A 144,179-nucleotide genomic window follows, 5' to 3' on the forward strand; every position below is an offset into this window, starting at 1 on the left:
TCTCTTGCACAAACAAATCTAGTTTTCCAAGGTTTTATATTATTTGAATTTTTTATTAATTTATAATGCCCTCTAGACTCACCGGTCAAACCATCGGTCTATACCTCCAAGGGGCATTGTAAAGTATTAATTTTCCAAATTTTCTTTCATGGACATGTTTGGCACATGTGGGTCACCATGTACAACAAAATTTGGGTGATTTGGAGGTGGTGGAAAAAATCACGTATGTTCAAAAACTGGCTTAAGTTAGACCAAATGGATCCTCCGGAATGCGATGATATTTTCGACCAACTCCAAGTCACCCCTATATTGGCACACATGATCTCTTGCACAAACAAACCTAGTTTTCCAAGGTTTTATATTTTTTTGAATTTTTTATTAATTTATAATGCCCTCTAGACTGACTGGTCAAACCATCGGTCTATACCTCCAGGGGCATTGTAAAGTATTAATTTTCCAAATTTTCTTTCATCGCCATGTTTGGAACATGTGGGTCACCATGTACAACAAAATTTGGGTGATTTGGAGGTGGTGGAAAAAATCATGTATGTTCAAAAACTGGCTTAAGTTAAAACACCAAATGGCCCCTCCGGAATGCGATGATTTTTTCGTCCACCTCCAAATCACTCCTATTTTGGCACACATGATTTCTTGCACAAGCAAAGCTAGTTTTCCAAGGTTTTATAATTTTTTGAATTTTTTATTAATTTATAATGCCCTCTAGACTCACTAGTCAAACAATCGGTCTATACCTCAAGGGGGCATTGTAAAGAATTGATTTTCCAAATTTTCTTTCATAACCATATTTGGAACATGTGAGTCACCATGTACAACAAAATTTGGGTTATTGGGAGGTGGTGAAAAAATCACGTATGTTCAAAAACTGGCTTAAGTTAGACCAAATGGCCCCTCCGGAATGCGATGATATTTTCGACCACCTCCAAGTCACCCCTATATTGGCACACATGATCTCTTGCACAAACAAAGCTAGTTTTCCAAGGTTTTATAAATATTTTGAATTTTTTATTAATTTATAATTCCCTCTAGACTCACTGGTCAAACCATCGGTCTATACCTCAAGGGGGCATTGTAAAGTATTGATTTTCCAAATTTTCTTTCATAGACATGTTTGGAACATGTGGGTCACCATGTACAACAAAATTTGGGTGATTTGGAGGTGGTGGAAAAAAATAACGTATGTTCAAAAACTGGCTTAAGTTAAGACCAAATGGCCCCTCCGGAATGCGATGATTTTTTCGACCACCTCCAAGTCACACCTATATTGGCACACATGATCTCTTTCATAAACAAAGCTAGTTTTCCAAGCTTTTATTAATTTATAATGCCCTCTAGACTGACTGATCAAACCATCGGTCTATACCTCAAGGGGGCATTGTAAAGTATTAATTTTCCAAATTTTCTTTCATAGCCATGTTTGGAACATGTGGGTCACCATGTACAACAAAATTTGGGTGATTTGGAGGTGGTGGAAAAAATCACGGATGTTCAAGAACTGGCTTAAGTTAGACCAAATGGCCCCTCCAGAATGCGATGATTTTTTCGACCCCTCCAAATCACCCCTATTTTGGCACAGATGATCTCTTGCATAAAAAAGCTAGTTTTCCAAAGTTTTATATTTTTTTGAATTTTTTACTAATTTATAATGCCCTCTAGACTGACTCGTCAAAAACTGGCTTAAGTTAGACCGACTGGTCAAACCATCGGTCTATACCTCAAGGGGGCATTGTAACGTATTAATTTTACAAATTTTCTTTCATAGCCATGTTTGGAACATGTGGGTCACCATGTACAACAAAATTTGGCTGATTTGGAGGTGGTGGAAAAAATCACGTATGTTCAAAAACTGGCTTAAGTTAAAAGACAAAATGGCCCCTCCGAAATGCGATGATTTTTTCGTCCACCTCCAAATCACTCCTATTTTGGCACACATGATCTCTTGCATAAACAAAGCTAGTTTTCCAAGGTTTTATAATTTTTTGAATTTTTTATTAATTTATAATGCCATCTAGACTGACTGGTCAAACCTTCGGTCTATACCTCCAACGGGCATTGTAAAGTATTAATTTTCCAAATTTTCTTTCATGCACATGTTTGGCACATGTGGGTTACCATGTACAACAAAATTTGCTGATTTGGAGGTGGTGGAAAAAATTAGGTATGTTAAAAAACTGGCTTAAGTTAAAAGACCAAATGGCCCCTCCGGAATGCGATGATATTTTCGACCACCTCCAAGTCACCCCTATATTGGCACACATGATCTCTTGCACAAACAAAGCTAGTTTTCCAAGGTTTTATAAATTTTTTGAATTTTTATTAATTTATAATTCCCTCTAGACTCACTGGTCAAACCATCGGTCTATACCTCAAGGGGGCATTGTAAAGTATTGATTTTCCAAATTTTCTTTCATAGCCATGTTTGGAACATGTGGGTCACCATGTACAACAAAATTTGGGTGATTTGGAGGTGGTGGAAAAAAATAACGTATGTTCAAAAACTGGCTTAAGTTAAGACCAAATGGCCCCTCCGGAATGCGATGATATTTTCGACAACCTCCAAGTCACCCCTATATTGGCACACATGATCTCTTGCACAAGCAAAGCTAGTTTTCCAAGGTTTTATATTTTTTTTTGAATTTTTTATTAATTTATAATGCCCTCTAGACTAACTGGTCAAACCATCGGTCTATACCTCCAGGGGCATTGTAAAGTATAAATTTTCCAAATTTTCTTTCATAGCCATGTTTGGAACATGTGGGTCACCATGTACAACAAAATTTGGGTGATTTGGAGGTGGTGGAAAAAAATAACGTATGTTCAAAAACTGGCTTAAGTTAAGACCAAATGGCCCCTCCGGAATGCGATGATTTTTTCGTCCATCTCCAAGTCACCCCTATATTGGCACACATGATCTCTTGCACAAACAAAGCTAGTTTTCCAAGGTTTTATAATTTTTTGAATTTTTTATTAATTTATAATGCCCTCTAGACTCACTGGTCAAACCATCGGTCTATACCTCAAGGGGGCATTGTAAAGAATTGATTTTCCAAATTTTCTTTCATAACCATGTTTGGAACATGTGGGTCACCATGTACAACAAAATTTGGGTTATTGGGAGGTGGTGGAAAAAATCACGTATGTTCAAAAAGTGGCATAAGTTAGACCAAATGGCCCCTCCGGAATGCGATGATATTTTCGTCCACCTCCAAGTCACCCCTATATTGGCACACATGATCTCTTGCACAAACAAAGCTAGTTTTCCAAGTTTTTATAATTTTTTGATTTTTTATTAATTTATAATTCCCTCTAGACTCACTGGTCAAACCATCGGTCTATACCTAAAGGGGGCATTGTAAAGTACTGATTTTCCAAATTTTCTTTCATAGCCATGTTTGGAACATGTGGGTCACCATGTACAACAAAATTTGGGTGATTTGGAGGTGGTGGAAAAAAATAACGTATGTTCAAAAACTGGCTTAAGTTAAGACCAAATGGTCCCTCCGGAATGCGATGATTTTTTCGTCCATCTCCAAGTCACCCCTATATTGGCACACATGATCTCTTGCACAAACAAAGCTAGTTTTCCAAGGTTTTATAATTTTTTGAATTTTTTATTAATTTATAATGCCCTCTAGACTCACTGGTCAAACCATCGGTCTATACCTCAAGGGGGCATTGTAAAGAATTGATTTTCCAAATTTTCTTTCATAACCATGTTTGGAACATGTGGGTCACCATGTACAACAAAATTTGGGTTATTGGGAGGTGGTGGAAAAAATCATGTATGTTCAAAAACTGGCATAAGTTAGACCAAATGGCCCCTCCGGAATGCGATGATATTTTCGTCCATCTCCAAGTCACCCCTATATTGGCACACATGATATCTTGCACAAACAAAGCTAGTTTTCCAAGGTTTTATAATTTTTTGAATTTTTTATTAATTTATAATGCCCTCTAGACTCACTGGTCAAACCATCGGTCTATACCTCAAGGGGGCATTGTAAAGAATTGATTTTCCAAATTTTCTTTCATAACCATGTTTGGAACATGTGGGTCACCATGTACAACAAAATTTGGGTTATTGGGAGGTGGTGGAAAAAATCACGTATGTTCAAAATCTGGCATAAGTTAGACCAAATGGCACCTCCGGAATGCGATGATATTTTCGTCCACCTCCAAGTCACCCCTATATTGGCACACATGATCTCTTGCAGAAACAAAGCTAGTTTTCCAAGGTTTTATAATTTTTTGAATTTTTTATTAATTTATAATTCCCTGTAGACTCACTTGTCAAACCATCGGTCTATACCTCAAGGGGGCATTGTAAAGTATTGATTTTCCAAATTTTCTTTCATAGCCATGTTTGGAACATGTGGGTCACCATGTACAACAAAATTTGAGTGATTTGGAGGTGGTGGAAAAAAATAACGTATGTTCAAAAACTGGTTTAAGTTAAGACCAAATGGCCCCTCCGGAATGCGATGATTTTTTCATCCATCTCCAAGTCACGCCTATATTGGCACACATGATCTCTTGCACAAACAAAGCTAGTTTTCCAAGGTTTTATAATTTTTTGAATTTTTTATTAATTTATAATGCCCTCTAGACTCACTGGTCAAACCATCGGTCTATACCTCAAGGGGGCATTGTAAAGTATTGATTTTCCAAATTTTCTTTCATAGCCATGTTTGGAACATGTGGGTCACCATGTACAACAAAATTTGGGTGATTTGGAGGTGGTGGAAAAAAATAACGTATGTTCAAAAACTGGCTTAAGTTAAGACCAAATGGCCCCTCCGGAATGCGATGATATTTTCGACAACCTCCAAGTCACCCCTATATTGGCACACATGATCTCTTGCACAAGCAAAGCTAGTTTTCCAAGGTTTTATATTTTTTTTTGAATTTTTTATTAATTTATAATGCCCTCTAGACTAACTGGTCAAACCATCGGTCTATACCTCCAGGGGCATTGTAAAGTATAAATTTTCCAAATTTTCTTTCATAGCCATGTTTGGAACATGTGGGTCACCATGTACACCAAAATTTGGGTGATTTGGAGGTGGTGGAAAAAAATAACGTATGTTCAAAAACTGGCTTAAGTTAAGACCAAATGGCCCCTCCGGAATGCGATGATTTTTTCGTCCATCTCCAAGTCACCCCTATATTGGCACACATGATCTCTTGCACAAACAAAGCTAGTTTTCCAAGGTTTTATAATTTTTTGAATTTTTTATTAATTTATAATGCCCTCTAGACTCACTGGTCAAACCATCGGTCTATACCTCAAGGGGGCATTGTAAAGAATTGATTTTCCAAATTTTCTTTCATAACCATGTTTGGAACATGTGGGTCACCATGTACAACAAAATTTGGGTTATTGGGAGGTGGTGGAAAAAATCACGTATGTTCAAAAAGTGGCATAAGTTAGACCAAATGGCCCCTCCGGAATGCGATGATATTTTCGTCCACCTCCAAGTCACCCCTATATTGGCACACATGATCTCTTGCACAAACAAAGCTAGTTTTCCAATTTTTTATAATTTTTTGATTTTTTATTAATTTATAATTCCCTCTAGACTCACTGGTCAAACCATCGGTCTATACCTAAAGGGGGCATTGTAATGTACTGATTTTCCAAATTTTCTTTCATAGCCATGTTTGGAACATGTGGGTCACCATGTACAACAAAATTTGGGTGATTTGGAGGTGGTGGAAAAAAATAACGTATGTTCAAAAACTGGCTTAAGTTAAAGACCAAATGGCCCCTCCGGAATGCGATGATTTTTTCGTCCATCTCCAAGTCACCCCTATATTGGCACACATGATCTCTTGCACAAACAAAGCTAGTTTTCCAAGGTTTTATAATTTTTTGAATTTTTTATTAATTTATAATGCCCTCTAGACTCACTGGTCAAACCATCGGTCTATACCTCAAGGGGGCATTGTAAAGAATTGATTTTCCAAATTTTCTTTCATAACCATGTTTGGAACATGTGGGTCACCATGTACAACAAAATTTGGGTTATTGGGAGGTGGTGGAAAAAATCATGTATGTTCAAAAACTGGCATAAGTTAGACCAAATGGCCCCTCCGGAATGCGATGATATTTTCGTCCATCTCCAAGTCACCCCTATATTGGCACACATGATATCTTGCACAAACAAAGCTAGTTTTCCAAGGTTTTATAATTTTTTGAATTTTTTATTAATTTATAATGCCCTCTAGACTCACTGGTCAAACCATCGGTCTATACCTCAAGGGGGCATTGTAAAGAATTGATTTTCCAAATTTTCTTTCATAACCATGTTTGGAACATGTGGGTCACCATGTACAACAAAATTTGGGTTATTGGGAGGTGGTGGAAAAAATCACGTATGTTCAAAATCTGGCATAAGTTAGACCAAATGGCACCTCCGGAATGCGATGATATTTTCGTCCACCTCCAAGTCACCCCTATATTGGCACACATGATCTCTTGCAGAAACAAAGCTAGTTTTCCAAGGTTTTATAATTTTTTGAATTTTTTATTAATTTATAATTCCCTGTAGACTCACTTGTCAAACCATCGGTGTATACCTCAAGGGGGCATTGTAAAGTATTGATTTTCCAAATTTTCTTTCATAGCCATGTTTGGAACATGTGGGTCACCATGTACAACAAAATTTGAGTGATTTGGAGGTGGTGGAAAAAAATAACGTATGTTCAAAAACTGGTTTAAGTTAAGACCAAATGGCCCCTCCGGAATGCGATGATTTTTTCGTCCATCTCCAAGTCACGCCTATATTGGCACACATGATCTCTTGCACAAACAAAGCTAGTTTTCCAAGGTTTTATAATTTTTTGAATTTTTTATTAATTTATAATGCCCTCTAGACTCACTGGTCAAACCATCGGTCTATACCTCATGGGGGCATTGTAAACAATTGATTTTCCAAATTTTCTTTCATAACCATGTTTGGAACATGTGGGTCACCATGTACAAAAAAAATTGGGTTATTGGGAGGTGGTGGAAGAAATCACGTATGTTCAAAAACTAGCTTAAGTTAGACCAAATGGCCCCTCCGGAATGCGATGATATTTTCGACCACCTCCAAGTCACCCCTATATTGGCACACATGATCTCTTGCACAAGCAAAGCTAGTTTTCCAAGGTTTTATATTTTTTTTTGAATTTTTTATTCATTTATAATGCCCTCTAGAGTAACTGGTCAAACCATCGGTCTATACCTCCAGGGGCATTGTAAAGTATTAATTTTCCAAATTTTCTTTCATAGCCATGTTTGGAACATGTGGGTCACCATGTACAACAAAATTTGGGTGATTTGGAGGTGGTGGAAAAAATCACGTATGTTCAAAAACTGGCTTAAGTTAGACCAAATGGCCCCTCCGGAATGCGATGATATTTTCGACCACCTCCAAATCACCCCTATTTTGGCACACATGATCTCTTGCACAAACAAAGCTACTTTTCCAAGGTTTTATATTTTTTTGAATTTTTTATTAATTTATAATGCCCTTTAGACTGACTGGTCAAACCATCGGTCTATACCTCAAGGGGGCATTGTAATGAATTGATTTTACAAATTTTCTTTCATAGCCATGTTTGGAACATGTGGGTCACCATGTACAACAAAAATTGGGTGATTTGGAGGTGGTGGACAAAATCACGTATGTTCAAAAACTGGCTTTAGTTAGACCAAATGGATCCTCCGGAATGCGATGATATTTTCGACCACCTCCAAGTCACCCCTATATTGGCACACATGATCTCTTGCACAAACAAAGCTAGTTTTCCAAGGTTTTATAATTTTTTGAATTTTTTATTAATTTATAATGCCCTCTAGACTCACTGGTCAAACCATCGGTCTATACCTCAAGGGGGCATTGTAAAGAATTGATTTTCCAAATTTTCTTTCATAACCATGTTTGAAACATGTGGGTCACCATGTACAACATAATTTGGGTTATTGGGAGGTGGTGGAAAAAATCACGTATGTTCAAAAACTGGCATAAGTTAGACCAAATGGCCCCTCCGGAATGCGATGATATTTTCGTCCACCTCCAAGTCACCCCTATATTGGCACACATGATCTCTTGCACAAACAAAGCTAGTTTTCCAAGGTTTTATAATTTTTTGATTTTTTTATTAATTTATAATTCCCTCTAGACTCACTGGTCAAACCATCGGTCTATACCTCAAGGGGGCATTGTAAAGTATTGATTTTCCAAATTTTCTTTCATAGCCATGTTTGGAACATGTTGGTCACCATGTACAACAAAATTTGGGTGATTTGGAGGTGGTGGAAAAAAATAACGTATGTTCAAAAACTGGCTTAAGTTAAGACCAAATGGCCCCTCCGGAATGCGATGATTTTTTCGACCACCTCCAAGTCACGCCTATATTGGCACACATGATCTCTTTCACAAACAAAGCTAGTTTTCCTAGGTGTTATATTATTTGAATTTTTTATTAATTTATAATGCCCACTAGACTCACCGGTCAAACCATCGGTCTATACCTCAACGGGGCATTGTAAAGAATTGATTTTCCAAATTTTCTTTCATAGCCATGTTTGGAACATGTGGGTCACCATGTACAACAAAACTTGGGTGATTTGGAGGTGGTGGAAAAAATCACGTATGTTCAAAAACTAGCTTAAGTTAGACCAAATGGGCCCTCCGGAATGCGATGATATTTTCGACCACCTCCAAGTCACCCCTATATTGGCACACATGATCTCTTGCACAAGCAAAGCTAGTTTTCCAAGGTTTTATATTTTTTTGAATTTTTTATTAATTTATAATGCCCTCTAGACTCACTGGTCAAACCATCGGTCTATACCTCAAGGGGGCATTGTAAAGAATTGATTTTCCAAATTTTCTTTCATAACCATGTTTGGAACATGTGGGTCACCATGTACAACAAAATTTGGGTTATTGGGAGGTGGTGGAAAAAAATCACGTATGTTCAAAAACTAGCTTAAGTTAGACCAAATGGCCCCTCCGGAATGCGATGATATTTTCGACCACCTCCAAGTCACCCCTATATTGGCACACATGATCTCTTCCACAAGCAAATCTAGTTTTCCAAGGTTTTATATTTTTTTTGAATTTTTTATTAATTTATAATGCCCTCTAGACTAACTGGTCAAACCATCGGTCTATACCTCCAGGGGCATTGTAAAGTATTAATTTTCCAAATTTTCTTTCATAGCCATGTTTGGAACATGTGGGTCACCATGTACAACAAAATTTGGGTGACTTGGAGGTGGTGGAAAAAATCACGTATGTTCAAAAACTGGCTTAAGTTATACCAAATGGCGCCTCCGGAATGCGATGATTCCTTTGACCACCTCCAAATCACCCCTATTTTGGCACACATGATCTCTTGCACAAACAAAGCTAGTTTTCCAAGGTTTTATATTTTTTTGAATTTTTTATTAATTTATAATGCCCTTTAGACTGACTGGTCAAACCATCGGTCTATACCTCAAGGGGGCATTGTAATGAATTGATTTTACAAATTTTCTTTCATAGCCATGTTTGGAACATGTGGGTCACCATGTACAACAAAAATTGGGTGATTTGGAGGTGGTGGACAAAATCACGTATGTTCAAAAACTGGCTTAAGTTAGACCAAATGGATCCTTCGGAATGCGATGATATTTTCGACCACCTCCAAGTCACCCCTATATTGGCACACATGATCTCTTGCACAAACAAAGCTAGTTTTCCAAGGTTTTATAATTTTTTGAATTTTTTATTAATTTATAATTCCCTGTAGACTCACTTGTCAAACCATCGGTCTATACCTCAAGGGGGCATTGTAAAGTATTGATTTTCCAAATTTTCTTTCATAGCCATGTTTGGAACATGTGGGTCACCATGTACAACAAAATTTGAGTGATTTGGAGGTGGTGGAAAAAAATAACGTATGTTCAAAAACTGGTTTAAGTTAAGACCAAATGGCCCCTCCGGAATGCTATGATTTTTTCGTCCATCTCCAAGTCACGCCTATATTGGCACACATGATCTCTTGCACAAACAAAGCTAGTTTTCCAAGGTTTTATAATTTTTTGAATTTTTTATTAATTTATAATGCCCTCTAGACTCACTGGTCAAACCATCGGTCTATACCTCATGGGGGCATTGTAAACAATTGATTTTCCAAATTTTCTTTCATAACCATGTTTGGAACATGTGGGTCACCATGTACAAAAAAATTTGGGTTATTGGGAGGTGGTGGAAAAAATCACGTATGTTCAAAAACTAGCTTAACTTAGACCAAATGGCCCCTCCGGAATGCGATGATATTTTCGACCACCTCCAAGTCACCCCTATATTGGCACACATGATCTCTTGCACAAGCAAAGCTAGTTTTCCAAGGTTTTATATTTTTTTTTTTGAATTTTTTATTCATTTATAATGCCCTCTAGAGTAACTGGTCAAACCATCGGTCTATACCTCCAGGGGCATTGTAAAGTATTAATTTTCCAAATTTTCTTTCATCGCCATGTTTGGCACATGTGGGTCACCATGTACAACAAAATTTGGGTGATTTGGAGGTGGTGGAAAAAATCACGTATGTTCAAAAACTGGCTTAAGTTAGACCAAATGGCCCCTCCGGAATGCGATGATATTTTCGACCACCTCCAAATCACCCCTATTTTGGCACACATGATCTCTTGCACAAACAAAGCTACTTTTCCAAGGTTTTATATTTTTTTGAATTTTTTATTAATTTATAATGCCCTTTAGACTGACTGGTCAAACCATCGGTCTATACCTCAAGGGGGCATTGTAGTGAATTGATTTTCCAATTTTTCTTTCATAGCCATGTTTGGAACATGTGGGTCACCATGTACAACAAAAATTGGGTGATTTGGAGGTGGTGGAAAAAATCACGTATGTTCAAAAACTGGCTTAAGTTAGACCAAATGGATCCTCCGGAATGCGATGATATTTTCGACCACCTCCAAGTCACCCCTATATTGGCACACATGATCTCTTGCACAAACAAAGCTAGTTTTCCAAGGTTTTATAATTTTTTGAATTTTTTATTAATTTATAATGCCCTCTAGACTCACTGGTCAAACCATCGGTCTATACCTCAAGGGGGCATTGTAAAGAATTGATTTTCCAAATTTTCTTTCATAACCATGTTTGAAACATGTGGGTCACCATGTACAACATAATTTGGGTTATTGGGAGGTGGTGGAAAAAATCACGTATGTTCAAAAACTGGCATAAGTTAGACCAAATGGCCCCTCCGGAATGCGATGATATTTTCGTCCACCTCCAAGTCACCCCTATATTGGCACACATGATCTCTTGCACAAACAAAGCTAGTTTTCCAAGGTTTTATAATTTTTTTGATTTTTTTATTAATTTATAATTCCCTCTAGACTCACTGGTCAAACCATCGGTCTATACCTCAAGGGGGCATTGTAAAGTATTGATTTTCCAAATTTTCTTTCATAGCCATGTTTGGAACATGTTGGTCACCATGTACAACAAAATTTGGGTGATTTGGAGGTGGTGGAAAAAAATAACGTATGTTCAAAAACTGGCTTAAGTTAAGACCAAATGGCCCCTCCGGAATGCGATGATTTTTTCGACCACCTCCAAGTCACCCCTATATTGGCACACATGATCTCTTTCACAAACAAAGCTAGTTTTCCTAGGTGTTATATTATTTGAATTTTTTATTAATTTATAATGCCCACTAGACTCACCGGTCAAACCATCGGTCTATACCTCAATGGGGCATTGTAAAGAATTGATTTTCCAAATTTTCTTTCATAGCCATGTTTGGAACATGTGGGTCACCATGTACAACAAAAATTGGGTGATTTGGAGGTGGTGGAAAAAATCACGTATGTTCAAAAACTAGCTTAAGTTTAGACCAAATGGGCCCTCCGGAATGCGATGATATTTTCGACCACCTCCAAGTCACCCCTATATTGGCACACATGATCTCTTGCACAAGCAAAGCTAGTTTTCCAAGGTTTTATATTTTTTTGAATTTTTTATTAATTTATAATGCCCTCTAGACTCACTGGTCAAACCATCGGTCTATACCTCAAGGGGGCATTGTAAAGAATTGATTTTCCAAATTTTCTTTCATAACCATGTTTGGAACATGTGGGTCACCATGTACAACAAAATTTGGGTTATTGGGAGGTGGTGGAAAAAAATCACGTATGTTCAAAAACTAGCTTAAGTTAGACCAAATGGCCCCTCCGGAATGCGATGATATTTTCGACCACCTCCAAGTCACCCCTATATTGGCACACATGATCTCTTCCACAAGCAAATCTAGTTTTCCAAGGTTTTATATTTTTTTTGAATTTTTTATTAATTTATAATGCCCTCTAGACTAACTGGTCAAACCATCGGTCTATACCTCCAGGGGCATTGTAAAGTATTAATTTTCCAAATTTTCTTTCATAGCCATGTTTGGAACATGTGGGTCACCATGTACAACAAAATTTGGGTGACTTGGAGGTGGTGGAAAAAATCACGTATGTTCAAAAACTGGCTTAAGTTATACCAAATGGCGCCTCCGGAATGCGATGATTCCTTTGACCACCTCCAAATCACCCCTATTTTGGCACACATGATCTCTTGCACAAACAAAGCTAGTTTTCCAAGGTTTTATATTTTTTTGAATTTTTTATTAATTTATAATGCCCTTTAGACTGACTGGTCAAACCATCGGTCTATACCTCAAGGGGGCATTGTAATGAATTGATTTTACAAATTTTCTTTCATAGCCATGTTTGGAACATGTGGGTCACCATGTACAACAAAAATTGGGTGATTTGGAGGTGGTGGACAAAATCACGTATGTTCAAAAACTGGCTTAAGTTAGACCAAATGGATCCTTCGGAATGCGATGATATTTTCGACCACCTCCAAGTCACCCCTATATTGGCACACATGATCTCTTGCACAAACAAAGCTAGTTTTCCAAGGTTTTATAATTTTTTGAATTTTTTATTAATTTATAATTCCCTGTAGACTCACTTGTCAAACCATCGGTCTATACCTCAAGGGGGCATTGTAAAGTATTGATTTTCCAAATTTTCTTTCATAGCCATGTTTGGAACATGTGGGTCACCATGTACAACAAAATTTGAGTGATTTGGAGGTGGTGGAAAAAAATAACGTATGTTCAAAAACTGGTTTAAGTTAAGACCAAATGGCCCCTCCGGAATGCTATGATTTTTTCGTCCATCTCCAAGTCACGCCTATATTGGCACACATGATCTCTTGCACAAACAAAGCTAGTTTTCCAAGGTTTTATAATTTTTTGAATTTTTTATTAATTTATAATGCCCTCTAGACTCACTGGTCAAACCATCGGTCTATACCTCATGGGGGCATTGTAAACAATTGATTTTCCAAATTTTCTTTCATAACCATGTTTGGAACATGTGGGTCACCATGTACAAAAAAATTTGGGTTATTGGGAGGTGGTGGAAAAAATCACGTATGTTCAAAAACTAGCTTAACTTAGACCAAATGGCCCCTCCGGAATGCGATGATATTTTCGACCACCTCCAAGTCACCCCTATATTGGCACACATGATCTCTTGCACAAGCAAAGCTAGTTTTCCAAGGTTTTATATTTTTTTTTTTGAATTTTTTATTCATTTATAATGCCCTCTAGAGTAACTGGTCAAACCATCGGTCTATACCTCCAGGGGCATTGTAAAGTATTAATTTTCCAAATTTTCTTTCATCGCCATGTTTGGCACATGTGGGTCACCATGTACAACAAAATTTGGGTGATTTGGAGGTGGTGGAAAAAATCACGTATGTTCAAAAACTGGCTTAAGTTAGACCAAATGGCCCCTCCGGAATGCGATGATATTTTCGACCACCTCCAAATCACCCCTATTTTGGCACACATGATCTCTTGCACAAACAAAGCTACTTTTCCAAGGTTTTATATTTTTTTGAATTTTTTATTAATTTATAATGCCCTTTAGACTGACTGGTCAAACCATCGGTCTATACCTCAAGGGGGCATTGTAGTGAATTGATTTTCCAATTTTTCTTTCATAGCCATGTTTGGAACATGTGGGTCACCATGTACAACAAAAATTGGGTGATTTGGAGGTGGTGGAAAAAATCACGTATGTTCAAAAACTGGCTTAAGTTAGACCAAATGGATCCTCCGGAATGCGATGATATTTTCGACCACCTCCAAGTCACCCCTATATTGGCACACATGATCTCTTGCACAAACAAAGCTAGTTTTCCAAGGTTTTATAATTTTTTGAATTTTTTATTAATTTATAATGCCCTCTAGACTCACTGGTCAAACCATCGGTCTATACCTCAAGGGGGCATTGTAAAGAATTGATTTTCCAAATTTTCTTTCATAACCATGTTTGAAACATGTGGGTCACCATGTACAACATAATTTGGGTTATTGGGAGGTGGTGGAAAAAATCACGTATGTTCAAAAACTGGCATAAGTTAGACCAAATGGCCCCTCCGGAATGCGATGATATTTTCGTCCACCTCCAAGTCACCCCTATATTGGCACACATGATCTCTTGCACAAACAAAGCTAGTTTTCCAAGGTTTTATAATTTTTTGATTTTTTTATTAATTTATAATTCCCTCTAGACTCACTGGTCAAACCATCGGTCTATACCTCAAGGGGGCATTGTAAAGTATTGATTTTCCAAATTTTCTTTCATAGCCATGTTTGGAACATGTTGGTCACCATGTACAACAAAATTTGGGTGATTTGGAGGTGGTGGAAAAAAATAACGTATGTTCAAAAACTGGCTTAAGTTAAGACCAAATGGCCCCTCCGGAATGCGATGATTTTTTCGACCACCTCCAAGTCACGCCTATATTGGCACACATGATCTCTTTCACAAACAAAGCTAGTTTTCCTAGGTGTTATATTATTTGAATTTTTTATTAATTTATAATGCCCACTAGACTCACCGGTCAAACCATCGGTCTATACCTCAACGGGGCATTGTAAAGAATTGATTTTCCAAATTTTCTTTCATAGCCATGTTTGGAACATGTGGGTCACCATGTACAACAAAACTTGGGTGATTTGGAGGTGGTGGAAAAAATCACGTATGTTCAAAAACTAGCTTAAGTTAGACCAAATGGGCCCTCCGGAATGCGATGATATTTTCGACCACCTCCAAGTCACCCCTATATTGGCACACATGATCTCTTGCACAAGCAAAGCTAGTTTTCCAAGGTTTTATATTTTTTTGAATTTTTTATTAATTTATAATGCCCTCTAGACTCACTGGTCAAACCATCGGTCTATACCTCAAGGGGGCATTGTAAAGAATTGATTTTCCAAATTTTCTTTCATAACCATGTTTGGAACATGTGGGTCACCATGTACAACAAAATTTGGGTTATTGGGAGGTGGTGGAAAAAAATCACGTATGTTCAAAAACTAGCTTAAGTTAGACCAAATGGCCCCTCCGGAATGCGATGATATTTTCGACCACCTCCAAGTCACCCCTATATTGGCACACATGATCTCTTCCACAAGCAAATCTAGTTTTCCAAGGTTTTATATTTTTTTTGAATTTTTTATTAATTTATAATGCCCTCTAGACTAACTGGTCAAACCATCGGTCTATACCTCCAGGGGCATTGTAAAGTATTAATTTTCCAAATTTTCTTTCATAGCCATGTTTGGAACATGTGGGTCACCATGTACAACAAAATTTGGGTGACTTGGAGGTGGTGGAAAAAATCACGTATGTTCAAAAACTGGCTTAAGTTATACCAAATGGCGCCTCCGGAATGCGATGATTCCTTTGACCACCTCCAAATCACCCCTATTTTGGCACACATGATCTCTTGCACAAACAAAGCTAGTTTTCCAAGGTTTTATATTTTTTTGAATTTTTTATTAATTTATAATGCCCTTTAGACTGACTGGTCAAACCATCGGTCTATACCTCAAGGGGGCATTGTAATGAATTGATTTTACAAATTTTCTTTCATAGCCATGTTTGGAACATGTGGGTCACCATGTACAACAAAAATTGGGTGATTTGGAGGTGGTGGACAAAATCACGTATGTTCAAAAACTGGCTTAAGTTAGACCAAATGGATCCTTCGGAATGCGATGATATTTTCGACCACCTCCAAGTCACCCCGATATTGGCACACATGATCTCTTGCACAAACAAAGCTAGTTTTCCAAGGTTTTATAATTTTTTGAATTTTTTATTAATTTATAATTCCCTGTAGACTCACTTGTCAAACCATCGGTCTATACCTCAAGGGGGCATTGTAAAGTATTGATTTTCCAAATTTTCTTTCATAGCCATGTGGAACATGTGGGTCACCATGTACAACAAAATTTGAGTGATTTGGAGGTGGTGGAAAAAAATAACGTATGTTCAAAAACTGGTTTAAGTTAAGACCAAATGGCCCCTCCGGAATGCTATGATTTTTTCGTCCATCTCCAAGTCACGCCTATATTGGCACACATGATCTCTTGCACAAACAAAGCTAGTTTTCCAAGGTTTTATAATTTTTTGAATTTTTTATTAATTTATAATGCCCTCTAGACTCACTGGTCAAACCATCGGTCTATACCTCATGGGGGCATTGTAAACAATTGATTTTCCAAATTTTCTTTCATAACCATGTTTGGAACATGTGGGTCACCATGTACAAAAAAATTTGGGTTATTGGGAGGTGGTGGAAAAAATCACGTATGTTCAAAAACTAGCTTAAGTTAGACCAAATGGCCCCTCCGGAATGCGATGATATTTTCGACCACCTCCAAGTCACCCCTATATTGGCACACATGATCTCTTGCACAAGCAAAGCTAGTTTTCCAAGGTTTTATATTTTTTTTTTGAATTTTTTATTCATTTATAATGCCCTCTAGAGTAACTGGTCAAACCATCGGTCTATACCTCCAGGGGCATTGTAAAGTATTAATTTTCCAAATTTTCTTTCATCGCCATGTTTGGCACATGTGGGTCACCATGTACAACAAAATTTGGGTGATTTGGAGGTGGTGGAAAAAATCACGTATGTTCAAAAACTGGCTTAAGTTAGACCAAATGGCCCCTCCGGAATGCGATGATATTTTCGACCACCTCCAAATCACCCCTATTTTGGCACACATGATCTCTTGCACAAACAAAGCTACTTTTCCAAGGTTTTATATTTTTTTGAATTTTTTATTAATTTATAATGCCCTTTAGACTGACTGGTCAAACCATCGGTCTATACCTCAAGGGGGCATTGTAATGAATTGATTTTCCAATTTTTCTTTCATAGCCATGTTTGGAACATGTGGGTCACCATGTACAACAAAAATTGGGTGATTTGGAGGTGGTGGAAAAAATCACGTATGTTCAAAAACTGGCTTAAGTTAGACCAAATGGATCCTCCGGAATGCGATGATATTTTCGACCACCTCCAAGTCACCCCTATATTGGCACACATGATCTCTTGCACAAACAAAGCTAGTTTTCCAAGGTTTTATAATTTTTTGAATTTTTTATTAATTTATAATGCCCTCTAGACTCACTGGTCAAACCATCGGTCTATACCTCAAGGGGGCATTGTAAAGAATTGATTTTCCAAATTTTCTTTCATAACCATGTTTGAAACATGTGGGTCACCATGTACAACATAATTTGGGTTATTGGGAGGTGGTGGAAAAAATCACGTATGTTCAAAAACTGGCATAAGTTAGACCAAATGGCCCCTCCGGAATGCGATGATATTTTCGTCCACCTCCAAGTCACCCCTATATTGGCACACATGATCTCTTGCACAAACAAAGCTAGTTTTCCAAGGTTTTATAATTTTTTTGATTTTTTTATTAATTTATAATTCCCTCTAGACTCACTGGTCAAACCAGCGGTCTATACCTCAAGGGGGCATTGTAAAGTATTGATTTTCCAAATTTTCTTTCATAGCCATGTTTGGAACATGTTGGTCACCATGTACAACAAAATTTGGGTGATTTGGAGGTGGTGGAAAAAAATAACGTATGTTCAAAAACTGGCTTAAGTTAAGACCAAATGGCCCCTCCGGAATGCGATGATTTTTTCGACCACCTCCAAGTCACGCCTATATTGGCACACATGATCTCTTTCACAAACAAAGCTAGTTTTCCTAGGTGTTATATTATTTGAATTTTTTATTAATTTATAATGCCCACTAGACTCACCGGTCAAACCATCGGTCTATACCTCAACGGGGCATTGTAAAGAATTGATTTTCCAAATTTTCTTTCATAGCCATGTTTGGAACATGTGGGTCACCATGTACAACAAAAATTGGGTGATTTGGAGGTGGTGGAAAAAATCACGTATGTTCAAAAACTAGCTTAAGTTAGACCAAATGGGCCCTCCGGAATGCGATGATATTTTCGACCACCTCCAAGTCACCCCTATATTGGCACACATGATCTCTTGCACAAGCAAAGCTAGTTTTCCAAGGTTTTATATTTTTTTGAATTTTTTATTAATTTATAATGCCCTCTAGACTCACTGGTCAAACCATCGGTCTATACCTCAAGGGGGCATTGTAAAGAATTGATTTTCCAAATTTTCTTTCATAACCATGTTTGGAACATGTGGGTCACCATGTACAACAAAATTTGGGTTATTGGGAGGTGGTGGAAAAAAATCACGTATGTTCAAAAACTAGCTTAAGTTAGACCAAATGGCCCCTCCGGAATGCGATGATATTTTCGACCACCTCCAAGTCACCCCTATATTGGCACACATGATCTCTTCCACAAGAAAATCTAGTTTTCCAAGGTTTTATATTTTTTTTGAATTTTTTATTAATTTATAATGCCCTCTAGACTAACTGGTCAAACCATCGGTCTATACCTCCAGGGGCATTGTAAAGTATTAATTTTCCAAATTTTCTTTCATAGCCATGTTTGGAACATGTGGGTCACCATGTACAACAAAATTTGGGTGACTTGGAGGTGGTGAAAAAAATCACGTATGTTCAAAAACTGGCTTAAGTTATACCAAATGGCGCCTCCGGAATGCGATGATTCCTTTGACCACCTCCAAATCACCCCTATTTTGGCACACATGATCTCTTGCACAAACAAAGCTAGTTTTCCAAGGTTTTATATTTTTTTGAATTTTTTATTAATTTATAATGCCCTTTAGACTGACTGGTCAAACCATCGGTCTATACCTCAAGGGGGCATTGTAATGAATTGATTTTACAAATTTTCTTTCATAGCCATGTTTGGAACATGTGGGTCACCATGTACAACAAAAATTGGGTGATTTGGAGGTGGTGGACAAAATCACGTATGTTCAAAAACTGGCTTAAGTTAGACCAAATGGATCCTCCGGAATGCGATGATATTTTCGACCACCTCCAAGTCACCCCTATATTGGCACACATGATCTCTTGCACAAACAAAGCTAGTTTTCCAAGGTTTTATAATTTTTTGAATTTTTTATTAATTTATAATGCCCTCTAGACTCACTGGTCAAACCATCGGTCTATACCTCAAGGGGGCATTGTAAAGAATTGATTTTCCAAATTTTCTTTCATAACCATGTTTGGAACATGTGGGTCACCATGTACAACAAAATTTGGGTTATTGGGAGGTGGTGCAAAAAATCACGTATGTTCAAAAACTGGCTTAAGTTAAAAGACCAAATGGCCCCTCCAGAATGCGATGATTTTTTCGACCACCTCTAAATCACTCCTATTTTGGCACACATGATTTCTTGCACAAACAAAGCTAGTTTTTGAAGGTTTTATAATTGTTTGAATTTTTTATTAATTTATAATGCCGTCTAGATTGACTGGTCAAACCATCGGTCTATACCTCAAGGGGGCATTGTAAATTATTAATTTTCCAAATTTCTTTCATAGCCATGTTTGGAACATGTGGGTCACCATGTACAACAAAATTTGGGTGATTTGGAGGTGGTGGAAAAAATCACGTATGTTCAAAAACTGGCTTAAGTTAGACCAAATGGATCCTCCGGAATGCGATGATATTTTCGACCACCTCAAAGTCACCCCTATATTGGCACACATGATCTCTTGCACAAACAAAGCTAGTTTTCAAGGTTTTATAATTTTTTGAATTTTTTATTAATTTATAATTCCCTCTAGACTCACTGGTCAAACCATCGGTCTATACCTCAAGGGGGCATTGTAAACTATTGATTTTCCAAATTTTCTTTCATAGCCATGTTTGGAACATGTGGGTCACCATGTACAACAAAATTTGGGTTATTGGGAGGTGGTGGAAAAAATTACGTATGTTCAAAAACTGGCTTAAGTTAAGACCAAATGGCCCCTCCGGAATGCGATGATTTTTTCGACCACCTCCAAGTCACCCCTATATTGGCACACATGATCTCTTGCACAAACAAATCTAGTTTTCCAAGGTTTTATATTATTTGAATTTTTTATTAATTTATAATGCCCTCTAGACTCACCGGTCAAACCATCGGTCTATACCTCCAAGGGGCATTGTAAAGTATTAATTTTCCAAATTTTCTTTCATGGACATGTTTGGCACATGTGGGTCACCATGTACAACAAAATTTGGGTGATTTGGAGGTGGTGGAAAAAATCACGTATGTTCAAAAACTGGCTTAAGTTAGACCAAATGGATCCTCCGGAATGCGATGATATTTTCGACCAACTCCAAGTCACCCCTATATTGGCACACATGATCTCTTGCACAAACAAACCTAGTTTTCCAAGGTTTTATATTTTTTTGAATTTTTTATTAATTTATAATGCCCTCTAGACTGACTGGTCAAACCATCGGTCTATACCTCCAGGGGCATTGTAAAGTATTAATTTTCCAAATTTTCTTTCATCGCCATGTTTGGAACATGTGGGTCACCATGTACAACAAAATTTGGGTGATTTGGAGGTGGTGGAAAAAATCATGTATGTTCAAAAACTGGCTTAAGTTAAAACACCAAATGGCCCCTCCGGAATGCGATGATTTTTTCGTCCACCTCCAAATCACTCCTATTTTGGCACACATGATTTCTTGCACAAGCAAAGCTAGTTTTCCAAGGTTTTATAATTTTTTGAATTTTTTATTAATTTATAATGCCCTCTAGACTCACTGGTCAAACAATCGGTCTATACCTCAAGGGGGCATTGTAAAGAATTGATTTTCCAAATTTTCTTTCATAACCATATTTGGAACATGTGAGTCACCATGTACAACAAAATTTGGGTTATTGGGAGGTGGTGAAAAAATCACGTATGTTCAAAAACTGGCTTAAGTTAGACCAAATGGCCCCTCCGGAATGCGATGATATTTTCGACCACCTCCAAGTCACCCCTATATTGGCACACATGATCTCTTGCACAAACAAAGCTAGTTTTCCAAGGTTTTATAAATTTTTTGAATTTTTTATTAATTTATAATTCCCTCTAGACTCACTGGTCAAACCATCGGTCTATACCTCAAGGGGGCATTGTAAAGTATTGATTTTCCAAATTTTCTTTCATAGACATGTTTGGAACATGTGGGTCACCATGTACAACAAAATTTGGGTGATTTGGAGGTGGTGGAAAAAAATAACGTATGTTCAAAAACTGGCTTAAGTTAAGACCAAATGGCCCCTCCGGAATGCGATGATTTTTTCGACCACCTCCAAGTCACCCCTATATTGGCACACATGATCTCTTGCACAAACAAAGCTAGTTTTCCAAGGTTTTATATTTTTTGAATTTTTTATTAATTTATAATGCCCTCTAGACTCTGCGGTCAAACCATCGATCTATACCTCCAAGGGGCATTGTAAAGTATTAATTTTCCAAATTTTCTTTCATGGACATGTTTGGCACATGTGGGTCACCATGTTCAACAAAATTTGCTGATTTGGAAATGGTGGAAAAAATCACGTATGTTAAAAAACTGGCTTAAGTTAAAAGACCAAATGGCCCCTCCGGAATGCGATGATTTCTTCGACCACCTCCAAATCACCCCTATTTTGGCACACATGATCTCTTGCATAAACAAATCTAGTTTTCCAAGGTTTTATATTTTTTTTGAATTTTTTATTAATTTATAATGCCATCTAGACTGACTGGTCAAACCATCGGTCTATACCTCAAGGGGGCATTGTAAAGAATTGATTTTCCAAATTTTCTTTCATAGCCATGTTTGGAACATGTGGGTCACCATGTACAACAAAAATTGGGTGATTTGGAGGTGGTGGAAAAAATCACGTATGTTCAAAAACTGCTTAAGTTAGACCAAATGGCCCCTCCGGAATGCGATGATATTTTCGACCACCTCCAAGTCACCCCTATATTGGCACACATGATCTCTTGCACAAACAAAACTAGTTTTCCAAGGTTTTATATTTTTTTTGAATTTTTTATTAATTTATAATGCCCTCTAGACTGACTGGTCAAACCATCAGTCTATACGTGAAGGGGGCATTGTAAAGTATTAATTTTCCAAATTTTCTTTCATCGCCATGTTTGGAACATGTGGGTCACCATGTACAACAAAATTTGGGTGATTTGGAGGTGGTGGAAAAAATCATGTATGTTCAAAAATTGGCTTAAGTTAAAACACCAAATGGCCCCTCCGGAATGCGATGATTTTTTCGTCCACCTCCAAATCACTCCTATTTTGGCACACATGATTTCTTGCACAAGCAAAGCTAGTTTTCCAAGGTTTTATAATTTTTTGAATTTTTTATTAATTTATAATGCCCTCTAGACTCACTGGTCAAACCATCGGTCTATACCTCAAGGGGGCATTGTAAAGAATTGATTTTACAAATTTTCTTTCATAACCATGTTTGGAACATGTGGGTCACCATGTACAACAAAATTTGGGTTATTTGGAGGTGGTGGAAAAAATCACGTATGTTAAAAAACTGGCTTAAGTTAAAAGACCAAATGGCCCCTCCGGAATGCGATGATTTCTTCGACCACCTCCAAATCACCCCTATTTTGGCACACATGATCTCTTGCATAAACAAAGCTAGTTTTCCAAGGTTTTATATTTTTTTTTAATTTTTATTAATTTATAATGCCATCTAGACTGACTGGTCAAACCATCGGTCTATACCTCAAGGGGGCATTGTAAAGAATTGATTTTCCAAATTTTCTTTCATAGCCATGTTTGGAACATGTGGGTCACCATGTACAACAAAATTTGGGTGATTTGGAGGTGGTGGAAAAAAATAACGTATGTTCAAAAACTGGCTTAAGTTAAGACCAAATGGCCCCTACGGAATGCGATGATTTTTTCGACCACCTCCAAGTCACCCCTATATTGGCACACATGATCTCTTGCACAAACAAAGCTAGTTCTCCAAGGTTTTATATTTTTTGAATTTTTTATTAATTTATAATGCCGTCTAGACTCAGCGGTCAAACCATCGGCCTATACCTCCAAGGGGCATTGTAAAGTATTAATTTTCCAAATTTTCTTTCTTGGACATGTTTGGCACATGTGGGTCACCATGTACAACAAAATTTGCTGATTTGGAGGTGGTGGAAAAAATCACGTATGTTAAAAAACTGGCTTAAGTTAAAAGACCAAATGGCCCCTCCGGAATGCGATGATTTCTTCGACCACCTCCAAATCACCCCTATTTTGGCAAACATGATCTCTTGCATAAACAAAGCTAGTTTTCCAAGGTTTTATATTTTTTTTGAATTTTTATTAATTTATAATGCCATCTAGACTGACTGGTCAAACCATCGGTCTATACCTCAAGGGGGCATTGTAAAGAATTGATTTTCCAAATTTTCTTTCATAGCCATGTTTGGAACATGTGGGTCACCATGTACAACGAAAATTGGGTAATTTGGAGGTGGTGGAAAAAATCACGTATGTTCAAAAACTGGCTTAAGTTAGACCAAATGGCCCCTCCGGAATGCGATGATATTTTTGACCACCTCCAAGTCACCCCTATATTGGCACACATGATCTATTTCACAAACAAAACTAGTTTTCCAAGGTTTTATATTTTTTTGAATTTTTTATTAATTTATAATGCCCTCTAGACTGACTGGTCAAACCATCGGTCTATACCTCAAGGGGGCATTGTAAAGTATTAATTTTCCAAATTTTCTTTCATCGCCATGTTTGGAACATGTGGGTCCCCATGTACAACAAAATTTGGGTGATTTGGAGGTGGTGGAAAAAATCATGTATGTTCAAAAATTGGCTTAAGTTAAAACACCAAATGGCCCCTCCGGAATGCGATGATTTTTTCGTCCACCTCCAAATCACTCCTATTTTGGCACACATGATTTCTTGCACAAGCAAAGCTAGTTTTCCAAGGTTTTATAATTTTTTGAATTTTTTATTAATTTATAATGCCCTCTAGACTCACTGGTCAAACCATCAGTCTATACCTCAAGGGGGCATTGTAAAGAATTGATTTTTCAAATTTTCTTTCATCACCATGTTTGGAACATGTGGGTCACCATGTACAACAAAATTTGGGTTATTGGGAGGTGGTGGAAAAAATCACGTATGTTCAAAAACTAGCTTAAGTTAGACCAAATGGCCCCTCCGGAATACAATGATATTTTCGACCACCTCCAAGTCACCCCTATATTGGCACACATGATCTCTTTCACAAACAAAGCTAGTTTTCCAAGGTTTTAGAAAAATTTTGAATTTTTTATTAATTTATAATTCCCTCTAGACTCACTGGTCAAACCATCGGTCTATACCTCAAGGGGGCATTGTAAAGTATTGATTTTCCAAATTTTCTTTCATAGCCATGTTTGGAACATGTGGGTCACCATGTACAACAAAATTTGGGTGATTTGGAGGTGGTGGAAAAAAATAACGTATGTTCAAAAACTGGCTTAAGTTAAGACCAAATGGCCCCTCCGGAATGCGATGATTTTTTCGACCACCTCCAAGTCACCCCTATATTGGCACACATGATCTCTTGCACAAACAAAGCTAGTTTTCCAAGGTTTTATATTTTTTGAATTTTTTATTAATTTATAATGCCCTCTAGACTCACCGGTCAAACCATCGGTCTATACCTCCAAGGGGCATTGTAAAGTATTAATTTTCCAAATTTTCTTTCATGGACATGTGGGTCACCATGTACAACAAAATTTGGTGATTTGGAGGTGGTGGACAAAATCACGTATGTTCAAAAACTGGCTTAAGATAAAAGACCAAATGGCCCCTCGGGAATGCGATAATTTCTTTGACCACCTCCAAATCACCCCTATTTTGGCACACATGATCTCTTGCACAAACAAAGCTAGTTTTCCAAGGTTTTATATTTTTTGGAATTTTTTATTAATTTATAATGCCCTCTAGACTGACTGGTCAAACCATCGGTCTATACCTCAAGGGGGCATTGTAAAGAATTGATTTTCCAAATTTTCTTTCATAGCCATGTTTGGAACATGTGGGTCACCATGTACAAAAAAATTGGGTGATTTGGAGGTGGTGGAAAAAACCACGTATGTTCAAAAACTGGCTTAAGTTAGACCAAATGGCCCCTCCGGAATGCGATGATATTTTCGACCACCTCCAAGTCACCCCTATATTGGCACACATGATCTCTTGCACAAACAAAACTAGTTTTCCAAGGTTTTATATTTTTTTTGAATTTTTTATTAATTTATAATGCCCTCTAGACTGACTGGTCAAACCATCGGTCTATACCTCAAGGGGGCATTGTGAAGTATTAATTTTCCAAATTTTCTTTCATCGCCATGTTTGGCACATGTGGGTCACCATGTACAACAAAATTTGAGTGATTTGGAGGTGGTGGAAAAAATCATGTATGTTCAAAAACTGGCTTAAGTTAAAAGACCAAATGGCCCCTCCGGAATGCGATGATTTTTTCGTACACCTCCAAATCACTCCTATTTTGGCCCACATGATTTCTTGCACAAGCAAATCTAGTTTTCCAAGGTTTTATAATTTTTTGAATTTTTTATTAATTTATAATGCCCTCTAGACTCACTGGTCAAACCATCGGTCTATACCTCAAGGGGGCATTGTAAAGAATTGATTTTCCAAATTTTCTTTCATAACCATGTTTGGAACATGTGGGTCACCATGTACAACAAAATTTGGGTTATTGGGAGGTGGTGGAAAAAATCACGTATGTTCAAAAACTAGCTTAAGTTAGACCAAATGGCCCCTCCGGAATGCGATGATATTTTCGACCACCTCCAAGTCACCCCTATATTGGCACACATGATCTCTTGCACAAACAAATCTAGTTTTCCAAGGTTTTATAAATTTTTTGAATTTTTATTAATTTATAATTCCCTCTAGACTCACTGGTCAAACCATCGGTCTATACCTCAAGGGGGCATTGTAAAGTATTGATTTTCCAAATTTTCTTTCATAGCCATGTTTGGAACATGTGGGTCACCATGTACAACAAAATTTGGGTGATTTGGAGGTGGTGGAAAAAAATAACGTATGTTCAAAAACTGGCTTAAGTTAAGTCCAAATGGCCCCTCCGGAATGCGATGATTTTTTCGACCACCTCCAAGTCACCCCTATATTGGCACACATGATCTCTTGCACAAACAAAGCTAGTTTTCCAAGGTTTTATATTTTTTGAATTTTTTATTAATTTATAATGCCCTCTAGACTCAGCGGTCAAACCATCGATCTATACCTCCAAGGGGCATTGTAAAGTATTAATTTTCCAAATTTTCTTTCATGGACATGTTTGGCACATGTGGGTCACCATGTTCAACAAAATTTGCTGATTTGGAAATGGTGGAAAAAATCACGTATGTTAAAAAACTGGCTTAAGTTAAAAGACCAAATGGCCCCTCCGGAATGCGATGATTTCTTCGACCACCTCCAAATCACCCCTATTTTGGCACACATGATCTCTTGCATAAACAAATCTAGTTTTCCAAGGTTTTTTATTTTTTTGAATTTTTTATTAATTTATAATTCCATCTAGACTGACTGGTCAAACCATCGGTCTATACCTCAAGGGGGCATTGTAAAGAATTGATTTTCCAAATTTTCTTTCATAGCCATGTTTGGAACATGTGGGTCACCATGTACAACAAAAATTGGGTGATTTGGAGGTGGTGGAAAAAATCACGTATGTTCAAAAACTGGCTTAAGTTAGACCAAATGGCCCCTCCGGAATGCGATGATATTTTCGACCACCTCCAAGTCACCCCTATATTGGCACACATGATCTCTTGCACAAACAAACCTAGTTTTCCAAGGTTTTATATTTTTTTTGAATTTTTTATTAATTTATAATGCCCTCTAGACTGACTGGTCAAACCATCAGTCTATACGTGAAGGGGGCATTGTAAAGTATTAATTTTCCAAATTTTCTTTCATCGCCATGTTTGGAACATGTGGGTCACCATGTACAACAAAATTTGGGTGATTTGGAGGTGGTGGAAAAAATCATGTATGTTCAAAAATTGGCTTAAGTTAAAACACCAAATGGCCCCTCCGGAATGCGATGATTTTTTCGTCCACCTCCAAATCACTCCTATTTTGGCACACATGATTTCTTGCACAAGCAAAGCTAGTTTTCCAAGGTTTTATAATTTTTTGAATTTTTTATTAATTTATAATGCCCTCTAGACTCACTGGTCAAACCATCGGTCTATACCTCAAGGGGGCATTGTAAAGAATTGATTTTCCAAATTTTCTTTCATAACCATGTTTGGAACATGTGGGTCACCATGTACAACAAAATTTGGGTTATTTGGAGGTGGTGGAAAAAATCACGTATGTTAAAAAACTGGCTTAAGTTAAAAGACCAAATGGCCCCTCCGGAATGCGATGATTTCTTCGACCACCTCCAAATCACCCCTATTTTGGCACACATGATCTCTTGCATAAACAAAGCTAGTTTTCCAAGGTTTTATATTTTTTTGAATTTTTATTAATTTATAATGCCATCTAGACTGACTGGTCAAACCATCGGTCTATACCTCAAGGGGGCATTGTAAAGAATTGATTTTCCAAATTTTCTTTCATAGCCATGTTTGGAACATGTGGGTCACCATGTACAACAAAATTTGGGTGATTTGGAGGTGGTGGAAAAAAATAACGTATGTTCAAAAACTGGCTTAAGTTAAGACCAAATGGCCCCTACGGAATGCGATGATTTTTTCGACCACCTCCAAGTCACCCCTATATTGGCACACATGATCTCTTGCACAAACAAAGCTAGTTCTCCAAGGTTTTATATTTTTTGAATTTTTTATTAATTTATAATGCCCTCTAGACTCAGCGGTCAAACCATCGGCCTATACCTCCAAGGGGCATTGTAAAGTATTAATTTTCCAAATTTTCTTTCTTGGACATGTTTGGCACATGTGGGTCACCATGTACAACAAAATTTGCTGATTTGGAGGTGGTGGAAAAAATCACGTATGTTAAAAAACTGGCTTAAGTTAAAAGACCAAATGGCCCCTCCGGAATGCGATGATTTCTTCGACCACCTCCAAATCACCCCTATTTTGGCAAACATGATCTCTTGCATAAACAAAGCTAGTTTTCCAAGGTTTTATATTTTTTTTGAATTTTTATTAATTTATAATGCCATCTAGACTGACTGGTCAAACCATCGGTCTATACCTCAAGGGGGCATTGTAAAGAATTGATTTTCCAAATTTTCTTTCATAGCCATGTTTGGAACATGTGGGTCACCATGTACAACAAAAATTGGGTAATTTGGAGGTGGTGGAAAAAATCACGTATGTTCAAAAACTGGCTTAAGTTAGACCAAATGGCCCCTCCGGAATGCGATGATATTTTCGACCACCTCCAAGTCACCCCTATATTGGCACACATGATCTATTGCACAAACAAAACTAGTTTTCCAAGGTTTTATATTTTTTTTGAATTTTTTATTAATTTATAATGCCCTCTAGACTGACTGGTCAAACCATCGGTCTATACCTCAAGGGGGCATTGTAAAGTATTAATTTTCCAAATTTTCTTTCATCGCCATGTTTGGCACATGTGGGTCACCATGTACAACAAAATTTGGGTGATTTGGAGGTGGTGGAAAAAATCACGTATGTTCAAAAACTGGCTTAAGTTAGACCAAATGGCCCCTCCGGAATGCGATGATATTTTCGACCACCTCCAAATCACCCCTATTTCGGCACACATGATATCTTGCACAAACAAAGCTACTTTTCCAAGGTTTTATATTTTTTTGAATTTTTTATTAATTTATAATGCCCTTTAGACTGACTGGTCAAACCATCGGTCTATACCTCAAGGGGGCATTGTAATGAATTGATTTTCCAATTTTTCTTTCATAGCCATGTTTGGAACATGTGGGTCACCATGTACAACAAAAATTGGGTGATTTGGAGGTGGTGGAAAAAATCCCGTATGTTCAAAAACTGGCTTAAGTTAGACCAAATGGATCCTCCGGAATGCGATGATATTTTCGACCACCTCCAAGTCACCCCTATATTGGCACACATGATCTCTTGCACAAACAAAGCTAGTTTTCCAAGGTTTTATAATTTTTTGAATTTTTTATTAATTTATAATGCCCTCTAGACTCACTGGTCAAACCATCGGTCTATACCTCAAGGGGGCATTGTAAAGAATTGATTTTCCAAATTTTCTTTCATAACCATGTTTGAAACATGTGGGTCACCATGTACAACATAATTTGGGTTATTGGGAGGTGGTGGAAAAAATCACGTATGTTCAAAAACTGGCATAAGTTAGACCAAATGGCCCCTCCGGAATGCGATGATATTTTCGTCCACCTCCAAGTCACCCCTATATTGGCACACATGATCTCTTGCACAAACAAAGCTAGTTTTCCAAGGTTTTATAATTTTTTGAATTTTTTATTAATTTATAATTCCCTCTAGACTCACTGGTCAAACCATCGGTCTATACCTCAAGGGGGCATTGTAAAGTATTGATTTTCCAAATTTTCTTTCATAGCCATGTTTGGAACATGTTGGTCACCATGTACAACAAAATTTGGGTGATTTGGAGGTGGTGGAAAAAAATAACGTATGTTCAAAAACTGGCTTAAGTTAAGACCAAATGGCCCCTCCGGAATGCGATGATTTTTTCGACCACCTCCAAGTCACCCCTATATTGGCACACATGATCTCTTTCACAAACAAAGCTAGTTTTCCTAGGTGTTATATTATTTGAATTTTTTATTAATTTATAATGCCCACTAGACTCACCGGTCAAACCATCGGTCTATACCTCAACGGGGCATTGTAAAGTATTAATTTTCCAAATTTTCTTTCATCGCCATGTTTGGAACATGTGGGTCACCATGTACAACAAAAATTGGGTGATTTGGAGGTGGTGGAAAAAATCACGTATGTTCAAAAACTAGCTTAAGTTAGACCAAATGGGCCCTCCGGAATGCGATGATATTTTCGACCACCTCCAAGTCACCCCTATATTGGCACACATGATCTCTTGCACAAGCAAAGCTAGTTTTCCAAGGTTTTATATTTTTTTGAATTTTTTATTAATTTATAATGCCCTCTAGACTCACTGGTCAAACCATCGGTCTATACCTCAAGGGGGCATTGTAAAGAATTGATTTTCCAAATTTTCTTTCATAACCATGTTTGGAACATGTGGGTCACCATGTACAACAAAATTTGGGTTATTGGGAGGTGGTGGAAAAAAATCACGTATGTTCAAAAACTAGCTTAAGTTAGACCAAATGGCCCCTCCGGAATGCGATGATATTTTCGACCACCTCCAAGTCACCCCTATATTGGCACACATGATCTCTTCCACAAGCAAATCTAGTTTTCCAAGGTTTTATATTTTTTTTGAATTTTTTATTAATTTATAATGCCCTCTAGACTAACTGGTCAAACCATCGGTCTATACCTCCAGGGGCATTGTAAAGTATTAATTTTCCAAATTTTCTTTCATAGCCATGTTTGGAACATGTGGGTCACCATGTACAACAAAATTTGGGTGACTTGGAGGTGGTGGAAAAAATCACGTATGTTCAAAAACTGGCTTAAGTTATACCAAATGGCGCCTCCGGAATGCGATGATTCCTTTGACCACCTCCAAATCACCCCTATTTTGGCACACATGATCTCTTGCACAAACAAAGCTAGTTTTCCAAGGTTTTATATTTTTTTGAATTTTTTATTAATTTATAATGCCCTTTAGACTGACTGGTCAAACCATCGGTCTATACCTCAAGGGGGCATTGTAATGAATTGATTTTACAAATTTTCTTTCATAGCCATGTTTGGAACATGTGGGTCACCATGTACAACAAAAATTGGGTGATTTGGAGGTGGTGGACAAAATCACGTATGTTCAAAAACTGGCTTAAGTTAGACCAAATGGATCCTCCGGAATGCGATGATATTTTCGACCACCTCCAAGTCACCCCTATATTGGCACACATGATCTCTTGCACAAACAAAGCTAGTTTTCCAAGGTTTTATAATTTTTTGAATTTTTTATTAATTTATAATGCCCTCTAGACTCACTGGTCAAACCATCGGTCTATACCTCAAGGGGGCATTGTAAAGAATTGATTTTCCAAATTTTCTTTCATAACCATGTTTGGAACATGTGGGTCACCATGTACAACAAAATTTGGGTTATTGGGAGGTGGTGCAAAAAATCACGTATGTTCAAAAACTGGCTTAAGTTAAAAGACCAAATGGCCCCTCCGGAATGCGATGATTTTTTCGACCACCTCCAAATCACTCCTATTTTGGCACACATGATTTCTTGCACAAACAAAGCTAGTTTTTGAAGGTTTTATAATTGTTTGAATTTTTTATTAATTTATAATGCCGTCTAGATTGACTGGTCAAACCATCAGTCTATACCTCAAGGGGGCATTGTAAATTATTAATTTTCCAAATTTCTTTCATAGCCATGTTCGGAACATGTGGGTCACCATGTACAACAAAATTTGGGTGATTTGGAGGTGGTGGAAAAAATCACGTATGTTCAAAAACTGGCTTAAGTTAGACCAAATGGATCCTCCGGAATGCGATGATATTTTCGACCACCTCAAAGTCACCCCTATATTGGCACACATGATCTCTTGCACAAACAAAGCTAGTTTTCAAGGTTTTATAATTTTTTGAATTTTTTATTAATTTATAATTCCCTCTAGACTCACTGGTCAAACCATCGGTCTATACCTCAAGGGGGCATTGTAAACTATTGATTTTCCAAATTTTCTTTCATAGCCATGTTTGGAACATGTGGGTCACCATGTACAACAAAATTTGGGTTATTGGGAGGTGGTGGAAAAAATTACGTATGTTCAAAAACTGGCTTAAGTTAAGACCAAATGGCCCCTCCGGAATGCGATGATTTTTTCGACCACCTCCAAGTCACCCCTATATTGGCACACATGATCTCTTGCACAAACAAATCTAGTTTTCCAAGGTTTTATATTATTTGAATTTTTTATTAATTTATAATGCCCTCTAGACTCACCGGTCAAACCATCGGTCTATACCTCCAAGGGGCATTGTAAAGTATTAATTTTCCAAATTTTCTTTCATGGACATGTTTGGCACATGTGGGTCACCATGTACAACAAAATTTGGGTGATTTGGAGGTGGTGGAAAAAATCACGTATGTTCAAAAACTGGCTTAAGTTAGACCAAATGGATCCTCCGGAATGCGATGATATTTTCGACCAACTCCAAGTCACCCCTATATTGGCACACATGATCTCTTGCACAAACAAACCTAGTTTTCCAAGGTTTTATATTTTTTTGAATTTTTTATTAATTTATAATGCCCTCTAGACTGACTGGTCAAACCATCGGTCTATACCTCCAGGGGCATTGTAAAGTATTAATTTTCCAAATTTTCTTTCATCGCCATGTTTGGAACATGTGGGTCACCATGTACAACAAAATTTGGGTGATTTGGAGGTGGTGGAAAAAATCATGTATGTTCAAAAACTGGCTTAAGTTAAAACACCAAATGGCCCCTCCGGAATGCGATGATTTTTTCGTCCACCTCCAAATCACTCCTATTTTGGCACACATGATTTCTTGCACAAGCAAAGCTAGTTTTCCAAGGTTTTATAATTTTTTGAATTTTTTATTAATTTATAATGCCCTCTAGACTCACTGGTCAAACAATCGGTCTATACCTCAAGGGGGCATTGTAAAGAATTGATTTTCCAAATTTTCTTTCATAACCATATTTGGAACATGTGAGTCACCATGTACAACAAAATTTGGGTTATTGGGAGGTGGTGAAAAAATCACGTATGTTCAAAAACTGGCTTAAGTTAGACCAAATGGCCCCTCCGGAATGCGATGATATTTTCGACCACCTCCAAGTCACCCCTATATTGGCACACATGATCTCTTGCACAAACAAAGCTAGTTTTCCAAGGTTTTATAAATTTTTTGAATTTTTTATTAATTTATAATTCCCTCTAGACTCACTGGTCAAACCATCGGTCTATACCTCAAGGGGGCATTGTAAAGTATTGATTTTCCAAATTTTCTTTCATAGACATGTTTGGAACATGTGGGTCACCATGTACAACAAAATTTGGGTGATTTGGAGGTGGTGGAAAAAAATAACGTATGTTCAAAAACTGGCTTAAGTTAAGACCAAATGGCCCCTCCGGAATGCGATGATTTTTTCGACCACCTCCAAGTCACCCCTATATTGGCACACATGATCTCTTGCACAAACAAAGCTAGTTTTCCAAGGTTTTATATTTTTTGAATTTTTTATTAATTTATAATGCCCTCTAGACTCTGCGGTCAAACCATCGATCTATACCTCCAAGGGGCATTGTAAAGTATTAATTTTCCAAATTTTCTTTCATGGACATGTTTGGCACATGTGGGTCACCATGTTCAACAAAATTTGCTGATTTGGAAATGGTGGAAAAAATCACGTATGTTAAAAAACTGGCTTAAGTTAAAAGACCAAATGGCCCCTCCGGAATGCGATGATTTCTTCGACCACCTCCAAATCACCCCTATTTTGGCACACATGATCTCTTGCATAAAAAAATCTAGTTTTCCAAGGTTTTATATTTTTTTGAATTTTTTATTAATTTATAATGCCATCTAGACTGACTGGTCAAACCATCGGTCTATACCTCAAGGGGGCATTGTAAAGAATTGATTTTCCAAATTTTCTTTCATAGCCATGTTTGGAACATGTGGGTCACCATGTACAACAAAAATTGGGTGATTTGGAGGTGGTGGAAAAAATCACGTATGTTCAAAAACTGGCTTAAGACCAAATGGCCCCTCCGGAATGCGATGATATTTTCGACCACCTCCAAGTCACCCCTATATTGGCACACATGATCTCTTGCACAAACAAAACTAGTTTTCCAAGGTTTTATATTTTTTTTGAATTTTTTATTAATTTATAATGCCCTCTAGACTGATTGGTCAAACCATCAGTCTATACGTGAAGGGGGCATTGTAAAGTATTAATTTTCCAAATTTTCTTTCATCGCCATGTTTGGAACATGTGGGTCACCATGTACAACAAAATTTGGGTGATTTGGAGGTGGTGGAAAAAATCATGTATGTTCAAAAATTGGCTTAAGTTAAAACACCAAATGGCCCCTCCGGAATGCGATGATTTTTTCGTCCACCTCCAAATCACTCCTATTTTGGCACACATGATTTCTTGCACAAGCAAAGCTAGTTTTCCAAGGTTTTATAATTTTTTGAATTTTTTATTAATTTATAATGCCCTCTAGACTCACTGGTCAAACCATCGGTCTATACCTCAAGGGGGCATTGTAAAGAATTGATTTTCCAAATTTTCTTTCATAACCATGTTTGGAACATGTGGGTCACCATGTACAACAAAATTTGGGTTATTTGGAGGTGGTGGAAAAAATCACGTATGTTAAAAAACTGGCTTAAGTTAAAAGACCAAATGGCCCCTCCGGAATGCGATGATTTCTTCGACCACCTCCAAATCACCCCTATTTTGGCACACATGATCTCTTGCATAAACAAAGCTAGTTTTCCAAGGTTTTATATTTTTTTGAATTTTTATTAATTTATAATGCCATCTAGACTGACTGGTCAAACCATCGGTCTATACCTCAAGGGGGCATTGTAAAGAATTGATTTTCCAAATTTTCTTTCATAGCCATGTTTGGAACATGTGGGTCACCATGTACAACAAAATTTGGGTGATTTGGAGGTGGTGGAAAAAAATAACGTATGTTCAAAAACTGGCTTAAGTTAAGACCAAATGGCCCCTACGGAATGCGATGATTTTTTCGACCACCTCCAAGTCACCCCTATATTGGCACACATGATCTCTTGCACAAACAAAGCTAGTTCTCCAAGGTTTTATATTTTTTGAATTTTTTATTAATTTATAATGCCCTCTAGACTCAGCGGTCAAACCATCGGCCTATACCTCCAAGGGGCATTGTAAAGTATTAATTTTCCAAATTTTCTTTCTTGGACATGTTTGGCACATGTGGGTCACCATGTACAACAAAATTTGCTGATTTGGAGGTGGTGGAAAAAATCACGTATGTTAAAAAACTGGCTTAAGTTAAAAGACCAAATGGCCCCTCCGGAATGCGATGATTTCTTCGACCACCTCCAAATCACCCCTATTTTGGCAAACATGATCTCTTGCATAAACAAAGCTAGTTTTCCAAGGTTTTATATTTTTTTTGAATTTTTATTAATTTATAATGCCATCTAGACTGACTGGTCAAACCATCGGTCTATACCTCAAGGGGGCATTGTAAAGAATTGATTTTCCAAATTTTCTTTCATAGCCATGTTTGGAACATGTGGGTCACCATGTACAACAAAAATTGGGTAATTTGGAGGTGGTGGAAAAAATCACGTATGTTCAAAAACTGGCTTAAGTTAGACCAAATGGCCCCTCCGGAATGCGATGATATTTTCGACCACCTCCAAGTCACCCCTATATTGGCACACATGATCTATTGCACAAACAAAACTAGTTTTCCAAGGTTTTATATATTTTTTGAATTTTTTATTAATTTATAATGCCCTCTAGACTGACTGGTCAAACCATCGGTCTATACCTCAAGGGGGCATTGTAAAGTATTAATTTTCCAAATTTTCTTTCATCGCCATGTTTGGAACATGTGGGTCCCCATGTACAACAAAATTTGGGTGATTTGGAGGTGGTGGAAAAAATCATGTATGTTCAAAAATTGGCTTAAGTTAAAACACCAAATGGCCCCTCCGGAATGCGATGATTTTTTCGTCCACCTCCAAATCACTCCTATTTTGGCACACATGATTTCTTGCACAAGCAAAGCTAGTTTTCCAAGGTTTTATAATTTTTTGAATTTTTTATTAATTTATAATGCCCTCTAGACTCACTGGTCAAACCATCAGTCTATACCTCAAGGGGGCATTGTAAAGAATTGATTTTCCAAATTTTCTTTCATCACCATGTTTGGAACATGTGGGTCACCATGTACAACAAAATTTGGGTTATTGGGAGGTGGTGGAAAAAATCACGTATGTTCAAAAACTGGCTTAAGTTAGACCAAATGGCCCCTCCGGAACACAATGATATTTTCGACCACCTCCAAGTCACCCCTATATTGGCACACATGATCTCTTTCACAAACAAAGCTAGTTTTCCAAGGTTTTATAAAAATTTTGAATTTTTTATTAATTTATAATTCCCTCTAGACTCACTGGTCAAACCATCGGTCTATACCTCAAGGGGGCATTGTAAAGTATTGATTTTCCAAATTTTCTTTCATAGCCATGTTTGGAACATGTGGGTCACCATGTACAACAAAATTTGGGTGATTTGGAGGTGGTGGAAAAAAATAACGTATGTTCAAAAACTGGCTTAAGTTAAGACCAAATGGCCCCTCCGGAATGCGATGATTTTTTCGACCACCTCCAAGTCACCCCTATATTGGCACACATGATCTCTTGCACAAACAAAGCTAGTTTTCCAAGGTTTTATATTTTTTGAATTTTTTATTAATTTATAATGCCCTCTAGACTCACCGGTCAAACCATCGGTCTATACCTCCAAGGGGCATTGTAAAGTATTAATTTTCCAAATTTTCTTTCATGGACATGTGGGTCACCATGTACAACAAAATTTGGTGATTTGGAGGTGGTGGACAAAATCACGTATGTTCAAAAACTGGCTTAAGATAAAAGACCAAATGGCCCCTCGGGAATGCGATAATTTCTTTGACCACCTCCAAATCACCCCTATTTTGGCACACATGATCTCTTGCACAAACAAAGCTAGTTTTCCAAGGTTTTATATTTTTTGGAATTTTTTATTAATTTATAATGCCCTCTAGACTGACTGGTCAAACCATCGGTCTATACCTCAAGGGGGCATTGTAAAGAATTGATTTTCCAAATTTTCTTTCATAGCCATGTTTGGAACATGTGGGTCACCATGTACAAAAAAAATTGGGTGATTTGGAGGTGGTGGAAAAAACCACGTATGTTCAAAAACTGGCTTAAGTTAGACCAAATGGCCCCTCCGGAATGCGATGATATTTTCGACCACCTCCAAGTCACCCCTATATTGGCACACATGATCTCTTGCACAAACAAAACTAGTTTTCCAAGGTTTTATATTTTTTTTGAATTTTTTATTAATTTATAATGCCCTCTAGACTGACTGGTCAAACCATCGGTCTATACCTCAAGGGGGCATTGTAAAGTATTAATTTTCCAAATTTTCTTTCATCGCCATGTTTGGCACATGTGGGTCACCATGTACAACAAAATTTGGGTGATTTGGAGGTGGTGGAAAAAATCATGTATGTTCAAAAACTGGCTTAAGTTAAAAGACCAAATGGCCCTTCCGGAATGCGATGATTTTTTCGTCCACCTCCAAATCACTCCTATTTTGGCCCACATGATTTCTTGCACAAGCAAAGCTAGTTTTCCAAGGTTTTATAATTTTTTAATTTTTTATTAATTTATAATGCCCTCTAGACTCACTGGTCAAACCATCGGTCTATACCTCAAGGGGGCATTGTAAAGAATTGATTTTCCAAATTTTCTTTCATAACCATGTTTGGAACATGTGGGTCACCATGTACAACAAAATTTGGGTTATTGGGAGGTGGTGGAAAAAATCACGTATGTTCAAAAACTAGCTTAAGTTAGACCAAATGGCCCCTCCGGAATGCGATGATATTTTCGACCACCTCCAAGTCACCCCTATATTGGCACACATGATCTCTTGCACAAACAAATCTAGTTTTCCAAGGTTTTATAAATTTTTTGAATTTTTATTAATTTATAATTCCCTCTAGACTCACTGGTCAAACCATCGGTCTATACCTCAAGGGGGCATTGTAAAGTATTGATTTTCCAAATTTTCTTTCATAGCCATGTTTGGAACATGTGGGTCACCATGTACAACAAAATTTGGGTGATTTGGAGGTGGTGGAAAAAAATAACGTATGTTCAAAAACTGGCTTAAGTTAAGTCCAAATGGCCCCTCCGGAATGCGATGATTTTTTCGACCACCTCCAAGTCACCCCTATATTGGCACACATGATCTCTTGCACAAACAAAGCTAGTTTTCCAAGGTTTTATATTTTTTGAATTTTTTATTAATTTATAATGCCCTCTAGACTCAGCGGTCAAACCATCGATCTATACCTCCAAGGGGCATTGTAAAGTATTAATTTTCCAAATTTTCTTTCATGGACATGTTTGGCACATGTGGGTCACCATGTTCAACAAAATTTGCTGATTTGGAAATGGTGGAAAAAATCACGTATGTTAAAAAACTGGCTTAAGTTAAAAGACCAAATGGCCCCTCCGGAATGCGATGATTTCTTCGACCACCTCCAAATCACCCCTATTTTGGCACACATGATCTCTTGCATAAACAAATCTAGTTTTCCAAGGTTTTATATTTTTTTGAATTTTTTATTAATTTATAATGCCATCTAGACTGACTGGTCAAACCATCGGTCTATACCTCAAGGGGGCATTGTAAAGAATTGATTTTCCAAATTTTCTTTCATATCCATGTTTGGAACATGTGGGTCACCATGTACAACAAAAATTGGGTGATTTGGAGGTGGTGGAAAAAATCACGTATGTTCAAAAACTGGCTTAAGTTAGACCAAATGGCCCCTCCGGAATGCGATGATATTTTCGACCACCTCCAAGTCACCCCTATATTGGCACACATGATCTCTTGCACAAACAAAACTAGTTTTCCAAGGTTTTATATTTTTTTTGAATTTTTTATTAATTTATAATGCCCTCTAGACTGACTGGTCAAACCATCAGTCTATACGTGAAGGGGGCATTGTAAAGTATTAATTTTCCAAATTTTCTTTCATCGCCATGTTTGGAACATGTGGGTCACCATGTACAACAAAATTTGGGTGATTTGGAGGTGGTGGAAAAAATCATGTATGTTCAAAAATTGGCTTAAGTTAAAACACCAAATGGCCCCTCCGGAATGCGATGATTTTTTCGTCCACCTCCAAATCACTCCTATTTTGGCACACATGATTTCTTGCACAAGCAAAGCTAGTTTTCCAAGGTTTTATAATTTTTTGAATTTTTTATTAATTTATAATGCCCTCTAGACTCACTGGTCAAACCATCGGTCTATACCTCAAGGGGGCATTGTAAAGAATTGATTTTCCAAATTTTCTTTCATAACCATGTTTGGAACATGTGGGTCACCATGTACAACAAAATTTGGGTTATTTGGAGGTGGTGGAAAAAATCACGTATGTTAAAAAACTGGCTTAAGTTAAAAGACCAAATGGCCCCTCCGGAATGCGATGATTTCTTCGACCACCTCCAAATCACCCCTATTTTGGCACACATGATCTCTTGCATAAACAAAGCTAGTTTTCCAAGGTTTTATATTTTTTTGAATTTTTATTAATTTATAATGCCATCTAGACTGACTGGTCAAACCATCGGTCTATACCTCAAGGGGGCATTGTAAAGAATTGATTTTCCAAATTTTCTTTCATAGCCATGTTTGGAACATGTGGGTCACCATGTACAACAAAATTTGGGTGATTTGGAGGTGGTGGAAAAAAATAACGTATGTTCAAAAACTGGCTTAAGTTAAAGACCAAATGGCCCCTACGGAATGCGATGATTTTTTCGACCACCTCCAAGTCACCCCTATATTGGCACACATGATCTCTTGCACAAACAAAGCTAGTTCTCCAAGGTTTTATATTTTTTGAATTTTTTATTAATTTATAATGCCCTCTAGACTCAGCGGTCAAACCATCGGCCTATACCTCCAAGGGGCATTGTAAAGTATTAATTTTCCAAATTTTCTTTCTTGGACATGTTTGGCACATGTGGGTCACCATGTACAACAAAATTTGCTGATTTGGAGGTGGTGGAAAAAATCACGTATGTTAAAAAACTGGCTTAAGTTAAAAGACCAAATGGCCCCTCCGGAATGCGATGATTTCTTCGACCACCTCCAAATCACCCCTATTTTGGCAAACATGATCTCTTGCATAAACAAAGCTAGTTTTCCAAGGTTTTATATTTTTTTTGAATTTTTATTAATTTATAATGCCATCTAGACTGACTGGTCAAACCATCGGTCTATACCTCAAGGGGGCATTGTAAAGAATTGATTTTCCAAATTTTCTTTCATAGCCATGTTTGGAACATGTGGGTCACCATGTACAACAAAAATTGGGTAATTTGGAGGTGGTGGAAAAAATCATGTATGTTCAAAAACTGGCTTAAGACCAAATGGCCCCTCCGGAATGCGATGATATTTTCGACCACCTCCAAGTCACCCCTATATTGGCACACATGATCTATTGCACAAACAAAACTAGTTTTCCAAGGTTTTATATTTTTTTGAATTTTTTATTAATTTATAATGCCCTCTAGACTGACTGGTCAAACCATCGGTCTATACCTCAAGGGGGCATTGTAAAGTATTAATTTTCCAAATTTTCTTTCATCGCCATGTTTGGAACATGTGGATCCCCATGTACAACAAAATTTGGGTGATTTGGAGGTGGTGGAAAAAATGATGTATGTTCAAAAATTGGCTTAAGTTAAAACACCAAATGGCCCCTCCGGAATGCGATGATTTTTTTGTCCACCTCCAAATCACTCCTATTTTGGCACACATGATTTCTTGCACAAGCAAAGCTAGTTTTCCAAGGTTTTATAATTTTTTGAATTTTTTATTAATTTATAATGCCCTCTAGACTCACTGGTCAAACCATCAGTCTATACCTCAAGGGGGCATTGTAAAGAATTGATTTTCCAAATTTTCTTTCATCACCATGTTTGGAACATGTGGGTCACCATGTACAACAAAATTTGGGTTATTGGGAGGTGGTGGAAAAAATCACGTATGTTCAAAAACTGGCTTAAGTTAGACCAAATGGCCCCTCCGGAATGCAATGATATTTTCGACCACCTCCAAGTCACCCCTATATTGGCACACATGATCTCTTTCACAAACAAAGCTAGTTTTCCAAGGTTTTATAAAATTTTTGAATTTTTTATTAATTTATAATTCCCTCTAGACTCACTGGTCAAACCATCGGTCTATACCTCAAGGGGGCATTGTAAAGTATTGATTTTCCAAATTTTCTTTCATAGCCATGTTTGGAACATGTGGGTCACCATGTACAACAAAATTTGGGTGATTTGGAGGTGGTGGAAAAAAATAACGTATGTTCAAAAACTGGCTTAAGTTAAGACCAAATGGCCCCTCCGGAATGCGATGATTTTTTCGACCACCTCCAAGTCACCCCTATATTGGCACACATGATCTCTTGCACAAACAAAGCTAGTTTTCCAAGGTTTTATATTTTTTGAATTTTTTATTAATTTATAATGCCCTCTAGACTCACCGGTCAAACCATCGGTCTATACCTCCAAGGGGCATTGTAAAGTATTAATTTTCCAAATTTTCTTTCATGGACATGTGGGTCACCATGTACAACAAAATTTGGTGATTTGGAGGTGGTGGACAAAATCACGTATGTTCAAAAACTGGCTTAAGATAAAAGACCAAATGGCCCCTCGGGAATGCGATAATTTCTTTGACCACCTCCAAATCACCCCTATTTTGGCACACATGATCTCTTGCACAAACAAAGCTAGTTTTCCAAGGTTTTATATTTTTTGGAATTTTTTATTAATTTATAATGCCCTTTAGACTGACTGGTCAAACCATCGGTCTATACCTCAAGGGGGCATTGTAAAGAATTGATTTTCCAAATTTTCTTTCATAGCCATGTTTGGAACATGTGGGTCACCATGTACAAAAAAAATTGGGTGATTTGGAGGTGGTGGAAAAAACCACGTATGTTCAAAAACTGGCTTAAGTTAGACCAAATGGCCCCTCCGGAATGCGATGATATTTTCGACCACCTCCAAGTCACCCCTATATTGGCACACATGATCTCTTGCACAAACAAAACTAGTTTTCCAAGGTTTTATATTTTTTTTGAATTTTTTATTAATTTATAATGCCCTCTAGACTGACTGGTCAAACCATCGGTCTATACCTCAAGGGGGCATTGTAAAGTATTAATTTTCCAAATTTTCTTTCATCGCCATGTTTGGCACATGTGGGTCACCATGTACAACAAAATTTGGGTGATTTGGAGGTGGTGGAAAAAATCATGTATGTTCAAAAACTGGCTTAAGTTAAAAGACCAAATGGCCCCTCCGGAATGCGATGATTTTTTCGTCCACCTCCAAATCACTCCTATTTTGGCCCACATGATTTCTTGCACAAGCAAAGCTAGTTTTCCAAGGTTTTATAATTTTTTGAATTTTTTATTAATTTATAATGCCCTCTAGACTCACTGGTCAAACCATCGGTCTATACCTCAAGGGGGCATTGTAAAGAATTGATTTTCCAAATTTTCTTTCATAACCATGGTTGGAACATGTGGGTCACCATGTACAACAAAATTTGGGTTATTGGGAGGTGGTGTAAAAAATCACGTATGTTCAAAAACTGGCTTAAGTTAGACCAAATGGCCCCTCCGGAATGCGATGATATTTTCGACAACCTCCAAGTCACCCCTATATTGGCACAAATGATCTCTTGCACAAACAAAACTAGTTTTCCAAGGTTTTATATTTTTTTTTGAATTTTTTATTAATTTATAATGCCCTCTAGACTGACTGGTCAAACCATCGGTCTATACCTCAAGGGGGCATTGTAAAGTATTAATTTTCCAAATTTTCTTTCATAGCCATGTTTGGAACATGTGGGTCACCATGTACAACAAAATTTGGCTGATTTGGAGGTGGTGGAAAAAATCACGTATGTTCAAAAACCGGCTTAAGTTAAAAAGACCAAATGGCCCTTCCGGAAGACGATGATTTTTTTGACCACCTCCAAATCACTCCTATTTTGGCACACATGATTTCTTGCACAATCAAAGCTAGTTTTCCAAGGTTTTATAATTTTTTGAATTTTTTATTAATTTATAATGCCCTCTAGACTCACTGGTCAAACCATCGGTCTATACCTCATGGGGGCATTGTAAAGTATTGATTTTCCAAATTTTGTTTCATAGCCATGTTTGGAACATGTGGGTCACCATGTACAACAAAATTTGGGTGCTTTGGAGGTGGTGGAAAAAATCACGTATGTTCAAAAACTGGCTTAAGTTAAGACCAAATGGCCCCTCCGGAATGCGATGATATTTTCGACCACCTCAAAGTCACCCCTATATTGGCACACATGATCTCTTTCACAAACAAAGCTAGTTTTCCAAGGTTTTATATTTTTTGAATTTTTTAGTAATTTATAATGCCCTCTAGACTGACTGGTCAAACCATCGGTCTATATCTCAAGGGGGCATTGTAACTTATTAATTTTACAAATTTTCTTTCATAGCCATGTTTGGAACATGTGGGTCACCATGTAAAACAAAATTTGGGTGATTTGGAGGTGGTGGAAAAAATCACGTATGTTCAAAAACTGGCTTAAGTTACCAAATGGCCCCTCCGGAATGCGATGATTTTTTCGACCACCTCCAAATCACCCCTATATTGGCACACATGATCTATTGCACAAACAAAGCTAGTTTTCCAAGGTTTTATATTTTTTGAATTTTTTATTAATTTATAATGCCCTCTAGACTGACTAGTCAAACCATCGGTCTATACCTCAAGGGGGCATTGTAAAGTATTAATTTTCCAAATTTTCTTTAATCGCCATGTTTGGAACATGTGGGTCACCATGTACAACAAAATTTGCGTGATTTGGAGGTGGTGGAAAAAATCACGTATGTTCAAAAACTGGCTTAAGTTAAAAGACCAAATGGCCCCTCCGGAATGCGATGATTTTTTCGACCACCTCCAAATCACTCATATTTTGGCACACATAATTTCTTGCACAAACAAAGCTAGTTTTCCAAGGTTTTATAATTTTTTGAATTTTTTATTAATTTATAATGCCCTCTAGACTCACTGGTCAAACCATCGGTCTATACCTCAAGGGGGCATTGTAAAGTATTAATTTTCCAAATTTTCTTTCATAGCCATGTTTGGAACATGTGGGTCACCATGTACAACAAAATTTGGCTGATTTGGAGGTGGTGGAAAAAATCACGTATGTTCAAAAACCGGCTTAAGTTAAAAAGACCAAATGGCCCTTCCGGAAGACGATGATTTTTTTGACCACCTCCAAATCACTCCTATTTTCGCACACATGATTTCTTGCACAATCAAAGCTAGTTTTCCAAGGTTTTATAATTTTTTGAATTTTTTATTAATTTATAATGCCCTCTAGACTCACTGGTCAAACCATCGGTCTATACCTCATGGGGGCATTGTAAAGTATTGATTTTCCAAATTTTGTTTCATAGCCATGTTTGGAACATGTGGGTCACCATGTACAACGAAATTTGGGTGCTTTGGAGGTGGTGGAAAAAATCACGTATGTTCAAAAACTGGCTTAAGTTAAGACCAAATGGCCCCTCCGGAATGCGATGATATTTTCGACCACCTCAAAGTCACCCCTATATTGGCACACATGATCTCTTTCACAAACAAAGCTAGTTTTCCAAGGTTTTATATTTTTTGAATTTTTTAGTAATTTATATTTCCCTCTAGACTGACTGGTCAAACCATCGGTCTATATCTCAAGGGGGCATTGTAACTTATTAATTTTACAAATTTTCTTTCATAGCCATGTTTGGAACATGTGGGTCACCATGTAAAACAAAATTTGGGTGATTTGGAGGTGGTGGAAAAAATCACGTATGTTCAAAAACTGGCTTAAGTTACCAAATGGCCCCTCCGGAATGCGATGATTTTTTCGACCACCTCCAAATCACCCCTATATTGGCACACATGATCTATTGCACAAAAAAAGCTAGTTTTCCAAGGTTTTATATTTTTTGAATTTTTTATTAATTTATAATGCCCTCTAGACTGACTAGTCAAACCATCGGTCTATACCTCAAGGGGGCATTGTAAAGTATTAATTTTCCAAATTTTCTTTAATCGCCATGTTTGGAACATGTGGGTCACCATGTACAACAAAATTTGCGTGATTTGGAGGTGGTGGAAAAAATCACGTATGTTCAAAAACTGGCTTAAGTTAAAAGACCAAATGGCCCCTCCGGAATGCGATGATTTTTTCGACCACCTCCAAATCTCTCATATTTTGGCACACATCATTTCTTGCACAAACAAAGCTAGTTTTCCAAGGTTTTATAATTTTTTGAATTTTTTATTAATTTATAATGCCCTCTAGACTCACTGGTCAAACCATCGGTCTATACCTCAAGGGGGCATTGTAAAGAATTGATTTTCCAAATTTTCTTTCATAGCCATGTTAGGAACATGTGGGTCACCATGTACAACAAAATTTGGGTGATTTGGAGATGGTGGAAAAAATCACGTATGTTCAAAAACTGGCTTAAGTTAGACCAAATGGCCCCTCCGGAATGCGATGATATTTTCGACCACCTCCAAGTCACCCCTATATTGGCACACATGATCTCTTGCACAAACAAAGCTAGTTTTCCAAGGTTTATATATATTTTAAATTTTTTATTAATTTATAATGCCCTCTATACTGACTGGTCAAACCATCGGTCTATACCTCAAGGGGGCATTGTAAAGTATTGATTTTCCAAATTTTCTTTCATAGCCATGTTTGGAACATGTGGGTCACCATGTACAACAAAATTTGGGTGATTTGGAGGTGGTGGAAAAAATCACGTATGTTCAAAAACTGGCTTAAGTTAAAAGACCAAATGGCCCCTCCGGAATGCGATGATTTTTTCGACCCCTCCAAATCACCCCTATTTTGGCATAGATGATCTCTTGCATAAAAAAAGCTAGACTGACTGGTCAAAAACTGGCTTAAGTTAGACCGACTGGTCAAACCAACGGTCTATACCTGAAGGGGGCATTGTAACGTATTAATTTTACAAATTTTCTTTCATAGCCATGTTTGGAACATGTGGGTCACCATGTACAACAAAATTTGGCTGATTTGGAGGTGGTGGAAAAAATCACGTATGTTCAAAAACTGGCTTAAGTTAAAAGACCAAATGGCCCCTCCAGAAGACGATGATTTTTTTGACCACCTCCAAATCACTCCTATTTTGGCACACATGTTTTCTTGCATAAACAAAGCTAGTTTTCCAAGGTTTTATAATTTTTTGATTTTTTTTATTAATTTATAATGCCCTGTAGACTCACTGGTCAAACCATCGGTCTATACCTCAAGGGGGCATTGTAAACTATTGATTTTCCAAATTTTCTTTCATAGCCATGTTTGGAACATGTGGGTCACCATGTACAAAAAAATTTGGGTGATTTGGAGGTGGTGGAAAAAATCACGTATGTTCAAAAACTGGCTTAAGTTAAAAGACCAAATGGCCCCTCCGGAATGCGATGATTTTTTTGACCACCTCCAAATCACCCCTATTTTGGCAATGATCTCTTGCATAAAAAGCTAGCTTTCCAAGGTTTTATATTTTTTTTGAATTTTTTACTAATTTATAATGCCCTCTAGACTGACTGGTCAAACCATCGGTCTATACCTCAAGGGGGCATTGTAACGTATTAATTTTCCAAATTTTATTTCATAGCCATGTTTGCAACATGTGAGTCACCATGTACAACAAAATTTGGGTGATTTGGAGGTAGTGGAAAAAAATCATGTATGTTCAAAAACTGGCTTAAGTTAAAAGACCAAATGGCCCCTCCGGAATGCGATGATATTTTCGACCACCTCCAAGTCACCCCTATATTGTCACACATGATCTCTTGCACAAACAAAGCTAGTTTTCCAAGGTTTTATATTGTTTGAATTTTTTATTAATTTATAATGCCCTCTACACTGACTGGTCAAACCATCGGTCTATACCTCCAGGGGGCATTGTAAATATTAATTTTCCACATTTTCTTTCATGGACATGTTTGGCACATGTGGGTCACCATGTACAACAAAATTTGGTGATTTCGAGGTGGTGGAAAAAATCACGTATGTTCAAAAACTGGCTTAAGTTAAAAGACCAAATGGCCCCTCCAGAATGCGATGATTTTTTCGACCACCTCCAAAATCACTCCTATTTTGGCACACATGATTTATTGCACAAACAAAGCTAGTTTTCCAAGGATTCATAATTTTTTGAACTTTTTATTAATTTATAATGCCCTCTAGATTGACTTGTCAAACCATCGATCTATACCTCAAGGGGGCATTGTAAAGTATTAATTTTCCAAATTTTCTTTCATAGCCATCTTTGGAACATGTGTGTCACCATGTACAACAAAATTTGGGTGATTTGGAGGTGGTGGAAAAAATCACGTATGTTTAAAAACTGGCTTAAGTTAACCAAATGGCCCCTCCGGACTGCGATGATATTTTTGACCACCTCCAAGTCACCCCTATATTGGCACACATGATCTCTTGCACAAACAAAGCTAGTTTTCCAAGGTTTTATATTTTTTGAATTTTTTAGTAATTTATAATGCCCTCTAGACTGACTGGTCAAACCATCGGTCTATACCTAAAGGGGGCATTGTAACGTATTAATTTTCCAAATTTTCTTTCATAGCCATCTTTGGAACATGTGGGTCACCATGTACAAAAAAATTTGGGTGATTTGGAGGTGGTGGAAAAAATCACGTATGTTCAAAAACTGGCTTAAGTTAGACCAAATGGCCCCTCCGGAATGCGATGATATTTTCGACCACCTCAAAGTCACCCCTATATTGGCACACATGATCTCTAGCACAAACAAAGCTAGTTTTCCAAGGTTTCATATTTTTTGAATTTTTTATTAATTTATAATGCCCTCTAGAGTGACTGGTCAAACCATCGGTCTATACCTCCAGGGGGCATTGTAAAGTATTAATTTTCCAAATTTTCTTTCATGGACATGTTTGGCACAAGTGGGTCACCATGTACAACAAAATATGGTGATTTGGAAGTGGTGGAAAAAATCACGTATTTTCAAAAACTGGCTTAAGTTAGAGCCAATGGCCCCTCGAGAACGCGATGATTTTTTCGACCACCTCCAAATCACCCCTATTTTGGCACACGTAATCTCTTACACAAACAAAGCTAGTTTTCCAAGTTTTTATTAATTTATAATGCCCTCTAGACTGACTGATCAAACCATCGGTCTATACCTCAAGGGGGCATAGTAAAGTATTAATTTTCCAAATTTTCTTTCAAAGCCATGTTTGGAACATGTGGGTCACCAGGTACAACAAAATTTGGGTGATTTGGAGGTCGTGGAAAAAATCACGTATGTTCAAAAACTGGCTTAAGTTAAGTCCAAATGGCCCCTCCGGAATGCGATGATATTTTCGACCACCACAAAGTCACCCCTATATTGGCACACATGATCTCTAGCACAAACAAAGCTAGTTTTCCAAGGTTTTATATTTTTTGAATTTTTTATTAATTTATAATGCCCTCTAGAGTGACTGGTCAAACCATCGGTCTATACCTCCAGGGGGCATTGTAAAGTATTAATTTTCCAAATTTTCTTTCATGGACATGTTTGGCACAAGTGGGTCACCATGTACAACAAAATATGGTGATTTGGAAGTGGTGGAAAAAATCACGTATTTTCAAAAACTGGCTTAAGTTAAAAGACCAAATGGCCCCTCCGGAATGCGATGATTTTTTCGACCACCTCCAAATCACTCCTATTTTGGCGCACATGATTTCTTGCACAAACAAAGCTAGTTTTCCAAGGTTTCATAATTTTTTGAACTTTTTATTAATTTATAATGCCCTCTAGATTGACTTGTCAAACCATTGGTCTATACATCAAGGGGGCATTGTAAAGTATTAATTTCCAAATTTTCTTTCATAGCCTTGTTTGGAACATGTGGGTCACCATGTACAACAAAATTTGGGTGATTTGGAGGTGGTGGAAAAATCACGTATGTTCAAAAACTGGCTTAAGTGACCAAATGGCCCCTCCGGAATGCGATGATATTTTCGACCACCTCCAAGTCACCCCTATGTTGGCACACATGATCTCTTGCACAAACAAAGCTAGTTTTCCAAGGTTTCATATTTTTTATTTTTTTATTAATTTATAATGCCCTCTAGACTGACTGGTCAAACCATCGGTCTATACCTCCAGGGGGCATTGTAAATTATTAATTTTCCAAATTTTATTTCATAGACATGTTTGGAACCTGTGGGTCACCATGTACAACAAAATTTGGGTGATTTGGAGGTGGTGGAAAAAATCACGTTTGTTCAAAAAAATGGCTTAAGTTAGACCAAATGGCCCCTTCGGAATGCGATGATATTTTCGACCACCTCCAAGTCACCCCTATATTGGCACACATGATCTCTTGCACAAACAAAGCTAGTTTTCCAAAGTTTTATATTTTTTGAAATTTTTATTAATTTATAATGCCCTCTAGACTGACTGGTCAAACCATCGTTCTATACCTCCAGGGTGCATTGTAAAGTATTAATTTTCCAAATTTTATTTCATAGACATGTTTGGAACATGTGGGTCACCATGTACAACAAAATTTGGATGATTTGGAGCTGGTGGAAAAAATCACGTATGTTCAAAAACTTGCTTAAGTTAGACCAAATGGCCCCTCCGGAATGCGATGATTTTTTCGACCACCTCCAAATCACCCATATTTTGGCACACATAATCTCTTGCACAAAAAAGCTAATTTTCCAAGGTTTTTTATTTTTTTGATTTTTTTATTAATTTATAATGCCCTCTAGACTAACTGGTCAAACCATCGGTCTATACCTCAAGGGGGCATTGTAAATTATTAATTTCCAAAATTTCTTTCATAGCCATGTTTGGAACATGTGGATCACCATGTACAACAAAATTTGGGTGATTTGGAGGTGGTGGAAAAAATCATGTATGTTCAAAAACTGGCTTAATTTAGATCAAATGGCCCCTCCGGAATGCGATGATTTTTTCGACCACCTCAAAATCTCCCATATTTTGGCACACATGATCTCTTGCACAAACAAAGCTAGTTTTTCAAAGTTTTATTTTTTTATTTTTCTATTAATTTATAATGCCCTCTAGACTAACTCGTCAAACCATCGGTCTATACCTCAAGGGGGCATTGTAAATTATGAATTTTCCAAATTTTCTTTCATAGCCATGTTTGGCACATGTGGATCACCATGTACAAGAAAATTTGGGTGATTTGGAGGTGGTGGAAAAAATCACGTATGTTCAAAAACTGCCTTAAGTTAAAAGACCCAATGGCCCCTCCGGAATGCGATGATTTTTTCGACCACCTCCAAATCACCCTATTTTGGCACACATGATCTCTTGCACAAAAAAAGCTAGTTTTCCAAGGTTTCATATTTTTTGAATTTTTTATTAATTTATAATGCCCTCTAGACTAATTGGTCAAACCATCGATCTATACCTCAAGGGGGCATTGTAAAGTATTAATTATACAAATTTTCTTTCAGAGCCATGTTTTGAACATGTGGGTCACCATGTACAACAAAATTTGGGTGATTTGGAGGTGGTGGAAAAAATCACGTATGTTCAAAAACTGGCTTAAGTTAGACCAAATGGCCCCTCCGGAATGCGATGATATTTTCTACCACCTCCAAGTCACCCCTATATTGGCACACATGATCTCTTGCACAAACAAAGCTAGTTTTTAAGGTTTTATATTTTTTGAATTTTTCATTAATTTATAATGCCCTCTAGACTGACTGGTCAAACCATCGTTCTATACCTCCAGGGTGCATTGTAAAGTATTAATTTTCCAAATTTTATTTCATAGACATGTTTGGAACATGTGGGTCACCATGTACAACAAAATTTGGATGATTTGGAGCTGGTGGAAAAAATCACGTATGTTCAAAAACTAGCTTAATTTAGACCAAATGGCCCCTCCGAAATGCGATGATTTTTTCGACTACCTCCAAATCACCCCTATTTTGGCACCCATAATCTCTTGCACAAAAAAGCTAGTTTTCCAAGGTTTAATATTGTTTTGATTTTTTTTATTAATTTATAATGCCCTCTAGACTGACTGGTCAAACCTTCGGTCTATACCTCAAGGGGGCATTGTAAAGTATTAATTTTCCAAAATTTCTTTCATAGCCATGTTTGGAATATGTGGATCACCATGTACAACAAAATTTGGGTGATTTGGGGGTGGTGGAAAAAATCACGTATGTTCAAAAACTGGCTTAATTTAGACCAACTGGCCCCTCCGAAATGCGATGATTTTTTCGACCACCTCCAAATCTCACATATTTTGGCACACATGATCTATTGCACAAACAAAGCTAGTTTTCCAAAGTTTTATATTTTTTTTGATTTTTCTATTAATATATAATGCCGTCTAGACTGGCTGGTCAAACCATCGGTCTATACCTCAAGGGGGCATTGTAAATTATGAATTTTCCAAATTTTCTTTCATAGACATGTTTGGCACATGTGGATCACCATGTACAAGGAAATTTGGGTGATTTGGGGGTGGTGCAAAAAATAACGTATGTTCAAAAACTGGCTTAAGTTATACCAAATGGCCCCTCCGGAATGCGATGATTTCTTCGACCACCTCCAAATCACCCCTATTTTGGCACACATGATCTCTTGCACAAACAAAGCTAGTTTTCCAAGGTTTTATATTTTTTGAATTTTTTATTAATTTATAATGCCCTTTAGACTGACTAGTCAAACCATAGGTCTATACCTCAAGGGGGCATTGTAAAGAATTGATTTTCCAAATTTTCTTTCATAGCCATGTTTGGAACATGTGGGTCACCATGTACAACAAAAATTGGGAGATTTGGAGGTGGTGGAAAAAATCACGTATGTTCAAAAACTGGCTTAAGTTAGACCAAATGGATCCTCCGGAATGCGATGATATTTTCGACCACCTCCAAGTGACCCCTATATTGGCACACATGATCTCTTGCACAAACAAAGCTAGTTTTCCAAGGTTTTATATTTTTTTTGAATTTTTTATTAATTTGTAATGCCCTCTATACTGACTGGTCAAACCATCGGTCTATACGACTATACCTCAAGGGGGCATTGTAAACTATTAATTTTTCAAATTTTCTTTCATAGCCATGTTTGGAACATGTGGGTCACCATGTACCACAAAATTTGGGTGATTTGGAGGTGGTGGAAAAAATCACGTATGTTCAAAAACTGGCTTAAGTTAGACCGAATAGCCCCTCCGGAATGCGATGATTTTTTCGACCATCTCCAAATCACCCCTATTTTGGCACACATGATCTCTTGCACAAACAAAGCTAGGTTTCCAAGGTTATATATTTTTTTGAATTTTTTATTACTTTATAATGCCCTCTAGACTGACTGGTCAAACCATCGGTCTATACCTCAAGGGGGCATTGTAAAGTATTAATTTTCCAAATTTTCTATCATAGCCATGTTTGGAACATGTGGGTCACCATGTACAACAAAATTTGGGTGATTTGGAGGTGGTGGAAAAAATCATGCATGTTCAAAAAATGGCTTAAGTTGACCAAATGGCCCCTCCGGAATGCGATGATTTTTTCGACCACCTCCAAATCACCCCTATTTTGGAACACATGATCTCTTGCATAAACAAAGCTAGTTTTTTCCAAGGTTTTAGATTTTTTTTTTGAAATTTTTATTAATTTATAATGCCCTCTAAACTGACTGGTCAAACCACCGGTCTATACCTCAAGGGGGCATTGTAAAGTATTAATTTTCCAAATTTTCTTTCATAGCCATGTTTGGCACATGTGGGTCACCATGTACAAGAAAATTTGGGTCACAATATTTGAATTTTTCTGAATTTTTTATGCCCTGCCCAATGCCGGTTCGAAACATGCGGCTTCACGGAGCCACTATAAATTGTACGAAAGGAGATCTTTCATATTACATATAATCAACTTGCATTTCATGAAAAAACTCCTTCATGTTACAAATAATCATTACACCTTTATTCAAATATTGTTTTTTGCACACACACACACACACCATCTTTAACTACTTTTTTATTAGTATTTGATGAAATGAAGGAATATGTGCTCAGTTATTGGAATATTTGATCATATGGTTGAGTATTTTCTATTTTTGCTTACTCAAATGAAGGAAAGATGTCATATGTGTCGACGAACAATTTCCACTTACTTCACTAAAAAACATTAATTTACTTAACGCAAAGTTTTACATTTGGTCCGATTTGCTTATGGGCAGAGCATGTTGCACAAGGCCACAACATGGGAATTTATTGCACCATTGCCACAGCATGTTCCACATGGCCGCAACATGGGAAGTGTTTGCAGCATGCCTGATCATTGAAGCAACACTGATGCGGCATGTCTGATCATTGCAGCAGCTAAATTCAAGCAAATCATACATATAAGGAATCATAATGGCAAATTTAAGGGACACAAATATAGATAGCAATATATACTACTGCCATAGATAGCAGCATCCACACAGCACACTTGCTGATGCAGACCACTAGCATATTAGATATGTTTGGACCGCACATCACAGTACTGCACTTAGATAAAGTTCATACTATATTACCACTACAAGTTTCCACCATTAGAATACCACACAAAGTTCACCAAAAGGACTGAGCCTTCCTACATCATACGACAACGAGGGTCTAGGGCAACTACATGTCAGGGTTTCTTAGGACCTTGTGGAGGGCAGAATGCTGAGCCCTAATCTTGTAGTCATCACTGCTGATGGATGTAGCCCGACAATGCTCCATCAGATGCTCCAGCAACCCAGACCTGGGCTTGGGCCTGCTGCAGTAGGGGCACCGGTACTTGTCAGACCTCCAGTTGTAGTACCTAGCAGATCCTTGGGCCCTGATCGGTAGCACCTCCTTCTCTTCAAACGACTCGACGTTCCCCTCGACCACATCATCTCCAGATTGATACTACACACATTAATGACTGACATTAATACATTATGCATTCAAATACTATAAACATCTAACACTAAGTCAATGCACAAATAACATTTCAGCTAAGCCTTACCTCGTACGGCTCATCCTCATCACTGTCATAAGGGTAGTAGCCAGATGAGTCCCACTTCCTCTTCTTTCCAACAAGATCCTCCTTCTGCTATATTGTCAACCAAGCAAGTCATTTACAAGGAATTGAATTGCAGTTCAAATAATGTCATTACAAACAAGTTGATTTTGCATAATGATGGAAAGCTCCTAACTATATTTCATACACTATATATGAAGCTATATACATACTAAACAATTGGCTTATGAAAATACAAGTTCATTCATATGGACATACAATTTCAGTTTTTGCTTTTGAACATGCATATGAAGGTATAAATGAATATCGTTCCTCTCTTATTAACCCATGATATAGCAGTTTTTGACAAACAATGCAAATAGGACCTTTATATATAACTTCACAAACATGTCAGGTTTTCATTTCATTTGTAAATCTTAATAAATATTTAGTTCAGAGCAGTTCTCAATGATCACTCATAAGTCAGAATAAGTGAAATGGTGAAGCCTAACTCCTACATCTAATTAAAATACCCTAACTCCGGCATCTAATTAAAAAACACTAACTCCTACATCCACTAGAACATTGAATCACAAAATTTACGTACATATATCATTGGATATAAATGGATCCACTACAAATAACACTAACTCATACATCTAATTAAAATATCATAACTCTTACTTCTACTGCATCATTCAGTCACACCATTTAATTACATTTATCTCTGCCTATAAATGAATCCAATACAAAAGAAACCTAACTAAACATCTAATTAAGAAACACTAACCAATACATCTACTACATCATTCAATCACAGAATCTATATAACTGTCTATAAATGAATAATACAAATAAACCTTAACTAACCAACTAATTAAAAAAACCATAACTACTACATCTACTGGATTATTCAATCATACATCCTACATATAACTGGCTATAAATGAATCCAATACAAGAAAACCCTAAGTAAACATCTAATTAAAAAACCCTAACTACTACATCTACTAGATGACTCAATCACATATTTTGTATATATCTGTCTATAATTGAATCCAATACAAATAAACCTTAAAAACCATAACTACTACATCTACTGGATGTGATTCAATCACAAATTCTACTTATCAGTGGCTCCAAATCTAATTAAAAAACCCTAACTACTACATCTACTGGATGTGATTCATTCACACATTCTACATATCAGAGGCTATAAATGAATCCAATACAAATAAACCCTAACTAAACATCTAATTAAGAAACCCTAACTAGTACATCTACTGGATGTGATTCAATCATAGATACAACATATCTGTGGCTCTAATTGAATCCAATACAAAAAATCCCCAACTTAACATCTCATTAAAAAAACCCTAACTACTTGATCTACACAATGTTCAATCACAGAATCAACTAAACATCTAATTAAGAAACCCTAACTAGTACATCTACTGTATGTGATTGAGTCACAGATACAGCATATCTGTGCCTCTAATTGAATCCAATACAAAAAATCCCCAACTTAACATCTCATTAAAAAAACCTAATTACTTGATCTACTGGATGATTCGATCACAGAATCAACTAAACATCTAATTAAGAAACCCTAACTATTACATCTACTGGATGTGATTCAATCACAGATACAACATATCTGTGCCTCTAATTGAATCCAATACAAAAAAATCCCCAACTTAACATCTCATTAAAAAACCCTAACTACTTGATCTACTGGATGATTCAATCACAGAATCGAAACTTAACCTTCACTATAAATCAATCAAACATCTAAAAACCCTAACTATCAGAAGGGGATGCATCAACTAGCAACTACAAAAAACACTAACACCCAAAACTACTGCTTAACGGGGGTAACTAGCAACGGAGGGGACTGCTGGCAAGGATTACCTGCAGGTCCACGTGCTCGCCGCCGGCCTCCGTAGGTCCATCAGACGGGCCGCTCGACGCCGTCACGCCAAGCACCGGCACGGCTGAGTCCGCCACGGCGGAGTCCGCCACGACCACCTTCTTCTCCTCCAGATCCGCCGCCGCAGCGACCGATCCAGCGCGTGGGGATGCAGCAGCTCCTGCACCCGCGCCGCCGACGAGGGTCTGCATGGCATCTGCCACGGTCTCCGCGCCCGTATTCTGCAGATCTCCGCCCACGACGGCGGCTTCGCGACGGCCTTGCTCCATCCGAGCCAGAAGCAAGCAGGAGAAGAGAGGAAGGCGGCGGTGGTGAGCGAGCAGGTGGGGTGGCCGGTGAGGGAGACGATGAGGCAGAGCAGAGAGGAGGGAGAGGGAGGCGATTTGGGGGAAATGGGGTGGGCGATGCGGCCGATGCCCGTTCCCCTCCTCTTATACTAGGGGGCTTTTTTGGAAACTACCCACGAACAAGTGCACACGCACGACCGCGGGGAAACGCAACCGCCAGCGTATAATACACGTACACGCCCGGCGTACAATAGTACACGGGCCGGCGCGGGCTCATACAGGACTCTACGACTTGTCTACGCGCACTATACACCCACCTGAAATGACCATCGTGCCCCTAGTTACGAACCGCCATCGACGCATCTGGACCGTCCTTGTGTTTTTCCCACTCGCGTTCAGCCCAGGGGGGAGCACCGGAGCAGAAAGCTTTATCTTTAGCATTCCACTTCACTCCACAAGGGGAATCATGGATGAGTCGAGTATCTTCAGTCTTGAAAAGTCAAGCCAATCCAACCGCTTGCTCCTGCCCGACTCAATCTCAATTGACTCCCAACCTTCGCCAGCCTGCCGCAAGTCTATCTCGCTGCCTCACCGTCCTAGGGCTCCTCCATTATATGTTGTCGACGAGCGCACTCCAGCTCGGTCTTCTTATATGTATCCATTGGTGACATCCCGATGTCTTTTTCGTCTCATTCCTTGATCTTAGGCTAAACTGAACTGGGTTAAGCAAACAAATTTTTAACAAGCAGCCAACACTGACACATAGAAAAAAAAACAGCAATCCGACGTTTTAGTGCTCGGGCTACATATGAAGCCCTTTTTTGAAACATTTAGAAATCACATTTCAAAGTTTTCAAAAATTCTGAAAATAATTCCACATTGACATCTGGATATGTACTGACACGTGTAAAATTTCATGTGAAAATACATTGATTCGTGAGCTTCACACGGAAGTGAAAATCGTTTGTTCGTATAGTGAACACACAGTTCACTGCTTCCAGTGAGAGTAACACTAGTAGAAAAAGGGCATTTAGTCCCGGTTCATAAGGGCCTTTAGTCCCGATTCTGGAACCGGGACTAAAGGGTCGGTACTAAAGCCTCTAAAGGCCCTCCACGTGGCCGCTGCCTGGAGGTCCAGCTTTAGTCCCGGTTGGTACTAAAGGAAATTTTATGAATTTTTTTTTGAAATTTTTTTAGATTTTTTTTGAATTTCAAATTTCTGAATTATTTTAACCTTTAATCTCTAATCATCCCTCATCACTGCTCAATTTAATCTTTAATCTCTAATCACCTCTCATCATTCCAAATCATCTAACTTTCCGAACGGTCACCCATCCTCTCACTACTCCAGCCTGAACACGCTTAACTTCCGGGTTCTATTCTTCCTCGTTTCCAAGTCTGCACTTGTTGTTTTCCTGACAATAGTAAGATGTCAATCCTATTAACTCTCAGGAATTTAGCTTGATCATGAAGTCACACATTTCACTGTTTGAGTTTGAAACTATTGTTCTAAAAATCAATAATTATTTAGTAACACTAATACTTCTTGAATAAGTAGTTTGACCATAGTTTGACTAGATTTAACAAAAATTCAAAAAAACTGAAATTTAAGCATAACTTTTTTCCTTTTAGAATTTGAGGATTCTACATTTTTTTTGCAAAACATGTCCAAATTTAAGTTTTTAAATTTTCCTAACTAGTAGATGTAGTAATATAACTACCTCTCGAAGGATTTTATTTTTTGAAGTTTCTATCATTTTCTTTTGATTTTTTCAAAACAAAAAAGGCGATCCACGGGGGGGGGGGGGGGGGGGGGGGGTGGGGTAGAGTTTGAAAATGGGACCTTTAGTCTCGGTTTTAGACACAAACCGGGACTAAAGGGTGCATGGTCCCGGTTTGAGACACAAATCGGGACTAACCGGCACTAAAGGGATCAGGTGAACCGGGACTAATGCCTTAGCCGCACGAACCAAGACTAATGCTCACATTAGTCCCGGTTCGTGACTGAACCGGGACTAATGGGCTGACCCGGCCTGGACCTTTGCCCCCTTTTCTACTAGTGTAACTTTTCTTTTGCGGGAATCATATGGTATTTATTTCAAGGTTATAGAATTACAATCTTCAGCGACTAGCTCACTGACACACGGAGGGGGGTGGTTTAGCCAGCACGCAGTGATATCCCCATTCCGTCCAAATGTCGCTAAACAATGTGCAACTTTATTCAGAAAGCGAGAATTTTTTACTGGAACAACTTCCCTATCATTCATGGAACGTTTAATCTCAGTAATCAAATGGCCATATGCCGATCTGTCCAGAGAATTATCCGTGAGCGCTTTAAGAGCAACTGCACAATCGGACTAAAGTTGTATAGGTAAGCTTGATCTTTCAAGTGCCAAGGAGAGCCCTTCCATCATCACCTGGATTTTAGTTTCTAAGGCATCATTGCAACGGAAGAGTCTTCTATATGCTGCAAAGATCATCTTGCCGTTATTATCTCGTAAAATCATCCCCGTGCCAGCCTTGCCATCATGTGCGGCATAGAGTTTTTTTTTTTTGCATAGCTTTCATGTCAATGTATTTCATCATGAAATTTTGCTGATATGCACTATACATCCATATGGTACTGTGAATTTTTTTCCAGATTTTGTGAAGCATTGAAACATTTGTTTTGATTTTTCCTTAAAGCGAGCTCTATGTAGCTCGAGCTGCAAAATGAATTTCCATACTTGAACGTGGAATAAGGAAAAAGGCCAAAGTGACCAGATTCACAATCGGCAAACTATGACAATAGAACAGACAACAAGCTTGGAGTTATGGATAGATACAATCCATGATAAGCATGCACCTGTCGACCGGTTCGGCGGCAACTTTGGAACTCCATCTTGCCTTGCCGGACATGCACACACGCGGCAGAGCAAGGAGCAGACAGCAGCGACAGACTTACAATTGCGCGCGTGCATCAACATTGCTAGCTCAACGTTCTCGGCCGCCCGGAATGACCATTTTGTTTGTCGCCCAGCGTCGTCGTGTAATCGTTTTGCGTGCAGTTTTCTCGCTACGGACGGTATGACATGCACGGCCAAAACAAAATACTCCTTGGTGTTACGATCAATGCATCTCAGTGTCATAACTTAAACTTAGTACAGTGAGCTAGCTGCTAGCAAGCCCGAGACCACCAGCTTCTCCCTGCATCGAGCGATCATGGGGGCAACCGCTGACCAGGACCATGTACGAGTTCTCAGCGTCACCCACGTCCAGCCTGACCACCAGACCACCAACCTGCGGCCGCCGGCCGACGAGCACGCCATCATGAAGCTCTCCTTCCTCGACACCTTCCACGTCGCCACGGGGCCGATCCAGCGCCTCTTCTTCTACGACGGCCCCGGCCTCCCGCCCTTCCCGTCCGTCGCCGGCTCGCTCCGCTCCTCCCTGGCTGCCACGCTGCCGGTCTTCCTCCCGCTCGCCGGCAAGCTGGCCTTCCGGCCCGCCTGCGGCGACATCGTGGTCGACTGCTCCCCCTCCGCCGTCTCCTCGGGCATCAAGTTCGTGGAGGCCGAGTTCTTGGCATGCGCTGACGCCTTGCGCCGCCCATGGTTTTCAATTTCAGTCTCAGAAAAATTTCAGCACCAACCGAAATCACTGAAATTCAGCGAATTTCAGTGATTTCAGTTTTCATTTCAGCCAAATGACCGAAATATTCACTTGAATTCAATTAAAAATTTGAAAAATTTAAAAAATATTTTGAAAAATATTGGAATTGTTGTGCTATACTGAAATTGCTGAAATATTTTGGCCGAAACATAATATTTCAGTGTTTACTGAAATTATTGAAATTCAGTGAATTTCACCGAAATCTTACTGAAAGTGAAAACCATGGCGCCGCCTCGCCGGCGACGATGAGCACGACACCGAGGCGTTCGCGCAGCTGGTGCCGGAGCTCGATGATGCCTGGAAGCTTCCGGCGCCGGTGCTCGCCGTGCAGGTCACGAGGCCGGCTGGCGACGGCAGAGGCTCGGTGGCCGTGGGCGTGTCTCTCCACCACGTCGATTTGTGGAATTGGGAGCTTGAAGATGAATTTCAAAGATACCTCCCTACCTATGTTGACATATTGTATGAAGCTGATGCAATGGATTGTCCAGAGTATGGTAATACATGCCAGTCTACACTTTTTGAGAAACTGAGGCCTGAATTTCGATTAAAACATGGCATTAGAAACAGTCAGGATCATCATGTTAGGATGATATGTGATATGGTGCATCGAAAATTACCCGCAGCATATTCCGAGAGGCATGCCCATCAAATGGACAAATGGCTTTGTAAACTCATCTCCTCGAAACCTTACCTTACACTAATGAACGCCATAGTGCCATGGCTCGGCTTATGGAAGAGTTGCAGATGAGCCAACACTTTCTCTTGCCGATTGATGTAACACTTTCTCAATTCGCTATGGAAGATGCAATTGCTACTTTTTACAATGTCATATTGTACTACTTGGAACCTAAGTTTCATCCTCTAATACGGGAAGGTCAAAAGGACTTCCTTATAAAGATAGCTCATCAGTTTAATTTTGCACACGAGGCCAATACGTGCAAGCCCCTCGAGCCGGAATTCAAAGATTTTCCTGGCCATTTGCAGCCTTACGCAAGTGAATACATCTATAGAATGAAGATATATTGCAATTATTTTGAGGCAAGAGAACATGTCCGTCTGCATCAGGAGTTTGACCAATATTTGGCCTCAGGGGAACTGGACGATGATGTCTATAAGTTTAATTATTCACATGATAAGTCTGTTCTGCAATTTGCTGAGAAACACGTTGTGAAAAGTCGGTTTGGGAAGCTTGACCATAAGCTCATGAAATTATCTTTGGATGATCGAGCTCAGATTGTGCACGCGCAACGTCAAATAGATACTTATTGTGAAACCTTGAGAGACATCCTCGTGAACAAGGAGTTGAATGTGAGTATCCAAAAACTGATGAACAAGCTAGAGGAGGAAGGCTTTTTCGACGTCGATAATGATTCTATCGACTGGGACAAGCCATGTTTTGTATCACTTATAGACAGATTTAAGGAGCTGGTTTTCAAAGGACATGGCTGCCCCAGACATGTTGTTGTTCAAGGAATTATGGAGTACTGGGCAATCTCACAAAGAAGCGGCGTAATAACTGGACAATTTTCTCTTGAACAGGTTGTTGAAGAAAAGTGTCGTACATGGAAGGAAAACATCGCAGATATTTGGATGGATACAAGATACTACGAGGAATCATATCATGACTTTCTCAGAAATCATTTGAGAAAGATACTCTGATGCATGCAGAGTTCATAACTCAGGTTTTGGATTCAGCAGTTTCAGTCAACAACACATACAGGAAACCTTCTTTACTGGTGAAATTAATATTAGCAATTCGGTACGTTCACAAGTGTTTACTTTTCAAATAAGTCCGGGCAAGCTATTTGCTGAGGTATTATGCATATGAATCTGAGAGATATGTTTGCACTCTACTTTCTTTTCTCTTTGCTCTATACTCTAAATTTGACCACACTATTAATTCGAGTACTCTGCATGCAATGAATATATTGACTGCATATATGTTGTCTAATCTATATCTATATCTATATCTATACCACTATATAGTGTACGAGTTTTGAATGGATCTAGAACATCAATCCTGATCATTGATGCCCTCAATCTAACGGTTGGGAGCAGTGGGATTCGCATGAACAGTGGCTGCTTCAAACCTATGGCTGCTATTCCTAGGATTCGCTGTGTGACTCACCATCTGACCATGCTCTGGAAGTCTGGATCTTTCCACTTGCCTGGACTACACACTTGCTCCTCTAAATTATTTTCTTCCTACCTGGCTACAGGCATGCAACGGCTACATGCATCCACCGGCGCTTCACGAGAGACTAGCATGCGAACCTGGCATTGCAATGTTGTATGCATGGTAATCTTTCCCATTTTTTTATTTGAAACAAGTAGTAAGGTACCTAGGATGACTAGAATGAGAAAACAATGTGCAAATAACCTATGAAAGAGTACGTTTTGACTCCTTTTATTTTCTTCTTTTCAGTTCATTTTTCTCAAAAAAAAAGTATGAGTCCAGTAAATTGAATGACTTCCTAATTTTTTTATATATAAAAGGGCAAAGATTCTATCTAATGTTTCATATAAAGAAAATCATTGTACTATGTTTTTGGGGGAATAGTTGTTATGCGGCCTTGCAAAGCCTAAAAATGATTCCACAAATGCGTATTGGATATCTCCATTTGAAGCCTCAATGAAAAAATTACCATAATATGTGTGCTTTAATTTTTTTACACTAGTTTAGTATGATGCTTATACGTAATCAGCTGACGTGCAAAGCACGTACAAATTACTAGTATTGCACTAAAGCAAGAGTTAACTGCATAAATTGGCGTTGATCGATCTTGATTTTTCATGTTTTCAACAGTCCACAAATCATAACATAAAATGATTTCCAAGAGAGTACACCGTTTACATCGATCATCTACCTGTTAGGCTGTTACTACCAAGGAATTAGTTAATGCTCGCAGGAAATTTCTGTCACTACGGATTTGAAACACGAAGCGCACACACAGACAGAAATGAAACGTTTTTAATTTACTTGACTTCTCAACGGCCGGGAAAACATGCGTCAACATCAATCCACTGCTTGATCTAGCTACTATATTACTACTACACAATAGCTTACACATGACCGGTTCATGCATATGTACATCCGCATGTAGCCATCAGGGTTAGTGAGCCCATTTTCTAAAGAAATCAGGGTCAGTGAACTACTGTTTGTTACTCCTTATTTGTGTATCATTGTATCATCACCGACGCCCTCCGGTGCCACTGGGTTGTGAGGAGCTGAGTGAGCCAATTGAACGACGAGAGGTGGCAACTACCGGCCGGTGTAGTAACGTTCCAACGCGCGAAGCAAAAAGATCCGCAAAAAAATCATTGCCAATAAGACTAGCTAGGTCTTGGATTGCTCGCCTATATAAGCAGCCTCCTGCTGGAACTATAGCAGCAGGCATTCTCCGGGCACTGATCACTCACCTCCCTCTTCTCTCTCTTTTATCTTAGTCACGACTCAAGAACTCGAGCTAGCTAGCAAGCTTGAAACAATGGCGGCTGCTGGTGATGAGAAGCTGTACCTTCTGGTGGCGTGTGCTTTGCTGCTGCTCGCCGTGGGGTGCCAGGCCAGCCCTCTGCAGATTGGGTTCTACCACGACAGGTGCCCCCAGGCGGAGGCCGTCGTCAAGGGCGTAATGATGGAGGCCATCTCCCAGAACCCCGGCAATGGCGCGGCCATGATCCGCATGCTCTTCCACGACTGCTTCGTCGAGGTATGTACTACTCAATACAAGAACTTGTTTAAGAATTCGTCCGATTAATCAGTAATTTGCTGATTAATCCCTACTCGTAGGGTCACCGAATAGCTGATAAAATTATAAATTAGACGATTAACTAATTAAATGGCTGATTAATTTGCCGACTAACCTACTAATCCTGTACTCACCGGCCAACCGAGCAGCTACCGATTTCCTCCTTAATTACAATGCAAACATGCATGTATACTTTTATAGTTGATTAATTTTGTCAAATCATCGGTGGTCACCTAGGGTTGTGACGCTTCGGTCCTCCTGGACCCGACCCCGTTCAGCCCGACGCCGGAGAAGCTCAGCGCGCCCAACAATCCCTCCCTGCGTGGCTTCGAGCTGATCGACGCCATCAAGGACGCCCTCGAGGCGGCCTGCCCAGGCGTCGTCTCCTGCGCTGACATCATCGCTTTCTCGGCCCGCGACGCGTCCTGCATCCTCAGCGGGGGCAAGGTGGACTTTGAGGTGCCGTCCGGCCGCCGCGACGGCACCTTCTCCAACGCCTCTGAGTCGGTTAAGTTCCTCGTCCCACCCACGTCCAACCTCAGCGACCTCGTGGACAGCTTCGTCGTCAAGGGCCTCGACGCGGAAGACCTGGTCATCCTCTCCGGCGCGCACACCATCGGGCGCTCCCACTGCTCCGCCTTCGTCCCCGACCGCCTCAACGTCTCCTCCGACATCGACGGTGGCCTCGCCGCGTTCCTGCGTGGCCAGTGCCCAGCCGACGCTGCCCCGGGCGGCAACGACCCCACGGTGATGCAGGACGTGGTGACCCCGAACGATCTGGACAAGCAGTACTACAACAACGTGCTGTCGCACACGGTGCTCTTCACCTCCGACGCGGCGCTCCTGACGTCGGAGGAGACGGCGAGGATGGTGCTGGACAATGCCAACATCCCTGGCTGGTGGGAGGACAGGTTCGAGAAGGCCATGGTGAAGATGGCCGGCATCGAGGTCAAGACCGGCGATCAGGGACAGATCAGGAAGAACTGCCGCGCAATCAACTAGTACAACTAAGTGCATGCATGTGCGTCTACGACGTGCATGCATGGTGAAGGATCACTCCATCTCCATTGCTTGTTTTCATCCGAGTTACCTCTGTAAAGTTTGCTTGTTTTAGCATCCATCGTTGTTGTCTTTTTTTTTTTTGTTATTCCTTGGTTCAATTCTCGTCAACTGAATTGTTTGTCTACATGTGTAAATGTGCTGCAAACCAATTTTCTTTCATTTGGGAAAATAAAGTTACATTTTTGCTGTAACATGTTTTGAACAAAGATTTTGCATCTTCCAACATGACATCTCAACCCCCATTACTGGAAAGTTGGTCGTTGGCGTTGTTGCCGAGAGTCAAATCACGAAAGCTCGACAAAAAGCAGTAAGCGGGTACGTTTCTCGGCAACGTGCCTGACTCGGCAGCTGCATGCCGTTGTTGAGAGAAAGGTAAAGGGAACTCGACAAACAAAATAAACTCGGCTTATACGGACTATGCCGAGTTTCTGGCACTGGCAGGCCGTACTCTACAAAGTTCATGCCACGTGGCAACAAGAATAGTTGTTGTGTAGTCCGCTATGGTAGACTGAATTTGTTGAGCTCCCGCATTACGGAACTTGAAATAGTTTTCGTTATAGATTTATCCTTTTTCTTTTCACCATGTAGACGGTTTTGCCGAGTTCCCGCGAGGATTCTCGCATGTGGTAATGGAGACTGATTGCTTGGAGATGGTGACGCTCTGGAACACTCGCCACAATTCTCGATCAATTGTGGCTCCTTTATTGTTAGAGATAGAAGAGCTATGTAATAATTTTACTCTTTTTGATATTCAGCATGTAAACAGGTCAGCTAATATCCCGGCGCATCTTTGTGCAAAGCACGCTTGTATTCTGAATGTGACCGATAGCTGGCTTGAGGAGACTCCGGGTTTTTTGGTGACCAGCCTTTTGGCTGATTGTCCCAAGAACACCTTCATATGAATAAAGCTTTCTGGTTTCCCCGCAAAAAAAAAAGAGTTCCCGACCAAAGGCAGTCTCCAAGAGTTCCTATATACAGGTACAATCTGCAGCTTATCTGACCAAAAATATTTCTTATACATACCGATCCGCCGCCTACTCCTCCCCACCGCCGCTGTACCGCTCACATCTGCCCGCACCCCCGTCGCTTCTCCTCCGATCGTCTCCCCTGGCCGCCTCGCTCCTCTCCGCCGACGTTAGCTCCTCCCCTCCCGGTGGCGCACTCCGGCTGAAATCCCGCGCGCATCCCGGAAGACCTCCTTCATACAAGATTCTCCCCATTTGAGAATCTAAAACATTTTGTAGCTCAAACCACCGGTCCGATATAAAGATTCATTTTCACCATTAAATCTGCCGTGACGAGACCTTTAAAACTAAATTTCATGTTTGATATGTTCCGAGAAAGAAAAAAATCCGGGCCCAAAATTATCATGTCTGAGCTGCGTAAGTTATCATGTTTGTGGTACGTAAGTTACCATGCTACTTACACTAAAATAAATTATCGACATACAAAAGTCCCAAACTCTTGGACAACTTTTCCGTACGAATATGGTAAAGAAAATGGTAAAAAGGTCTTTTCCCATACATTCTCTGTCTACTTTTGACCGACTTGGCTCGTTAAGAGCATCTCCAACAGCCGCGTTAAGCATCGCGCGCAAAAAAATCTGTTTGCCAGCGCGCTTCGGCTGGTTTAGCGCGCCCGCCTGCGCTGGCTCCAGCAGCCGCGCTATAATGCAGCATGCACGCGCCGCTCCAGCAGAGTGCAAAAATACAGCGCGCGCGCCGCACAAACCACATATACATGTATTATGAGCAAAAATAATCAAACAAACAAAATAAATCAACAATAAATAGTTCAATTTCGTTATCATTACAACTCAAACAAATAGTTTATCGTTCAGTACAACAAATGCAATAAACACAACAAATAGTTCATGAACAATACAATGTCGAATGCAGATATCATCATGCTCCTTGTCGTCCATGCCATACCCACCACTCTTCAATCAAATCATTCTGAAGTTCATTGTGCGTTGCGGGACGCCGAATGGCATGATAGGAGGCAATAAAATGGGCTACCCTTTCAGCCGTTCGTCGCACTCGCACGGGATATCCCAAGAGCTCATACTGTGAGTAGTCTAAATCTTGGCCACGTTCATTCTCGATGATCATGTTGTGCATGATCACACAAGCGTGCATGATGTACCAAAGCATTTTTTGATCCCAAAATCTAGCCGGTCCTCTCACAATAGCAAATTGGGCTTGCAAAATCCCAAATGCTCTCTCCACATCTTTTCTAGCCGCCGCATGAGCATTGTGGAAGTCAAGATTTTTCTTACCTTCCGGCTTTTTCAACGGCTTCACGAAGCTTTGTCACTTTGGATAGATGCCATCCGCTAGATAATAGCCATAGTTGTACGTACGGCCATTTGCTACAAACTGCACCGGTGGCAACTCACCGTTTGCAATCTTATTCATCAGTGGTGACCGGTTGACAACATTGATGTCATTCAAAGATCCAGGCATTCCAAAGAATGCATGCCAAATCCAAGTCTCCTGATCGGCCACCGCTTCAAGGATTATAGTGGAACCCTTTTTTTGGCCGTGGAATTGCCCATGCCATGCCTTTGGACAATTCTTCCAACTCCAATGCATGCAATCTATTGAGCCAAGCATGCCAGGAAAACCGCGAGCTTTGTTCATCGCCAATAGCCTTGCGACGTCTTCAGCATTGGGAGATCTCAAATACTCCTCGCCAAACACTTGCACAATTCCCACTGCAAAGCGCTTGACACACATGATGGCTTGGCTCTCACCCATAGCCAAGTGATCATCAACAAGATCAGCCGGTATACCATATGCCAACATACGCAAAGCGGCTGTCACCTTCTGAAAGGTGCTATGCCCGAGCTCTCCGGCAGCATTCCTCCTTTGCTGAAAAAAACGGTCATGGCTCGCTAGTTTCTCTACAATGCGCCTGAACAACTTGGTGCTCATCCTAAACCGGCGACGAAAATACGACTCGGGGTATATGGGATTCTCCGCAAAATAATGCCTGATCAATCTGTTGTGGGCATCGATCCTATCCCTCCAAATTTTCTGCCGACCCATAACCGAACCACCGTGCTTCGGTTTTTTTTATATGCATAGCTAGGATCATTGCAAGATCCTCCTCCTCTTCCATATCAAATTCTTCTTCGGAAGAATCATACGACGAACTCATCTACAATGTTCAATACTATACTATGAAAACTACAATTCAAAACATGCATCAAATTCATGAAGTTTGAGCGATGCATACCTTGTAGGCGTTTTGTCAAACACCTTGCGGGCGCGGCGTGGCAGCGAGCACTTGGGCGCTGTTCCTCGGACGACGGAGGCGCGCGAGCGCCGGCGGGACTAGGAGGGGATGGGGCGGAAGCGCGGGCGCGCGGGGATAGGCCGGGGAAGCCTGAACGGTCGCCGGGGGGCGCGGGCGGCGGCGGCGGTGCGGCCGGACGGGGGGTGGAAGTGGGAGAGGAAGTGCGGGCGCGAGTGCTGGAGTGTGCCGCGCGCTGCAGCGGGCGCCCGAAATACACCGCGCGGCTAAGTGTTTTCGACCGCGCGCCCAGCCCGTTATAGCGCGCGCGCCATTTTTGCGCGCCCGCTGGAGCGACCCGCCGCGTTGCGCGCGCGCTAAAATGGCCTAATTTGCGGCGCGGCGCTAGTTTAGCGCGGCTGTTGGAGATGCTCTAATGGGCTACATAAGATCAGCCATCGTGCTGGGCAATGCAGGACTGGTCCATTTGTAACACACTTCTTTTTTCGCTTTATTTACTCACCTCACCCAGCAAATGTGAGGCTGTGCTCTCTGCATCTCCTAACGCATCGCTGGCTCGCATGCATCTCCTTGGTTGACCGGCTGACTGGTTCACCAGTTGTCCATTGACTTTTTAAAAACTTGATAAAATATGAAAAAAAATGCAGTCACAATTTTTTTAAAACAATAGCGAATTTGAGAAAAGTCCATAAAAAAGTTCACAAAAATTTCAAAAAGTCCACGAAGCTTAAAAATGTTTAAGAATTGGAAAAATGGTTAGTGATATTCAAAAAAAAATTCGTGGAATTCTAAAACATAAAGTTTTGAAAAAAGTTCACAAGCTAGAAGTTCAAGAATTTGAAAAGGTTCACAAATTTGAAAAGAGAAAAAGTTGATGAAAATTAAAATTAAGAAAATGAAAAGACAAAAACCACACAAAACCCAGCCCAAAAAAGGCACAGAAACAAACACACACAAAACCGGTCGCAAAAAAAAAGTGAGAAGAAAACAAACTACAAAGTACGTACTGCATTGCCGTTGACCGCTGAGCTTGATTTTCATGTTTACAATCTTCCACAAATCATAACATAAAATGATTTCCAACAGATCACACCCGTTACATCGATCATCTACTCCCTCCGTTCGGATTTAGATGTCGCGACGTCTTTTTTGCGAAAACCCCCTCCATCTATTTCCGACCGAACCCGCGGTCCTCGCCCTCACTCTCTTCTCCGGCTGGCCGCCGCGGTCCGCTCGATGCTCTTCTCCGTCTCGCCGCCGCGCTGCCGCCGCGCTCTCCCCCCTCCCCCTCCCCTCCCCACCTTCTATCGCGTCGCCGCGCTCTCCTCCCCCACCTTCGGTGGCCTCGCCGAGCTCCTCTCCTCCTTCCCGCGGCGACGGATTGAGTTCAAACTTGGACCTTTGAGTTCAAGCCGGCGACGGATTCCGTCGATGCGAGGCCTTCACCGCCGCCAAGCTCCTGGCGCCGGTGTCCGTGAGCTTCAGGGGAGACCCCATCCTCTCTCCCTCCCAGATCCACCACGCAGCTCGCTCGCGCGCCGGGATACCGACGCCATGGAGGACGCTGCTCCACCCCTGCTCCGCTCCGTGCCCCCGGTGCTATGGAGGACGCCGCTCCACCCCTGCTCCAGCCTCAAGGTACTCCACCCCTGCTCTAGCCTGAAGGAACAACCTGCGCCTCTGCTTCTGAATGTTGTGCCGCTGTTCATCTCTGAACGTTGGGCACCATGCATCTTTGCTTTACAGTTGGTGCTTGCCAGGGTACCCCAGGTTCAATTCGTGGTGTGATCTTGAGATGCCCAATTCCTTTTCCCAGCCAGCCCTATAGACCTCATCAGGAAGTTACCCAAACCTTTGCTTGCACATCGGACGGCGGGCTTCCTATGCGCGTGCCAAAGCGTCTCCGGGGTTCAGTTTTCTGCCTCCTCTGTTCTGTTGGACTCTGTTCTTCAGCCTAAATAAACATGCTCTGCTTCAGCTCTCTTCACCGCTGCATAGGAGATGGGACATACGACCTCTATTTGTTTACAGAGGGAGTATATAAAAACATAAATGGCACCAATAATTATGTATCGATTATTTGCTGCATGTTGATTAGTCCTGTTACTATTATTCCTGTTACAGCATGAAAAAGTTGATTGGTTAATCTTAGTGTCCAGACACAGTATAGATCCTTGCTCAAGTCGCCTCATGTCCAGCCACTGTGCCTTTTCAGTTTACCTCTCATCTGAAAGACTGCTCTTTTTCTTTTTCTTTTGAGAATATCTGAAAGGCTGCTCAGTTAACCCTCTTATATGGAAAACAAAAGGCATGTTCATTTAACCTCTCCTAGCAGTGTTATTTTTGTTGAAATACTTGCCTCAACTTGTTTCATATTGAGATACTAATATTTTTTTATAAAAAGAAATACTAAAAACTGATGGTACCTTTGTTCTTTTCCCTGTAGAAATGACAATTTCTTGTTCTTCCCTGAAGAAGTGTTAGTAGCTTGTTCTTTCCTGAAAAAAGTAAAAAGCAAATCAACACTGATAAGGTATTTTACAAAGTGATATCCTGCAGAAAAACAAATTCCATATTTACAAAAACGCAGAGCAAATTTACACTGACAAAAGTGTCTGATAATCATCTATTAAAACCTACTCCAGGAGTATTTCATGGGGATAAAGAGGAAGAACAGAGAGAGCATCTCCACAAATTGTAGTGACAACAAAAATAAAAACATAAACATTGACAAATTGACTGCTCACAGTTAATAAGTTAATACTCCAGACAAAATCCTTGCTAAACAGTAAGTCCTACTCCTACTACTATACTCCTAATAGAGGAGAAGAGAAGATAAGAGAAGAGAAAAGAGGAGTACAATAAACAACAGTGCTGACAGCAGTAGAAAAATCCCTAACAAAATACAGCAACACAGGAAGAACATGCTTTAACCTGAATTATGTGATCACTAAACTTTGCACCAGCATTATTCAGTCCATGAATGATGCAAACTGAATTATCTTAGATGAACTTGACTGAATTATTTAGTCCATGAATGATCCAGTAACAAACCTAACAAAATCCTTAACTGAATTTGACTGAATTATGCACCATTATTCAGTCCATGATAAAGTTTGAGAATTCTTTGCACTACTGCTCCTCTTCCTCTACTACTCCAAGAGCTGCACTAAACTACTCCTACACTAATTGCTGAATTAGGAGCAGGAGTACAAAATTCTTTGCACTGCTACTGTAAATGGAGTACTCCTCTTGTAGGCAGAGAAGAGAAGACAAAGAGAAGAGAGAGAAGATAAACTATTCACAATGCATGAAGGAAAATATTTCAGTTTATTTTACTTGAAGGAAAAGGTTTAAGTTAATTAAAGGAAAAGATTTCAGTTTATTTTACTTGAAGGAAAAGGTTTAAGTTAATTAAAGGAGTGAGCGGTTAAATTCAGTTCAAGTTTCAGTTAAAGGAAAAGGTTCATTGATGGCATTGAATTTAGATATGGTAGATCTACCAGTAGGAAGACCGTTGCACTGAAATTCAGTTCAAGTTTCGGCATATTCAGGAAAAGGTTCATCTACCTGTGGTTAGCTTCATCTACCAGTAGTTAGCTGACACAGTTTATTTATTTTTGGTAGCAAGCACTGCTGCACTGAGAGAAGAGAGTGTGCTCCAAATGTACAGAGAGTAGGAGTACTGGCATCAATTTAAAACATCATCATCATTCAGTACTCCAGCATCATCATTCAGTACTCCAGTAAGTGAATTTACTACTCCTGCTCCTAATTCAGTACTCCAGCATCATCATTCAACATTCAGCAACATCAACTACTCCAGCATTCAGCATTCAGCATTCAGTATAATTGTGTTATCAGCAACATTCAGAATTCAATGTCGCTTTAATTCAGTTTTGCTTTACAATTAAACAGGGAGGCATTCAGCATCCAGCATTGTAATGCCCTCGAGTAGAAAGGCTATATCTCCTACGTGTCGAGACATGACTTAGAGGCATAACCGCATTGAAAGCAATGTCACAAGTTAGGCAATCATCACAACATCCCATGTAATATAGATAATAAAAGGGGAGATACATAGTTGGCTTACACTCGCCACGTCAATCAAAGTACATAATTAGCATTACATCAACCAAACACTCATGGCCCGACTACGGCGCCAAAATGAAAGATAAACCCAACATGCGACACGGTCCCGATCATCCCAACTGGGCACCACTACTGATCATCAGGGAAAGACACGTAATATCGGTGTGAGTCCTCGTCGAACTCCCACTTGAGCTCAAGCGCGTCATCTGAAACGGAATCATTAGGCCCTGCATCTGGTTTGGAAGTAATCTGTGAGCCACAGGGACTCAGCAATCTCGCACCATCGCGATCAAGACTATTTAAGCTTATAGGTAAGGCAAGGTAATATATGTGGAGCTGCAGCAAGCGACTAGCATATATGGTGGCTAACCTGTTCGCAAAAGAGAGCGAGAAGAGGAGGCGAAGCGCGAACGAGAAACTAGAGAGCAACCTGCGGCAAGCATTACTCCAACACCGTGTTCGCTTCCCGGACTCCGCCGAGAAGAGACCATCACGGTAACTCACACTGTTGATTCATTTTAATTAAGTTAAGGTTCAAGTTGTCTACAACCGGACATTAACAAATTTCCATCTGCCCATAACCGCGGGCACGGCTTTTGAAAGTTCAAATCCCTGTAGGGGAGTCCCAACTTAGCCCATGACAAGCTCTCACGGTCAACGAAGGAATAGACCTCCTCCCGAGACATTCCGATCAGACTCGGTATCCCGGTTCTACAAGACACTTCGACAAGTTAAAACCAATCCAGCAACACCGCCCGAATGTGCCGACAAATCCCGATAGGAGCTGCACATATCTCGATCTCAGGGGACACTCAGATTGTCTAAACTTCCGGTAGGCCAGCCCAGAGTTGCCCCTGGTGACCACCGGCGGCTGACGAGGTGGACCAACACTCAGAGGAGCACTGGCCCGGGGGGGTTTAAAATAAGATGACCCTCGGGCTCTGGAAACCCAAGGGAAAAGAGGCTAGGTGGCAAATGGTAAAACCAAGGTTGGGCATTGCTGAAAAAGCTTTAATCAAGGCGAACTATCAAGGGGTTCCCATTATCACCCAACCGCATAAGGAACGCAAAAATCCGGGAACATAACACCGATATGACGGAAACTAGTGCGGCAAGAGTGGAACAAAACACTAGGCGAGAGGCCGAGCCTTCCACCCTTTACCAAGTATATAGATGCATTAAGATAACAAGGCAATATAATGATATCCCCACAAGTAAATAATGTCCCAACCAGGAACGGTCTCCAATCTTCACCTGCAACTAGCAACGCTATAAGAGGGGCTGAGCAAAGCGGTAACATAGCCAATCAACGGTTTGCTAGGACATGGTGGGTTGGAGGTTTGACATGGCAATTTGGGAGGCATGATAAACAAGTGGTAGGCATCGTAGCATAGGCATAGCAAAAGAGCGAGCATCTAGCGAAGTAAAGATAGTAGTGATTTCGAGGGTATGATCATCTTTCCTACAAAGTTGTCAGAGTTGACTGGATCCTCGAAAGCAAACTCAACGGGCTCCTCGTTAGCGAACTCGTCTCCCGGCTCTACCCAAACAAGACAAACAAGCAACAAGAACACAATCAACCACGTGCAAGGCTCAAACAATATGATGCAAAGATGGTATGCTATGTGGGATGCAATATGTGATGCATATGCAAGATTTGACAAGGAATGCATGAATCTGGCCTCAACTTGGAAAACCAAGTGTGCCACTGGAAAGATGAGATGAAATCGCTTGAAAACGATATAAAAAACGCCGGAATCGGAGTTACGGTTTGGGAATGGCAAGCGATTCAAATATGACCACGTTCTGCGATTTATAGCAAGTAGCCAACTAGATGCAACAAGATGAACATTCTACAGCACCCAAACATGGCATCAAAATACATGTCAGGGATCCATTTATGATGCTTAACAAAAGACTAGCACTGAGCTACGGCCAATTCATTCATTAACAGGTTCAAACAAGCATGGCAAAAATGCATTTGGTAAACAGATTTTAGACTTAGTGAAATTAACACTTGTCTGGAAATTTCAGATCAGGTAGCCCACTTTGGAGCATGAAAACTATATGCTACAGGACCTGAACATGGCAAAGTAAAGCATGGCATGGAGCTACTCAAAGATCTTAACAAAAGTCCCTTAGTGACCTTGAGCCAAAAGGGATCCGAAAATACATTTGCAAGCATGTGAACATGGCAAAAAACATAATCAGTTCTCAGACTTAGTGAAAACTGGAGCATGCTGAAACAGATATCAAGTAGGCATGTTTACGAGCTCGATGCGCTCACTACAGAGCAAGTCATGACAATCTAAGCATACCCCCGTCAAGAATACACAAAATACAAGATAGACATGGCAAGAACAATAACATAGCATGCACGGATCAACTACAACATCCTCGGCAAAATTGCTAATAAGTAGACAATCTGCCCAGATTCATGAAATGACAAAAGTAGAGCTCGATTGACTCAAGCTAGGGTGATCCATAATTGCAAACAAAGACATGGATGGATAGAGAACTACAAGATTAACAAAACATCCTTACTGATCATCCTTAAAAGAGGCACGAATCACTAGGAAACAACATGAACATATGGCATATTGAGATAAACAGCTCAAGGACTTAGTGGAAATGCTAAGTCCCTGAAATCAGCATTAACGAATGCTCCACTTTGCAAGCTTGTGCTAGTCACCACACACATCACAAAAATACATTGATTGCACCTCTGGATAGATGGCAAAACATATGTCAAAACTCATGAAGAGCTCAGGGCATATCATGCACACAATAATCATGGCAAAAATGACAAATATCTAAATGAAGCAGCAGATCTGACAATTATCTCAAATAGCATTCTTCTAACAACATTTCGGGCATCAAGACGAACTCAAATGAAAATGATGCAGTGAGATGAAATTATGTACTCTCTGAGAGGAACATTTTGATATGCTATATGCCCAAAACGGAGCTACGGATGCGGAGTTACGATACGATGAACAAGGGCATATGGATCTGGGAATCGGGGACTTAGAAGAAAATTCCACCTCGCGGATTAGGGTCGACCCGGGCACGCAAAACGAGGCGGTGGCGGATCTCGCCGGAGATGACGACGACGGCGGCCGGCGAGGTCGGGGTCGCCGGATCCGGCCCTCCCGCGGCCGGATCTGGCCGGAGGCGAGGCGCGGGCGCCGGGAGGAGACGGCGGCCGGCGAGGACTGTGGCGGCGGGCGGCGAAGCAGGCCGGCGAGGTAGGACGGCGAGGCGGCGGTGAGGTGGTGCGGCGGCCGGCGATGAGGTGGTGGCGGCGGGCGGCGGAGCAGGCCGGCGGAGGAGGAGCCACCGGGCGGCGCGGGCGACGTGCGCGCGGGGGCCCGACTCGGGCCTCCCAGGCCGGAGCGGCGGCGGCGGGGGCGTGCCACGTGTCACGCGCCGATTGGCGCGGGCGCGGCGGCGGGATTTGTTCGGCGCGGACCGGACGTGTCCGGCGCGCGGATGGAGCAGGGCTAGGGTTTGGGGGAGAGTGGAACCACGAATTTTTAGGAGGAGTCTATATATAGACATAGAGGGAGCTAGGAGTGTCCAAATGAGGTGCGGTTTTCGGCCACGCGATCGTGATCGAACGCTCTAGATGATGGAGAGTGTTTTGGTGGGTTTTGGGCCAAAATGGAGGAGTGTTGGGCTGCAACACACACGAAGCCTTTTCGGTCCCTCGGTTAACCGTTGGAGCATCAAACGAAGTCCAAATGGTACGAAACTTGACAGGTTGTCTACCGGTAGTAAACCAAGGCCGCTTGGCAAGTCTCGGTCCAATCCGGAAATGTTTAATCCCCACACACGAAAGAAAGGTAGAAATGACCACCGGAGGAGAACGAAGCGCCGGAATGCAAAACGGACAACGGGGAAAATGCTCGAATGCATGAGATGAACATGTATGAAAATGCAATGCACATGATGATATGATATGAGATGCATGACAACGATAACAACACACGGAGACAAAAACCCGAATCCGAGAAAATAAAATAACTTAACGCCGGAAACGGCAAGAGTTGGATTACATATTGGGAAAATCATATCCAGGGTGTTACAAGCATCCAGTGTTCGATCCAGCATCCAATGTTCAATCCAGCATCCAGTGTTCTACTCCAGCATCCAACAGGGAGGCATTCAGTAACTGGGGGCGGGGCGGGGAATACCAGCAGCAGCAACAGAGGCGGGCGCGGGCGTGACCGTCGAAGCAGGACCAGCGCGGAGAGGAAGATCCTGGCCTTGGAGGGGAGGTTGAGCAGGGCCAACGCGTCGACGAACACCCTGGGCCAGAGCGGCGACGAAGACCCAGCGCCGGCGACGGCGGCCAGAATTGTCCGCGGCGACGGCGACCAAGGTGGACGAAATCAAGGACCCAGTCATCGATTTTGTGCTTCTCGGCACGATTCAGAGGGAGGTGACTGTTGGAGCAATCCCGCCGCTCAGGTAGGCGAGGGCACAACCATGGCGGCTGCGCAGGTGGGCGGCGGCGCAAGTCGCGTCCATGGAGGTCCCGCGCGTCTCCTCCGTGACGATGCAGGTCGTCTCCTGCACAGGCGGCTGGGTCCTGTGAAATGAGGCTGGGTGCTGAGGAGAACGGGGGACTGGGGAGGAAGACGGGGGATGGTGGCCGGAGCCGGCGATGCGTGGGCGACGGTGGAGAACTGAGGAAGGAGACGGGTGTTTTTTCAAATGATTTGAAAGTATAAGGACGTGTTTGCAAAATGCGTACTGTACAGGACTCGCGACATCTAAATCCAAACGGAGGGAGTACCTGTTAGGCTGTTGCTACCAAGGAATTATTAGTTAATGCTCGCAGGAAATTTCTGGCACTACGGATTTGAAACACGAAGCACACACATGGACAAACGAAACGTTCTTAATTAACTTGATTGACTTCTCAACGGCCGGAAAAACATGCGTCCCTGTCAATCAGCTGCCTGATCTAGGTACTATAACTACAAAATACTGGCTAGCTACAGTCCAGGTCCAGCTTACACATGACCGGTTCATGCATATCTACATCAGCCATGTCAACCGGCCGAATGTAACCATCAGGGTTAGTGAGCTCATTTTCTGAAGAAATCAGGGTCAGTGAACTACTGTTTGTTACTCCTTATTTGTGTATCATATCATCACCGACGCCCCATGAGATTGTTTTTCGGTGCCACTGGGTTGTCAGGAGCTGGGTGAGCCAATTGAACGACGAGCGGTGGCTACTACCGGCCGGTGTAGTAACGTTCCAACGAAGCAAGAAAGATCGGAAAAAATCATTGCCAATAAGGCTGGCTAGGTCTTCGAATGCTCGCCTATATAAGCAGCTTCCTGCTGGAACTATAGCAGCAGGCATTCTCCGCGCACTGATCGATCACCTTCCTCTTCTCTCTCTCTTTTATCTTAGTCAAGAACTCGAGCTAGCTAGCTTGAAACAATGGCGGCTGTTGGTGCTGAGAAGATGTATCTTCTGCTGGCGTGTGCTTTGCTGCTGCTTGCCGTGGGGTGCCAGGCCAGCCCTCTGCAGATCGGGTTCTACCACGACAGGTGCCCCCAGACGGAGGCCATCGTCAAGGGCGTTATGATGGACGCCATCTCCCAGAACCCCGGCAATGGCGCCGCCATGATCCGCATGCTCTTCCACGACTGCTTCGTCGAGGTACATACTACTCACTGCAAGAAATAAATTGCCTTGTTTAAAAATTCATCCAATTAACCAGTTAACTTACCGATTAATATTTTCGTAAAAAATAACTTGTCGATTGATCCCTACTTGTAGAGTCACCGAGTAGCTGATAAACTGATAAATCCCTACTCACCAGCCAAGCAAGCATCTACCGGTTAACGATTTTCTAAACAATTAAATCGCAATGCAAACATGCATGTATACTTTTATAGTTGATTGATTCTGTCGAATCGTCGGTGGTCACCTAGGGTTGTGACGCTTCAGTCCTCCTGGACCCGACCCCGTTCAGCCCGACGCCGGAGAAGCTCAGCGCGCCCAACAATCCCTCCCTGCGCGGCTTCGAGCTGATCGATGCCATCAAGGACGCCCTCGAGGCGGCCTGCCCGGGCGTCGTCTCCTGCGCCGACATCATCGCTTTCTCGGCCCGCGACGCGTCCTGCATCCTCAGCGGGGGAAAGGTGGACTTCGAGGTGCCGTCCGGCCGCCGCGACGGCACCTTCTCCAACGCCTCCGAGCCGGTCAAGTTCCTCGTCCCACCCACGTCCAACCTCAGCGACCTCGTGGACAGCTTCGTCGTCAAGGGCCTCGATGCGGAGGACCTGGTCATCCTCTCCGGCGCACACACCATCGGTCGCTCCCACTGCTCCGCCTTCGTGCCCGACCGCCTCAACGTCTCCTCCGACATCGACGGCGGCTTCGCCGCGTTCCTGCGTGGACAGTGCCCCGCGGACGCCGCCCCGGGCGGCAACGACCCGACGGTGATGCAGGACGTGGTGACCCCGAACGACCTGGACAGGCAGTACTACAACAACGTGCTGTCGCACACGGTGCTCTTCACCTCCGACGCGGCGCTCCTGACGTCCGAGGAGACGGCGAGGATGGTGGTGGACAACGCCAACATCCCTGGGTGGTGGGAGGACAGGTTCGAGAAGGCCATGGTGAAGATGGCCGGCATCGAGGTGAAGACCGGCGACCAGGGACAGATCAGGAAGAATTGCCGCGCAATCAACTAGTACAACTAAGTGCATGCATGTGTGTCTACGACGTGCATGCATGGTGAAGGATCACTTCATCTCCATTGTTTGCTTTCATCCTGCAAGCGAGTTACCGCTGTAAAGTTTGGTTGTTTTAGCATCCATCATTGTTGTCATTTCTTTTGTTACTCCTTGGTTCAATTCTCGTCAACTGAATTGTTCGTCTACATGTGTAAATGCGCTGCAAGCCAAAGTTCTTTCATTTGGGAAAATAAAGTTACACTTTTGCTGTAACATGTTTTGAACAAAGATTTTGCATCTTCCAACATGACATCTCAATCCCCATTACTGGAAAGTTGGTCGTTGGCATTGTTGCCGAGAGTCAAATCACAGAAGCTCGACAACCCAAGGCACTCGTCAAAGAGTTCCTACTCCCTCAATTCCCTTATACAAGGCTACAAACTCAAATTACAGGTACCAAGATAAAATTTAATGATTGCTTTGCAAGCTAACTTTTCTTCTCGTTAACCGGGATCATTAATATGCCCGCATGCATGCAAGAAAGCAATGAGAAGGAAGTAGCACAATGTCATTATGAACACATGCATGCAAATATTAAACAAGTTGCTACTACGAGAAAACATCATTAAATTTTGCCTTAATTACTGTCAGTGGCCTTGTATAGATGCAAATTATATTTTTCATAGTGGTCTTGTATAAGGAAATGAAGGGAGTATATATAGATAAAAACCATGGCTTATTTGACTTAAAATATTTCTTATACATACCGATCCGTCGCCGACTTTTTCTCCACACCGCTGTCGTGCCACCCACACCCGCCCGCACCCCCGTCGCCTATCCTCCGGCCGTCTCCTCAGGCCGCCCCGCTCCTCTCTGCTGGCACTAGCTCCTCCCCTCCCTGCAGCGCACTCCGGCCGATATCCCGCATGCGTGTCGGACGACCTCCTCCATATAAGATTCTCCCAATTTGAAAATGCAAAACGTTTTGTAGCTCAAACCATCGGTCCGATTTAAGTTCCGTTTTCATCATTAAATCCACCGCCATGAGAACTTCAAAACTAGATTCTATGTTTGCTATGTTCTGTGAACTTTTTTTGGGGCCCAAAATTGTCACGTCTTAGCTATGTAAGTTGTCATGTTAGTGGTACGTAAGTTACCATGCTACTTACACTGAAATTGTTGACGTATGGAAGTCCCAAACTCTTCGACAACTTTTATGTACAAATATGGTACTCCCTCCTTCCATCTATATAGGGTCTAATGTGTTTTTTAAGACCGTCTTTGACTATTGACAAGATTAATAGTACATGATATGCACAATGTGAAAACTATATCATTGAAAGCTCCTTTCACACACGAATTTAACTGTGTGTTTTGTGTAAATTGCATGTCATATATTATTGCTCTAGTATTTGGTCAAAGTTAGCCTCAAAAAACGCATTAGGCCCTATATAGATGGAAGGAGGGAGTAACGAAAATGGTTAAAAGGTCTTTTTCCATACCGACTTGCTCGTTAATAGGCTATGTAAGACCAGCCATCGTGCTGGGAAATGCATAATTGATCCATTTGTAACACACTTATTTTTTCGCTTTATTTACTCACCTCAACGGCCTCTTTACGGCACAAAATTTATCTAACCTATAATTAATTAATCACAACTCAGGCTTCACACATATGGTTATTGTCTTATTGAGGAGAGGAAAAGCGTAGGCGCCACAAACTGAGCCAAGCGAATGAGCGCATGGGTTGTTCGGTTTTTGTCCCCATAAACTGAGTGTTCGCAAATTAACTTCCCCGTATATGAAAAACAGAATACGGATATAAAATCAAGCCACCGTGCTAGTCCACATCATCAGAAGTATTTGGCAAGTTAGGTTTATAGTAATTATCAGCCTGGATTAAGTTATAGTTATTATGTCATTTACGAAGAAACATGTATATGACCACTAGACATGGTTTTTGTTCCTAGCGTGTACACATATTTTTAAAGAAAGATTTATGGCCTAAGGGCATGTACAACACCGGCGCTAATGACAGGCGCTAGGATTCACTTCCTGGCCGTTATGGTCCAATCCTGGTGGATTACTGCTAGCGTCGATGCCAGGGCTACCATCGGGCGCTTTGTTCTTTTATTTTCTTTCCTCTGAGCTGTTTAACTAGCGCTGCCCCTTTTTTTTCTATGAGAAACCCATTGCTTTGGTGCTCGACCAGGCGCCCATGCGTTGAGGAGACGGACTCCTACAGCGACGCCACTTCTTTAATTAATTCTTTTTATATTGCCTAAGCGTTCAAATAAGCCCTCTTGCATTGTAGATGCCCTAATACAGCTAGTCGGGAGAGCTCCTGTTCAGCGCTCTTTGTGCCACTTAATCATGCTGGTGCTCGAAGAGAGGGGTAGTGGGCGGCCCAGCAAACGTGAGGATGTGCTCGCTCGCATCTCCTGGCTCATCGCTCGCTCGCATGCATCTCGTTGGTTGACCGGTTGACTGGTAGACCAGTTGTCCATTGACTTTTTAAAAAGTTGATAAAATATAAAAAAACATAAATCTGTAAAGAGTTCACCGTTTTTTTAAAACAATTCCGAATTTGAGAAAAGTTCACAAAATTTTGAAAAAGTTCATGAAGCTTAAAAATGTTCACAATTAGAAAAATGGTTAGCAAGATTCGAAAAAAGTCATGCAATTCGAAAAATCACAAATTTTGTAAACATTCACAAGCATTATTATTTTTGAAAAAATTAACGAATTTGAAAAGAGAAAGTGTTCATGAAATGAAGAAAAAAGCAAAATAAAAGGAAAGACAAAAACCAATCAGAACCCAGCCAAAAAAAAGATACAAAAACAAACACACACAAAACCGATCTAAAAAAACGCCAGAAAAAACCAAACTACAGCTGGTCCTAAATGGCCCAGTCTGCTCGGTAGGAGGGTTGTGCGCCGGTTAGTGAATTATACTGTAACCGGTGCTTAAGGCGCGGAATAGGAAATATGGCCGGACGAGCTCCTGTTCAGCACACTTAGCGCCGCTTAGCCGTGCTGGCGCTAGAATGCTATGGGTAGTGGGTGGCCTAGCAAACGCGAGGCTACACTCACTCGCATCTCCTGGCACATCACTCGCTTGCGTGCATCTCATTGGTCGATCAGTTGACAGGTTGACCAGTTGTTCATTAACTTTTTTAAAAAAGTTCATAAAATATGAAAAATATAAATCAAAAGTTTGCAAAATTTGTACAAAAATCATGAAATTCGAAAAAACTCATTTTAAAAAGTTTAGGAATTTGAAAAAAGTTCATGAAAATTAAAATTTAGAAAAGTAAATGAAAAAGAAAAGAGAAAAACCAAACAAACTTGAGCCCAAAAAAGGCACAAAATAAACACACACAAAACCGGTCGGAAAAAAAATACCAGAAGAAAACGTACTACAGCTACGGTCCTAAATCGGCGGCCCGCTTAGTCGGAATGTTGTGCGCCGGTTAGTGAATTACACTGTAAGCGGCGCCGGAATAGAAATGCGGCCAGTCGGCCTACATCGATTTCAATGTTTATAAAAAAAATTCCAAATGATAAGTGTCACATGTGTGGCGCGAAGCAACTTGATTCAAACACTTTCATTACCATCCATTTTTCCACATCAAACAGATGACATCAGCGGAATCTTTTTACTTTTTTGGACTTGAAAATGTTTAATCTCTTAAATAATAAATTCAATTAAAAATTCATTTTTATCATTAAATCTGTCTCGACGAGATCTTCAAAACTAGATCCCATATTGATATATTTTGATGAATTTTTTATGTCAAAGTTGCCATGATGTTACACTGAAGTTGCCATAGTGTTTACACTAAATTGCCATGATATGTTTCATCTTTTTTTTCTTCTAAATTTAAAGTTACCATTGTATTTCAACTACTTTTCGCGGCAAATTTTATTAATTGACCATGGCAATTTTAGTAATTAACCACGATAAATTTAATTCATGGATCATGGCAATTTTTTGTAATTTATCATGGTAATTTTAGTTTATAGATCATGGCAATTTTAGTAGTTTGATCATGGAAATTATTTTTTATATGAACCATGGCAAATTTTAATGCATGTATCATGGAAAATTTAAGTGATTCACCATGGCAATTTTAGTTTATGGTTCATGGCAAATTTGAGTCATTGACTATGCATTTCTAAAGTAATTGATAACAAATTTCTTTTTAATTATGAACCATATCGAAATTATTACATGGATCATGGAAAATTTTAGTAATTCTCCATGGCAAGTTTAGTTTCTCAATTCCCTTTATTATAATATGTCAATTTTTTACTTTAAACATAGAAGAAAAAGTGGTTGCAACATATCATTGCAACTTTCAGTGTAAACACCATGGCAAATTATGTGCAATAGACATGGTAACTTTTGACCGCCAGAAAATATCGTCGAAACATATTGATATGGGATCTAGTTTCGAAGTCCTCGTCGTGACGGATTTTAATGATGACAGCGGATTTTGTTCAATCGAAGTTTTTATTTAAGAAATAAAACATTTTAAAGTATGAAAGAACAAAAGATTCTCGATGACATCATCTGTTTTTATCCTTATTTGTATGCATGTGTGAAAAAGCAAAAAGGCTGACACGTCATAATTGATGGCTAGAAAGGCGTGTGGGCGGGATTACTTTGTGCCACGCGTGTGGCACTTTTCAGAGTCCTATTTTTCTATGATGAATAATGCACTGGTTGGCCTAGATTGGTTTCAAGGTGAATAATGCACGTGCCCGGGTGTACAACCCTAGGACAATCAAACCCTCGACCATACTGCCACAATGGACGAGTCAGGACAGCTTGTAACAGATAATTCCGTTCAGTCCAAAACTAACTTATCATATCCTGGAAGATATATTGCATAATACAGACATATCAAGAAATTTCTCTCCCTAACAAAATTATCCACGTGCCATTTTAAATATGGAGGAAAAAAGACTGCGTATTTAAATACGAACTTGAATATTTTTTATGAGTTGTAGACACATGTTTTGAGTTGATTGGGGGGTCATGAGTATTGTAAATTTAATTCTTGTATTGGCAAGGTGCCATTTTACTCCAAATTTTAACGTAGCTATAAAACACCTCATAAAGAGTAATGCTAGATACACGAGGGGTTTACAGGCGATTTACGGGGTGATTAGGATTTGATTGGCTGAGATTTAATTAAGTGAGGCGGGCTCACCAATGAAATTCAAGGAGGTGACAATTAGAAGAGGGCACACAATGTTCTCCAAGAAAGTTTGTAGTTTGTGCGTGTGCGTGTGCGTGTGTGTATTACTGTCGCCTCATAAAAATACATTGATAAAAGAGATATACCCAATGCTACAAGTTTTCACACCATGTGTATACCCCTTCGTCTCTTGCAGTGATTCCACATGAGACTATTGCTACAAGTTTTTTGACCTCCCGCCGGTGCTGCTGCCGGTCCGCCTCGTCATTGGTGGCCTTAGAGTCATGGAGGCGCGATGGACTCCGGCCCTTGCTGGCGGGAGGGTTGTCATTTCGTCTTTAGGCGTTTCTTTGAGATTGATTAGGGTTTGTGTCCTAGTACGGAAGGTGTGGTGGCGGTGGTTCCCTGAAAATGAAACAATGTACTCCCCATCTAGGCCCTGTCTCAGTGATGCATATAGATTCGTCGGAGGGCATGTGAAGTTGTGTCTCCGACGGATCTTATGGGATCCGGTCGTTATTGCTCTTCGATGGATCTTCATTGACCTAGTCTTCGTTCTTGTTTCTACATGTTGGTTCCTTTTGATCTACGATTCTCTTCATCATTGGCGATTGTTGTTCTGGTGCACTGGGCCTTAGCACAATGACTTTTCGACTCTAGTGCTACCTTCATTCCTAAATATAAGATGTTTGGGCAGTTTGAAATAAACTGCCCAAACATCTTATATTTAGGAATTGAGGTAGCACAACAAGTTCTGCCCGGATCTAGTGAAGGAGGGGCGACAACGACGATGCGCTTTCGATTCACTACAGTGCTTATAGTCGTCGCTAGGTGGTCTACGGACCTGAGTATAATTTTTTTTTATTTCCCGTGGCCTTGCCTTTATTCTGTGCTGCAGTGAAGTTAGGTCTTCCTCAAGCCTGAATTTCCAACAGCTAACACTTGCCACTTCTGGTATAAAAAAATTTCCATTTCCTTGAGTCCAAATTCTACGCTGAAGTGCGGCGATGATCAAGGAAAACTCCAAGCCCGGCCGTTGTCGTGCCTGGTGGATGACCATACGGGTAACTGTACGCACGCCCTCCCTAAATGACTTGTTGCCTGCCAACCATGAACCATCAGTATCAATCAGGACAAATCTGGAGTAATCATCCGTACTAAAATTCCATTATCCTGCACATGATATACAGTTGTTGGATTAATTAGAAGACTGCTGCTAGCTCACCGCGTCTTGCAGTTAAATGCTCAACACCCAACCGCCCCCCTATTGTCAATCAGGAGAGGAGAAAGAAGCCGGCATTGAATGCCATCAACAGACAGACGTGATGCCATTGCATTGCATTGCCTTGCCCGATCGATGGCGCGAACAGGACGAGCGTGTCGCCACTCTATGGCACAGTGGCAGTACCAGTAGCAGTACGTGGGTCGATCGGTCGCCCATGATGCCATCCATTATGGCAGCTGCAAGCAACCACGCTCGCGCCAACTACCCGTGTCTCTCATGTTCGATCTCGTCCAGCGATATATAGTGCGGGTGAGAGCGCTGCAGTGTGGCCGTAGGGAAACACTCTGAAGCAATGAGTGACCAGCTGAAGAAGACGGCCAGGAGCCAAGAAGCAACGCAGCAGAAAGCGTCGTCTTCGGAAGAACAGCAGCAGGAAAAGGTAATCAACGCCTCTTCTCTCCGCCTGAATTCCTTCCTGCTGGCCATGGCCATGGATGCATGTCTGTGTTAGTGTTTCCGTTGGCTGTTTTCAATCCAATCTATAAGGCGCAGCTTTTGTGGATGGAACTGCAGTAGAGTTCTCATACGTACTCTGTTTGTGGAACATATAATGGACACTGCAAATCGTGTTCAATCACTTCTCAAGAAAACATGGATGCAGATACACCCATTGGTTTTCGAAAAGAGAAAGGTGTGATACCTCCCCGGTGTAGCTAGGGACACCTCTATGAACAGTAAATTCGAAAAAGTAGAAGAAAAATCCAATAAATTCTGAAACTTTGCGACGTCAAGCGTTTTAGGTTCGCAAATTTTCATAACAAAACACTATCAAGTAGAGAAAGGTGTACACATGAGTTTCTGATTTCAGTGCTAAAAGTGCTCAAAACTTTGAGCACCGAAATCTTTTTCTTGTTTAGAGCTCCTTGATTGTTTTTTCTGCATGAAAACTTGCAAGCACCTCCAAAGTTTCAGCATATTTGATGTCGCAAAGTTTTAGATTCTTTTTTATTTTGTTTTCTATTTTATTTGAATTTATTGTTCATAGAGGGTGTATCTACACCCGAGGCCCGGAGTTGACAAATCAGTCTCGAACTTTTCAAAAATAATTAGTAACTAGTACTCCCTTTGTCCTGAAATAAGTCTTTTAATTTTGTACTAACTCTAGTACAAATTTGTACTAAGCTTGAGACACTTATTTTGAGACAGAGTGAGTAACTTTTTTGAAGAAGAGATTAACCGGTACTCCCTTCGTTCCAAAATAGATGATTCAATTTTGTACTAAGTACAAAGTTGATTCTTTTATTTTGAAACGGAGAGAGTAGTAACTTTGTATCCTGATGATTTGCACGAGCGTACATGCAGATAAATGAGGTGCGGGGTCTCCTTGGCAGTCTGACGGAGGAGATGCCGAGTTTTATGTCAGACGCCACCATCCGCCGTTTCCTCAGGGCGAGGAATTGGAGCACGGAGCAAGCAACCAAGGGTCTCAAGGAGACTGTCAAGTGGAGGCGTGACTACAGGCCGGATGCAATTTCCTGGGTCAGTCGAAATTCTAGCCTTATGGAGTACTTTGTCTCAAAATATCTGCTCATATGTAGGTGCCTTGGATGGATTGTGTAAACAACGCTCTTCTCTTCTCCGTTGCCCACAAATTAAATGGCAGGACGACGTTGCAGAAATGGAGAACGAGGTCAGGAGGACACATGTGGCCGACTACCTTGACAAGAATGGAAGAAGTGTCCTCGTATCAAACGTACCAATGAAGGTAATTATGCGTGCGTGCATGGTCTACTACTACAATCATCAATCCATTAGCAGCCGGATATTGGTACTCCCTCTGTTCATTTTTATAAGGTGTTGTAGCATTTCAGACAGTGTATAAAACAGCTCAATTTTAGTTGTCTGAAACGACTTATAAAAATGAACGGAGGGAGTAACTAGTAACTAGGAGTTGTTGAACACCGAAGTAAGGTTCACTAACTTGTACACCAAACAGTCTAAAGTTTCAGCCAAGGAGCAGATAAAGCACCTGGTGTATCTCCTAGAGTATTTCGCCACCAACTCAGCGGATGAACAAGACGACTTCGTCGTTTGGCTGACCGACTTCCGGGGCTGGTCGATATCGAGCACGCCGCTGTCGATAACCCGCGAATCCATACACATAATCCAAAACTATTATCCGGGGGTGATAGGCGTGGCGATTCCTTTCGACCCTCCCAGGATTTTTGAATCTTTTTGGAAGGTACGGTATACATACAAAGATTCTAATCTGAATTGTGGTGTTTCATCCAATGTTTCTTGCCGTCTTGTGAGAGCGTGTTCCCTGTTTTATATCACTGAATATCTCAGTCTGATTTATGTGATTCTGCCTTCAATTTATTTGATTTGCAGATAGCCAAGAACTTCGTGCAGGCAGACATGAAAGAGAAAGTGAAGTTTGTATATGCTAACAAGCCGGAGAGCCTCAAGACAATCGCTGACATCTTTGACTTGGATACGCTGGAGTCTTCATTTGGAGGAAGAAGCACCCGTACGGCCTTCGACATCAACAAGTATGCCGAGAGAATGAGAAGAGCCGACAAGATGAGAGGAGCATCAAAAGATTCAAATGGCCACAACCACAACTGATCTCCCTGACCAATAGTTTAGAAAAATATCTCCCTGGCCAATGGCTCTGACTAAATACAAGTTACTTGTGAGTCATACATGAGCTTAGCTAAAGCACAAGAACAGGGTAAAGATCTACTTATATACACTAAAACATGAAGGCGCACGTTGTCACGTCGCGTCCATCCATCTTAATAAAGGAATGGTAGAAATATTTGCAAAAGTCTAGAAAGTAAAAACACCTGAGAGTTTTATAATCGATGAAACTAAAATGCCTTGTGTATATATGCATGGAATTTTCTTTTTGGTTCACAATTTCTTGGTTCATCCAACGTTTACGAATAGGATTTACATAAATTAGCACATGCATATCCGGGAAAACTAATTAAGATGTTTAATACTATCATGATTTGAAATAGCACACAAATATTAGAGTAAATAACGCTCAGACATCACATGGTATGGCAGAGAGGATGTCACGCTTGTCTGAAACACAATTTTTTTCTGTGCAAGGATTGCGTGAAACTCTTAAACTCAAATATCCCACCAGATGACTGGATCTGTCGAGGACAAGCAATCACAACACGAGAGTCATATTGGTTAATGAGTTTCATCGATATGGCTACATCTTCAGAGCATGATTACGAGCGCTCCTTCCATATACTAAATTAACATAGTACATTCGATGACAAGCTCACCGAGGCCATCAAACAATATCTCTTCAAACATCCGTCATGGTCAATCCAGCCACCCTACCACAGCAGCCCTGCCCGTTCCTCTCATGATCCTTGGCTAGCCTTGTCCTTTACTTCTAGAGTTTGGGGATATGGGCTGCGTACGTTTTCATCCCCCCACCCTAAGTGCATCTCCACATCAACAGAAAATCTATCAAAAGGTGATATCGACGGACGGAACCTATGAACGACGCGAGTTCGTTAGATGTGTGGGGGAGAGGGCTCATAGTACCCCCCCCCCCCCTTTCTTGTCTTGATCAAGCCTTTTTCTTTGCTTCGGTAGTTAATCACCTATAATCCAAGGGAGTCTGGCCCAACTTATGTCTGGTCTATATGGCTACCCAACAACCTCTTTATATAATAGACATGGGTTATAGGTGTTCGAACCAAACACCTAACTCACTGCTCATTACAAGTTCAACCATATCCTAACTCGTACCCATAATATTTGACACATACTTTAACACTCCACCTTGGCTAATATGTCCTGGCCATATTAATGCCACCATGCGTGAATCTCCATGTACCTTGGACTTGATCCACTAATCATGAGCTTCACTGCTACTTTCTTGACTTCACATGGCTTCACCTGCAACTGTAATCTCTCCTTTTTCACCATCACAGACAGTTAATGCTCCCACAAAAATTAAGTTCATCTCTTACTCTTGATTTGTGCTTCCAACTTTCTGGAGTAACCGCTCATCTCCATCGCACATAGATCATAAAGTCACCATATCTAACAACACCATTGTGTCATCATCATGGTAGCTTCTTTCTTGATCCATGTGAAGTGAACAAATCACATATTGAATGCCACATATAAGAGTAGATGAACTCATCCTCCTCGCTCTGGTTGGATGCATGTTCAACTTGAAAGAATTTTTTGTTGTCTTTTGTCATACTGAGTCAAATTCGCAGTTATCTCATCTTTATTGACAGACTTCTACATGCCCCACAACTATATATAACACTCCATGAATTTGCTATTCAAACTTTTTCATGTGCACCGAACACCAGAAAAAAAATACGACCAGTGTCTTCAAAGCTTTTGACATTTTTTAGACTTTCCAACACTTTCTCGATTCTGCATGATCAACTCTCATCCATCTGACATATCAAACTGGATTTATATAGCCACCAATTTAAACATGATACTCGCCATCACTGCTTCAGCACCATCTTCACACTTTATCAAAGCACATGCTGACCACCAGTGTCTTCGTCCATTGACATGACGTGCATGTTGCATGCCTCATTGTTGTCATCTCATTCATCATTTGTTGTCTTGGTCGATTCTGTTGGGTCGACTGATGTCGAATTTTATGCATTACTCGGACCATTTGGCTCTAGTACGAACAAGATGTCCCTCATCTTTTCTGCTAAGAAGACTTTGACTCTCTGGATCCTTACATCGTAGCTCCTCCATCAGCTGCCAAGTGAAGCCTTCTATCAGGTTCCAACTTTACTCCATGGTATATGATCACTCCACCCTCGACTCCGTCGACTTCAAGCTCCCATAAGCTTCTTGCATCAATCCCACGCGCTATCGTCACATTGAAGCGCACAAGCCCTTGGGAATGCACCACATGTTTCCATGGCCAAAAGTCAGTCACCATTAGCATCACTCTCCCATGTTGTCGTTGCTGAAGTCGCCACAATTTTTATTTTGACCAACATTTTTGTCTATCCATATCCATCAGACTGTCCATGCTAGAATCTTGGATTTGACGGACCTAGAATCTTAGCTTTGGGGGTGCTGCAGTTTACATATACAATGTATAGGCAATATAACTTCATTCCAGCGCATTTTTTTTCCATAAATTTCATGAAAACTACACACATATGTTGTAAGTTTATCTAAGTGTCTTCATAATTCTGAAAAAGTCCCAAAATAACACTAGTTGTTAGATAATTAGTGTTAAATATATAATATAAACTCTCTTGCAATTTTTGGGTGCCATGCACCATGGCATGCATGCACCCCCGCTGGATCGACCCCTGGTTCATTTGACTTATGTGTCTGACCAGTCGAGCTATCGGACTGCAATCATGCTTCACCTTGTGTCGTATAAACCTATTCTTCCAGTATGCATGTACCAAAGAGATGAAGCACTAAAAGCTAGCCAAACTCCAATATACCACACACACAAGTTCTGGACTCTGTCCTCTTTCTCTTTTTTTAACCGCACACATTATATTAATCAACAAACAAAGTACAACCGCATACACATGTGGAAACAATCAGAACGAATGGGACATGACAAGTGTCCAGGAAATTTTGTGAAAAGAACCACAAATCAAAGAATATTATAAATAAGTCCCTTGGGCCCCTGCAACAACCAGTTTTGAAATCGTCGTTGATACGTCCATTTTGTATCATGTTTTGTACTGTTATTTTTATTGTTAAGTTATTTTTCATTTTTGATGCAATTCTAATGCATTTTTCTTTCTTAAATTAAAAATTCTATCACAAGAGAGAGATTGCCGACAGCTGGAATTCTGAGCCTGAAAAGAGCTACAACAGATATGGCTATTTTCCGGAGCTCACTAGTAGGAAACGGGCCATCAGTCCTGGTTCCAGAGTTCCTTTAGTCCCGGTTTTGCAATCGGGACTAAACAATTGAGACTAATTCCCTCCACTTTTAGTCCCGGTCGTGTTACGAACCGGGACTAAAGGTGCTCCACGTGACCGCTGCGGGGTGCCGAGGCAGGAGGACCTTTAGTCCCGGTTCGTGACACCAACCGGGACTAAAAGGCAGCCATGCGTCAGCACCTGCCAGGCGCTGGGATTTTTGTTTTTTTAGGGAGGCGTTATGGATTTTGGAAGGTTTATAGGGGTTTCATTGTGTTTCCCCATTTTTAACTCAACTCTAGCTACTACATATAGCAATGAAGGATCCATTACACAACATCGTCATAAACATACAGAAGTGACCTTTTTTTCTCCGTACTTGGTCGAACAACAATTTTCGTATATCTATTCGGCGCTACTATATATAGTACACGATCATGCATATATACAATATAACATCTCTTACAATCCCTAACATCATCTACCAGAATCGCATTGCAATTCCCGATGGTATTTTTCGTCTGTAGGTATGACGTGCTCAACAAAGAATCCCGCGAATTTGTCTTGAATTCCTCGTATGCGATCATTTGGTAGAAGTTGATCCCGCTTCTCCAAATGACTTGAAAACTCACGGAGATTTATTTTGAAATATATAAAAAAATCCTAGAAAAAATATATCATAGAGGACCATCCATGGGCCCACAAGCTCAGGGGGCGCGCCCTCCCCCTGGGGCGCACCTAGTGATCTTGTGGGGCCATGAAGGTCCACCAATGTCCATCTTCCGCTATATGAAGCCATTTTCCCAAGAAAAATAATCCGAAGAAGACTTTTGGGACGCCGCTGTCTCGAGATGGAATGTAACGCCCGAATAATTAAGCAACAGTAAAATTCTGATAATGATGCCACGTCACCTTCGTCACTGTTGCTAATCTATCGTTAGTTCAAAACCGATTCAAAGTTCAAATTCAAAATATGGCAAACAACAAAAGTGTTCAAACGTTAAAACCAAAATGTTCGGTTAGTGCCTAATATTACATAGGTAATTATAGTGAAGAGAACTCATTTTTAGAAAATACCTAAATAATTTAAAATAATTTAAAATAGAAAAGAAAATAAATAAAAAGAAAAAGTGAAAACAAACAAATACAAAAAGAGAAAAGGGGAACCCCCCCCCCCCCAACTGGGCTTCGGCCTACTAGGCCGGCCCAACCGGCCACTCCCCTCCATAACCCCCCACTACCCGAAACTCTAGCCCACGCACCCACTCCTCCCCCACTTGCTCTCCCCCCCCACTTCCCCGATCTAGATCGGGATCGAGGCGACTACGCCCGTCCTCCTAGCGAACCGACACCGCCGCCGAACGCCGTCGCCGCCTCGTCCCGCCTGGACCTCGCCGGCCTGCTTCCTCTCCGACGCTGTTGTCTTCGACCTCCTCCTTAACCCCCGCTGCCCGAACCCCTACACCACCCCATGAGACCCCCCTTCCTCCTTTTCCCACGGTCACCGCCGCTCACGCGCGCGCGCTCGCTCCGCCCGCGCCCTGGCTACGCCCGCTGCGACCTCGCCGTTCGCCTGTGCACGCGCCCTCCCGGCTCCCCTGCGACCGCGCGCGCCCGCGCCCCACCTTACTGCAGCTGCCGCGCGCCGCTCCCCTCACTCGCCCGCGTCGTGGCCTGGCGCTCACCATCGCGTCCTCCCCCGCTTGCACTGCCTACTGGTGCCGCTTCGCCCGCGCCCTCACCGCCCCGCCGCTTGCCACGCGCGCGCCCCGCGCCTACCGTGGCCTCCTTTCCCTCGCCGCGCTCCGCCCCTGGCCTCCTCCTCCTGCTGCTGCTGCTGCTGCCTGGCGTCGCTACTGACTGCGCCCGCCTCGTCCCGTAGTCGTCGTTGCCGGCCGCGCCATCTCGCCTCCCCCTGCTGCTCGCTGTTGCCCCGCGCGCCGCCGCAGCTCGTCACCGCTGCTGCGGCTGCTACCACCGACCGTCACCCACTCGTCCCGCTCACCCTCGCGCTGCTCGCCCGTGGCATCCTCGCTGGCCGCCGTCCCAGCCCACTTTCGGCCGACTGTGGCCGCACCACCGTGGCCACCGGCGCCCGCAGCGCCGAACCGGGTGCTCCCCCACTGACCAGCGCCTGTTCGGGCCACGCCCGTTAGCCCCGCGCCCGATAGGCCCCCTGTGCCTATGACACGAGGGCCCCACGGCCCAAGAACGTTTAATAAAAAAGAATTTAAAATAATAATAAAAAATTAAAGAATTAATTAACTTAATTAATTTTGATTAATTAAACTAATCAATTAACTAAACTAATTAAACTTGTTTAGTTAGTCTTAGTCAATAACAGTGGGACCCACATGTCAGTTTGACTTAGTCAACTGACTATTCTAGATAATGAATTAAAATAATTAAATAAATGCTAAAAATGATTTAAATCTTTTAAAATCAATATAAAATAAACCGTATCTCGGATGGAAAAACTTTGTACGTGAAAGTTGCTCAGAATGACGAGACGAATCTGGATACGCAGCCCGTTCATCCGCCACACATCCCTAGCATAGCAAACACGCAACTTTTCCCCTTCGGTTCATTTGTCCGAAAACGCGAAACATCGGGGATATTTTCCCGGTTGTTTTTCCCCTTCACCGGTATCACCACCTACCGCGTTAGGGCGCACCTAGCACCGTTAATTGTCATGTCATGCATCGATATGCATCTGTTTGCATTGTATTCATTGTTTCTTCCCCCTCTTCTCTCCGGTAGACTACGAGACTGACGCCGCTGTTGGTGCCCCGGCCGACTACGTTGTAGACGACCCCTGCTTGCCAGAGCAACCAGGCAAGCCCCCCCCCCTTGATCACCAGATATCGCCTATTTCTTATCTCTACTGCTTGCATTAGAGTAGTGTAGCATGTTGCTGCTTCCGTTAATCCTATTCTGATGCATAGCCTGTCCTTACTACTACTGTTGTTACCTTTACCTGCAATCCTAAATTCTTAGTATAGGTTGCTAGTATTCCATTTGTGGCCCTACATTCTTGTCCATCTGTCATTCTATACTATCGGGCCATGATCACTCGGGAGGTGATCACGGGTATATATTTATACATAATATATGATGGTTGTGGTGACTAAAGTCGGGTTGGCTCGTAGAGTACCCGCGAGTGATTTATGGATTGGGTCTGAAAGGACGTTTGTCCTGACGGCCCTCTGAGTGAACCCTTGTGGCGGAGCGACATGGTAGGTTGAGACCACCTAGGAGAGAGGTGGGCCTGGCCCTGGTCGGCGTCCGCGGTTAATTCAATTAGCACGCTTAACGAGATCTTGGTATTTGATTTGAGTCTGGCCATTGGCCTATACGTACTAACCAACTACGCGGGAACAATTATGGGCACTCGACGTCGTGGTATCAGCCAAGCCTTCTTGATGTCAGTGACTGGGCGGCGCGCACTGGGTTGGACTGGAACGCCTGCTCTTGTATAAGGGAGGCTAGGTCCGCTCACCGGCCGCGTTCGCAACGTGAAGGTGTGCAATGGGCGATGGGCCCAGACCCATGCGCCATAGGATTTAGACCAGCGTGCTGACCTCTCTGTTGTGCCTAGGTAGGGCTGCGACGTGTTGATCTTCTGAGGCCGGGCATGACCCAGGAAAGTGTGTCCGGATAAAAGGGATCGAGCGTGTTGAGAGATGTGGTGCACCCCTGCAGGGAAGTTTATCTATTCGAATAGTCGTGTCCCTCGGTAAAAGGACAACCCGGGGTTGTACCTTGACCTTATGACAACTAGAACCGGATACTTGATAAAACACACCCTTCCAAGTTCCAGATACACCCCGGTGATCGCTCTCTAACAGGACGACGAGGGGAGGATCGCCGGGTAGGATTATGCTATGTGATGATACTTGGTGAACTTACCATCTACTCTCTTCTACATGCTGCAAGATGGAGGTTGCCAGAAGCATAGTCTTCGATAGGACTAGCTATCCCCCTCTTATTCCGGCATTCTGCAGTTCAGTCCACATATGCTACCCATTTTTCATTTGATATCAACGCATACATATGTAGTGTAGCTTCTTGCTTGCGAGTACTTTGGATGAGTACTCACGATTGCTTTGCTCCCCCTTTTCCCCCTTCTATACCCGATTGTTGCGACCAGACGATGGAGTCCAGGAGCCAGACGCCACCGTCGATGACGACTCCTACTACACTGGAGGTGCCTAGTACTACGTGCAGGCCGCTGACGACGACCAGGAGTAGTTTAGGAGGATCCCAGGCAGGAGGCCTGCGCCTCTTTCGATATGTATCCCAGTTTGTGCTAGCCTTCTTAAGGCAAACTTGTTTACCTATGTCTGTACTCAGATATTATTGTTTCTGCTGACTCGTCTATGATCGAGTTCTTGTATTCGAGCCCTCGAGGCCACTGGCTTGTAATATGATGCTTGTATGACTTATTTTATTGGTAAAGTTGTGTTGTGATACCTTCCCATGAGTCCCTGATCTTGATCGTACACGTTTGCGTGTATGATTAGTATACGGTCAAATTGGGGACGTCACATGAAAGCTGGATAGGAGCACTTTTGCTCTTTGGCGGAGCGATTCCGCCGGAGATACTTCCCTCCAGGAGAGGGAAATCGAAGCCATCATCATCATCAACTCTTCTCTCATCATGGGAGGACTCATCTCCATCAACATCTTTATCAGCATCATTTCATCACCCAACTCTAGTTCATCTCTTGTATCCAATCTTTGTCTCAAATCTCAGATTGGTACATGTGAGTTGCTAATAGTATTGATTACACCTTGTGACCAATAGTGTCGCCGAAATGCACACCATAGGAGGAGATAGAACACCAATACACCGAAATTCAGGCTAGTGTCATAGCCTCGAATCCGTTGTGAGCCAAAAACTGAACACGTAGAACAGACATTTGACGATATGGCGTGTCGGCCGAGACGTTCCCGACTCCGTCCGGGATCCCGATCTGACGCATACAGGTGTCATTCCCGGGGAAGAACACCAAACCGCCGTCATCAAGCCATCCTGCTCTCTCGCTTGGCACTTGTGCCAGTTCTATTTTTTTGAACCAACTCATCGTCTTTCCTCAGGTCTGCACATTTTAGCTCCTGCCACATCACACGCCTTGCTATCTAGCCGTGCCTGGCTGCCGAGCCACTAGGCTGCTACAGCCACCACTTGGGAAGGTATCACAGAGAGCGTGAACAAGGTGTGACTATGTATTGCTTTAGCTTAGCTCGCCTATAGGGAGCCGGAAGTGGGCCGGCCCAGTAGCCATGTTGGTTAGTCACTGAAAGTCATGCAAGTTCTTTTTACTTTTGTTTATATTTCAAAAATATTAAATACATATATATTACAAAAAGTAATTTAGTTATTTTTTAAAGTGTTCATCTCATGTTTAAGTGTAATAAAATGTTTGACTTTTATAAAATATTTGTACCATTCAAAATAAATTATGTACATTTGAAAAAAAAAACCACGTGTGTCAAAAAATTGTATGTGATCATTTTAGAAAACGTTCTACAATGTAAAACAAAATGTTCGTGTATTTCAAAAAACATTTGATTCATTCAAATAAATGTATGTTAGATTTAAAAAAAGTTCACACATCTCAAAAAATATGATTGTGTCTTTTATTTTTTTATAGAATTATAGTAAAATTCTTAGAGTTTTAGAAAGAAAACATATCATTCAAAATGTTCAACGTGTATTTAAAAACTGTTTAACATGTATTCACAAAATTTCAAAACTTGATTTCGAAAGGATCTTAATCAGGGATTTTGATTATTTTAATAGGTGTATAAAAATGTATTAGATGTACAGGGAAAATATACAATGTGCATGAAAAAAAGTAGATATCAAAAATATATATGGAAAAAATGTTAATCTAGTATTTGAAAATTGTTAAGCATATTTAAAAAAATTCAACGCATATAAAATGTAAACTTTGTATGAAGAAAATTAGCATGTGTTGCAAAAAAGAAACGAAAAAAATAAGAAAACAAAGAAAACCGATAAAAATCATAGAACAAACAGAGAAAATAGAAGAAAATAAAACAAAAACCATAGTAAACTCGAAGCAAACCGATGCATAACAGTGAAAAACTTACAAAAGACCACCACACACAAAAAATCGTGTCGCATTCGGCGAGAAATAGATCTTACGGAATGAAGGCACTTTCTCGCCTACAACACTCTTTTGTGAACCGGCGCACTAAGATTATATTTCTTTTGACTTTTCCAGTGATAGTTTTTGTTATTTTCCATTTTTATTTGTATTTTAAAATTCTGATTTTTTTTCTCAATTTTACGGTTTTTCCTAAACATTTAGCTTTCCAATTTTATTGTAAAACAATTATGAACATTTGTAAAAAAAATTCATGGATTCCAAAATTATTCACGAATTCAAATAATATTCAGGAATTCGAAAAAAAAGTTGTCGTGGATCTAAAAGCTGTTGATGAATTCAAAAAATGTTCATGGATTAAGAAAAGTTTAATGTGTTTGAAATAATATTCCAAACTTCTAAAAAATGTTCATGAAGTAAAACATGTGAATTAACTTTGAAAAATCTTGAAGAATCTAAAACATGTTTATTTACTAGCCATGTGTAGATGAATGATCTGCGAGAGGGTAATGGTGTTTATTAGTTGGGTTTGATCTCTTTGAGAGAGTATGTTTAGTGAAAGAAAGAATAAAAAATCATTGTTACATCAAAATCACTAAGGATAAAAAGTTAGTTGTCTCGGTACCGAGCTAGAGATAAAGTGAATGTGTTTTCAACATTATGTCACTTTTTCAAGTCCGCGGGCATTTGAGGGATCGAATTTGCCAAGTCTCGCTGTAGATGCTGCAACGGATAACCGGTCCATTGCTTTATTATGGCCAAATATTTGACACGCTCTACAAAAGGAATTTTGACGGCACACTTCGTGGGAATTTCAAAGGAAACCAGTTCATTTCCTTGCACGAACAAGAAGAAGCTAGCTGCTCCCGGCCAGCGCAAGGAAGTTGTCCGCGAACGCCTCCATCAAGGGCCGGCGAAGCGCCACGGACACCTGCACGGCGCCGGCCTCCCTCGCTCCGAGCAGCGTCACCAGCTCCGCCGCGAACATGGAGACGAGCTCCACGCGGCTCGGGGCGCCCCACCCGAAGTCCGTCTCGTACGCCATGAACCGGTGCGACGACGCCACCGAGGTCAGCCGCTCCCTGGGGACGCCGCGGACGACATCCAGCACGCGGTCCATCCCCTCCAGCGGGTCCGGGCTCCGCTCCAGGTCCTCGCGGACGCGCTCCCGGATGGCCGCCGCCGCGCGCGCCACCCCGCCCTCGCCGCACAGCTCGCCCACGTTGGCCCGCGCGAAGCACGGTCTGATGCAGTTCCCGAAGTAGCCCTCGCCCGGCGGCGGACGCAGCCGGCGCCGGCAGTCCGCGGCGACCATGAAGTGGGCGTCGTCCGCGTGGTCCATGGACTTGGCGCGGACCAGGGACGCCCACACGACGGACGAGATGGCGACGTAGGTGCTCGCCGGCGGCTGGGCAGCTCGGCTTTGCGGAACGCACCGCTGCTTCAGGGATCGGATCTGGTCGGCGGTGAGCACGAAGGTCCTTCGGGTCTGCGGCGCCGTGTCCACCGTGGAGGATGTACTCGACGGCGACCTCAGCTGCGCCAGCCATTAAATTGTTCGTTCGTGCATGCGAATTGAATTGAATGAATTGGGACGGAGGAGGCAAACGAATCGTACGATAGTCGAGTGTGGTTTGGTTACCAACCAGAGGCAGCGCCGGCGCGAAGAAGCGCAAGAAAGTTCGGGACAGCTCCGCGGCGATGGGGTGCTGCAGGATCGGAGACCGGTCAAACGTGGGCGGCGGCACGAGCCTCCCTAGCGCGGCGGCGCCCTCCCGCGACGCCGTCGACCACGCGCGCATGAACTGCCACACCGCCTGACCGTCGGCGACCGCGTGCAGGATGGTTACCCCTACTGCCACGGCGCCGTGGACCGCCGCCGGCCTGGTGACCTGCACGGCGAGAACGCGAGCGGGCAGCTGCGTCACGTCCAGGTCCGGGACAAGCTGCGAGAACGCCTCGGTGTCGTGCTCCTCGTCGCGGGACAGGCGGCGCATGTCGTCGGCGCTGCCCAAGTACTCGGCCTCGACGAACCTGACGCCGGAGGAGACCGCGGCCGGGGAGCAGTCGACGACGACGGCGCCGGAGGAGGGGCGGAAGGCCAGCTCGCCGGCCAGCGGGAAGAAGACGGCGAGGGTGTCGGCGAGAGAGGACCTGAGGGCGCCCACGACGGACGGGAACGGCGGGAGGCCGGGGCCGTCGAAGAAGAAGAGCCGCTGGATCGGTATCTTGGCGACCTGCGCGATGTCGAAGAAGGCGAGCTCGAGGTCGTCGGCGGCAGCGGCACGGGCAGGGTGGACATGGGTGACATTGACAACTCGCACGCGGGAGCTCATGGCGAAATAACAATCAACAGAAAGGTTGGCGATGGAGTGCAAGTGCGCTGCGGCCCCTACACCATTTGAATTGGTTTTGTTGGCCTGAATCTTCGGGCCATTGGTGGTTGGTGTGTGACCTCCACTCCACTCACTGACTACGAACGTCCTCCAGTATACGAATATCATGCTGCAGCAGTATAATCTGATGTGTCTTTTTGAAATAACAAATCACGTCCGTCAGCTATTCGTAACCGTAGTTAAATATTTGAAGATCGTATGGATCCTATCACATGACGACTCAAAAATATCACATGTGACATACATGGCATTATTTTTTAGGTGTTAACTAAGTCTAAGTCAAGTGACATATTCTCCACAAGGAAAAAAGTCAAGTGACATGATATGTAAGAAAGAAAAAATTGCATAGATCTCCATGTAAGATCTTGCGAATATAGAATCGATTGAGAAGTCTCAATCGACTGAGACTTAGCAATCCCATTATCTTTTGCACATGCTAAGCATGTATGGTTACTGTATGAGTACATGACTGAGACTGAGACTTACCATGCCTCTGACCACATAATCAAAAAATTTGACTAGTATTCATCACATCTCTGTTATTTAGGACCTGAATATCTGGGAAATGTCAGGTTTGCAAGGTTCCCAGATAGAACGAATCGATTTCCGGGGAGGCCTGGGAAACAATCGAATCATTTGACTTTGTCTTTTCAATTTCTGGTATCCACAATTTTTATTTACTTTTGTGGAGCCTAGAAATTAACATATTTTTCTACTTAAAAAAATGTAGATATATGAACATACATGTGTAAGATAATTGGATTTAGGATCACGCGTAGGGAAAGTGATTTCTAATCTCAAGGGAGGAGAAGAAACTTGTGTTTGCATGGGAGTGAAGCAATCCAAAAACTGATCATAGTTATGAACAAAACTCTGTACGTCCAGCGACACCGATCAGGATTCTTGGGCTAATGAGACACCCAGGTTTGTTGACCACTTTGGCCTTCAGGGAAGAAGCTTGTTCAACTACGTTGCATATTTTTCGCAACAAATAAAAAACATTGCATGGGACTAAAAAAAGATCTGGTTGCTGTAAGAAAGACTTTCACGTTCGATGATATACATCCCATTAAGATCGTCTACTATAAGAGCTTGAAGTGTATGGCATCCAAGTAATTAAGAAATAGCCCTAGGATGTACTTGCTTCAGTGGTCAGGATTCAGGCGCTAGTGGCCAAGTTCGTTCATCTTCAGAGATTGAAAGTTTGTTCACCTTCAGAGATGAAAAGTTTGTTCATGTAGTACATTTTCACCCAGATAAAAGATCAAGTTGCACATCCGAATACATCCCATTAAGAATTTTCGGCCATTCACAAGATCTGAAGCATACAACATCATACTAATTAAAAATTCATGACCAGATGGTACATACCATAGCACTAGGATAAGGATAACCAGAACCAGGCTGGTTGATCATCATACTACTAACTAATTACTTAAGTCACACAATAACAAATCACTAGGATAGAGATGGGCAACGCCCAGACTGGGTTGGTTGATCACAAAGCTTCAGCAGAGCAAGTTAGGCATACATATGAGAGTCTGCACACCCCTCTGTTCATAAAGCTTCAGTAGAGCAAACCCTGCTAGATTGATCACACAGGTTCAGCAGCGAAAAACCATGTCGGGCGCCACTGGCCGGCATCATGTGCCGGTGCTCCGTCTGAGACATCAATGGCGTGATCCTCTCATTTCGCATGTTGTATACACCACAGTCGCGAAACGGACTAGAAAAATACTTTGGATGGGGATAGTCACAAATGAAGTAGATGCAATCTTCTTCGGATCCGCTGCATGCTCTAGCAAGCATGGACTTGGAGCTATGCTGGCCAATAAACAGAGCATGGCCACCCAACTCTCTGATCCTTCTCCATCGGCAAGGGTTGGAGTGCAAGTCTGCCTCGAGGACAACAAACCCACCAGTCTGCATATTTTCAAACACATCATTCCTAGAGAGAGGGCCTACTCGATGAATAAATTGTCTAACCATCAACAGTCTACCACCACATTCAACTAGATATAGCCTGTATGTACACACTTCCTCTCTGGAAATGCATTCTGGTCCTCCACGACAATCACCGAAAGATTCAATTACGCATTTGATCTTTGGCTTACTACCAAGATTGTTGCGGAACTTAGGGATGAAGAGCTTGCCAAAGACAGACACCGCATACAACTTTCCATCAAAGAACGCAACATCAAATAGGTGCTGCAATGGCTTCCTATTGCCCTGTACCAAGTAAGTGCTAATGCAAAGTGTACCATTGCCACCATCCTTGATCAATGCCGCAATGAGGGAATCAGGTGATATGTCCAGGGGCGAGGGTGTGACCAACTTGTACAAAAGTTGCTTAGGATCAGATTCATAGTGCGCCTCACGCTGCCAAACTGTGACCAGATCAGGAAGCTCGAACGTGGTCTTGGAGAAAAGGTTCATCAACGTGCATGTCTCATCACTGCTCATGAGGAATAACCAGTTGTCGATGGAGCCACCGCAACTAGCACCATCTGGTATAGGCATGCGGTGAACCTCACCTCCTGGGATGGTGAAGAAGGTACCATCAGGAAGGGTGAGCCACGGGAACGGGACGGGAAGCTGTTGCAGCAGACCATTAGAGCGCCATGGGTGACAGACTGCTCTCAGACGACCACGGTCAGCTAGCGAAGGGAGGCGCTTGAGGACAAGGCCCAGGAGTTCCGGCGGAAGATCTGACCAAGGTCCATACCGCGCAGCCTCCATCGTGCAAAGTCTACAAGAGAAGACATAGGATTCATGGTTAAACAGAGTAAAAGCTGCAACTAGAGATGCTTACTGTACAATTATAAGACCAAAGGCCATCAGCTCAATTTTATAAAAAAGGCTGAAGTTCTAAGCATAATGAAAATACGAAGATGCGGTAGAAAACATCAATCCACCAGAGAGAAAGGAAGTAGTAAAACCAAATTCGCCATACCACCTAACCTGGCACTACATATGGATTCTTCTTGCAATTTGTAACAACAGCTGCAGGAAGTAGTAGACGCAACTAAGCTTAAACAGTACGGAGAGCATGTTTTTACAGAGAATCAGGTGCATCACTAATAAACGAGCAGGAAAGAAGGAACTTTTGTTTGCCGTCCTCTGGCTTGAGACACCAACAGGAGCAGAGTATGACGAGCTGTAAAAGAAATGTGTGCTTGCAACTGCCCAGCATCAGTGACCACACAGACCACTTCCATTTCTGTTTAGATGAAAAGGGTTGATGGAAAAGTACTGGACATTTGTTGTTTGTAATTGTATACCAGATCGAAATTAACCCCATTGCCATGCTCAGATGAACTTTTTTTTTCGAGAATACGCAAAGCTTGTGTATCATTTCATTGATAGAAGTTAGAATGAGTACAACACATGATACAGCATATGACACGGACGCAAGGGCGTGAACATGGTGCCCGAAGGAGAGAGACAAAGAAAACACGACCCAAACAAAGAAAAACACAGTTACACTCGCCGCCCTGAGAAGCAGCTCAGACCAACAACTAGACAACCAACTTCTCCAAATCTAGAACCGAGGACGCCGCGAGCATACAAGACAACGCCGAGACGCCGTCGCCGTCCGATCCGGATAACCAGAACCTAGGGTTTCCCCGATGCTCGAAGAGGGGCACAGATAACGGCCATGGCAACGTCTCCAAGAAGGGAACGGCACCCGCGGGTGTCGTCGCTGCCAGCATAAGATGCAGGGATTTCGCCCTGGCCAGAGTCTGAGCAATCCCAAGCCGTCAGAGCACAAACAAGAGAAAGGAGGTCAGGCATAGGCCAAAATGCACTAGTAGAAAAAGGGTCAAACATGAAGCACATTAGTGCCGGTTTGAATTAGAGCCGGCACTAATGTGTACATTAGTGCCGGTTCGTGGCGGCGATCAATAGTACCGGTTCGTGGTGAACCTTTAGTACCGGTTCATGCCACGAACCGGTACTAAAGAGGTTGTGTCAGCCTGCGGTCAGGCTGTGGCCCCACCATCACCATTTAGTGCCGGTTCGTACCACGAACCGGTACTAATGAGGTTATGGCAAGCTGTTTTTAGTCCCACCTCGCCAAGAGAGAGGCGGTATGAGCGGTTTATAAGCCGTGAGTGCACAGACAATGACGAAAAGTTGCAATGCTCACCTACATGTTGATTAGCTTCAAGCCTTGCGGAATAGCATAGATTGCACTGAGCTATGTGCAGTGCAGTCTACACTATTCCGAATGGCTTGAAGCAAATTAACCAGCATTGCACCTCTTTTTTTATTTTTAATAACTTATTTAAACTCCGGACTTCTTTTGTGTTCAGTATGCAGCATTTAAAGCGACGTCATCAATTTCCAACATGTTCTGACATCATTTGTTGTTTTTCGGTCATTTACCTAATTGTTTAGAGAGCTAAATGACCGTGAAATTGAAAATCACTACAAAATGAATCCTGAAAATGTTGAAACATGGCATGGTATCATCATATCACCCGCATAGCATGCGCGAAAGAGTAGAGAGGGTCATGGCAAAAACTGGACGCACTTCATATACAAACTGGACAAACTCTTTCCGAGTATCAGGGTTTCGGATGAGAACTCATCTGTTACATGGCCACTTCAATGTTTTTTAAACTTATTTGAACTCCGGACTTCTTTTGTGTTCAGTATCCAGCATTTAAAGCGACGTCATCAATTTCCAACATGTTCTGACATCATTTGTTGTTTTTCGGTCATTTACCTAATTGTTTAGAGAGCTAAATGACTGTGAAATTGAAAATCAGTACAAAATGAATCCTAAAAATGTTGAAACTTGGCATGGTATCATCATATCACCCGCATAGCATGCGCGAAAGAGTAGAGAGGGTCACGGCAAAAACTGGACGCACTTCGTGTACAAACTGGACATATTCTTTTCGAGTATCAGGGTTTCGGACGAGAACTCATCTGTTACATGGCCACTTCAATGTTTTTTAAACCTATTTGAACTCCGGACTTCTTTTGTGTTCAGTATCCAGCATTTAAAGCGACGTCATCAATTTCCAACATGTTCTGACATCATTTGTTATTTTTCGGTCATTTACCTAATTGTTTAGAGAGTTAAATGACCGTGAAATTGAAAATCACTACAAAATGAATCCTGAAAATGTTGAAACTTAGCATGGTATCATCATATCACCCGCATAGCATGCGCGAAAGAGTAGAGAGGGTCACGGCAAAAACTGGACGCACTTCATGTACAAACTGGACATACTCTTTCCGAGTATCAGGGTTTCGGACGAGAACTCATCTGTTACATGGCCACTTCAATGTTTTTTAAACTTTCAGGAACTCCAGACTTCTTTTGTGTTCAGTATCCAGCATTTAAAGCGATGTCATCAATTTCCAACATGTTCTGACATCATTTGTTGTTTTTCGGTCATTTACCTAATTGTTCAGTATGCAGCATTCAATTTCCAGAAGAAAATAAATAGAAGAAAATAAATAATGCAGAAAATAAAAAAACTATACAAAAAAATTACTCAAAAATAAATAGAAGAAAATAAATAATGCAGAAAAGAAAAAAACTATATAAAAAACTACTCAAAAATAAATAGAAGAAAATAAGTAATGCAGAAAAGAAAAAACTATATAAAAAATTTGTTGGCGCGCTGCCCAGTCCTAATTAATTAGGCCCAGAAAAGAAAAAACTATAAGTAATGCAGCGCGCCCTAATTAATTAGGCCCAGAAGCCTGCTATATAGAGGAGTTCGAAGAGGTAGCCGCGGCTGGGTTTATAAACCAGTGCGGCTGCCCTTCACCGGGCGAGGTGGGACTAAACTTTGGGGTGGCAGCGCAAGGCCTTTAGTACCGGTTGGTGGCTCCAACCGGTACTAAAGACCACCCTTTAGTACCGGTTGGAACCACCAACCGGTACTAAAGGCCTGCTCTTCCCGCCTCTTTGCCTGGCCAAAGTAGGCCTTTAGTACCGGTTGGTGGCTCCAACCGGTATTAAAGGCTCACCCTATATATACAGCACTTATGAAATTTCAGTTACATCTCCCCACTTCTTTCGTCAACCTCTCGCGCGCCGCTCCCGTCGTCGCCGCCCGTTGCCCGTTGTCGTCGTCGTCGTCCCCGCCGCCGCCCCGAACGCCGCGCGCCGCCGTCCGTCGTCGTCCCGCGCCGCCGTCCGTAAGTATCTCGCTCTCTCCTCGCGCGTACCCGGCCGCCGCGCCGCGCGCCGTCCGCCCTGAATGCCGCGCGCCGCCGTCCGTCCCCGCCACCGCCTCGAACGCCGGCGCCCCCGCCCCGTACGCCGGCGCCCCCGCTCGTACGTACGGGGCGGCGGCGTACGGGGCCGCACACACACACACATATACCACACACGCATACACACACACATACACACATACATACAGACATATACGTATACACGCATACACACACACATTTTTTTACTTATTTTTTGTTTTTTAGAAAGGTTAATTAGATGATCGAATGTTAGATTAATGTCGAATGTTAGATGAATTAGCTAGCTAGATAGAAAAATTGTCGAACTAGAGATTAGAACTAGTTGAATAATTAATATAACTAGTTCATTTTTAGTAAGAAAATTTAGGTATATGAGATTTGAACTAGTTCAATAATTAATTGTGACGCCCGGATAATTAAGCTACAGTAACCTCTGCTAATGATGCCACGTCACTTCGATTATTGTCGCTAATCCCGCGTTAGTTCAAAACCGATTCAAATTCAAAGTCAAAATCAAGCAAACAATAAAAGTTTTCAAATATCAAAACTAAAATGTTCATCATGTGGCAAATAATCCCTAACTAGTTTTGGTGGTGGAACCAACCTTTTACAAAGTGTTTAAATGCCCTAAACTATTTAAAAACAGTGGCTAAAATAATAATTTAATTGCTTTTGAAAAATAAAAAAAATATTAAACTAATTTATTTTGGGTCCAACTAGGTTTGGCAGTGGCCTATTTTGATGATACTAATTTAGGTGCTAACTTGGTATTTTAAAGAAATTAAAATAATTAGGAGCTAAAAGAAAACAAAACAAACAAACAAAAAAAGGGCCTCGTGGCCAACTGGACCTCGGCCCAGCCAGTGACCCAGCTGGTCCCAGCCGCCCGAATGGGCCGGCCCACCCCGCGCCCTAGCCTACTAATCCCACCCTTCCAAAACCCTAGCCCGTAACCCCCCACTCCTCCCACGATTCCCCCCCCCCACGTCTCTCGCTCCCTCTGCCCCTCCCCCGATCCAGATCGGGGGCAGCGGCCTCCGCTACGGCCGCCGCCGCCGCCGCCGGTGCCGCCCCCCAGGGCCTCCTCTGCGCCCCCGCTCTCCCTCGCGCGGCGCCCGCCTAACGCCGCGGACTCGCCTCGTCACCGACCCCGACCCCGTCGCACCTCGCCGACACCTCGACGCCCACCGCCGCCGCATGTCGTCCTCGTCTCCTCCTCGCCGGACGCGACCTCGAACCCTCCCCGAGCCCACTGCCGCCTCCCTATGCTCCGTTGTGAGCCCCTCGTCGTTTCCCCTTTTTCCCCTGCCGTCCTGTGTCACCGAGGCCGCGCCCGGGCCTTGCGCTCGTTGCGTCCGCGCCCGTGGCCGCATGCTACGCACGAGCTCGTGCGCCCGCGCGCGCATGACACCGCGGTTGGTGCCCTGCTCGCCAGCCGAACCTCGCCGTCACGCACCTGCGCGCAGTGCCCGGCGCGCCGCAGCTGCTCGCCTAGCTCGTCGGCCCCGCACCGCCCCGTGCAGCATGCCGCGGGTGCCCGCTACACGCGCCCATGGTCGCCACCGCCCGCCACTTGCTGCGGATCTGCTCCGCCCAAGCTGCCGATCGCCTCGCTCGCCGCTGCTGCCCCCCAGCCGCCCTGCACCACCCCTGGCCGCGCCTCCCCTCCGGTCGCAGCCGCGCATCGCCGGCACGCCCGTTCGGGCAACGCGGCGCCCGTCAGGCGCCCACGTCCGTTACCACGCGCCCGCCCCGGTCGGCCTCCTGGGCCACTGCCGGGTGGGGCCAGATGCCCTTGGGCCACTGATGTAGGGGCCCCACGCCCCTAAAACGAAAATTTAAAAAAAAAGAAAAAAGAAAATGTAATTCATAAAATTATTAATTAATTAATTAATATGTAAGTTAATTAATCTTGTTTAAATTAATCTAATTAATTAGTTAATTTAATTAAACAGTGTATGACATGCGGGACCCACACGTAGTTGACCCAGTCAACTGCACAGTTGACTGCTGACATCAGCATGATGTCATGCTGATGTCATCTTTTACTATTCTGGATAATGTTGAAATAAATAATTAAATTCCAGTATTAATAAAAAAACTTTAGATAATCATATTAAATAAACCGTAGCTCGGATCGAAAAACTTTGTACATGAAAGTAGCTCAGAACGACGAGACGAATTCGGATACGCAGCCCGTTCGTCCGCCACGCGTCCCTAGCATAGTGAACCTGCAACATTTCACCTCCGGTTCATCTGTCCGAAAACGCGGAACCCCGGGGATACTTTCCCGGATGTTTCCCCCCTTCGCCGATATCACCTATCCCTGCGTTAGGTCACCCCTAGCAACGTATTGCCGCGTCTTGCTTTGTGTTACATTTGATTGCTCTGTTATTTATTTTGTTCCCCCTCCGTTACTTCTTTCGGGTAGACTACGAGACTGACGCTGCTGCTGGTACCCCGATCGACTACGGTGTTGACGACCCCTCCTTGTCTGAGCAACCAGGCAAGCCCCCCCTTGATCACCAGATATCGCCTACTCTTCTCTATACTGCTTGCATTAGAGTAGTGTAGTATGTTACTGCTTTCCGTTATTCCTATCCTGATGCATAGCCTATCCTTGCTACTACTGTTGATACCATTACCTGCTATCCTACTGCTTAGTATAGGATGCTAGTGTTCCATCAGTGGCCTTACACTCTTGTCCGTCTGCCATGCTATACTACTGGGCCGTGATCACTTCGGGAGGTGATCACGGGCATATACAATATACTTTACACAGTTACCTTACCTGTGATACTGTTCGGAGATGGGGGGCTGAAGGGGCAGGTGGCTCCATCCCGGTAGAGGTGGGCCTGGGTTCCCGACGGCCCCCGACCGTTACTTCGAGGCGGAGCGACAGGGCAGGTTGAGACCACCTAGGAGAGAGGTGGGCCTGGCCCTGGTCGGCGTTCGCGGATACTTAACACGCTTAACGAGATCTGGGTATTTGATCTGAGTTTGGCCATTTGGTCTATACGCACTAACCATCTACGCGGGAGTAGTTATGGGTATCCCGGCGTCGTGGTATCAGCCGAAGCCTTCGTGACGTCAGCGACTGAGTGGCGCGCGCCAGATTGGAACGTAAGCCTGCTCTTGTATTAAGGGGGCTAGTTCTGCTTCTGGCCGCGTTCGCAACGTGCAGGTGTGCTAAGGGCGATGGGCCCAGACCCCTGTGCGCTTAGGTTTAGACGGGCGTGCTGACCTCTCTGTTGTGCCTAGGTGGGGCTGCGACGTGTTGATCTTTCGCGGCCGGGCATGACCCCGAAAAGTGTGTCCGGCCAAATGGGATCAAGCGTGTTGGGGTATGTGGTGCACCCCTGCAGGGAAGTTAATCTATTCGAATAGCCGTGATCTTCGGTAACAGGACGACTTGGAGTTGTACCTTGACCTTATGACAACTAGAACCGGATACTTAATAAAACACACCCTTCCAAGTGCCAGATACAACCGGTGATCGCTCTCTCACAGGGCGACGAGGGAAGGATCATCGTTTAGGATTATGCTATGCGATGCTACTTGGAGGACTTCAGTCTACTCTCTTCTACATGCTGCAAGACGGAGGCTGCCAGAAGCGTAGTCTTCGAAAGGACTAGCTATCCCCCCTTATTCCGGCTTTCTGCAGTTCAGTCCACATATAATATCCTTATTCCAGTTGATACCAATGCATACATATGTAGTGTAGCTCCTTGCTTGCGAGTACTTTGGATGAGTACTCACGGTTGCTTTCTCCCTCTTTTCCCCCTATCCCTTCTACCTGGTTGTCGCAACCAGATGTTGGAGCCCAGGAGCCAGACGCCACCTTCGGCGATGACTCCTACTACAGCGGAGGTGCCTACTACTACGTGATGCCCGCTGACGACGACCAGGAGTAGTTAGGAGGATCCCAGGCAGGAGGCCTGCGCCTCTTTCGATCTGTATCCCAGTTTGTGCTAGCCTTCTTAAGGCAAACTTGTTTAACTTATGTCTGTACTCAGATATTGTTGCTTCCGCTGACTCGTCTATGATCGAGGTCTTGTATTCGAGCCCTCGAGGCCCCTGGCTTGTAATATGATGCTTGTATGACTTATTTTATTTGTAGAGTTGTGTTGTTATATCTTCCCATGAGTACCTGATCTTGATCGTACACGTTTGCGTGTATGATTAGTGTACGGTCAAATCGGGGGCGTCACAAGTTGGTATCAGAGCCGACTGCCTGTAGGAATCCCCTTTCCAACTCCTTGGCCGAAGTCGAGTCTAGACTTTACAAAACTTTTACTAACATGGCTGTGTGGCCCATGGGCCCATGTCGCCATTTGGTGGTATTAGAATCTTTTATTCCTCGTCTATACTCTGGGACTCTGAACTCTCTTCTATTCGGGTTAAATGATTTTGCTAAAAACAAAACTAACTTTAGGTTCTCGATAATACTTCTCCCGGAGAGCCCCTCACTTCAGATGATCGCCTGATGCACTAGAAGATTCCGAAGTTACTCTACGATGTTCTCTCGAGTCTTTGTGACGTCGCATTTGCGATTTCCGTCCACCGTCAACCCCATGGAAACTGCATACACTTGCCATTCATACAATCATTCCCCGTTGATCTTGTTATTACAAGATGTCCCAAAATACTTTGTATTGTTCCGAAAATCCTTTGAGCTTAGTGCCTTGCTGTACTTTGTCACCTGAATACCCCTACGGATAATTCTTGCCCTTACCGAGTATCCGCTCATCCCTAGTTGATTCAGGTATTTCACAAAAGTCTTCGTAATACCATTCGTTCTTCTGAAAATCCTCAACAGCCTAATGCTCTTGAAATTCTTGCTTGCTAGCATTATGATTAATCCAATAAGTCTGGTAATCTTATTGGCATCCTTGTCATTATCAATTAGAGTCTATTGATTCGATATGCTGCGGATGCTTGCAATCCTCAGAATTAACCCTTCCGGCTCAGGCATCATGTTAACCATCAGCTGGTTCTCGACCAATCGGATTGCCATCGATTGTAACTCTAAGCTTACGCAACTTATCCATCCTTAATCAAAGTGTTTGCTTCTGATCTCTTGGTCAGAAATCATAATTCTTTTGCATTTGAGCTTTGAATTATTCAGTTGTTTCTATAGTCTGATCTCCTTGCATTGTTTCTCCCTCTGGTTGAGTACCGATGCTCACATCAGATCCTTTGAGGACCACCGGATCCTTTGTTGGATTTTAACCGTTAGAGTCCTTCATATCCAATCACTTTGGAAGTTCTTTCTCCATTGATAAATCCTATCCTCTGATTGACCAACCATGCTCTGCTTTCGAGCTTGTGGTATTTACTATTGAAGCTTGTGGTATATGTTTCCACGATACCCTGATGGGTTGAACCTATGCCTTCCTTAATATGCGTGAACTTGAAAGTTTTCATGAGTCACACACTTCTGGTATTTTGCTAGATAAAATTTCAACACTACAAATTCCTCGAATGTGAGAAGTGAATGAAAGGTTATGCATTGGAGAAGTGGGAGTCGACCTTGAACTTTGTGTTCATGCCCATGGACACGATGTAGATCTTATCATTAAAGCTTCTCTTAATTAATTATTCCTTTGGTATAAGTTCATCTTATATCTGGGATCTGGCCTTTTGCAATCGTGGTTCCGACCATGTTCTCCTTTAAATACCATTTCTCGTGCAAGTTTAAACACTTGTTTTTCTGCGGAGTAATACCCCAGACCAACCTCTACTTGATTTGTCGTCGAGTATTACCCCCTGGTATCTCAAGATTATCACGGAACTGTATAACCTCTTATGAGTTCTTCATCAAGTGCTACACTCTCATTGATTCCAATTTTTCATGGGCTCTGAGTAATTTAACACTCAATGACATCGTTAACTGAATCGAATCCGCACTGCGATTCAACAACTCTTATTAATCTTCAATACATACGAGTTTGTACTCGATCGTGTCATTCCCAGCTGATTGACCACATCATCATCGTCAGGCTGACTGCTTGACCATTCTACCTATGTCCTTCATCCTCGGGACACAATCCCGACAGTGCTCTAAGCTTACATCGAACTTTCACCATCATATTGTTTGTCTTGAGAGACAACTCTGAATTCTGAGATAGCATCTTCTCTATGGTTATAATAACCTTTTGCTTCACCATTCCCTTGGCTTGATGTCATCGCCGAGCGATTGCATCCTCATGGAGCCTCTTGACAAAATTTGTTGTGATCACCATCAACATTTTAACTCCTTTCAGGATACCAATCGAATTCATGATGAGAAATACCATCCTTGCCCTCGATGAATTGTGTTATCATCGACCACTTATTGACTTTTGTTCAACACAAACTTGTTCATATTTTGTGTTATACCTTGAGATCCTTGCTATCCAACATTTGTTCTTCTTTACCCTGGAATATTACCACCTTTTATGTCAAGAATGTTGTGAGGATTGCTCCACCTCTTAAGAATTCTTGCTATAATGATACTTCTCATCATCACCATTCTTTCTTGGTCCTCGTGTTGGTTCCAACCGGGGTACCCACAAGTGAACGGTGTTGTTTGGATTCTGCACTTCTAGCAACCCTATTGCTTTGAAGTTAATGATCGATAATTCATTCTTAGCCTATCTGTTGCTGAACCACCATTCTAACATTGATCATGCTACTAACCCCATAATTCGGGTGCACCTTTCAACCAATGTTTAATTGCGTATGTTTTCCTCGAGCATACCTCATTAAGTCATTTGATCTAGCTATTGTTATCTCCTTGTTCACATAGTTGTGGAAATCCATCTTTTGGAGATCTCAATGGATTGTCGCTGAGTTAATCAGTCACCTCCTCACCTCTCCTTGAATTAATGATGAACCCTTGTTCGGAACTTTCTTCCATAGTACATTTCCCGAGAATTTTGCAACTCCATCTCATCTAATTGTGTTGCCCCCTTTCCTTCTCGGGCATCATGAGTCTGAGTTATCCTGACACCAATCAGATCTGAATCTCGGCCAGATATGATGGTTGGAACGTTTTCCAAGAGTCATAACATCGGTCCTTAGATAACCTAGTAAGGTGATAACATGCCTAGCCCACCTGGTCGGAGGACCTATTGCTATAGTATCCTTTTACATGGTTAGCCATTCGTCCATAGGGAAATGGTAAGACTTATTCTATAAGTTGTTCCTGATGGATCCCTTTTGTTTCCAAAGTCTGATTTTCACCTGTTGACCATGTCAATGCTATATCGAAGCATGTCTATGGTACTCCGTTCTTCAACAAGAACATTTGAAGCCCAATGCTAATTGTTTCTTGCTCAACTATCCAAACACCGTTGTATGGATAATGTCATGAAAATTTCTCTCCCCTCACCTAGAGGCCTTTCTACTTAATATCATGTCATGGTTATCATGCTCTGCTTGTCCTTGGGAAGGATATACCCCCTGAAATATCTGATAATCATATTTTCCTTTCCATTACCTGGTTTACCCTTTCTGGTGATCATTATGGTCTAAGCACTATTAATTCCCTGCTTATGTAGACCCCTCGTGTACAATTCTGTCAGTAAGACCCTGTTACTTTTGTTGATGACATTCCGGTAACCACCGATGGACGAGAACTTTGCCTATAGGTCCGCCTCGTTTCAACGAGCAGGAAAATGGTTCTCTTCGTCCCTCGCGCTTGGTACTGATATTGTTGCCGACATAACTGATAGGCTATCCTCTAACATACCTTCCTTACATGATCATGCAAGACGTCATCGCCCTTCCTACTTTTAACCACATGGTGGGCCCATAACCCACAGTTCCACAGGATCGAAACCTGACTCTCCTGTACACCCCCGGTTTCCAAAGTTATTCCTCGCGCGTGGCCTCGTATGTAATTCACGGGCCACCGTCCCAAGTGATCTATTCGGGTATCAGACGCAATTCTTATTCTCGTTGCTCTGAACCCCTCTCACCTTCTGATTAGGCATCGAACGCTTGCCTATCCGTTTGAAACTTCTCATAGTACCTTCTTGCTTTGCTCTCGACATCTTCTTAAGTTTCAATTCGAGAGATACTTATGCTTCTCCCCCTGAGTTAACCGTCTGATGCTCGATCTTGTTAGAATCCGTCCTATAGGGTTTTCCCTTCTCACCCTTTCGTAAGTACGGTGGAGATCCTGAAGGAAGGACGGCAAGTTCATCATGATGACCTGAAGCAAAGGAATGAAGACGTCAGCGCTATGGATCGACCACCTCAAGAAGAGCAACCAAGACCGAGAAGATTCGTTAGGATTTCGTAACCAGACCTTTCCCCCTTATTACACCTCTTAAATCTCGGGACGAGATTTCTTCTAGTGGAGGAGAATTGTGACGCCCGGATAATTAAGCTACAGTAACCTCTGCTAATGATGCCACGTCACTTCGATTATTGTCGCTAATCCCGCGTTAGTTCGAAACCGATTCAAATTCAAAGTCAAAATATAGCAAACAATAAAAGTTTTCAAATATCAAAACTAAAATGTTCATCATGTGGCAAATAATCCCTAACTAGTTTTGGTGGTGGAACCAACCTTTTACGAAGTGTTTAAATGCCCTAAACTATTTAGAAATAGTGGCTAAAATAATAATTTAATTGCTTTTGAAAAATAAAAAAAATATTAAACTAATTTATTTTGGGTCCAACTAGGTTTGGCAGTGGCCTATTTTGATGATACTAATTTAGGTGCTAACTTGGTATTTTAAAGAAATTAAAATAATTAGGAGCTAAAAGAAAACAAAACAAACAAACAAAAAAAGGGCCTCGTGGCCAACTGGACCTCGGCCCAGCCAGTGACCCAGCTGGTCCCAGCCGCCCGAATGGGCCGGCCCACCCCGCGCCCTAGCCTATTAATCCCACCCCGACCAAAACCCTAGCCCGTAACCCCCCACTCCTCCCACGACCCCCCCACGTCTCTCGCTCCCTCTGCCCCTCCCCCGATCCAGATCAGGGGCAGCGGCCTCCGCTACGGCCACCGCCGCCGGCGCAGGTGCCGCCCCCCCAGGGCCTCCTCTGCGCCCCCGCTCTCCCTCGCGCGGCGCCCGCCTAACGCCGCGGACTCGCCTCGTCACCGACCCCGACCCCGTCGCACCTCGCCGGCACCTCGACGCCCACCGCCGCCGCATGTCGTCCTCGTCTCCTCCTCGCCGGACGCGACCTCGAACCCTCCCCGAGCCCACTGCCGCCTCCCTACGCTCCGTTGTGAGCCCCTCGTCGTTTCCCTTTTTCCCCTGCCGTCCTGTGTCACCGAGGCCGCGCCCGGGCCTTGCGCTCGTCGCGTCCGCGCCCGTAGCCGCGTGCTACGCACGAGCTCGTGCGCCCGCGCGCGCATGACACCGTGCTTGGTGCCCTGCTCGCCAGCCGAACCTCGCCGTCACGCACCTGCGCGCAGTGCCCGGCGCGCCGCAGCTGCTCGCCTAGCTCGTCGGCCCCGCACCGCCGCGTGCAGCATGCCGCGGGTGCCCGCTACACGCGCCCATGGCCGCCACCGCCCGCCACTTGCTGTGGATCTGCTCCGCCCAAGCTGCCGATCGCCTCGCTCGCCGCTGCTGCCCCCCAGCCGCCCTGCACCACCCCTGGCCGCGCCTCCCCTCCGGTCACAGCCGCGCATCGCCGGCACGCCCGTTCGGGCAACGCGGCGCCCGTCAGGCGCCCACGTCCGTTACCACGCGCCCACCCCGGTCGGCCTCCTGGGCTACTGCCGGGTGGGGCCAGATGCCCTTGGGCCACTGATGTAGGGGCCCCACGCCCCTAAAACGAAATTTTTTTAAAAAAGAAAATGTAATTCATAAAATTATTAATTAATTAATTAATATGTAAGTTAATTAAGTTAATTAATCTTGTTTAAATTAATCTAATTAATTAGTTAATTTAATTAAACAGTGTATGACATGCGGGACCCACACGTAGTTGACCCAGTCAACTGCACAGTTGACTGCTGACATCAGCATGATGTCATGCTGATGTCATCTTTTACTATTCTGGATAATGTTGAAATAAATAATTAAATTCCAGTATTAATAAAAAAACTTTAGATAATCATATTAAATAAACCGTAGCTCGGATCGAAAAACTTTGTACATGAAAGTTGCTCAGAACGACGAGACGAATTCGGATACGCAGCCCATTCATCCGCCACGCATCCCTAGCATAGTGAACCTGCAACATTTCACCTCCGGTTCATCTGTCCGAAAACGCGGAACCCCGGGGATACTTTCCCGGATGTTTCCCCCCTGCGTCGATATCACCTATCCCTGCGTTAGGTCACCCCTAGCAACGTATTGCCGCGTCTTGCTTTGTGTTACATTTGATTGCTCTGTTATTTATTTTGTTCCCCCTCCGTTACTTCTTTCGGGTAGACTACGAGACTGACGCTGCTGCTGGTACCCCGATCGACTACGGTGTTGACGACCCCTCCTTGTCTGAGCAACCAGGCAAGCCCCCCCCCTTGATCACCAGATATCGCCTACTCTTCTCTATACTGCTTGCATTAGAGTAGTGTAGTATGTTACTGCTTTCCGTTATTCCTATCCTGATGCATAGCCTATCCTTGCTACTACTGTTGATACCATTACCTGCTATCCTACTGCTTAGTATAGGATGCTAGTGTTCCATCAGTGGCCTTACACTCTTGTCCGTCTGCCATGCTATACTACTGGGCCGTGATCACTTCGGGAGGTGATCACGGGCATATACAATATACTTTACACAGTTACCTTACCTGTGATACTGTTCGGAGATGGGGGGCTGAAGGGGCAGGTGGCTCCATCCCGGTAGAGGTGGGCCTGGGTTCCCGACGGCCCCCGACTGTTACTTCGAGGCGGAGCGACAGGGCAGGTTGAGACCACCTAGGAGAGAGGTGGGCCTGGCCCTGGTCGGCGTTCGCGGATACTTAACACGCTTAACGAGATCTGGGTATTTGATCTGAGTTTGGCCATTTGGTCTATACGCACTAACCATCTACGCGGGAGTAGTTATGGGTATCCCGGCGTCGTGGTATCAGCCGAAGCCTTCGTGACGTCAGCGACTGAGTGGCACGCGCCAGATTGGAACATAAGCCTGCTCTTGTATTAAGGGGGCTAGTTCTGCTTCGGGCCGCGTTCGCAACGTGCAGGTGTGCTAAGGGCGATGGGCCCAGACCCCTGTGCGCTTAGGTTTAGACCGGCGTGCTGACCTCTCTGTTGTGCCTAGGTGGGGCTACGACGTGTTGATCTTTCGCGGCCGGGCATGACCCCGAAAAGTGTGTCCGGCCAAATGGGATCAAGCGTGTTGGGGTATGTGGTGCACCCCTGCAGGGAAGTTAATCTATTGGAATAGCCGTGATCTTCGGTAACAGGACGACTTGGAGTTGTACCTTGACCTTATGACAACTAGAACCAGATACTTAATAAAACACACCCTTCTAAGTGCCAGATACAACCGGTGATCGTTCTCTCACAGGGCGACGAGGGGAGGATCATCGGTTAGGATTATGCTATGCGATGCTACTTGGAGGACTTCAGTCTACTCTCTTCTACATGCTGCAAGACGGAGGCTGCCAGAAGCGTAGTCTTCGAAAGGACTAGCTATCCCCCCTTATTCCGGCTTTCTGTAGTTCAGTCCACATATAATATCCTTATTCCAGTTGATACCAATGCATACATATGTAGTGTAGCTCCTTGCTTGCGAGTACTTTGGATGAGTACTCACGGTTGCTTTCTCCCTCTTTTCCCCCTATCCCTTCTACCTGGTTGTCGCAACCAGATGTTGGAGCCCAGGAGCCAGACGCCACCTTCGACGACGACTCCTACTACAGCGGAGGTGCCTACTACTACGTGATGCCCGCTGACGACGACCAGGAGTAGTTAGGAGGATCCCAGGCAGGAGGCCTGCGCCTCTTTCGATCTGTATCCCAGTTTGTGCTAGCCTTCTTAAGGCAAACTTGTTTAACTTATGTCTGTACTCAGATATTGTTGCTTCCGCTGACTCGTCTATGATCGAGCTCTTATATTCGAGCCCTCGAGGCCCCTGGCTTGTAATATGATGCTTGTATGACTTAATTTATTTGTAGAGTTGTGTTGTGATATCTTCCCGTGAGTCCCTGATCTTGATCTTACACGTTTGCGTGTATGATTAGTGTACGGTCAAATCGGGGGCGTCACATTAATATAACTAGTTTATTTTTAATAAGAAAATTTAGGTATATGAGATTTGAACTAGTTGAATAATTAGTATAACTAGTTTATTTTTAGTAAGAAAATTTAGGTATATGAGATTTGAACTAGTTCAATAATTAATATAACTAGTTTATTTTTAGTAAGAAAATTTAGGTATATGAGATTTGAACTAGTTCAATAATTAATATAACTAGTTTATATTTAGTAAGAAAAATTTAGGTATCTGAGATTTGATGATCTAATTAAAATATTATTTGTTAATGAGTTTTTCTGTTTATTTAATTTTTTATATATTTTGAGTTTATATAAATGTTAGATTAATGTCGAATGTTAGATGAATTAGATAGAAAAGTTAAATATATAGTAATGTCAATTGAATATATAGTTAGATATATTAATGTTAAATGTTAGATGAATATATATTTGGCTAGATGTAGGTGTTTAATGTTTCACCTATATGAACATAGGAAATGTCATCTGACGACGAAAAAGATTTCATTATGTGCGAACACTGTGAAGACCAGCGCGGCCTGTGCGACCAAAATTTCCTTGTTGATGGTAGGCGCTTCAGCATCAAGCTGGATGAGACATTCGAAGTTGATACAGTAAGTCACTTTGTCAATTATTATTTGAATGCAAAACTTATGCTTCATTTGCTTCAACTTATAATTTTAAATTTTCACTATTCTACTAGCGCATCCCCTGCCATGCAAGAATTTTTGTCTTGGATAAGATAGGTTTTAGTGCTATAGATGATATGGAGGTAAAGAGAGTTTACTTGAAGACGGAGCATGGGTATACTTTCAATGTCAAATTATATAATGGAGACACATACACCCATTTTGAATGCAAAACTTGGCAAGCACTATGCAAGGCTTATGCATTTGAGCCTGATATGGTTATCACCTTTGATATTCGTCCGGAAGATGATATTGAAGGTAATATAGACATCTGAGTCGATGTGCAAACGCCTCTAGTTCTACCATTTGGTGAGTTTTTCTCAACCATGCATGCATATGTGTTTATGTCTTTGATACAGTTTATTCAAAAATAGTTGACAACTAATTTATATTGTCAGCTTATTTCGGTTCAAGCAAACATGTCCGGCGCTTGGCAGACAGGACCTACTACTGCCCCGGGGCTCAACTAAACTGCGAGGAGATAAGTCATTATGTTTCATGGCTTGAGGATCTTAATACTGTCAAGACAAATTTTTTTCCTAAACTTAGAAATGTTAGTACTCAAAACGTGCGACCAATGGTGATCGTATTGAACTACGATCACATCTATAATCGAAAGATGGTAAGATTTTAAATATTTGTCCTTAATTAGTGCATCTTTTGCATACATTATTTTTGAAACTAAACTTTCATTGCTTAGTATATTAATTACTATACGATGTTCTTCAACAGGGACTTCCGATGACAGTTGTGCCTCAGTGGATCGAGACAAAAGGTCGCATGTCAATGGTTAGCTTACGACCAAGATTTCCTACATTGCACATGAGTGCATTCAGGATTTCTGAAAGCGAAGAATGCTTAATAGTGAAAGATTGGAGCAAAATTGTTAACGATCGCAGAGAAGTACTAGGGGGCAGCAAGGAGAAGCGCAACCCAAGATTAGGAGACAGATTCATCTGCATGCTCCAGTATGATGAATCAGGAGAGCTATACATGTTTTATGCTATTCTACCTGAGAGGGAGCAGCAGGATCAGTAGCTATTAGTTCATACTCTTAATTAGTACTTGTCTCATGTCCGTGTCCTGAACTTCGATGTTGGTGATGATTATGTTGAACTTGATGATATCTTTGCTTCTGTTACAAAGTGAATGTTTCCTCTTTAAGCTAGCCAGCGTTGATGATGATTAGATAGCTAGCGATAATGACTATGATGATTAAATAGTGGTAATTAGACGACTATGATGATTTTTAGCTAGCTAGAGTTTATTTATTTATTAATAAGCGATGATGATGATGATGATGACGACGACTACAACTCATTATAACGTAAAACAATCCTAAATTAAATTGATAACACAAATTTAATTGAAAAATACGAAATAAAACAAAAACCCACAACCATTTAGTACCGGTTGGTGTTACCAACCGGTACTAAAGGGCTCCCGGCCCCCGGAGCTGACTCGTGCCACGTGGTTTCCCTTTAGCACCGGTTCGTGCTGAACCGGTACTAAAGGGGGGGGGCCTTTAGTACCAAAACGTTAGTGCCGGTTCCTAAACAGGCACTAAAGGGCCTTACGAACCGATGCAATTGCCCGGTTCTGCACTAGTGATGCAACCACAAGACGAGGAGCCACGCCCGCCGTCGAAGAAGGCACTGGGCGCGGCCGGACGTGTGAGCTCCGAAGGAGGGCAAGGTTGGGTGGCTGAGTGTAATGCTCAGATGAACTAAAAGAAAACAGATTCCGATGTGGCAATTTTGTGCCATCTGCTTTGGAACGGACATTTGTTGTTTGTACTGTAAAACATGCTGAAACGGTGGCAGGTCTGCATCGGAACTGAGTAAACATTCCTATTCCTAACCATTTGTATCTGGCGTAATAGATAGATCTACTAAAACGAACACATTTTGGCCAGGTAAAGTAGCAATCAGCAAGCATTTCATGTAAAAACTGCACCACCAACCACAGATGATAGATAGATTTACTGAAAGAAAGGAACAATGTTGGTCAGGAAGAGCCTCGATCAATCTGCCCAACAAGCTACAGTGCTAAAACTCCTAGGTTGACGATGCGCAGATGGAGGAGCTCACCGCGGACGACTCTTGAGCACCTTCTGCGGAGGGGAAGAGGAGGAGGGGGAAGGCCGGGGGACGGAGTCGGGCGCTGGCAGCTGGATCGGGAATCTCCGGGGGACGCTCACATCAGCGAGGAGCTAGGGCTCGCAACCTAGCCGTGGATAGGTGAGAATAAGGGGAACAGGAACAGGAGATGGCATGGAGAGCTGGGTTTGCCTTTTCAATCTCACGAACGCATTTTTATTTATTTTTGACAAAAATATGTTGTTGGTCCTCAAGTTAGCCAAAAGTATAGACTTGGCCCAAAAATATTTTTTTTATACATTTGGTCCTTCAAGTATCAAAGCCGTATAAGCTTGGTCCAAAATTTTAAGCACATTGACCGGGTTTGACCGATGAACAACAAATTAGAAAAATAGCAATACAATCTGAAATTTTGTGGCAACCAAGATGCTTGGGTGTGCTAGGTGCGTGAAAATTTGTGTGGTGTTTCGACATTTGAGGAGGTCATGGCCAAAAAAAATATTTGGTTCACAAAACAAAAGCAAAAATTGTTTTTTTTCTAGAGATCCTCGGATGTTATTTGACAATAAAAATTTACATGCACCTAGCGCACCAAAGCATGTTGGTTGTCACAAGATTTCAGATTTATTTTCAATTTGTTTGCTTTTCTCGAATTTACTATTCATCGGTCAAACCTGGTCAATGTGTTTAAAATCTGGTTTCGGACCAAGCTTATTCGGTTTTGAGACTTGAAGGACTAAGTCTATACTTTTGGGGAACTTGAGGGACAAAAAACATACTTCTTTCTTTTTTTCTGTGGAAGAAATGTTTTTCTTTAAAATAGCAATTTGTTTTACAATCAATTCGAATAAAGGATATTTTGGTCCATGAATTCGAATCACCCAATCAATCTAGATCTATCTCCCTTTAAGAAGGTTTACAACCGGACTTCACAAATGAAGGCCCTTGTAGGTTTGTGGACGCGTCGAGGCACGTCTGTGGACAGCGCCACTCCGCCCCTCAAATATCCCATTTTTAAATACATCCTCATTTTTTAAATCCCAAATAATCCATGCAAACACATGCACATCGATCATTAAACACAACCAATTAACAGTGTGTAAGCAAATTAAAATTATTTGTACATAAAAATACATGGTTCAAACATAAATTTTGTTCATAGTGCATAACTGAAACATAAAATACATAGTCCCTTGATTTCTAGCATGGATCCACATATGCTCCACAAGATTATCGAGAAGTTGCATGTTCACTTGTTGATCTCGAAGTTGTCGTCGCATCTATAGAAAATTGACAAAATGCTCCACATCTTGTTCCGGAGGCGAACGTGAATTCCGGACTTCTCAAAATCATGCGTACGGGCTTCATGCACTCTCAACGCCCTCTCCAGATCCTTCCTAGTATATTCTTCGCAAACGCCATCCATTGAGAACAGATACAATTGGCAACATACTACCCTATTTTGCAGTTGTGTCCGTTGATAGTGTAGTTGCATGCCAGAGTATCCTCATCGCGAAGTCTATTGAACAAAGGCGTGCCAAAGAAATACGCAAGTCCTTTCATGCCACTCCTTCAAGTATGTTGGTGGACGGTGGTCTCTTTGGTGTGAGCTTGGTAATGCATGGCGAACCTTTCAAGTGGTTCTTTCATTGTCAATGCATAAAATCGACTGAATTGAGCATACATGGGAATCCCCTAGATGCTTCAATTGCAAACAATTTTTCTCCGTCCTCCAAAGTTGGTTCTCTCGGGTACTTTTGTCCAAACACCTTCATTATGGTGTACGCAAATTACACCATGGTCTTCAATGTAGGAAATATGGCCTAGAGGCAATAATAAATGTAAAAGGTTTCCATGTTCATAATTATGTTTATGTCTGTGCTATAGTTGCGATGGTTCTCGGGTTTGTATATTCAAGAGGCTCAGAGGAAAACTCATATGCATGTATGAAATAATAAACGATAAAATATATTTATATTCTTAGTCTCGCCTCTGAGAGTAGCTCAAGTGTTGCATGGGGGTTCCATTTTTCTGATCATGGGCATGACAATGCCAACAACTTTGAGGACACAACGTTAAAAGAACATTGGTGCTGAACAGTCCCAATTGTTGTTATGCTATTAGATCCATTCTTCACAAGTTAGTGGTTTATAACATAGAGAAAGTTAAAGTTGCATAATTTTGATACATCTCAAATATATCCATATTTTTTTATTGTTTCATGCTATTATGTTATCACTTTTGTGTTGGGAAACGTAGTAATTTCAAAAAAATTCCTACGCACACTCAAGATCATGGTGATGCATAGCAACGAGAGGGAAGAGTGTTGTCTACGTAACCTCGTAGACCGTAAGCGGAAGCGTTATGACAACGCGGTTGATGTAGTCGTACGTCTTCACGATCGACCGATCCTAGCACCGAAGGTACGACACCTCCGCGATCTGCACACGTTCGGCTCGGTGACGTCCCACGAACTCATGATCCAGTAGAGCTTCGAGGAAGAGCTTTGTCAGCACGATGGCATGATAACGGTGATGATGATGCTACTGGAACAGGGCTTCGCCTAAGCACCGCTATGATATGACCGAGGTGGATTATGGTGGAGGGGGCACCGCACACGGCTGGAAACAATCAACTTGTGTGTTCTAGGGTGCCCCCTGCCCCCGTATATAAAGGAGCAAGGGGGGAGGCCGTCCGGCCTTGGGGCGCGCCTAGGAGAGGGGGAGTCCTCCTCCTAGTAGGAGTAGGACTCCCCTTTTCCTATTCCAACTAGAAAGGGGGAAGGGGGAAGGAAGGAGAGGGGGAGAGGGAGGAAAGAGGGGGCGCCACCCCCCTCCTTGTCCAATTAAGACTCCCAAGGGGAGGCCGTGGCCAGCCCTAGGCCCTCTCCACTCTCTCTCACAAGGCCCAAGTTGGCCATTAGTTCCCCCAGGGGTTCCGATAACCCCCCGGCACTCCGATAAATATCCGGTGACCCCCGGAACTCATCCGGTGTCCGAATATAGTCGTCCAATATATCAATCTTTATGTCTCGACCATTTCGAGACTCCTCGTCATGTTTGTGATCATATCCGGGACTCCGAACTATCTTCGGTACATCAAAACACATAAACTCGTAATACCGATCGTCACCGAACGTTAAGCGTGCGGACCCTACCGGTTCGAGAACTATGTAGACATGACCGACGCATGTCTCTGGTCAATAACTAATAGCAGAACCTGGATGCTCATATTGTCTCCTACATATTCTACGAAGATCTTTATCGGTCAAACCGCATAACAACATACGTTGTTCCCTTTGTCATCGGTATGTTACTTGTCCGAGATTCGATCGTTGGTATCTCAATACCTAGTTCAATATCATTACCGGCAAGTCTCTTTACTCGTTCCATAATGCATCATCCCGCAACTAACTCATTAGTCACAATGCTTGCAAGGCTTATAGTGATGTGTATTACCGAGAGGGCCCAGAGATACCTCTCCGACAATCAGAGTGACAAATCCTAATCTCGATCTATGCCAACTCAACAAACACCATCGGAGACACCTGTAGAGCACCTTTATAATCACCCAGTTACGCTGTGACGTTTGGTAGCACACAAAGTGTCCCTCCGGGATTCGGGAGTTGCATGATCTCATAGTCATAGGAACATGTATAAGTTATGGTGAAAGCAATAGAAACAAACTAAACGATCATCGTGCTAAGCTAACGGATGGGTCAAGTCAATCATATCATTCTATAATGATGTGACCCCATTAATCAAATGAAAACTCATGTCTATGGTTAGGAAACATAACCATCATTGATTCAACGAGCTAGTCAAGTAGAGGCAAACTAGTGACACTCTATTTGTCTATGTATTCACACATGTACTAAGTTTCGGGTTAATACAATTCTAGCATGAATAATAAATATTTATCATGATATAAGGAAATATAAATAACAACTTTATTATTGCCTCTAGGGCATATTTCCTTTAGTCTCCCACTTGCACTAGAGTCAATAATCTAGATTACATTGTAATGATTTTAACACCCATGGAGTCTTGGTGCTGATCATGTTTTGCTCGTGAGAGAGGCTTAGTCAACGGGTGTGCAACATTCAGATCCGTATGTATCTTGCAAATCTCTATGTCTCCATCCTTGACTTGATCGCGGATGGAATTGAAGCGTCTCTTGATGTGCTTGGTTCTTTTGTGAAATCTGGATTCCTTTGCCAAGGCAATTGCACCAGTATTATCACAAAAGATTTTCATTGGACCCGATGCACTAGGTATGACACCTAGATCGGATATGAACTCCTTCATCCAGACTCCTTCATTTGCTGCTTCTGAAGCAGCTATGTATTCCGCTTCACATGTAGATCCCGCCACGACGCTCTTCTTGGAACTTCACCAACTGACAGCTCCACCATTTAATAAAAACACGTATCCGGTTTGTGACTTAGATTCATCCGGATCAGTGTCAAAGCTTGCATCAACGTAACCGTTTACGATGAGCTCTTTGTCACCTCCATATATGAGAAACATATCCTTAGTCCTTTTCAGGTATTTCAGGATATTATTGACCGCTATCCAGTGATCCACTCCAGGATTACTTTGGTACCTCCCTGCTAGATTGATAGCAAGGCACACATCAGGTCTGATACACAACATTGCATACATGATAGAGCCTATGGCTGAAGCATAGGGAACACCTTTCATTTTCTCTCTATCTTCTGTAGTGGTCGGGCATTGAGTCTGACTCAACTTCACACCTTGTAACACAGGCAAGAACCCTTTCTTTGCTTGATCCATTTTGAACTTCTTCAAAACTTTATCAAGGTATGTGCTTTGTGAAAGTCCAACTAAGTGTCTTGATCTATCTCTATAGATCTTGATGCCCAATATATAAGAAGCTTCACCGAGGTCTTTCATTGAAAAATTCTTATTCAAGTATCCTTTTATGCTATTCAGAAATTCAATATCATTTCCAATCAGTAATATGTCATCTACATATAATATCAGAAATGCTACGGAGCTCCCACTCACTTTCTTGTAAATACAGGCTTCTCCAAAGTCCGTATAAAACCATATGCTTTGATCACACTATCAAAGCACATATTCCAACTCCGAGAGGCTTGCACCAGTCCATAAATGGATCGCTGGAGCTTGCACACTTTGTTAGCACCTTTTGGATCGACAAAACCTTCTGGTTGCATCATATACAACTCTTCTTTAAGAAATCCATTAAGGAATGCATTTTTGACATCCATTTGCCAAATTTCATAATCATAAAATGCGAAAATTGTTAACATGATTCGGACGGACTTAAGCATCGCTACGGGTGAGAAAGTCTCATCGTAGTCAATTCCTTGAACTTGTCGAAAACCTTTTGCAACTAGTCGAACTTTGTAGACAGTAACATTACCGTCAGCGTCAGTCTTCTTCTTGAAGATCCATTTATTCTCTATGGTCTGCCTATCATCGGGCTTGTCAACCAAAGTCAACACTTTGTTCTCATACATGGATCCCATCTCAGATTTCATGGCCTCAAGCCATTTTGCGGAATCTGGGCTCATCATCGCTTCCTCATAGTCTGTAGGTTCGTCATGGTCAAGTAACATGACTTCCAGAACAGGATTGCCGTACCACTCTGGTGCGGATCTTACTCTGGTTGACCTACGAGGTTCGGTAGTAACTTGATCAGAAGTTTCATGATCATCATCATTAGCTTCCTCACTTACTGGTGTAGGAATCACTGGAACTGATTTCAGTGATGAACTATTTTCCAATAAGGAAGAAGGTACGATTACCTCATCAAGGTCTACTTTCCTCCCACTAACTTCTTTCGAGAGAAACTCCTTCTCTAGAAAGGATCCATTCTTAGCAACGAATATCTTGCCTTCGGATCTGTGATAGAAGGTGTACTCCTTCTCTGTGAAGACACATTTCTCCGATTTGGGTTCGAGCTTATCAGGTTGAAGCTTTTTTACATAAGCATCACAACCCCAAACTTTAAGAAATGACAACTTGAGTTTCTTGCCAAACCACAGTTCATAAGGTGTCGTCTCGACGGATTTAGACGGTGTCCTATTTAACGTGAATGCAGCGGTCTCTAAAGCATAACCCCAAAACAATAGCAGTAAATCAGTGAGAGACATCATAGATCGCACCATATCTAATAAAGTGCGGTTACGACGTTCGGACACACCATTACGTTGTGGTGTTCCAGGTGGTGTGAGTTGCGAAACTATTCTGCATTGTTTCAAATGAAGTCCAAACTCATAACTCAAATATTCACCTCCGCGATCGGATCACAGAAACTTGATTTTCTTGTTACGATGATTTTCCACTTCACTCTGAAATTCTTTGAACTTTTCAAATGTTTCAGACTTATGTTTCATTAAGTAGATATACCCATATCTGCTCAAATCGTCTGTGAAGGTTAGAAAATAACGATATCCGCCGCGAGCTTCAATGTTCATTGGACCACATACATCAGTATGTATGATTTCCAATAACTCTGTTGCTCGCTCCATTGTTCCGGAGAACGGAGTTTTAGTCATGTTGCTCATGAGGCATGGTTCGCAAGTACCAAGTGATTCATAATCAAGTGATTCCAGAAGTCCATCAGAATGGAGTTTCTTCATGCGCTTTACACAATATGACCTAAACGGCAGTGCCACAAATAAGTTGCACTATTATTATCAACTCTGCATCTTTTGGCTTCAATACTATGAACATGTGTATCACTACTATCAAGATTTAGTAAAAATAGACCACTCATCAAGGGTGCATGACCATAAAAGATATTACTCATATAAATAGAACAACCATTATTCTCTGATTTAAATGAATAACTGTCTCGCATCAAATAAGATCAGGATATAATATTCATGCTCAACGCACCAAATAACAATTATTTAGGTCTAAAACTAATCCCAAAGGTAGATGTAGAGGTAGCGTGCCGACGATGATCACATCGACTTTGGAACCATTTCCCACGCGCATCATCACCTCGTCCTTAGCCAATCTTCGCTTAATCCGTAGCTCCTGTTTCGAGTTGCAAATGTTAGAAACTGAACCAGTATCAAATACCCAGGCACTACTGCGAGCATTAGTAAGGTACACATCAATAACATGTATATCAAATATACCTTTCACTTTGCCATCCTTCTTCTCCGCAAAATACTTGGGGCCGTTCCGCTTCCAGTGACCAGTTCCTTTGCAGTAGAAGCACCCAGTCTCAGGCTTAGGTCCAGACTTGGGTTTCTTCACTTGAGCGGCAACTGGCTTGTTGTTCTTCTTGAAGTTCCCCTTCTTCCCTTTACCCTTTTTCTTGAAACTTGTGGTCTTGTTGACCATCAACACTTGATGCTCCTTCTTGATTTCTACCTCTGCAGCCTTTAGCATTGCAAAGAGCTCAGGAATCATCTTATCCATCCCTTGCATATTATAGTTCATCACGAAGCTCTTGTAGCTTGGTGGCATTGATTGAAGAACTCTATCAGTGACACTATCATCAGGAAGATTAACTCCCAGTTGAGTCAAGTGGTTATGGTACCCAGACACTCTGAGTACATGTTCACTGACAGAACTATTCTCCTCCATCTTGCAGCTGTAGAACTTATTGGAGACTTCATATCTCTCAATCTGGGCATTTTCTTGAAATATTAACTTCAACTCCTGGAACATCTCATATGCTCCATGACATTCAAAACGTTGTTGAAGTCCTGATTCTAAGCCGTAAAGCATGGCACGCTGAACTATCAAGTGGTTATCAGCTTTGCTCTGCCAGGTGTTCAGAACATCTAGCGTTGCTCCTACAGCGGGTTTCTCACCTAGCGGTGCTTCTAGGATGTAATTCTTCTGTGCAGCAATGAGGATAATCCTCAAGTTATGGACCCACTCCGTGTAGTTGCTACCATCATCTTTCAACTTAGCTTTCTCTAGAAATGCATTAAAATTCAATGGAACAACAGAATGGGCCATCTATCTACAACAACATAGACATGCAAAATAATGTCAGGTACTAAGTTCATGATAAATTAAAGTTCAATTAATCAAATTACTTAAGAACTCTCACTTAGATAGACATCTCTCTAATCATCTAAGTGATCACGTGATCCATATCAACTAAACCATGTCCGATCATCACGTGAGATGGAGTATTTTCAATGGTGAACATCACTATGTTGATCATATCTACTATATGATTCACGCTCGACCTTTCGGTCTCAGTGTTCCGAGGCCATATCTGCATATGCTAGGATCATCAAGTTTAACCCGAGTATTCCGCGTGTGCAAAACTGGCTTGCACCCATTGTATGTGAACGTAGAGCTTATCACACCCGATCATCATGTGGTGTCTCGGCACGACGAACTATAGCAACGGTGCATACTCAGGGAGAACACTTATACCTTGAAATTTAGTGAGAGATCATCTTATAATGCTACTGCCGAACTAAGCAAAATAAGATGCATAAAGGATAAACATCACATGCAATCAATATAACTGATATGATATGGCCATCATCACCTTGCGCCTTTGATCTCCATCTCCAAAGCACCGTCATGATCACCATCGTCGCCGGCTTGACACATTGATCTCCATCGAAGCATCATTGTCGTCTCGTCAACTATTGCTTCTACGACTATCGCTACCGCTTAGTGATAAAGTAAAGCAATTACATGGTGATTGCATTTCATACAATAAAGCGACAACCATATGGCTCCTGTCAGTTGCCGATAACTATGTTACAAAACATGATCATCTCATACAATAAAATTTAGCATCATGTATTGACCATATCACATCACAACATGCCCAGCAAAAACAAGTTAGACGTCCTCTACTTTGTTGTTGCAAGTTTTATGTGGCTGCTATGGGCTGAGCAAGAACCGTTCTTACCTACGCATCAAAAACTACAACACGGTATAGTGATTGATTTTTGATCTTCAGAAAGAACCATGTTCATTGAATCCGATTCAACTAAAGTTGGAGAAACCGACACCCACCAGCCACCTGTATGCGAAGCACGTCGGTAGAACCAGTCTCATGTAAGCATACGCGTAATGTCGGTCAGGGCCGCTTCATCCAACAATGTCGTCGAATCAAGAATCAACTAGTGACGGCAAGAAATATGTATATACCCACGCCCACAACTCCTTTGTGTTCTACTCGTGCATATAACATCTACGCATAAACATGGCTCGGATGCCACTGTTGGGAAACGTAGTAATTTCAAAAAAAAAATCCTACGCACACGCAAGATCATGGTGATGCATAGCAACAAGAGGGAAGAGTGTTGTCTACGTACCCTCGTAGACCATTAGCGGAAGCACTATGACAACGCGGTTGATGTAGTCGTACGTCTTCACGATCGACCGATCCTAGCACCGAAGGTACGGCACCTCCACGATTTGCACACGTTCGGCTCGGTGACGTCCCACGAACTCATGATCCAGTAGAGCTTCGAGGGAGAGCTTCTTCAGCACGACGGCGTGATGATGGTGATGATGATGCTACCGGAACAGGGCTTCGCCTAAGCACCGCTACGATATGACTGAGGTGAATTATGGTGGAGGGGGCACCACCACACGGTTGGAAACAATCAACTTGTGTGTTCTAGGGTGCCCCCTGCCCCTGTATATAAAGGAGCAAGGGGGAGGCTGGCCGGCCTTGGGCGCGCCTAGGAGAGGGGGAGTCCTCTTCCTAGTAGGAGTAGGACTCCCTGCTACCTCTTGATCACTTGCGTTGGTTTTCCCTTGAAGAGGAAAGGGTGGTGCAGCAAAGTAGCGTAAGTATTTCCCTCAGTTTTTAAGAACCAAGGTATCAATCTAGTAGGAGGCTACGCGCGAGTCCCTCGCACCTACAAAAAAAATCCTCGCAACCAACGCGATAAGGGGTTGCCAATTGATACGTCTCCGTCGTATCTATAATTTTTTATTGTTCCATGCCAATATTACTCAACTTTCATATACTTTTTGGCAACTTTTCATATTATTTTTGGGACTAACATATTGATCCACTGCCCAGTGCCAGTTCCTGTCTGTTGCATGTTTTTGGTTTCGCAGAATATCCATATCAAACGGAGTCCAAACGCGATAAAAACGGACGGAGCTTATTTTTAGAAAATATGGAAAATTCGGAAGGAAAATCAATGCGAACCAGTGCCCGAGGTGGTCACGAGGTAGGGGGGCGCCCCCCCTTAGGGCGCACCGCCTACCCTCGTGAGCCCACCGTAAGGCGGTTGATGCTCTTCTTTTGCCGCAAGAAAGCTAATATTCGGAAAAAAATCACGGCGAAGGTTTCAGGCCAATCAGAGTTACGGATCTCCATATATATACGAAATGGTGAAACAGAGCCAGAGGAGAACGCAGAAACAGAGAGAGAGAGAGAGAGAGAGAGAGAGAGATCCAATCTCAGAGGGGCTCTCGCCCCTCCCACGCCATGGGAGCCAAGGACCAGAGGGGAAACCCTTCTCCCATATAGGGAGGAGGTCAAGGAAGAAGAAGAAGAAGAAGAAGAAGAAGGGGGGCCCTCTCCCCCTTGTTTCCGGTGGCGCCGGAGCGCTGCCGGGGCCATCATCATCACCGCCATCTTCACCAACTTCACCGCCATCATCACCAACTCTCCTCCCCTCTATGCAGTGGTGTAACCTCTATCTTACCCGTTGTAATCTCTACTTAAACATGGTGCTCAATGCTATATATTATTTCCCAATGATGTATGGCTATCCTATGATGTTTGAGTAGATCTGTTTTGTCCTAATGGCTATTTGATGATCGTGATTGGTTTGAGTTGTATGTTTTATTATTGGTGCTGTCCTATGGTGCTCTCCGTGTCGCGCAAGCGTGAGGGATTCCCGTTGTACGGTTTGCAATATGCTTATGATTTGCTTATGGTGGGTGGCGTGAGTGACAGAAGCACAGACCCGAGTAAGTAGGTTGTCTGCGTATGGGATAAAGGGGACTTGATGCTTTAATGCTATGGTTGGGTTTTACCTTAATGAATCTTTAGTAGTTGCGGATGCTTGCTAGAGTTCCAATCATAAGTGCATATGATCCAAGTAGAGAAAGTATGTTAGCTTATGCCTCTCCCTCAAATAAAATTGCAATAATGATTACCGGTCTAGTTATCGATTGCCTAGGGACAAATAACTTTCTCGTAACAACAAACTCTCTACTAAACCTAACTTAGTTGTGTCTTTATCTAAACAGCCCCTACTTTTTATTTACTTGCTCTTTATTATCTTGCATACCTATCCAACAACACCTACAAAGTACTTCTAGTTTCATACTTGTTCTAGGTAAAGCGAACATCAAGCGTGCGTAGAGTTGTATCGGTGATCGATAGAACTTGAGGGAATATTTGTTCTGCCTTTAGCTCCTCGTTGGGTTCGACACTCTTACTTATCAAAAGAGGCTACAATTGATCCCCTATACTTGTGGGTTATCAGACCTTTTTCTGGCGCCGTTGCCGGGGAGCAATAGCGTGGGGTGAATATTCTCGTGTGTGCTTGTTTGCTTTATCACTAAGTAATTTTTATTTGTTGTTCTTAGTTGTTCTTTATCTTTAGTTATGGATATGGAACACGAAATACCAAAAAAATTAGGTGTACTTTTTGCTCATGGAGATGGGGAACCTCCTAAAACCCTCGATGCTGGTTATGTGAAAGATATTATGTACTACTTTAATAATCCTAAGAAAACCCCATTCAATTATGTAATGGGAGTAACGTTCGATCAACATGAATACTTTAGGGATTACCGCTTGACACAAAAAGGGAAACTATTATGGGATCAAATTCATATATTGAAGTGGTATGCTAGGCAACTATGCTTGAGATATGATTATATTTGTTGCTCTAGGATGAAGGCTCCACACCTTCCCTTTTCATGCGAATTTAATGATAATAAAACCTTAGCTTCTTATGCTAATGGTATATATGGTTACTATGATGTGGAACAAATAGAAGAATTTGTTGCTTTTATGGGTGCTTATGAAATTGAATCTATGTTTAAAGAGTTGGAAGATTTTGATGATGTTGTTTATAGACATGAAAATTTAGCTATCCTAAAATATTGTTATGAGAATTATGAATACAATTACGAAATTAATGCGCTTATTAAGAAAGTCTCCGCTATCCAAGAAGAGACTAATATTTTGCAGGAATCTATGGAAGAAGAAGTTGATGAAACTGTGAGCTCATTGGATGAAAAAGATGACGAGGAGAGCGAAGAACAAAAGGAGGAAGAGCGGATTAGCTACCCGTGCCCACCTTCTAATGAGAGTAACTCTTCAACTCATACATTGTTTAATTTCCCTTCATGCTTACCGAAGGATGATTGCTATGATGATTGTTATGATCCCGTTGATTCTTTTAAAATATCCCTTTTTGATGATGCTTGCTATGCTTGTGGCCAAGATGCCAATATGAATTATGCTTATGGAGATGAAATTGCTATAGTTCCTTATGTTAAACATGAAATTGTTGCTATTGCACCCACGCATGATAGTCCTATTATCTTTTTGAATTCTCCAAACTACACTATATCGGAGAAGTTTGCACTTATTAAGGATTACATTGATGGGTTGCCTTTTACCGTTGCACATGATGATTTTAATGAGTATAATATGCATGTGATTGCTGCTCCTACTTGCAATTATTATGAGAGAGGAACTATATCTCCACCTCTCTATGTTTCCAATATGACAAAATTGCAAGAAACTGTTTATACTATGCATTGGCCTTTACTTTGTGTGCATGAATTGTTCTTTTATGACATGCCGATGCATAGGAAGAGAGTTAGGCTTCGTCATTACATGATATATGTTACTTTGTGCTCACTACTAAATTACAAATCATTGCTAATTAAAATTGGCTTTGATATACCTTGGGATCCGGGTGGATTCACTACTTGAGCACTATATGCCTAGCTTAATGGCTTTAAAGAAAGCGCTGCCAGGGAGACAACCTGGAAGTTTTAGAGAGTCATTTATTTCTGTTGAGTGCTTTCATATAGTTTAAAAACAACAAAAATAAATAGGGGAACCCAAAACTTTTTCTAAAAGAAAAGTGAAAGTGAGAGAGACGAGCATTGTGAAAATGGGGGACGTCCTTGAACTTTGCTCATGCCCATGGGAACTTTGTGAATCTTAATTACATAAACCTTTCAACAAAAATAATTATCCCCTTGTACAATTCCATTGTATTATAAAAATAATGTGCCAAGGTTTGCCTTTAGGATGTTTACATTTGCTTGATGGTTTGTACGGTGCAGGACAGAAACTTTGGCTGTAGTGCGCGATTTTACATTTTTAGCTTGAACGTCAAATGGTTCTGATTATTTTTGCACTTTATTCATATACAAATTTTTTATTTGTCCTAATTTTGGTAGAATTTTTCAAGCATCAGAAGTATGGTGAATGTTCAGATTACTACAGACTGTTCTGTTTTAGACAGATTCTGTTTTTGATGCATAGTTTCCTTGTTTTGATGAAACTATCAATTTATATCAGTGGATTAAGCCATGAAAAAGTTATATTACAGTAGACACAATGCAAAAACAAAATATGAATTGGGTTGCAACAGTACTTAGAGTAGTGATTTGCTTTATTATACTAACGGATCTTACCGAGTTTTCTGTTGAACTTTTGTGTGGATGAAGTGTTTGATGATTGAGAAGGTCTCGATGTGAGAACAAGGAAGAGAGGCAAGAGCTCAAGCTTGGGCATGCCCGAGGCACCCCAAGTAAATATTCAAGGATACTCAAGCGTCTATGCTTGGGGATGCTGGGGAGGCATCCCCTCTTTCTTCAACAAATATCGGTATGTTTTCGGATTTGTTTCGTTCATGCGATATGTGCAAGTCTTGGAGTGTCTTTTGCATTTAGGTTTTTATTTTTCTTTTATGCACCATGATGGTATGAGATAATCCTTGGTTGATTTATAGAATGCTCTTTGCACTTCACTTATATTTTTTGAGTATGGCTTTATAGAATGCTTCTTGTGCTTCACTTATATCATTTGAAGTTTGGATTGCCTGTTTCTCTTTACATAGACAACCGCCATTTGTAGATTGCTCTTTTGCTTCACTTATAATTGTTAGAGCGTGGGCATATCTTTTGTATAAAGAATTAAACTCTCTTGCTTCACTTATATCTATTTAGAGAGATGATAGGAACTGGTCATTCACATGGTTAGTCATAAAATCCTACATAAACTTGTAGATCGCTGAATATGATATGTTTGATTCCTTGCAATAGTTTTGCGATATAAAGGTGGTGATATTAGAGTCATGCTAGTTGAGTAATTGTGAAATTGAGAAATACTTGTGTTGAGGTTTGCAAGTCCCGTAGCATGCACGTATGGTGAACCGTTATGTAACAAAGTCGGAGCATGAGGTGTTTATTGATTGTCTTCCTTATGAGTGGCGGCCGGGGACGAGCGATGGTCTTTTCCTACCAATCTATCCCCCTAGGAGCATGCACATAGTACTTTGTTTCAATGACTAATAGATTTTTGCAATAAGTATGTGAGTTCTTTATGACTAATGTTGAGTCCATGGATTATACGCACTCTCACCCTTCCATCATTGCTAGCCTCTCTAGTACAGCGCAACTTTCGCTGGTACCATAAACCCACCATATACCTTCCTCCAAACAGCCACCATATCTACCTATCATGACATTTCCATAGCCATTCCGAGATATATTGCCATGCAACTTCCATCATCATCATATACATGACTTGAGCATTCATTGTCATATTGCTTTGCATGATCGTAAGATAGCTAGCATGACGTTTTCATGGCTTGTCCGTTTTTTGATGTCATTGCTACGCTAGATCATTGCACATCCCGGTACACCACCGGAGGCATTCATATAGAGTCATATCTTTGTTCTAGTATCGAGTTGTAATATTGAGTTGTAAGTAAATAAAAGTGTGATGATCATCATTATTAGAGCATTGCCCAAAAAAAGGGAGAGGCCAAAGAAGCCTAAATAAAAAAAGGGGGCCAAAGAAGCCCGCAAAAAAAAGAAAAAAAGGGGGCAATGTTACTATCCTTTTACCACACTTGTGCTTCAAAGTAGCACCATGTTCTTCATATAGAGAGTCTCTTGAGTTAACACTTTCATATACTAGTGGGAATTTTCATTATAGAACTTGGCTTGTATATTTCGATGATGGGCTTCCTAAAATGCCCGAGGTCTTCATGAGCAAGCAAGTTGGATGCACACCCACTTAGTTTCAGTTTGAGCTTTCATATACTTATAGCTCTAGTGCATCCGTTGCATGGCAATCCCTACTCACTCACATTGATATCTATTAATGGGCATCTCCATAGCCCGTTGATACGCCTAGTTGATGTGAGACTATCTTCTCCTTTTTGTCTCCTCCACCATCATATTATATTCCACCTATAGTGCTATGTCCATGGCTCACGCTCATGTATTGCGTGGAAGTTGAAAAGGTTTGAGAACGTCAAAAGTATGAAACAATTTCTTGGCTTGTCATTGGGGTTGTGCATGATGTGAATATTTTGTGTGGTGAAGATGGAGCATAGCCAGACTATATGATTTTGTAGGATGAGCTTTCTTTGGCTATGTTATTTCAATAGGACATAATTGCTTGGTTGGTATGCTTGAAGTATTATTATTTTTATGTCAAATGATAGACTATTGCTTTGAATCACTCGTGTCTTAATATTCATGCCATGATTAGACATATGATCAAGATTATGCTAGGTAGCATTCCACATCAAAAATTATTATTTTTATCATTTACCTACTCGAGGACAAGCAGGAATTAAGCTTGGGGATGCTGATACGTCTCCGTCGTATCTATAATTTTTGATTGTTCCATGCCAATATTATTCAACTTTCATATACTTTTTGGCAACTTTTTATATTATTTTTGGGACTAACATATTGATCCAGTGCCCAGTGCCAGTTCCTGTCTGTTGCATGTTTTTGGTATCGCAGAATATCCATATCAAACGGAGTCCAAACGGGATAAAAACGGACGGAGTTTATTTTTGGAAAATATGGAAAATTCGGAAGGAAAATCAACGCGAACCAGTGCCCGAGGTGGTCATGAGGTAGGGGGCGCCCCCCTTAGGGCGCGCCCCCTACCCTCGTGAGCCCACCGTAAGGCGGTTGACGCTCTTCTTTTGCCGCAAGAAAGCTAATATTTGGAAGAAAAAAATCACGGCGAAGGTTTCAGGCCAATCGGAGTTATGGATCTCCATATATATACGAAACGGTGAAACAGAGCCAGAGGAGAACGCAGGAACAGAGAGAGACAGAGAGATAGATCCAATCTCGGAGGGGCTCTCGCCCCTCCCATGCCATGGGAGCCAAGGACCAGAGGGGAAACCCTTCTCCCATCTAGGGAGGAGGTTAAGGAAGAAGAAGAAGAAGGGGGGCCCTCTCCCCCTTGTTTCCGGTGGCGCCGGAGCGCTGCCGGGGCCATCATCATCACTGCCATCATCACCAACTCTCCTTCCCTCTATGCAGTGGTGTAACCTCTATCTTACCCGCTGTAATCTCTACTTAAACATCATGCTCAACGCTATATATTATTTCCCAATGATGTATGGCTATCCTATGATGTTTAAGTAGATCTGTTTTGTCCTAATGGCTATTTGATGATCGTGATTGGTTTGAGTTGTATGTTTTATTATTGGTGCTGTCCTATGGTGCTCTCCGTGTCGCGCAAGCGTGAGGGATTCCCGATGTACGGTTTGCAATATGCTTATGATTTGCTTATGGTGGGTGGCGTGAGTGACAGAAGCACAGACCCGAGTAAGTAGGTTGTCTGCGTATGGGATAAAGAGGACTTGATGCTTTACTGCTATGGTTGGGTTTTACCTTAATGAATCTTTAGTAGTTGCGGATGCTTGCTAGAGTTCCAATCATAAGTGCATATGATCCAAGTAGAGAAAGTATGTTAGCTTATGCCTCTCCCTCAAATAAAATTGCAATAATGATTACCGGTCTAGTTATCGATTGCCTAGGGACAAATAACTTTCTCGTAACAACAAACTCTCTACTAAACCTAACTTAGTTGTGTCTTTATCTAAACAGCCCCTACTTTTTATTTACTTGCTCTTTATTATCTTGCATACCTATCCAACAACACCTACAAAGTACTTCTAGTTTCATACTTGTTCTAGGTAAAGCGAACATCAAGCGTGCGTAGAGTTGTATCGGTGGTCGATAGAACTTGAGGGAATATTTGTTCTGCCTTTAGCTCCTCGTTGGGTTCGACACTCTTACTTATCGAAAGAGGCTACAATTGATCCCCTATACTTGTGGGTTATCATCAATCCCAACACGGTCACTTACGAGAGTGAGATCTGATAGATATGATAAGATAATATTTTTGGTATTTTTATGATAAAGATGAAAAGTAAAATAAAAGCAATGAAAATAACTAAGTATTGGAAGATTAATATGATGAAGATAGACCCAGGGGCCATAGGTTTCACTAGTGGCTTCTCTTAAGAGCATAAGTATTTTACGGTGGGTGAACAACTTACTGTTGAGCAATTGACAGAATTGAGCATAGTTATGAGAATATCTAGGTATGATCATGTATATAGGCATCACGTCCAAGACAAGTAGACCGACTCCTGCCTGCATCTACTACTATTACTCCACACATCGACCGCTATCCAGCATGCATCTAGAGTATTAAGTTCATAAGAACAGAGTAACGCCTTAAGCAAGATGACATGATGTAGAGGGATAAATTCATGCAATATGATAAAAAAACCATCTTGTTATCCTCGATGGCAACAATACAATACGTGCCTTGCTGCCCCTTCTGTCACTGGGAAAGGACACCGCAAGATTGAACCCAAAGCTAAGCACTTCTTCCATTGCAAGAAAGATCAATCTAGTAGGCCAAACCAAACTGATAATTCGAAGAGACTTGCAAAGATAACTAATCATACATAAAAGAATTCAGAGAAGATTCAAATATTGTTTTTTTGACACCTAGATTCAAATATTGTCCATAGATAAACTTGATCATAAACCCACAATTCATCGGTCTCAATAAACACACCGCAAAAGAAGATTACATCGAATAGATCTCCACAAGAGAGGGGGAGAATTTTGTATTGAGATCCAAAAAGAGAGAAGAAGCCATCTAGCTAATAACTATGGGCCCGTAGGTCTGAGGTAAACTACTCACACTTCATCGGAGAGGCTATGGTGTTGATGTAGAAGCCCTCCGTGATTGATGCCCCCTCCGGCGGAGCTCCGGAATAGGCCCCAAGATGGGATCTCGTGAATATAGAAAGTTACGGCGATGGAATTAGGGTTTTTGCTCCGTATCTGATCGTTTGGGGGTACGTATGTATATATAGGAGGAAGAAGTACGTCGGTGGAGCAACAGGGGGCCCACGAGGGTGGAGGGCGCGCCTGGGGGAGGGGGGGTAGGCGCGCCCCTACCTCGTGGCCTCCCTGTTGGTTGCTTGACGTAGGGTCCAAGTCTCATGTATCATGTTTAGTGAGAAAATCACGTTCCCGAAGGTTTCATTCCGTTTGGACTCCGTTTGATATTCCTTTTCTTCGAAACCCTAAAATAGGCAAAAAACAGCAATTCTGGGCTAGGCCTCCGGTTAGTAGGTTAGTCCCAAAAATAATATAAAAGTGTATAATAAATCTCAATAATGTCCAAAGCAGTAGATAATATAGCATGGAGCAATCAAAAATTATAGATACGTTGGAGACGTATCAAGCATCCCCAAGCTTAATTCCTGCTCGTCCTCGAGTAGGTAAATGATAAAAATAGAATTTTTGATGTGGAATGCTACTTGGCATATTTTCAATGTAATTCTTCTTAATTGTGGTATGAATATTCAGATTCGAAAGATTGAAGACAAAAGTTTAATATTGACATAGAAATAATAATACTTCAAGCATACTAACTAAGCAATTATGTCTCTTCAAAATAACATGGCCAAAGAAATTTATCCCTACAAAATCATATAGTCTGGCTATGCTCTATATTCACCACACAAAGTATTTAAATCATGCACAACCCCGATGACAAGCCAAGCAATTGTTTCATACTTTAAACTTTTTCAATCTTCAAGCAATACATGAGTGTGAGCCATGGACATAACACTTTAGGTGGAATAGAATGGTGGTTGTGGAGGAGACAAAAAGGAGAAGATAGTCTCACATCGACTAGGTGTATCAACGGGCTATGGAGATGCCCATCACTAGATATCAATGTGAGTGAGTAGGGATTGCCATGCAACTGATGCACTAGGGCTATAAGTATATGAAAGCTCAAAAAGGAACTAAGTGGGTGTGCATCCAACTTGCTTGCTCATGAAGACCTAGGGCATTTTGAGGAAGACCATCATTGGAATATACAAACCAAGTTATATAATAAAAAATTCCCACTAGTATGTGAAACTGATAACAAAGGAGACTCTCTATCATGAAGATCATGGTGTTACTTTGAAGCACAAGTGTGGTAAAAGGATAGTAGCATTGTCCCTTCTCTCTTTTCTCTCATTTTTTTATTTGGGCCTTTTCTCTTCTTCTTTTTATGGCCTCTTTTTTTTCGTCCGGAGTCTCATCCCGACTTGTGGGGGAATCATAGTCTCCATCATCCTTTCCTCACTTGGGACAATGCTCTAATAATGATGATCATCACACTTTTATTTACTTACAACTCAAGAATTACAACTCGATACTTAGAACAAGATATGACTCTATATGAATGCCTCCGGCGGTTTACCGGGATATGCAATGACTCATGAGTGACATGTATGAAAGAATTATGAACGGTGGCTTTGCCACAAATACAATGTCAACTACATGATCATGCAAAGCAATATGACAATGATGGAGCGTGTCACAGTAAACGGAATGATGGAAAGTTGCATGGCAATATATCTCGAAATGGCTATGGAAATGCCATGATAGGTAGGTATGGTGGCTGTTTTGAGGAAGGTATATGGTGGGTGTATGATACCGGCGAAAGGTGCACGGTATTAGAGAGGCTAGCAATGGTGGAAAGGTGAGAGTGCGTATGATCCATGGACTCAACATTAGTCATAAAGAACTCATATACTTATTGCAAAAATCTACAAGTTATCAAAGCAAAGTATTACGCGCATGCTCCTAGGGGGATAGATTGGTAGGAAAAGACCATCGCTCGTCCCCGACCGCCACTCATAAGGAAGACAATCAATAAATAAATCATGCTCCGACTTCATCACATAACGGTTCACCATACGTGCATGCTACGGGAATCACAAACTTTAACACAAGTATTTCTCGAATTCACAACTACTCAACTAGCACAACTTTAATATCCTCATCTCCATATCTCAAAAGAATTATCAAGTATCAAACTTCTCATGGTATTCAACACACTCATAAGAGAATTTTATTATTAATCTTGTATACCTAGCATATTAGGATTATTTAAGAAAATTACCATGCTATTTAAGACTCTCAAAATAATCTAAGTGAAGCATGAGAGATCAATAGTTTCTATAAAACAAATCCACCACCGTGCTCTAAAAGATATAAGTGAAGCACTAGAGCAAAACTATATAACTCAAAAGATATAAGTGAAGCACATAGGGTATTCTAATAATTTCCGAATCATGTGTGTCTCTCTCAAAAGGTGTGTACAGGAAGGATGATTGTGGTAAACTAACAAATAAAGACTCAAATCATACAAGACGCTCCAAGAAAAACACATACCATGTGGTGAATAAAAATATAGCTCCAAGTAAAGTTACCGATAGAAGTAGACGAAAGAGGGGATGCCTTCCGGGGCATCCCCAAGCTTTGGCTTTTAGGTGTCCTTAGATTATCTTGGGGGTGCCATGGGCATCCCCAAGCTTAGGCTCTTGCCACTCCTTGTTCCATAATCCATCAAATCTTACCCAAAACTTGAAAACTTCACAACAGAAAACTCAAAGTAGAAAATCTCGTGAGCTCCGTTAGAGAAAGAAAACAAAAGACCACTTCAAGGTACTGTAATGAACTCATTATTTATTTATATTGGTGTTAAACCTACTGTATTCCAACTTCTATATGGTTTATAAACTATTTTACTAGCCATAGATTCATCAAAATAAGCAAACAACACACGAAAAACAGAATCTGTCAAAAACCGAACAGTCTGTAGTAATCTGTAGCTAGCGCAAGATCTGGAACCCCAAAAATTCTAAAATAAATTTCTGGACGTGAGGAATTTATCTATTAATCATATTAAAAAATAATTAACTAAATAGTACTTTTCAAATAAAAATGGCAGCAGTTCTCGCGAGCGCTAAAGTTTCCGTTTTTTACAGCAGGATTAACAAGACTTTCCCCAAGTCTTCCCAACGGTTCTACTTGGCACAAACACTAAGTAAACACAAAAAACACAATCAAAACAGAGGCTAGATAAATTATTTATTACTAAACAGGAGCAAAAAGTAAGGAATAAAATTAAAATTGGGTTGCCTCCCAACATGCGCTATCGTTTAACGCCCCTAGCTAGGCATAAAAAGCAAGGATAGATCTAGGTATTGCCATCTTTGATAGGCAATCCATAAGTGGCTCTCATAATAGATTCATAAGGTAATTCAATTTTATTTCTAGGAAAGTGTTCCATGCCTTTCCTTAACGGAAATTGGAATCTAATATTTCCTTCCTTCATATCAATAATTGCACCAATCGTTCTAAGGAAAGGTCTACCAAGAATAATAGGACATGAAGGATTGCAATCTATATAAAGAACGATAAAATCTACGGGCACATAATTCCTATTTGCAACAATAAGAACATCATTAATTCTTCCCATAGGTTTCTTAATAGTGGAATCTGCAAGGTGCAAGTTTAGAGAGCAATCATCAAAATCACGGAAACCTAACAAATCACACAAAGTCTTTGGAATCATGGAAACACTAGCACCCAAATAACACAAAGCATAGCATTCATGATCTTTAATTTTAATTTTAATAGTAGGTTCCCACTCATCATAAATTTTTCTAGGGATAGAAACTTCCAACTCAAGTTTTTCTTCATAAGATTGCATCAAAGCATCAACAATATGTTTGGTAAAAGCTTTATTTTGGCTATAAGCTTGAGGAGAATTTAGCACGGATTGCAACAAGGAAATACAATCTATCAAAGAGTAATTATCATAATTAAATCCCTTGAAATCCAAAATAGTAGGTTCATTAACATCTAGAGTTTTGATCTCTTCAGTCCCACTTTTATCAAATTTAGCATCAAGATCTAAAAACTACGAATTTTTAGAACGCCTTCTAGGTAAAGGTGGATCATATTCAGTCCCATAATTATCAAGATTCATATTGTAAAACAAAGATTTAATAGGGGACACATCAATAACTTTTAGATCTTCATCTTTATTATCATGGTAACTAGAAGAACACGCTTTTATAAAGGAATCTTTCTTAGCACGCATCCTAGCGGTTCTTTCTTTGCACTCATCAATGGAAATTATCATGGCTTTGAGAGACTCATTGATATCATGCTTAGGTGGAATAGATCTAAGTTTCAAAGAATCAACATCAAGAGAAATTCTATCAATGTTCCTAGCCAACTCATCAATCTTAAGCAATTTCTCTTCAATCAAAGCATTGAAATTTTTTTGCGAAGTAATAAATTCTTTAATATTAGATTCAAAATCATAGGGCATCTTATTAAAATTTCCATAAGAATTGTTGTAGGAATTACCATAATTATTAGAGGAATTACTAGGATAAGGCCTAGGATTAAAGTTTCCTCTATACGCATTGTTACCAAAATTGTTCCTACCAACAAAATTCACATCCATAGATTCATTATTATTCTGAATCAAAGTAGACAAAGGCATATCATTAGGATCAGAAGGAACACTTTTATTAGCAAATAATTTCATAAGTTCAT

The 144,179-nt window shown here is 41.7% G+C and overlaps 6 protein-coding genes and 1 pseudogene across 7 annotated transcripts; 4 read left to right on the forward strand and 3 right to left on the reverse strand.

Moving 5' to 3' along the window:
• Positions 1 to 54,110: 54,110 nt before the first annotated feature.
• On the reverse strand, positions 54,111 to 56,673 carry LOC147957938 (uncharacterized). The gene is made up of 3 exons (XM_087531887.1): positions 56,386 to 56,673; positions 54,481 to 54,564; positions 54,111 to 54,380 (listed from the first exon to the last, which is right to left on the reverse strand). The coding sequence occupies exons 1-3, from the start codon at positions 56,671 to 56,673 to the stop codon at positions 54,111 to 54,113; spliced, it is 642 nt and encodes a 213-aa protein (XP_087388013.1).
• Positions 56,674 to 59,892: 3,219 nt separating this feature from the next.
• On the forward strand, positions 59,893 to 62,001 carry LOC147957939 (uncharacterized). Its single transcript, XM_087531888.1, has 3 exons — positions 59,893 to 60,272; positions 60,568 to 60,908; positions 61,145 to 62,001. Exons 1-3 carry the CDS (start codon positions 59,893 to 59,895, stop codon positions 61,999 to 62,001), a joined length of 1,578 nt encoding a protein of 525 aa, XP_087388014.1.
• A 1,718-nt stretch (positions 62,002 to 63,719) lies between these two features.
• Positions 63,720 to 65,344, forward strand: LOC125522521 (peroxidase 2). The gene is made up of 2 exons (XM_048687573.2): positions 63,720 to 64,052; positions 64,329 to 65,344. Exons 1-2 carry the CDS (start codon positions 63,831 to 63,833, stop codon positions 65,091 to 65,093), a joined length of 987 nt encoding a protein of 328 aa, XP_048543530.2. The 5' UTR covers positions 63,720 to 63,830; the 3' UTR covers positions 65,094 to 65,344.
• Positions 65,345 to 69,573: 4,229 nt separating this feature from the next.
• Positions 69,574 to 79,385, forward strand: LOC125521064 (peroxidase 2). 2 transcript variants are annotated; one of them, XM_048686123.2, is made up of 4 exons: positions 69,574 to 70,049; positions 72,039 to 72,157; positions 77,932 to 78,183; positions 78,459 to 79,385. In XM_048686123.2, exons 3-4 carry the CDS (start codon positions 77,962 to 77,964, stop codon positions 79,221 to 79,223), a joined length of 987 nt encoding a protein of 328 aa, XP_048542080.2. In that variant the 5' UTR covers positions 69,574 to 70,049; positions 72,039 to 72,157; positions 77,932 to 77,961; the 3' UTR covers positions 79,224 to 79,385. The 2 variants fall into 2 exon arrangements, with proteins under 2 accessions (XP_048542080.2, XP_087391896.1); XM_087535770.1 differs by having other exon boundaries at positions 69,575 to 70,049; positions 72,330 to 78,183.
• A 6,444-nt stretch (positions 79,386 to 85,829) lies between these two features.
• On the forward strand, positions 85,830 to 88,550 carry LOC125524660 (uncharacterized). Its single transcript, XM_048689690.2, has 5 exons — positions 85,830 to 86,076; positions 87,000 to 87,176; positions 87,301 to 87,402; positions 87,634 to 87,879; positions 88,029 to 88,550. The coding sequence occupies exons 1-5, from the start codon at positions 85,990 to 85,992 to the stop codon at positions 88,263 to 88,265; spliced, it is 849 nt and encodes a 282-aa protein (XP_048545647.1). The 5' UTR covers positions 85,830 to 85,989; the 3' UTR covers positions 88,266 to 88,550.
• A 9,773-nt stretch (positions 88,551 to 98,323) lies between these two features.
• LOC125522649 (anthocyanin 5-aromatic acyltransferase-like) lies at positions 98,324 to 100,077 on the reverse strand. The gene is made up of 2 exons (XM_087535300.1): positions 99,334 to 100,077; positions 98,324 to 99,224 (listed from the first exon to the last, which is right to left on the reverse strand). Exons 1-2 carry the CDS (start codon positions 100,021 to 100,023, stop codon positions 98,544 to 98,546), a joined length of 1,371 nt encoding a protein of 456 aa, XP_087391426.1. The 5' UTR covers positions 100,024 to 100,077; the 3' UTR covers positions 98,324 to 98,543.
• Positions 100,078 to 101,677: 1,600 nt separating this feature from the next.
• On the reverse strand, positions 101,678 to 102,822 carry LOC125518340 (F-box protein At2g26160-like; annotated as a pseudogene).
• Positions 102,823 to 144,179: the final 41,357 nt, after the last annotated feature.

This window comes from Triticum urartu, chromosome 7A (genome assembly GCF_056163025.1).
Source record: "Triticum urartu cultivar PI428250 chromosome 7A, HENAU_Tu73, whole genome shotgun sequence".
NCBI lineage: Eukaryota > Viridiplantae > Streptophyta > Magnoliopsida > Poales > Poaceae > Triticum > Triticum urartu.

Bases quoted from the DNA above. Each gene is read 5' to 3' on its own strand.
- LOC147957938 (XM_087531887.1), bottom strand. From the start codon at position 56,673: ATGGAGCAAGGCCGTCGCGAAGCCGCCGTCGTGGGCGGAGATCTGCAG. The intron at 54,565-56,385 runs GTAATCCTTGCC...ACAATATAGCAG, and splicing joins GCGAGCACGTGGACCTGCAG to AAGGAGGATCTTGTTGGAAA. The intron at 54,381-54,480 runs GTAAGGCTTAGC...TAATGTGTGTAG, and splicing joins ATGAGGATGAGCCGTACGAG to TATCAATCTGGAGATGATGT.
- LOC147957939 (XM_087531888.1), top strand. From the start codon at position 59,893: ATGGGGGCAACCGCTGACCAGGACCATGTACGAGTTCTCAGCGTCACC. The intron at 60,273-60,567 runs GCGCCGCCCATG...GTGAAAACCATG, and splicing joins TTGGCATGCGCTGACGCCTT to GCGCCGCCTCGCCGGCGACG. The intron at 60,909-61,144 runs GTCAGGATCATC...TCGCTATGGAAG, and splicing joins AAAACATGGCATTAGAAACA to ATGCAATTGCTACTTTTTAC.
- LOC125522521 (XM_048687573.2), top strand. From the start codon at position 63,831: ATGGCGGCTGCTGGTGATGAGAAGCTGTACCTTCTGGTGGCGTGTGCT. The intron at 64,053-64,328 runs GTATGTACTACT...GTGGTCACCTAG, and splicing joins TCCACGACTGCTTCGTCGAG to GGTTGTGACGCTTCGGTCCT.
- LOC125521064 (XM_048686123.2), top strand. From the start codon at position 77,962: ATGGCGGCTGTTGGTGCTGAGAAGATGTATCTTCTGCTGGCGTGTGCT. The intron at 78,184-78,458 runs GTACATACTACT...GTGGTCACCTAG, and splicing joins TCCACGACTGCTTCGTCGAG to GGTTGTGACGCTTCAGTCCT.
- LOC125524660 (XM_048689690.2), top strand. From the start codon at position 85,990: ATGAGTGACCAGCTGAAGAAGACGGCCAGGAGCCAAGAAGCAACGCAG. The intron at 86,077-86,999 runs GTAATCAACGCC...GCGTACATGCAG, and splicing joins AAGAACAGCAGCAGGAAAAG to ATAAATGAGGTGCGGGGTCT. The intron at 87,880-88,028 runs GTACGGTATACA...TTTGATTTGCAG, and splicing joins TTTTTGAATCTTTTTGGAAG to ATAGCCAAGAACTTCGTGCA.
- LOC125522649 (XM_087535300.1), bottom strand. From the start codon at position 100,023: ATGAGCTCCCGCGTGCGAGTTGTCAATGTCACCCATGTCCACCCTGCC. The intron at 99,225-99,333 runs GTTGGTAACCAA...TGGCTGGCGCAG, and splicing joins TCGCGCCGGCGCTGCCTCTG to CTGAGGTCGCCGTCGAGTAC.